Source organism: Jaculus jaculus, chromosome 1, assembly GCF_020740685.1.
Source record: "Jaculus jaculus isolate mJacJac1 chromosome 1, mJacJac1.mat.Y.cur, whole genome shotgun sequence".
In the NCBI taxonomy this organism is placed as follows: domain Eukaryota; kingdom Metazoa; phylum Chordata; class Mammalia; order Rodentia; family Dipodidae; genus Jaculus; species Jaculus jaculus.
This window is the reverse complement of record NC_059102.1, coordinates 238,895,515-239,039,693: the sequence shown is the minus strand read 5'-3', so window position 1 is coordinate 239,039,693 and position 144,179 is coordinate 238,895,515. Positions and strand designations below refer to the sequence as shown.

At 44.0% G+C, this 144,179-nt stretch overlaps 1 protein-coding gene and 1 long non-coding RNA gene across 3 annotated transcripts; one reads left to right on the top strand and one right to left on the bottom strand.

Moving 5' to 3' along the window:
• Positions 1-48,942: 48,942 nt before the first annotated feature.
• Irx5 (iroquois homeobox 5) lies at positions 48,943-52,337 on the bottom strand. The gene is made up of 3 exons (XM_004664862.2): positions 52,068-52,337; positions 50,585-50,990; positions 48,943-50,378 (listed from the first exon to the last, which is right to left on the bottom strand). Exons 1-3 carry the CDS (start codon positions 52,314-52,316, stop codon positions 49,582-49,584), a joined length of 1,452 nt encoding a protein of 483 aa, XP_004664919.2. The 5' UTR covers positions 52,317-52,337; the 3' UTR covers positions 48,943-49,581.
• A 2,416-nt stretch (positions 52,338-54,753) lies between these two features.
• Positions 54,754-78,553, top strand: LOC123458446. Of its 2 annotated transcripts, none has more exons than XR_006635660.1 (5): positions 54,754-54,812; positions 59,760-59,815; positions 61,360-61,503; positions 68,727-68,937; positions 78,307-78,553. It is a non-coding gene; the product is annotated as an uncharacterized LOC123458446 (long non-coding RNA). The 2 variants fall into 2 exon arrangements; XR_006635659.1 differs by lacking the exon at positions 54,754-54,812 and adding an exon at positions 54,914-54,997.
• Positions 78,554-144,179: the final 65,626 nt, after the last annotated feature.

The following is a 144,179-nucleotide window of genomic DNA, read 5'->3' as shown; positions in this document are numbered from 1 at the left end:
GGGGCAGGAGGTATATAACTCGATGGTAGAGTGCTTACCTAGCATGAAAAAAACCCTGGATTGAATCTCCAGCACCAAAAATATATGCATACATTGTATGTAAATATTTACTGTCTGACCCTTACATGCTTGCTGATTCCTGCTCTGCTTCCCAATATGCAATACATTACTGCCTTGTCTTAAAATTAAAAAAAAAAAAAGAAAGAAAGAAAAAACTTTTAAAGGGTTTTTTTCCCCTTAAAATTTATTTTTATTTGATAGGACTCCTTTGCTGACCCTCAAGCAGACACTGCCCCAGGGAGTCTGGCCTGTGAGGAAGGGGAGCAAGCATCCCAAGATCCCCCCAACCCGCCCAAGGATCTCTTCCTCCACAGCGGAGCTGAGTGATGGTCACATGGTCTGCTGGGAGAACCTGGAGTAAGGAATTGAAACACCTTCCTGATGAGGTGGTCGTAATCCATAATTTGCTCCTTTGTTAAATGTATTCTGAACTTGTGCTCAGAGTTAACATCCAGTGAGGTGTTAGGGATAATGAGGAGAACAGAAAGGCCCAGCTCCCTCCCACTGTCCTCTCAGCTGACATCCAGTAATGAGAGGGAGTCAGGTAGCTTTGTTAGGTTGTTTAGGGTGACTGGGCTCCGGAACATAAGAAGCAAGAATGTCTTTGGGCCTATCCTTGCAGTCTCTACCTTGCTAGAGATCCAAGGATGATCTGACTCCTTATCTCTTGCCTAAAGGACATCTCCTTTTCCACAAACAACCTGGGCGCCTCCTGGGAGGGTGGGCTCTCCTGAACCAGCCTCAAGCCCAGTCTAGTCAGCTGGCTCACCTGAGCCAGAAGGTGAAACCCACCACCATAAGGTCATAAATACATGTTGCCAGGGGAAGACAATCAATCTTTCTCTCCCTGTCCCCTCCTTCTTTCCCAGCTGCCTGACCACTCATGAACCTCCAGCTTCTGGTAAGTTTCTCCTCATCTTGGTCCAGCTGGGCTGAGGTAAGGGGAGAACCCCTAAAACCCTCATTTCCTACACGGGCTCTTTACCCTCTCCTAGCCTCCACATGGCAGGAGCTCTTTGTATTTTCTTTCCTAGTGGACTCCCTACAAGGGAATCGAAAAGCACAGAAGTGTATTCCTGCCAGCAAGACCCGTGAGCTAAGACTCAGGGAAGTTGGTGGTAATTCAGAGCCCTGGAATCTAGCCCTTTCTACCACTAGAGACACGCACCAAGCCAGAGTGAGCTGCTGAAACCATGTGCCAAAATGAAGTGTCACACAGTCTCTGCAACCTGTGCTCCTGACTGAAACATCCTGTGTCCAACCCCTTATACGAATTGTGTCTTTGAAGACCTCCTGGCATTGCCATGAAAGCTGCTTGGCAAGAAGAATGCCAGTACTCCTAGGAAGAGTACAAAGTGTGTAACAACAACCCATTGATGGCACAGGCTCCAGCCAGCATGCCCCTGAACAAGGCTGTGGACATACAATGCCATTGGTACTCCTGCACCAGATCTGGGAAGAGCCAGGAGGCTTGCTGTGTTGAGAAGCTAGGGATCTGGGATACTCTACCCAAAGTCACTTATCATCGCTGTGCCTTTGTTTCTACCTCTTAAAAATGGGAGTGCCAGGCTAGAGAGATAGCTTAGCAGTTAAGGCGCTTTCCAGAGAAGCCAGAGGACTCAGGTTCGATTCCCCAGTGCCCACATAAAAGCCAAATGCACAAGGTGGCACATCTGTCTGGAGTTCATTTGCAGTGAGTGACTAGGGGCCCTGATGCACCCATTTTTTTCCTCTTTCTCTCTCCCTGTTTTTCTCTCTCTTGAGTAAATAAATAAAATATTTTTTTTTAATGGGAACATCATGAATCGATCATACTACAGTCCTTCAGCATCACCATGAGAAGACAATGAGATAACAGTAGGAAAGTTCATGAGCCCATATGGAAAAAAGACACGGGGACTGTAAAGATGGAGCACTGGGTGTCCAGCCCAGCTGTCATCTGCTGTCTCCTTATGAGTCAGGAGAGTAGGGACTTGGGGAGGGTCACATCCAGATTAACGCATGAAAGAAGATTGTGGCAGCTGGAAGGCTGGACACCTTCCCACTCCTGGCTACATGTAACAGTAGTGCATTATGGGAAAATGTCCATAATATACAAATGCAAGAGGGGTGGGTGCTATGCAAAGGATCTATAAAGGGCCATGAGGCTTGAGACCCAGGGAATTTTTAGCTCACTAGCCGATTCCTATTCTTGGGAGTGCTTTTCTCTTTCTTAATACACTGTCTTAAAACTATACTTTCAAGAATTGTGTCTATAGTTCGTTGTAATAAACTGTCTCTACTTCTGTTCCCTCACCATGTGTCTCTGCTCCAATTCCATGTTATGGGACACGAGAACCAGGAAATTTCAACAGGCAGCCAGAGCCCTCCACACTCAGCCCCTTCGCTGATTTCACCTAGGCTATAGTGGAGACATTACACACTGTCCTGGAGCAGGCTTCAAGGTCCAACTTCCTGTCTTGCTCTGTATAGTAAGGGACTTGGGTTAAGTGGCTTGTTTTCTCAGGGTCTGTCTCAGCTTCAGGCCCTGTGTAGCAGAAATGATAATGGGTCTCAGGCTTAGGGTTGTTACCAGACTGGCCTGTCATTGTGTACACACAGCAGTTAGAAAGGACTTCATTCCCGTAGTAAGCAGGGGCCATTTCGGCTGCCCTGGGCTGGCCTTGGAGAGGGGAGGGCAGGCTCTGCAATCAGACTTGCTCTTCCTGGCTTGAGGAGTCTACATTGGTGAAGGTCTCCCTTCCTGCTTCTCTCTTCTCCCTCTCCCTGTGGCTTCTCCACAGAAGGTAAGGAGGAGCCAGCTCTTCAGCCCTGTGGGCCATAGCAGCCTTCCTCTTCATCAGCTAACTGAGCTTGAGTCATTAGTCTGAGACATGATGCGGATCGAGGAGACCATCTTCCTGCTTGGGTGGAGAGACAACAAATACAATGCAGACGAGTGAGGGCTGATGACTGGGGGCTATTTCAGCAAAAGTGGCCAGACACAACAGACAGCCTCTGTGGAGGTGACTCCCAGCACTGGCCTCCTCTCCCACCCTGAAGATCTCAGTCAGCACACCCCCACTGTGAGTCACTGTACTACCTGCTTCTAAGAGACAGTCCTGTCCTATCACTGGGAGTCCAGACACAAAGGTTTCCCCAGCCAGCTCAGCTCAGCTCAGCTCAGCTCATCCCAGGCATCTGGCTCCACTACTGCTACCATCAGCCCCCAGGAGAGCTTTTTTGTTGTTGTTGTTCAGGCTAAAGGTGCAATTAAGAGCCTCCTCCGCTTGAGTTGTGCCCAACCCTAGGGCATCTGCTCATGCCTGACTGATGGACAGGAGGGAGGGGACACTCCCAGTCCCCTCTGTCAACTTCCAAGGCTATTTTGGTGGCTGTTATTTGGGCAAGGAGTGGGCTAGTGGCTTGCGGGAGGAACGAAGGAGGAACAGTGCTAAAAATACTGAGGCCAGACTGAGGTAAGAGCCTTGGCCCTCTCAGGGGCCTAGCCTCCCTCTGCCAGTGAGGACAACCTGATAGTCTGTCTCTCCTGGGATTCAAACCACTCAGGAATCCTTGTAAATCTGGCTAAGGTGCCTCTCCGCCATCACCAGTCAGGAGGTCCCAAGGACTAAGTGACTGCACAGGTCACATAGTTGGCCTGAGAAGGTGATCGTCATGGAGTGTAGGTTGGTCCCCAGGGGGAGATGATGCTCTTTTTTTAGGGTATGGCTTGGAGATACCAATTGACATGGTGATCTCCACCCCTCACCTTTTTCCATATCAAAGGTCTCCCAACCCAAGTCCACCTCCTACAGCAAACACTCCAACTGACTGGGCTATCTCTGCTGTGTGTTCTAAGTGGGAGTCCTTGGAAGGGACTGGCCCTTGGGACAAGGACTAAAGGACTCTCATGAGTCTTGGTGAAGCTGTGCCTTAACCTTGGGTGGCTTCCAGTGTCTTACCCAACATCTTGAGCCTAGGGTCTTAGGCTCTGATCTGCAATGAGCATCTCAGGGTGACTTTCCCTGGCCCCTTCCAGATGGGAGCACTACCTGAATGACACTTGAACTTATTTACTTGGAAGTCAGGGTCTACGGCACAGGGGAACCCACCTTACCCAGGTGATGGCATATGCCAGAGCAAGCATTCTAGGGGACCCTCGATGTTAGGATGTAGGCATTCATTCATATATTCCTTTGTTCTTTTGTCCATACAATCCTTAAAAATACTTTCAGGACCACCAGGAATATAGTACTATTATATATATGCAAATATGTATACATACATATGCATCATTTCTAAGTATACACAGCAAATCAATGTCTCCTACAGAACCTATAGGGTAAAACGAAAGAAGACAAAGAGCAAGGAATGGGAGGGTTGCTCAATGGTAGAACACTTGTCTAGCACGTGCAAGGTTCTGAGTCCCATCCCCAGCAACACAAAAAATAAGTCCCTATTAAGCTGGGCATGATGGCGCATGTCTGAGAGTCCAGGACGCAGAGGTTAAAGGATCTTGAGTTTAAGGTCAGCCTGGACTTCATATTGAGGCCCAGCAGGAGAAAGACAGAGACAGAAGCAATAAATTAACAAGTGGGAATGATGGGTCCCATGAAAAATAAGAAAGCTGGTTTGGGGTATAAAGTGTGTGCTATGTAAATGTGTGCTATGTTTGGAGAGTCTAGGACTGGTAGCCAAAGAAGGTTATATCACAACTAGTCTTGGGCTGGAGAGATGGCTTAGCAGCCAAGGCATTTGGCTGCAAAGCCTAAGGACCCGGGTTTGATTTCCCAGAGCCCACATAAGCCAGATGCACAAGGTGGCGCATGTGTCTAGAGTTTGTTTGCAGTGGCTGAAAGCCCTGACTTGCCCATTCACTGTCTATCTGCCTCTTTTTCTCCCTCTTTCTCAAATAAAAATTTAAAACAGAAGAGCAAGTCTTATAGAAGTGAGAGCATGAGCCAGAGCTGAGACAGAGAAACATGGAGGGGAGGCGAGGAATGGCCCCTCCTTGTCTGCAGTACTCTGTCACTGCTGGCCCATCTTGACCATCCAACACCCTCTCCTAACGCCCTTGTCTTATGTGGCCACTGTTGCCCCTTGCCAGACCTCTCCCACCTGCACTCACACTGGGACAGGGCTTCTGGGGCCAGATCCATCTGGGCTGTCGTAGCTCCATTTGGCGGCAGGTCCTCACTCTTCTGAGCCCCTGTGAACCTTCACCCTACAATTACCATCCTCTGCCCAGGGCTATTTCCTGCAGACTTGTAAATAGAACCTCTTTCAGCTCCACACGCACATTATGGTTTGTCTAAAACGGTGTCAAAGGAGCCAATTTTCCTGAACAGGGACCATTGACAGAGGTAAAGTTTACATAGGATTGCCACAGGACCTGGGCTGTAGGAAAACAAGGGCTTGAGGTGACACCATCATCCAGAAAAGCCAGCCTGCCTGTAGGAGCATAACCTTGGTTTGTCTAAGGGACAGATTTGGGGAAGAATACAGGGAAAATAAGATTCTGGGCCACAACGTGACCAGCCCATCCTGGGAATAAGCGTGTCAGGTTGGAGTCCGACTCTGCCAATCTCTCTCTTTCTGAGCTTGTTTCCCCTTTGTGAGCTAGTGCTAGTGTCTCTTGGTTCCAGCTGTGACAAGTGGCAGCCATCTTGCAGAAGGACAGGAGGCCTATGGTCAAATGAGAAGAAGCGACTGTAGAAGATGAGATGTGCCGCAGCCTCCGTGCCAGCCACCAACGACTAACCAGAAGAGACATGTCCATGTGGCGAGTGGCACCTAGAAAATGGAACCTTTTTCTGGGCAACAGCAGGCAAGATGGAGGGGAAAGCTACTGTGTCCCGTCAGAGTTAAAGGATTCTCTTCCTTCTATGGATGAAGGCATGGAGGCCCAGGGAGATGTAGTGACATGTTCCAAGTCTCACTTTGAATAAATGGCAGAGGCCAGATTTGAACCAGGTCCCACTGGCCCTAAAGCTGGTGCATCTTTCACAGGTCTAAATGCCTCCTCATCCTTATCCTGCTCTGCCTTAGTGAGTTCTAGGCAGGGCTCAGTGAGCAGGGAACCTCTATAGTCCATGACCTTCCTGTGACCCCCAGGGAACAGCATGCCAGCTGTGCATAGCCCATCCCTTTCCAGGACCAGGCAGATGTGGCCCACTCTGGCCCAGGCTCCACCTCCCTGAGTTTCTATGAATAAGGTCTGGAGAGCATTTTAGGAATCAAAACCGCTCATCAATCTTCACCGCCTTTTATTTTTATTTTAACAAAACAAAACCTAGAACAGATGTTCAAGGAAAGGCCTAGCTAGAAAGTGACATGCACATGAGTTATATAAGAAGGTTCTAGAAATATAGAGGTCCTAGGCTCAGGCATATCCCTAAGTTATCCAAATTCTCTAACTTACATCATTTCCAAGCAAGAAATGCACCAACCGAAACCCTATGAATGCCCAATTTGCCTCCAGAAATAGTTGGATAAAAAATGAGGTAGGGGACTGGAGTGATGGCTTGGCGATTAAGCACTTGCCTGTGAAGCCTAAGGACACCAGTTCAAGGCTCAATTCCCCAGGATCCACATTAACCAGATGCACAAGGGGCGCACCCATCTGGAGTTGATTTGCAATGGCTAGAAGCCCTGGCAAGCCCATTCTTTCGTATTCTCTCTCTCTGCCTCTTGCTCTGTCTATTGTTCTCAAATAAATAAATAAATAAATAAATAAAACAAAATAAAGGCCAATTTGTTGGGGGATAAAAGAGTTAAAAAAAAAAAAAGAAATGAGGTAGGATGGCTAAGAACACAGATCAAACCTCTCTGGGCTTCTAGCCTCAGCTCCATCACTAACCCCCATTGGGACAATGGAATTAGTATGTCCAGAATGAGCTTGAGGGGCTCAAAAGGTAAAAGAGTGAGTATACTACATGGTCAAAATTTTCCTTCTTACTCTGGGGGATTGTAGTTGCAAAAAAAAAAAAAAAAAAAAAGACAAAGTTGTGACTCACATACAAATGTTAAAGATATATGTCAAGGATCTTTTTAAGAGCAGAGGCTATGGCTGAGAGGTAGAGTGATTGCCTACCATGAGAGGCCCTGGATTCAAAACATGAAGGAGATAGGAGGGAAAGGAGAGAGAGAAAGAAGAGTGGAAATAATATTTTTTTGGAAATAATTTTTATTTAAATTCATTTAAATGAGAGGCCGAGAAAGATATTACAGTCTTATGGTCTGTTCAATTCAAAGGACATGGTACACAGATGACTAATATAGCCAAAGTGAATTCAAAAATAGATTCATAACTAATCAGTTGCATTCCAACCAACGAAAGTTTGTTTGCATTGTTATGGGCAAGCACCATTTTCATTACAATCCTGACTTGTACAACTTTTAGGACAGCTGTAAAATAGCTCATCTACTAGGATTCATGGAGATACTCCAGAACAGTGAGCTCAACAGAACACTCAGCCAGACTGCTCATTGCCCATGTCACATACTTTCACAAGTGTTGACACATTGAGGATGCCCTCCACTACCTGTCCTAGTGACTTTTTTCTGTTACTGTGACAAAATACCTGAGAAAATGAACTTAAAAGAAGAAAGATGCACTTGGTTTGTGGATTCAGAGGCTAATACCATCTTCTCAACTCTGGGAACAGACAGCTGGGGTGGAGGGGGCACACCAGATTCGGAATAGCTTGGTCTGGGATTTGAGTGTTATGTCTGAATTTTTCTATCAGACTTTGAGCAAGGTTCTCAAAGTCTGGGTGAGTAGTCTGCTACGGTGAAAAGGAGGTGCCAGCAACTGTATCCCCTATCTTCTTAATTGTATCTGTCAGGGCAGAATATTTCATTCTGCTTGCTGTTAAACAAGCACTTCAAGATCTCAGTCATTCCAAATAAGAAAGATTTGTTTACACACTTATATTGCATGGTATCAGGCATTGGCAGGGGCTCTGCTGTAGGGCACCTTCATTCCCGTAGATCGGCAGAAGTCACCTGGCATTTCCCTGGCCATCAAGACAGAGTGAAGGGAAAAATATAGATAATGAGGAAGGAACTCTGAAATGCTTCCTTCCAAAACTCTTTGGCCTGGGCAAGTTACAAGGGAGACAAAATGGGATCCCCCTGTCTATGGAAGCAGAGCTGCCAGGCAGGAATCATCCTGAAGAACCTTGAAGACTCCCTTCCATCTACTGCAGGGCACACTGGAGACTGCAGTCTTCACAGCGGCACAGCTCTAGGTTGCTTCTTGGCCACTGGCACAACCGTCTTATACCTGGAGCTGGCATGCTGTCCAGTGCCATATCTGCCGTGTGTTGGCAAGGTGTCTTCGTCAAAAAGTACAAGTGCAATCATCAAGGGAAACAGAATAAGAAAAGAAACCCATTTCTTTTTTTGTGGGGGGGGTGTTTTTTTTTTGAGGTAGGGTCTCACTCTAGTCCAGGCTGATCTGAAACTCACTATGTAGTCTCAGGGTGGCCTCGAACTCATGGCGATCCACCAACCTCCACCTCCCAAGTGCTGGGATTAAAGGTGTGCATCACCATGCCCGGCTAAGAAACCCAATTCTTGAAGAGATACCTTAGTGGTAAATGAGGTTCCACGGGTGAGTATGGTACGGGCTGTTCTCAGAACTCACAAGAGCACTGGTACAGTAGTCAGCGTGGCATTCCTCTCCAAGGGGTGACTTACTTTTGTCAAAACAATATTATTCATCTTAAATCCTGTTTTTAAATTTGAATGTTACTGATTTTTAAACTCAGTGTCTACACAGTTCATCAACTTACTTGCATTTGGTAACTTTTGGGTCAGTATGTGTGTGTACCTGGTTATGGTATTCGCGTTACGTGTGGTGTGTTTGTCTGCATGAGTATGCGCATGATACTGTGTTCTGTGGAGGTTAGAGATCAACCTCAGGGTACCTGTCCTTGCCTTCTACCTTCAGCATCACTCTTGTTTGCTACTACAGCTACCAGACTAGCTGAATCCTGACCCGACCTCCCCTTGCCATGGCCATGTTTGGGATTCTAGGTGCTTATGTCACTGCATCCAGCTTTTACATGGGTTCTGGTGATCTGAATCCAAACTCCAGGTGCCAGACTTGCATAGCAAGAGCCATTAACCACTGAGCCATTGTCCCAGTCCATGCGTTTGATATCTCTATACACCAGCTGTATATTTGTCATTTGTAGAGGACACTTGCTGAACCTTGATCACCTAGAATTAAACATTTTTTCTGCCAACTATGTCATGCCTATATTATGAATCAAGATCTACTTCCTTATGGAGAAAGTACGAATGACATTTGCTTGGCCAGCCTCCCCTGCAGATAGATATCAGTCACTTGACCTGGATCACTTGTAAGGTACACTCTCACACAATTTTGATCAGAAGCATGTAACAGAAAAAGATAGAGAGGGCTGGGGAAATGCTCTGTGGTTAAGGGCATTTGTTTGCAATTGATTCCTCAGTGCCCATGTAAAAAGCCAGATTCACAAAGTGGTGTATGCATATGGCATTCATTTGCAGTGGCAAGAGGTCCTGATAAACCCATTTTCTCTTTCTCTCTTCCTCTTTCTGCTTGTAAATTTAAAAAAAAAAAAAAAAAACAACTTTTAAGAGAAAAAAAATGAGATTGGGTAGAAGAGCCTGTCATGGAGGGTTAGCAGCTGCGCTCACTTTTTGTTTGTTTATTTATTTATTTATTTATTTATTTTAATGAATTTATTTATATGTTTGATACAGAGAAAGAGGCAGAGAGAGAGAAAATGGGTACACCAGGGCCTACAAACAAACTCCAGGTGTGTGTGCCCCCTTGTGCATCTGGCTTATGTGGGTACTGTAGAATTGAACCTGGATCCTTTGGCTTTGCAGGCAAACGCCTTAACAGTCATGCACTCACTTCTTCACTTGAGTCAAGCACCAGTGTCTAGATGCAGCCTGGTGGGGTCTGTAGAGACAGCTCTGGTGTCTATACCAGGCTCTGCAGGCCCAGAACTGTCATTTTATTTGATGTTGTGGGGCCTCCATCTTTGTTCTCTGATCTTCAAAGAGCCTCAGTAAACCACCTCACACCCTCCTAATATTTCCCCTTAAATGAGCTACTATTGTTTCCTGTTTGTTTGCAACATACATATAAATTCTCAAGCTGTGCCACAGTGAAATGAATTGTGTCGAAGCATGACATCCACAAGAAAGGTGCACTTACACACACCCTTAAAAGGGTTGGATATAGGAAATGAATTAGAGAAACACTAATCTAGCGGGATTCTTCCCTTTTTTTTTTTTTAATGAGAAAACTGATGATGGGCTGAGGGAAGAAACTCCCCAGAGTCCCATCGCAGGTAAGCAGAGTTCACGCCGGGATTCGACTTTCTTACCCTGGGGACCCTTGTGCCCGCCAACAGATCAGCCCAACTCAGACAGCTCAGCTTCCTCTGGGCCAGGGGCAGAGGCATCAGCTGGGGGCTGACAGTGGCATCCAGCATGCTGCCTACTCCTCTAGCAGCTGCTCCCCTCAACATCCTGGCTAAAGGTACCCCTTGATTGAGCTTTGGGGCTGATGGCCAGGCTTGAATCCAGAGACAAGCAAGGAGAGCTTGAGGGAGCAGACCTGGCCCTGGAGCCACCAGACAATCACCCGGCAGTCCCGTCTCTCCAGTAAACATGCTGTCGTGCCTGTGATAACACAGTAATAGCAGCCCTGCTGTCCTGGCCTCTCTGCACAGGGATGCTCTGCAATTACTGTCTTAGCCCACTCACATAGGATGGGCAAAGGGTATACATTTCCGGAAGCTGCATGGAACTTCTGCCAATGTTCTCCTCCACTCCCTTCCAGGCTTGGGCTGGAAGTTCTGGATTTTTGCCTCCAACTCAACTCCTCACTTTGCCACTGGGATTGGTAATGCCCACCACCCCCCCCACACACACACACTACAGAGGTCCCACCAGGCCCTTGATCAGGAAAGCATAACTGCAGTCTTCCTTCTCCCCACCTCTAACATCTGTAATTGCCAGCTTGGGCTTGAGGGCAATGAGTGCAGAGCCCAGCAAAGTAGCCCCTGTCCTTTCTCCACTGGCCCTGGAATCTCTCCACCACAGAGCTACTCTTGGTGAACTGAGCTCTCACGGAGCGCTACTTGACAGGACATTTCCCGGAAGATATTAGAGGGGCTTATTCAGAGAAGCCAACGGTTCCGAAGCCTCACAGTGAGCCCCTTCGTGCAGGCATGGTGGCACATGCCTATAGGCCCAGCACTCAGGAGGCTGAGGCAGGAAGATGACGTGTTTGAAGCCAGCCTTGAGACAACATAGCAAAATACTGATTAATTAGTATATTAAAAAGTAGCTCTGCCCAGTCATAAGTTGAGTGACTTCTTAATGATCTTCATTTATTTATTTGAGACAGCAAGAGACTGACAAACAAAAGAGAAATAGAGAGTGCTTAGTGAGCATGAGCATGTCAGGGCCTCCTGCTTCTTAACCCCAGATGCACACTACTTTGTGTTTCTGATTTTATGTAGGTACTAGAAAACCAAACCTGGGTCATCAGGATTTGCAAACAAATGTCTTTTTTTATTTTTATTTTTTGTTTATTTTTACTTATTTATTTGAGAGAGAAAGGGCCAGATAGAGAGAGAAAGAGAATGGGCACACCAAGGCCTCCAGCCACTGCAAACGAATTCCAGATGCATCCGCCCCCCCGTGCATCTGACTACTGTGGTTCCTGGGGAATCAAGCCTCGAACTGGGGTCCTCAGGCTTCACAGGCAAGCACTTAACTGCTAAGCCATCTCCCCAGCCCAAACAAATGTCTTTAACTACTGAGACATTTCTCTAGCCTCTGATGTAAGTCTTTACAGAGCAGTTCTTGGCATTAATCCTCCAGTTAGGTTCTGCAGGCCTAAGATACCTGGGGTGTGAAGATTTTGACAGATACTGACTGTATCTGAATGTGACCTGGTTGTAATCACTTAATTATTATGTAGTTTTGTTCTCTTATCAATAAAATAAGGTGATGACTCCATCACTGAGGACAAGCTAGACTATGTTGCAATAACAAGCAGCCCCCAAATTCTAATGGTTCCTAATCACACCATTTTATTTCTCAATCATGCTGCATAACATCATTGTGGGTCAATTAGGAGTCTCTGTGTATTAGTTGGCTTATTTATTTATTTATTTATCTATTTATTTATTATTTCTGAGAGAAAGAGGCAGAGAAAGAGAGAGAGAGAGAGGCAGATAGAATATGGGTGCCCAGGGCTTCTGGCCACTGCAACCAAACTCCAGATACATGCTCCACCATACGCATCTGGCTTACATACGTACTAGGGGATTGAATCTGAATCCTTAGGCTTCATAGGCAAGCAACTTAACTGCTAAGCCATTTCTCCAGCCCTCAGCTTTTTAAGAAAAAATATTTTATTTATTTATAAGCAGAGCGATATAGACACAGAAAGAGTATGGGCATGCTAGGTCCTCCTGCCATGACAAACTCCAGATACATGCACCACTTTGTGCATCTATACACAGATTTTGTCCCAGAAGGAGGAAGATGAGAATAAGGACAGGAAGAAGGGGAGGAAGTAAGAGGAAGAGAAGAAGGGAGGGAGAGAGGGAAGAAAGAAGAACAAAAGGAAGGTAGGTAGGTAGGTAGAAAAGAAGGAAGGAGCAGGCATGGTGGCATATGTCTTTAATCCTAGCATTTGAAAGTCAGAGATAGGAGGATCACTGTGAATTCAAGGCCAACCTGAGACTACATAGTGAGTTACAGGTCAGCCTGTGATAGATTGAAAACCTGCCTCAAAAAAAAAAAAGGGCTGGCGAGATGGCTTAGTGGTTATGTGCTTGCCTGTGAAGCTGAAGGACTCTAGTTCAAGGCTCGATTCCCCAGGACCCACATAAGCCAGATGCACAAGGGGGCACATGCATCTGGAGTTTGTTTGCAGTGGCTAGAGACCTTGGTGTGCCCATTCTCTATTTATCTGCCTCTATCTCTCTCTGTCATTCTCAAATAAATAAATAAACAAAAATAATTTAAAAAAAGAAAAGTGAAAAGAAAACAGAAAGAGGGGAAGGAAGGAAACAACGTGATGACAAAAAAAAAAAAACAGTCAAATTGGGGCTGGAGAGATGGCTTAGCAGTTAAATTTTCGAGGTAGGGTCTCACTCAGGCTCAGGCTGACCTGGAATTCACCCTGTATTCTCAGGGTGGCCTCGAACTCACGGCGATCCTCCTACCTCTGCCTCCCGAGTGCTGGGATTAAAGGCGTGCGCCACCACGCCCGGCTATAAAGGTGCTTTCTTACAAAGCCTGAAAGGCCAGGTACCCACATAAAGCCATATGCACAAAGTGACACGTGTGTCTGTAGTTCCTTTGCAGTGGCAAGAAACCTTGCTGCAACCTTCTTCATTCTCTTTCCCCTCTCGCCTGGTAAGTAAATAGCAAATACAAATATCATTTTAAAAATATTGTCCTCTCTCCCCCCTCAAATAAATAAATAAAAATTTAAGAAATTATTTTTTAAAATGGCTGGAGAGATTGCTTAGTGGATAAGGTGCTTGTCTGCAAAGCCAAAGGACCCAGGTTCAATTCCCCAAGACCCATGTAAGCCAGATGTACAAGGCAGCATATGCGTCTGGAGTTCGTTTCAGCGGCTAGAGGCCCTGGCATGCCCATTCTCTCTCTCACTCTCTCTCTCTCTCTTTATCCCTCTCTCCCTCTCCCTCCCTCTCTCTCTCTCTCTCATATAAATAAATAAAAATAAAAATTTATTTTAAAAAGTTGTCAATTCTGACTCCGCCACTCATTTGCTGTGTGACCTTAGAAAAATGCTTCTGGTCTCAGAGGCTCTAGTTCCTCATCTGTGCACAAGTCTTGAGCTCTATATCCAGCAGGGAGCCTGGAGAATGAGGAGATTGCTAGGAGACAAGGGACTGGCTTAGGCTTTACCCCCATTATATGAGGTAGATGCACACCTGGGTCCTGTGCTCAGGAAAATTCTTGACATTGGAGCTATCAGCATCAGGCTTATGAATCTCAATCCCTGAATTACAGGTGACAGTGACTTCTTAAAGAGGAAATGAATTGTTGCAACACACCCCAGCCATGTTGTATCAATATGATTAGCTAGTTATCCGTGGAGTGCAGTAATTTGCTTTGATTTTGACGTATCCGTTAGCTGCAACCCCTAATGAGGCGGCTCTAAATTGATTAGATTCCAAGATTCAGCACGGTTCACAGATTGTTTCAGAAACCTGTCAAGATCCCAAGACTGGCATTTCATTGGATTTAATGATTGCTGGAGCTAGAGAAGGTGTGCATCCCAGCCAGATACAATTGCATTTGTCAGCATGATCCTTTTAAGCACAATTCAATTAAAGTGTTATTCTCTAATTTTATTAGAACTGGAGCCCAGAGCTAATGCAAGCTCCCAATATTGCATCAGGATGGGAGTGTGCACAATTTAATTTCCCTAATTGGAGTTTAGTGATCTAACATGCTTTTCATATCTTAATTCTTGGGATAATCTCCCGGTTTTGCACCTGCTACAATTTCTTTAATGGGAGTGAGCAATCAGAAGCAATGATTCCACCTGGCATGGAATCCGGGGTCACATCTGCCTCATTGAAGGGAATTTGCACATCTGGATCTCTTGCTTCTACTGATCCTTTCCCACTGATCTTGGCCTTGACCTCCTCAGATAAAGAGCCTCTCTTCTCAGATATAATCTGCTTTTCCAGCTAGGCTGGCAGTCTCAGAATAGGGGTGGGGGGTGGAAAAAGTGTGGAATTTTTGAGTCAGCCTAGGTTTGGATCTCAAATCTATGACATATACCCCTCATCCATATACCCATCCATACATCCATGCACTCAACCAATATTTAGTAGGTTAATGAGTGCTTAGTATGTCCCAGGCACTGTGTTAGGTGTTGGGGACACACCATGAAACAAATCAGACATGATCTTCAAGTTTGTGGAACTTAGAGCTTGGTAGGAGAGGGTGACCATCTTATTAACTAAAGAATGACCATTGTAATAAAAGATACAAAGAGAAAGAACCATAAATTAGACCTACTCTAAGATCAAGAGCATCTCTGAGGATATGACACTTCAGTCAAGTTCCCAGGAGTCACCATGGCTGCAGATCCAGAATGAGGACCACTCAAGGGCCAAGGAGCCCCAAGGCTAAAAGCTAGGTCCATATTACTGTGGCTTCCTTTTGCTTATAGGATGAAATTCCAAATGCCTGGCAGGGGTGTCAACCCATGATAGAGCATGTGTTTGGCATTTGCAAGGCCTTCCCTGGGTTCGGTCCCAGCACCAAAGTAGCAGGTATGGTGTGGAGATGCAGCACCTGGGACAGTGCCCGGGACACCAAGTTTGGTGCTTTGGTTTACTTAAAGACCCATCTAGGTTCTCCGTGGAAGGACAAGTTAAGGCAGGCAGGACTGGAAGCCAGGAGGCTAGTGTGAAAGGCTGTCAAGGTTCCTCAGATGAGAGATAAGTATGGCTTTGATAGGAGGGAAGTAGTAAAGATGCTAAGGAAAATTCAATCCAGGCATGAACATTTTTTGTTTTGGTTTTCGAGGTAGGGTTTAGCCCTGGCTGACCTGGAATTCACTATGTCATTTCAGGGTGGCCTTGAACTCACAGCCATCCTCCTACGTCTACCTCCTGAGTGCTGGAATTAAAGGCATGCACCATCATGCTCGGTTCAGACATGAGATTTAAATATTTTATATTTTTACTTATTTGTTCAAGACAGAAGGAGAGAGAGAGAGAGAGAGAGAGAGAGAGAGAGAGAGCCCACTAGGGCCTTTAGCCACTGCAAACAAACTCCAGAAGTTTGTGCCACCTTGTGCATCTGGCTTTATGTGGGCACTGGGGACTTGAACCTGGGTCCTTTGGCTTTGCAGGCAAGTGCTTTAACTGCTAAGCCACTTCTCCAGCCTTAGACCTGAATTTCTGTGTGACAGTGGACAATCCACGGAATCCCAATCCACAGTCCTTTATCTCTAAAATGAAGATGTTCTATTTCAACAAAGTTTCCAGAAGTACGATGGCCTAGGGGAAACTCATTGCCACTTCTGAAAGTGATTCGACTTGAGCTCAGGAGGTCAAGGGGGAGGGTTCCAGGAGAGAGCTGAGTCCCATCCCCTCCTAATACCATGGTAGCCAGAGAACACCCTGTAAGCCAGGGGCAGAGATAACTGCTGCAGACAATGACGCTGTGACCAAGGACTGGGCTGAGACAATAGGGAACGCAGGACCCCACATCCACTTCTGTCCCTCTGAACCAGAAAGCCCCACCTTTGATGGCGCCACAGAGACAGAAAATAGCAACACTGCACAGAGCTCATGCATCTGGAGTTTGTTTGCAGTGAGTAGATACTCTGAGCTGTCCAGCCTCTTTCTTCTCTCTCTCTTCTCTCTCTCCCCCTCTCCTCTGTTCTCTCTCTCTCTCTCTTTTTATCTCTCTCCAAATAAATAACTATAATAGTTTTTTAAATGTCTGAGTCTATGGGGTCATACAACCTATCACATTCAAACCACCACAAGGATCATGCTAGACCAGGTGTTCTGTGGTTTGGAGCTGCTCTTTCATGACATCTGTTTGTCCAGCCAGCCATTTGGCCAACCAGCAGTATTTATCAATCATGTGTTATGCACCAGTCAGGGGGCTAGGTGCTGGACTGGGCAGTCAACGAGACCCATGAAGACAGTATTCTGTTCTAGCAAGAGAAAGGAAGAAGCAGACACATGCACATGTCAGCTAGTGATGAGACGGTGAAGAGGGCTATAAGAAAACTACATGGATGAGACCAAGGGCAGTTGCTTAGTGAGGGGATGCCTGTGTGAGAATGCCATTTGAGTTTAAATTTGAAAGTGGGTGTGGAAGGAGAATGTTCTAGGTTGGAAAGGGGAGGTGGTACAGAGGAGAGGTCAGAGTGGTGGGAGCCCAGATACAGGAGAGTGATGTGACAGAGATGGAGGAACAGTAGAGACCAGATCTTCCAGGGCTTTGTGGGCTACAGAGAGGGATCTATGGATTGATTCTGAGGGCGTGGGAAGCCATTTCTTAATATTTACTGAATTTTTATTGTTATTTTTCACTTATTTATTTATGAAAGAGAGAGGGGGGAAGAGAGGAAGAGAGAATGGGCATGCCAGGGCCTCCAGCCACTGCAAATGAACTCCAGACACACTCACCACCATGTGCATCTGGCTTACATGGGTTCTGGGTCCTTAGGTTTCATAGGCAACTGCTGAGAAAGCAGGCAGGTGTGTGCTACTGGGGGCAAATCTTACTGTTCATCCCTTAGTTGTGTTTGGGAGTGGATGTGAATTCTAGCTCCAAAGTGTGGAGAGAGCCATTGAGCTCTGGTGGTTCGTGCTTGCTGGTGGTGTTTGCTATTGTGCTTGTATCTATGAAGGGAGCCAGCTTCTGCTACTGATCATCTTCCCCTGGACGCTGTAAGCCTGAAATCAATGCCCTCTTCCCATAAACCATGTCTGGTTGGATGTTCGTCCCAGCAACATACAGCTGGCTGCAACAATGCACCACAAGAAGGCCCAGGCCTCTCACCTACCTTTCATTAAAATAAGCTTAAGCCCAGAGATCAGAATTAATTCACCCCAGTCTGGGGAGGTAGTCATAGTCCTGGTTTTGAACCTGTTAAAAACCAAACCAAATGCCCTGAATAATTAGAGGAAGTGCCAGCTAAGGTACAAAGAATGCTGGGCTGAAAATCAAGCATCTTGCCCAGCGGGTAGCCTTAATCAGCATGGTTCTCTCCCACCAGAGAAGCCCTCCCCTTAGTTGCTTGGCCCAAAGGAGACCCTGTGTGGTCAGGATCTCTGTAATGATACGAGCCAATCAGCCCTACTCCCTTCCTTGGGACGAAGTCCAGCAGGAGAAGGAAGCAAAGTGGCCTGGCTGAGACCTGATGCAGTAAACCTGCAAACTGGGGTCTGCGTACTCAGTTCATTCTGTCTTCAGAATGCTGTACGAAAGTTTGGATTCGTCTAAACACTAAACATGCTATGACAATCATGGCTTGTCTTGAGCCATGAAATGACTGGGTGATGCGAGGCCCGGGCACCTGCTCCTGCTGGACGACAGTGGCTTCTGAGCAGCGCTGCCTGTACCTACCTGCTTCTAGGTGTGCATCCAAGGAATGGGAGATTGGATGCAGGGAGTAAGCTGCAAATGTGCTGGAAGAGCTGAAAATGCAGTGAGCAGGTGAGGCAGTCCTGGGGCTGGAGGGACACCGGGAGGAAGTGTGGGGTCAGCACTGAGCTGTGACAGAAGCAGAAGGCAAGGGCTGGAACCTTTGGGACCCCCTGAACAGATGGGGGTCTGGGAGAGATGGGCCAGACCCCAATTTCTGCTAGATACACTGTCCATGACAACCAGATGGGGAGAAATACCTGGCCTCTCTTCCCAACCTCGGCCTCTTGCTGGCACCTCCCATTTGCTGGACCAAGCAGATAGCTAGCTGCTAAAGGATTGTGGGAAGTGTAGCTCACAGGGTTCTCTTCCGCTACCACTCAGAGTATAGCCAGCACCAGGAGAGGGCTGGACCTCATAGCTAACAGGGTGGGGCGGACACAAGGGTGCTTCCTGTCTGTGTTGCCAGCTGGCTCAGGGCATCCATCAGGTCAGCTGGGCCAATGGGTGGTGTGTGGCCCCAGCTGTGACAGAGGACCAGAAGCTAAGCAAGGAAGGCCTTATGCACGCTGTTTTCAGGTAAGACAACAGCAGGTGTGAGAACAAAATCAGGGCCCCTCCAGGGCTTGAGACTCAGTCTCCAAGGAGCCCCTGATGGTGGCAAGCAGATCTAACACAGTTTAGACCCAACTGCTCTTCCCTTTCTCCCCTTCTTTCTTTGGGACCTGCTCTTCTACCCTCACTTGCATGAGGACTCTGAGTGAGACTGTATTTCTTGTCACTACCGGAGTCCACATGGCCCTGGAAGATTCAGGTTTCATGGTACATTTCCTGGTATCAGTAGCAGGCCATCTTCTTGCTGGCTCTTATTTGAGTTTCATGAGGATGTGGTCAAGGAATCAGACCCATTTGACAGATAAGAACACTGAGTCTAGAAGGAGGCCAAGGACTCATCCAAGACCACACTGAGGGTTGCTAGGAGTTCTGGTTCCTTGTTAACTTGCTCTAGCTTGCCCCTGACATTCAAGTAAGAGAAGAGATCTTTGGGGACAAATGTGGGTGAGGAATATATCTGATACTTGGTGACAGTAGTAACTGACACCACAGGTGTTGCTCTGCACCTGATTCTGTGTTTTACAAGAAGTGACACATTTCATCCTCCCAGAAACCCCGTGAGGTGCGGCCAGGGAACATCACAGCCAGATGAACCATCTGCGGCACAGAGAGGCTAAGGAGCTTGCCCAAGGTCACACAGGTAATAAGTGGTAGAACTGGGATTTGATCTCACAAGGCCTAGCTTTAGCATCGTTGCTCTGAACATGCATTTGTTTACTTCATCCACTCCACTCTCCTGTGACAGGGACACTATCAGAATCTATCCTGTATTGCTGGTAAAAATAGATTCAAGAGGGTTGGAGAGATGGCTTAGTAGTTAAGCGTTTAGTAGTTAAGTAGTTAAGAACCCTGGTTCAAGTCTCGATTCCCCAGGACCCATGTTAGCCAGATGCACAAGGGGCGCACGTGTCTAGAATTCATTTGCAGTGGCTGGAGGTCCTGGCACAACCATCCTCTCCCTTTCTCTCTCTCTCTCTCTCTGTCTCTCTCTCTCTCTCTCTCTCTCTCTCTCTCTCTCTCTCTCTCTCTCTGCCTTTCTCTCTGTGTCTGTCTCTCTCAAATAGATAAATAAAAGATTTTTAAAAATTTTTAAAAATAGCTTGTGTTGAATGTCTCTTACTATGGTCTGTCGGCCATTGCTGTAGGCACTTTGTGTTAACACACATAATCCTTATGTGAACCCATGAGGCTGGTCATCTGGTCCTAGCTTACAGATGAGGAAACACAGCCCAGTGGCTTTGTTTCCTGAAGATTGCACAGCTTATGAGTGAGGCAGACTGCTCCAGAGCCCTATATCTTTGGTACCTGTCCGCTGGTCAAGGGCTTCCTGTAGGCCTGAAGGTCACAGAACAGGGTGTTCAGTTAGCCTCTAGGTGTGGGAGAGGGTGTCTGGAGGACACAGACTTGAAGACTCTGAACAGCACGAAAAGCTGAATGCTCACAAGTGCCCCTGAGTCACTGAGAACCCGGAATCAGAGGCTGTGTCCATGGGGCAGGGCCTCATTACTGAACACTCAGGAGGTGCCAATGCTGCTGGTGAGGAAGATGGGTACTTTGCTTTGGGCAGGGCTGATGTCACTTTCAAAACCATTCAGGGTCAGTTTGGGGAGCCAGGCTGGGACCAATAGAGGAGTTAGGAAGAGGAAGAGAGAGGCATCTAAAATAAAGCCAGAGAGAGGAACAGAGAGAAAAAGAGGGCAATGAGGGAGCTGGTAGGTTTAAGAGAGCAGGGAAAGGGGGAGACATGTTGAAGCGGTTGAAAGAAAAAGTAGAAAGAGCAGAATTTTAAACAAGCATGTTCTGCTCCCCCCCACCCCAGACTCTAGTCACGTCCTGTGTCCTCCCCCCCAGGCTGGTGACTAAGTGACCCATAAATAACAAGGAGAATGAGAATGGCTTCTCCGAGAATGATTTAGAGAAATAATTAATTAATTGTCCTCTTGAGCACTAGCCAAATAAAATGATTCTGCCCCCCTCTTTCCTTTCCAGGATGGGGCCAGGAGAGCAAAGGGGGGAGAGGAAAGTCACCAGTGTTCAGCCACAAGCCTGCCTGGGGTGGGTTATTTTCCCAGTGCATCTATCTCACCCCCACCTCTCTCTCTCTCTCTCTCTCTCTCTCTCTCTCTTTCTTTCTCTTTCAATCTTCATAACTGTCTCAGCCAAGTAAGGGCTCAAGACAATGGATGGTGAAGAATGACCTGTGACTAAGGAAGTACATCAGAGAAGTAGAAGCAGGCTGCAGCCGTCCCTTTCCTCCTCCCCTGCCACCCCACATACATGTGGGAGCAAAGACGCCAGCCACAGGGATGACAGAGTCTTGAACTCCTTGAATCGACAGCAGATTTCCTCCCACCTGTGTCTTGAGCAGGGACCTCTGAGAGCCTCTTGGACTCCAGCTGGAGAGAGACAGGAATGCAGCCGAGAAGATTGCATGGTATCTTGACAATCAACCGCAGAGATGGACTGGTCCCCCAGGAAAGAAGCACTTTCCCCCATGACCGAAGCCTGCATGCGACTTCCCGGTGAGCATCTCTAGTCAGATGATCTAGCTGCCTCCTTGAGTCTGCAGACCGCACCTGCCGCTGCTTTCGTCCCTGCTGTGTTGAGATCCACCTGGCTGATGGAGACTCCGCCTTGTGCTGCTTGTATGTGAACCGTCCCTTCCTTCCCTCCCTCCCTCTTGTTTTTACTCCCTTCCTTCAACAAGCACCTGCTCCCAGCACCAAGCCCCTTTCTAACTTCTGGGAATATGGTACTGAAGTAAGCCAGGCAAATGCCCGTGCCCTGTTGTGACACATTCTACAGAGAAGCTGTGGACCATAGAAGACAACCCACAACAACGCTTACCCACTAGGCAAACACTGGGGAGGAAAAAACCCTGGAGTCATGGAGTGGGCAGGGATGTTGCCAGCTTGGACTTTTGGGTCCAACACCATAAAGGGTGGGGGTCAGCGAGCAAGAGGTTGAGTGGATGGAACAGAGGATGAGATAGGGAATGTGTAGGCAGATAGGCAGGACCCATGTTATTCTAGGTGAGATGGGAGTGAGGTGGGCAGCCAGTGGTCTCCTAGTCCCCTCTGTGGCCCTGAATAAGGAGGCAGGGCCAGCTAGGAGCCCAGGAGGGGGATGAATCAACGGGTCAAGTGTGATGGGCCAGATGGTGGTGGGTGTGAGATCTTAGATGTGTTTGGGAGGTAGAGCTAACAGGTCTTTCTCAAGAAGCAGAAAGAAAGGCTGGAGAAATGGTTTAGTGGTTAAAGGCGCCTACTTGTACAGCCTGATGGCCTGTGTTCAATTCCTCAGTACCCACTTAAGCCAGATGTACAAAGTGGCCCATGTGTCTGGAGTTCATTTTCAGTGGCAGGAGGCCTCTTGTTCCTATGAGCTAGCTTCCTCTCTCTGACTCTCTCAAACAAATAATAAAAAGTATTTTTATTTACTTGGAAGCACAGAGGTAGAGAAAAGAGAGACAGAGAGAGTAGATGCACCAAGGCCTCCAGCCTCTGCAAACGAATTCCAGACACATGTGTTTCTTTGTACATCTGGCTTTAAGTGGGTACTGGGGAACTGAACCCAGGTCATGAGGCTTTTCAGACAAGCAATTTAACTGCTGAGCCATCTCTTCAACCCATACTTTTTTTTAAAAAAAGAATTGGGCAGAGTGCCATAAATGTTGGATGCCTTGGAGCCAGAGGACACATGGCTGAGGTAGAACCAGGAGGCCCTTGGCTCTCAGCACCCAGCGGTGGGGCTTCCACCTGGAAGGGGTTAGCAGGAGACAGACATGTTCCAGAGCTTTCTGGAGGCCCATAGAGAGTCATATACCCCCACAGAACACTTATCCTTGTCACCCCTGCAGGGCACTTCTCTGCAAAGTGTGATCACCCCTTTTTTTGCACAGGGGAAAAATATGTCTGGATTTCCATTGATCCATCCTGAATCAATGCTTTTAAAAAATCTCACGCATACTTGGCTTAAGAGCCAAGGCATGCATTTTACGTTTTGACACGATGTCTTCGATCGGTGACACACTCGTGAAAGTGTGTGTGTTCACCTGCCTGAGCCCCCTTCCGACCCTGGCAGCTGGCCTGGTCACACTGCGTCCTTAATGGCCTTGCCCCCGCCTGGCCGTTCCATGCCTGCCCTAGCCCGCAGCATCGGCCCTTTCTTGAGTTTTTGAAAGAATCAATAAGGCGCAGAGCCTCCTGCTGCTACCTGTCACTCACAGGCCTCCAGTCTATAAATTATGCATCTCCCCCCTCTCTCTATTGTGTTTGTTGATGGCTCTACAACGGTTGACTTTTCTCAGCCTTAGAGGCAGGGAACTGTGGAGGGCAGGGTAGCAGGCTTAGGAAAGTGGGTGGCCATATCTGTTGGCTACGAGTGGCCAAGAAGGAGGGTATGGGGTGGTTCTCCCCCTGCACTGCCTCTCCTTCGCTTCAATTTCAAGAACCATTGTGCCTTTCTGCAGGCATCATACTACTGCCAACAGACTGGCTTGTTTACTATGCCTAAGAAAATTTTGCAGAGAAACATTAAAAATAAAAAAGGAAGGGCTGGGGTGAGAGCTCAGTGGTTAATGTGCTTGCCTGCAAGGCCTGAGGACCCAGGTTCAATTCCCCAGTACCCATGTAAGCCAGCTGCAGAAGGTGACACATGCATCTGGAGTTTGCAGTGGTTAGAGACTCTCACACACCCATTCTTTCTGTATCTCTATCTGCCTCACTCTTTCTTTCTCTCTCAAATAAATAAATAACATATTTTTTAAAAGGCTGGGTAACTTGTTCTGTGGTTAATGGCACTTGCTTGCAAAACCTGTAGGCCCAGGTTCAATTCCTCAGTACCCACATAAAGCCAGATGCATAAAGTGGCACATGTACCTGGGGTTCATTCGCAGTGGTAAAAGGTCCTGGCATACTCTTGCACTCCCTCCCTCCCTCTCTCTCTCTCATAAATAAATAAAATATTTTTCAAAATAAAAGGAAATAAAGCTATGAGCCAGGTGTCAAAGCCACCTTCTTTGCCTTGAAGTGTGTTCTGGAGCTGCATCCTTCCCTGCACTTGGGGCTCAGTTCCCTCCTCTGTAAAATGGGCCTCAGGCAACACACACTTTCCATACCTCACAGGGAGAGAGGAGAGGAGAAAGGAGACATGGGTAATCTTTCAAGGCGGAAGCAGATAATTAGTTTGTAGGAAGTAGCTCAGTGGTAGAGCACTTGCCTAGCATTTGTGAGTCCCTAGGTTCAATCCCTTAAGCCACCAAATAAATAAATAAATAGATAAATAAATAAGTAAAAAGTGAAAAACTGAAGCTCTAAATTGGCAGAACACTTTGTGCTACATGCGGTCCTCACACTCTCGGGAAGAAGACTCACAGCGGAGGTGGTCTGAGGTCTACCAGGGGAAAAAGCAGGCAGCCTGCCTGCTGCAATGGTGGCTTGTGCTTACAGCTGCTCGGATGTGTGACAGACTTCACAGTCTTCCCTGTCTCCATTCTCTGAGTGAACTTTGCAGACACCAAGGCAGAATCTTCAAGCCACCCCAAGCTCAGAACTGGAGTTGCCTTTTTCTGTCTTCTGGGAAGAGAAGCCACCAGTCCCAAGCACAGCACCAAGCCCAGGGGGCGAGTTACTCCATCCTCACTTCCGCATTTGTTCTGTAAATGACTTACTGTGTGTAAATGACTTGCTGCACCGCCTAGTACAGAGTGGGTATTAAACGGGAATACATGTCTATCATTCTTTTGTTTTAAGTATTGTATTTGCAAGCAGAGAGAGAGGGAGGGAGGGAGAATGGGTGTAACAGGGCCTCTAGCCATTGCAAACAAACTTCAGATGCGTTTGCCACTTTGTGCATCTGGCTTTATATGTGTACTGGAGTATCAAACCTGGGTTGTTAGGCTTTGCAGGCAAGTGCCTTAACTGCTGAGCCATCTCTCCAGCCCTTCTACCATTCTTTCATCCAGTCATAACTTTTGCCCACTCACAACCTGAGAAAATACCATTCACATGTGGGCAGGGCCCTTTTCATTTCTTTTATTTGTTTGTTTGAGCGTGTGCATGTGAGCCTACTTGTGTCACTACAGTGTACGTGTGGAAATCAAAGGCTCTTATTTTCTATCTTGTTCTTTTCTTCATCTTTGCCAAAGAATTTTTTTTTTATTAAGTAGAAACTTTGTATGGACATCATGTGCTGATACCATCATTTTCTTCCTCTCTGCCCCCATTCTACGGAGAGACCTCCTCAATGGAATTGCTGGTATTCCCCCATGGAATTGTGAGTTATGAGATGTGAGAGCATCAGTCAATCATTTTAAGGGGTCAGTGCCTCTGGGCATTCCCTTCTACTCTGTGGCTCTTACAGTCTTTCCACTCCCTCTTCTGTTAAAATTCTCTGAGACTTAGTGAGTGTGTTTTAAGTCTACTTAATGTGTTCTCAGCAGCCTCTGGATTTCTGCTTTGGGAGGTTCTGAGTATCCTCAGTGTCTGTCTCCTTCATCCTGGTGTGGGTTGTCAGCTCACCATGGAAACACCACTCTTGTCATGTCATCATTCCCTCTGTGGTTTCACCTGAGCCATGGCTGATGCGTGAGGGGTAGGTTATCTCTCAGTTCTCGCTGCCTTCCACGCAAGGATAACCTTCTACCTTGTTTTGAGGCAGGGTCTCTTGTTCACCAGAAGCATCCAGGGGATCCTCTCCTTCTCCACGGCCCTTCTCACCACAGTAGCACTGGGATTACAGTGAGCAGGTTTTCATGAGCTCTGAACTCAGTGACTCGGGTATGGCCCGCTTTTATCCCCTACACCATCTCCCAGGCCCATGTTCATTCTCTTCACAACCAGAATTTTGGCCAGATCCTTTGGGCTTCACAGATAAACAAAGTTTGGTGTTCAAGGATGTTAACCTTCCCCAATAGATGAAGATAGTTTCGAACATCAATAATTTAAATCTAAGGTGAGCAACAAGAAATAACATCTACTTGGCAAAAAATAAAATAAGGAAGAGGAGGAAGGGCTAAGAGGAGGGTTGCTTTGCTTCAGGACTTCAAGGACTCACTCAGGAAAGCCTCCCAGTTGGGAACATCTCCGAGGGCCGCCCCACCTGCAGGGGGCAGCAGTTAGCTATCCCCAGAAGTGGGGCCAGTATTGGCTTGCTAGACCTTCTGAGTGTAAGAGAGGCCAAGAATTAAAAAGCAACAATTATATATATATCTTTATATTATATTATATATATTATAAAAAAGCAGCAATAATATATATATCAATCATTTTATATTTTATTATATATATTATAAAAAAGCAACAATAATATATAATATATATATCTCAATCATATTATATTATATATATATATATATATATATATATATGAAACCTTTAGATTTTAAAACATACAGTAGTGCAGGTCAAACAAGAGAGCCTCCATAACTCTGGCTTATGAGAAGAAATGACTCGCATTCCCAGGAAGGCTTTCTGGTGACATTGCAGTCGCAGTCTGACCTTGAAAGTCTAGTGAGCCCTGCAGGTGGAGGGCAGAAGAAGCATGTTCTAGCTGAGAGGTTATGTGACAAGGGCACAGGAGAAGAATCTTCCAAGACCTAGATTTGCCAGGCCCCCAAGAGAGACTGGAGTTCTTGTGGATCGTTTCACTGATGAGGAAACTGAGGTATAGGGCATCAGCTCTTGGCTGCTAGATCACAGGAGAAGTGAGGTAGGCCCAGTTTGGAAGAGAAGGCTGGAGATGAATGGGCGAGGACTTTGAGCGCCAGGATAGAGGCTTGGGCTTGAGTAAGCGTCAGCACCCGAGAGTGTGCCTGCCTCCACCTCATCGAATCTTCCCAGGATGACTTCTTCCACCCTCATTTTCCACATGCGGACACTGAGACTCAAAGATTCTATGCCACATGCCCAAGTTCAAATAGCTCGTAAGTGGCAGGGCACATTCTCAAATCCACGTTTGTCTGACCCAAAGTTTGTGCTCTTGACCCCTACGTGAGACAGCAAGAGAGAAGGGACGTGGTAAGCTTTAGAACGAGGTCCCATTGCCTAGAGTTTTCCCGTTCTCTCAGGCATTAGCTCCATGAGCTCTGTGGTGCTTTATTAACGGGCATTAGGTTTCCATACTTTGTGAGAAGCTCCGCCCCCTTTTAAACACAGCTGTCTTGGAGGGTGGGGAGAAAGCATGTTCTAAACAGGAGTTGTTTAACTAATTGCCAATTATCTCTGAATAGGGTATGGTTTCCAACAGCTGTGAGGGATTTTGGGCCCCATCCACTGCCTACTGTTGCTGGTACTTGGCGTGTGGTGAGGTATTCTTGGCCTCTTGCTGCAGACAAGCCTGTGCCTTTCCCTCCTCCATCCATGAGGCAGCCTGCGCTGACTCTGCTCCAAGTAGCTGGGTACCGCCCCCTCCCCCTACCTCTCTTCCTCCTCCCTGCCCTCTCGGAGTGGCAGTGCCTGGCACTGAGGAGGGCCAAATCATCTCCTAGCATTTCATCCCATGTCCAGTGCACTAAACCTCTCCTGGGATGTGCAGGGCTCTCACTCAAACCTGAGACCATCACCCACCTTACCTCAAGAAGGAGGCTCATGGCTGGCTGCGCACGTGGTACACAACTGTAATGCCAGTGCTTGGGAAGCCGAGACAGGGGGATTGCCATTTCCAAGCTGGGGGGGGGGGGGAGGCACACAGCAACAAATAAAAAAAAATCGAATCTGAGATGCCCATAGACCTCAGAGTGGATGGAAGATGTTAATTGTCCCCTCTGGCTGTGCCTGCTGGATTCCTGGGAACAGGCCACAGGCAAACCTTTGTAAATGTTAATCTCCCATGCTAAAGATATCACACTGCCTTTGATGTTCCCAAACATGTTGACTGTATCTTGGTAGAGGGCGTGTGGCCTCCACAGGCCAAGTGCTTGTTTTGTCTGTCGTCCCCTTCCAGGAGCACAGTGATGGGGTACTCACCTCCAACTGAGGGATGGACAGCCTCCTGTAAGACACGCTTAGGGAGGGGTGCAAAGATGCACACTTTGGGACACCTCACCCCCATCACTGAAACCAAACCTGACTGAGTCATTCTGTCATCCAAGAGCCATCAGATCCAAGCGGATGATTGACGGTTTACAAACTCCTCCTGCTGATATGGAAAAGAAACGGAAGGATTGATTGTGTAACCCACTCATATTTGCATTTGGTGAAGGTGACGTAGTTGCTGTAATAAACGAAACTGTAGTGTAGACTAGCTCGACTACAACGATTTGAAATTTATCTGTCTCTGATGAAACCGAGCTCCTATGAAGATGTCCTTCTCTAAACGAAGATTCAGGAAGCCATGCTCATCCCATCGGGTGGCCCTTCTTCTGCAGTGCATGGCTTCCCAGGCGGCTGTGTGAGCCTGCAACAGGCTGTGGCAGGAGGGGGCTTACCTGTTTGACACCTGCAGGTGGCAGGAAAGAACACAGGTCACTCCTCCCATATTTCATTGGATCTCTCTCGCTTGCTCGCTTGCTCTCACATTCGCCCTCGCTCTCTACCTATTTCCCTCCCCCCCCCACTGTCACTGCTAAGAATTGCACGAAGGGTCTTACACACACTAGGCAAGTGCTGTCCCCTTAGCTAGACCCTCTTGCTCCATCGGCTCTTGCCCCAGTCACAGGACATCATCTGGAAGGGATGCTGGGAAATAACAGTTCTTGGTTTAGAACTGCCTTGTTAGAGCAGCCTGCACCATAGAAATGGGTATATGGCTCTTAGGCATATGATTAGCCTGTGGGTAGCCCAAGGGAACTCTGAGAAGACAGCTGTGCAATGGGAGGAAGAAAAAGCAGTTGGCTGAGAGAAAGTACAGCAGGCTCACATCTGAGAATTCAGCTTTGGTAAGGCACTTCCTCTTTCTGAAAGACGGAGACCCGTAGAATGGGAAGATAGTCAAAGTGACTGCGTGTCATAAACTAGTAAACAACAGTCTATCTGTGGTTGCCAATTGTTTCCATTCATCTTCTTGTCACTGTGACAGAATACCTGACAGGAACAACTTAAGGGAGGAGAGATTTATTGTGGCTCCTGGTTTCCGTCCATGGCTGCTGGCCTGCATTGTGGCGGCAGGAGTGGACAACGGTAAAGTGTGTGGCGGAGCAACCCCTTCACCTACTCAAGACAGGAAGCAGAGACCCCCACAAGAAAAGGCCAGGGTAATAAACCCCCAAGGACCTGCTCCAGTGACCTACTTCCTCCTGAGCCAGGTCCCACCTCCCAAAGTATTCACAATCTCTCAAAATAATGCTGCCAGCTGAGGGTTGCCACCCCCATAGGAAAAAAAATATCAACAATGAAAGAACTGGCAATGCTGGGCCCAGGAGCCTCCGTGGTAACAATTAGCTACAACCAGATGTTGACGGTGTGTAAAGGCCCCTGCACTTCTCTCTGTTCCCTCTGGCCAGTTTTGCCTGTGGCCATAGCCTTCCCAACCCTCAGCTGTAGGTGAGTATGAAACTCCTGAATTTACAAGTGTCGCATAGATGACTGATGAAGCACTCACAAGCTTTGGAACCGGATTGCTTGTGCACCTCTTCTTCCATGGTCATTTCCAAAGCTCTGTGCCCTCCGCCTTGCGTGGCCAGAGGCAGCACAAGGTACCAGTGCCCAGTGCCCGCTGGCTTCCCAAACTCCTCAGCTCTACCCACAGCTCCTTACCACCTAAAGTTCATGCACACAGAATTTTTAGTTGCCAGTGATTTATCTCGTATCACTGTTTTATATTATGTTGCAAATGTTGTGCCACAAACTTGACACTCTTGTGGATTTTCATAAGATAATGAACTAGAATTTCCAGAGAAAGTTTTATTCCAGAACTTGGAGAAGCCCTGTAAGTCCAGTAATACGATTATCAAGTTGGCCTGCTGGGACCCGTGCTGGGGAGAATGAATGACTGACAGCTGTAATTGATTGGCAGAGGTAAGGATGCCAGGGGTACAACTTTGTCAGAGCAGTCTGTTTATCTCCTGCCAATGTCCACTTGGATATCGCAGGGAAGGCAGGAGATGAGCAATCATGGAAGACTTTTAATGATCTGTTGACAGAGCACAGTTAAAAAATAGATTACCTTGGGCAGAGCAAGGAAGCAAGGGAGTGATGTGAAAAAGAGGTTGAGGGAGGAAGGGGAGAAAGATCATGAAGGAAAAGAAGAGCAGGAGAAGTGAAGGGAGGAAAAAGAAAATAAGAACTCCCAGTATAATCACTAAGGGAAGGCTAAGGTCTGATGCTATAGCAAATGGTCCAGTGTTTCATCCATCGAAGGTCAGCAGAGGTCTCTGTTCCATGTTGTCCTCAGTTGAGAAGGTCCACCATCTGGAACATGATTATGGGATGGAGAGAAAGAGAGAGAGATGAACCATTCCTTGTGTTTCGGTAACTACTGGAAGTGGCACCCATCACTTCTTTATACATCGTACAGACAGAGAAAGTCATGTGTGCTCTGGTCACCCAGAGTGGCTCCCTAAGTACAGTCCTGCCACACACTGAAATGAAATGTCTGTGAGCAGCCCCCATATCTCTTTCTCTGATGATTCTAGGATTTTGGATCAGGAGTGGAGATGTTTTAATTGGGACTCTTTGGTTTGAGAATAATAGAAGGTGAAATTGGAGCTCCTTAAACAAACAATGATTCTGACTTCCTAAGCCAAAAGTCCAAGATTAGTGTCAACAAAGTTAATAAAGCGCAAGGAGTCAAAGCCTCTTCAGTCTGTTCTTTCCATCTTCCAGCTCGGTCCCCTCCTATTGGAACTTCATTCACAGGGGCTAGAGTCCCAGGTTCAAGTTCAATGGAAAAAGAACAAGTCTGCTTCTCGCCCATGGTAATGGCAATTCTAAGGATCTTCCTGAGCTGCCTGGGGCTATCTGGGGCATACACTCCAATCCTGAACCCATCTCTGAATTCAAGGGACAGAATATTAACCATGCCTCAGTCACCTGCCTAGCCTGGATCCACAATTGAATGAACATTATCAGAAATATATGGTGGGTTCATGAAAGGATAGATCTGCTTGCAGAGAAATGGAATGGAATGTAGGTATGAAAAATGCAAATAAATATCCCTTATCCATGGCAGGACAGAGCTGGTCTGACTTGGTAGTTTCCCAGGTATTGTTCTGTAGACGTGGTTCAGAGATTGTTTACAAAAGCTGGGACGATGCTGTCTTGTAACCATCAAATTTGCCAATTAGTTTGAGCATTTGTGTTCATTCACAGTACATTCACACATGTTGGGATACTCTCTCTAGGAGCAATAGTCATTAAACCTTCTAGATGGGGGATTATGCTGTTAGATGTGACATTAAGATTTCTATGAAACAGAAAAAAAAAAGATGTTCCTTAAAGGGAAAACTTCAAGGAAAAGCAGAAGCTTAAGCATCCTGGCTCCTGGATCCCACCTCCATATTTCACAATATTCAGAAAGTGGCCAGACTTTATATATGCCATCAGCCAAACTGGGTCTCATGGCCACCTAGCCACTAGGAAGTGTGGGAAAGTAAGTAACTTGCAAAGAAAGGATATAGAATTATCATAACTGGCCCTGGTATAAATAGTTTATCCTCTAGTGCTGGGTGCATTGTCACTCTAAAGAAACCAGGGGCCCCTTAGGAAAATGGAAGGAAGGAGATGGCTGCTAAGGAGCTAATAACCATGTATGATAGAACTGGATCTCTTTGCAGTTCCCTAAGCCGAGGACTGGGCCTATGCTTCTGTTAGTCCTCTACAGACTCATGAGAATTGTCCACAGTGATCTCCTCACAGCATGAGTCCTCACAGCAAACCTGAGGCAGTGAGTGGCACACAGACTTTAAAGGGCTGCTGATGTTGAGCATGGTGGGTGGGGCACATCTGTACTCCCAGCACTCGGGAAACTGAGACAGGGGGAATCATGAGCTGGAGGCCAGCCTGGGTTATATAGCAAGACTCTATCACCAAAGTGTCCCCTTGTAACAGATTATTAACACTGTAATAGTTTTTATAGATGCAGAAACTGAACTTGGGGGGAATTGCGTACCCAAGGACATATACAAGTAGAAGGTAAAAGTAAGACATTGGCATGTGTGTGTGTATCAAGAGGGTGCTTTGGCAGTAAGAAAAAATAAAGAAATTTGAGGAAAAATGGTTGAACAGCGAACTTACCCAATCACAGAAAAAAATCGACACATAGTCTCACTCATCTGCAATACCTAACCTGAATCTGCCCAAGATGCCTTACATACCCAGCAAGCACCTCATGGACTAGACAATAAGGTGGATGGGAGGGCGGGGAGGGAATCAAAGGGTGGAAAACAGTAATCCGGACCCAAATGGCAATGGTACCATAAAATTCTACTTCCTAAAAGACAGACCAAATGGCTGAACCTTCACTAGACCCTTACAGGAAACACCTGAACCACAAGACACTGGAGAGGGTAGGATCAAGACTGACCTAAATCTCCTACATCTTCCCTCCCTCCCTCTCCCCCTCTCCCCTCTATCTCTCTCCTCTCTAACTCTTGTATATTAGTTATCTTTTTCCTCAATTTCTTAGTGGACACTGACCTGTAACCCCCACTTCCAGCTTGGGCCTACCATCCACAATGAGCTTTTGATCAGAGAAACCTACAAGGTTTCCCCAAACAATGACAGACTTCTGTCAGAGTACTTGATGACCCACCAAAGGCCAGTGGTAAGACCCTATTGCTGAAGACTCCATACGCAGCTGACGCGTAAAATGGAATGACATGGCTGGAAGCCAGGAGAGAGTCAGTCCCCAGACAGTCAGCATGTCTAGTGCCAGAAGGTGCTACATAGGCGACTGGGGGAAATGACCAAGATCTGTCCAAGCAACACATTGTTTAACCTAATTAGCAACAAATAACCGGATGTGATGCCCACACAAGTGCAATAGTGGTACACAGCCATGGTGAGGAATCAATTGCTCTTGATTTGGCTAACTGATCCACTCAGTGGTACTAGACCCTTAGCTGGAGCTTGGAAACAAGTCAGAACCACACCCAAACACAAGCCCACTCTACAATATCAAGCTACCATCAATCACGGGGTATAAGAGGGCCTACACCTATCAAACTGTCTATCAAAAAAGTAAGTGTTATCTCAATTTTCCGGGTGCTAACTTACTCTCCATTGGAGAATCTGCTTCTCTTTTCCAGATAGATGCAGATCCTAAGAAAAGAGCTGCCCCAACATACCTCAAAAGGGGCCCAACTGAAACTAAGGACAACTGGCGAAATAAGCAAGGGTGATGTTTTCCTGTGAACCGGATACCAGCACAAAGGGGAAGGAGATCAACACAGAGAAAAATCAACTCCTACCAAATCAGAGAGCCAAAGCCTCAGAGGCCCCCAACACCTCAGCACTGAAGCAGACCAAAAATGAACCCAACATGGCTCAGGGAAATCTTACGGAAGAGGGGGCGGAAAGAATGTCAGAGTTACATGTTGGGTCATGATTTGCAGAGACATTTATCATACTAATAACTGGGGGCTAACTCCACAATGCACGACCCATTTGCATTAACAAGGAGGGTCTATTGGGAGGGGGTAGATCACAGATGAGCCTAAATAATGGTACCAAACTGCCTGTATTCACTGAAATGAAAACTAATAAATTAAATTAAAAAAAAAAACCAGAGTTTCAGTGATAAAGTAAAATGGAAACTAACTTTAAAAAGAATAATGACTCTTTAGTCGTGGAAATTTTAATAGAACATGGAACAACAAGTGGAAGGAGATTGCTGAAGATTCTTGTACTTTGACAAGTAAACACACATGTAACTTAGTTTAAGAAGCAGGTTGTGCATGGGGTAGTGACAATCAGATCTGCTATCAACTGTTCTTTTTCATAGGACCAGGAATTTCAATTTCCATTGGAATCACTGTACAGCAGAAAAATAGCTTGTGTTTATCCTATTAGCTTTGCTGTGTACTATGTCTGATTGAGAAGAACAGATACAAATAAATATTCTCCATGAAAAAGAAACAAGAGGGTGCTTTGGGGCTGAAGAGATAGCTTAGTGGTTAAGGCACTTGCCTACAAAGCCTAAGGACTCAGGTTCTGTTCCCCAGGACCCACATAAGCCAGATGCACAAGGTGACACATGCTTACAGGCCCTGGTGCACTCTCTCTCTCTCTCTCTCTTTATCATTCTCATAAATAAATAAATAAATTGATTAATTTTTTTTCTTGAAAAAAAGAGTGCTTTAAACACAGAACTTTCTCTACATAGAGGCTGACTATAAGAAGACCCAAGCAGAGGAATGTGCAAAGGTCTAGAGGACAGGTAGCAAAAGACACTTTAAATGTTTACATCATCCAGCTGGAAGGACCTTGAGAGTTAGGAGGCTGTGGGCCTTGTACACAAGCAACAGAGAGCCACTGGATATCTTAGGCATCAGCACCTATGCAATCCACCCTTAAAAATCAACTGCAGGGTAAACAATTAGAGCCAGGAGCCATAGGGGAGGTTAAAAGAGGTTAAAAGAGTCTGGGTCACCGTGGAAATCCAGTGCACAAGCATAAGTGTGCACACACACACACACACACACACACGGAAGAGATGTCATCCAGCAAATATGGATACTAGAGAGGACAGCTTGGAGAACACAGATAAATCTAGCTGACTCTTGGGTGCCACTTGCTAAGATAGGCAAAAATGGGGGAGGGGTGGACAGGGGGAAATTGGAAGGCCAGGAGCTCGGGCAGCTTGACTCCAAGCTCTTAGTCTCAGAATGTTCTGGATCATCAATAGCTATCCCACAGGAAATGATAGAACCTAGTAATGACCAGAGTCAGAGGTATTCGGGAACCACCCCCTCCATAGGAATGGAGAAAGTTTCACTACGGGGCAGGTGTGCAGATATGCCCCCCTCCTGCAGCCTGCTCTGTCCCCTGGCCTGAGCAGGGGCCCAGGGAGCACTGTTCTCATCTGTCTCCCAGCCTCCATTTAAGGCAAGACCCCTGGCTTGTCAATTCCCTCCAAACAATCTTCAGGAATACCCCAGGTAGATCTTGCATTTTATTCCTTCTCAGCACCCATCACATGTCTGGTCCAGAAAGTGTATAGATAACAAGGTGAAATATTGTGTAGAAGAATAAATGGCCCAGATAAATTAATAGTTGTTTGGGGTGGGGCAGAGTAATAAAGGCCACTGACCCTGGTGGGGCAGAGGAAGAGGAGGATATAGCTTACTGGTAGAGCACTTGCCTAGCTAGCATACCTAAGGACCTGGGTTCAAGGCCCGGCATGATACTCACCAAGTGAGTAGATGGCTCACTTACATACAGGCACTCTGCAAGCAGCCTGCATGGGGTCTTTTTTGTTTGTTTGGTTGGTTGGTTTGGGTTTGGGTATTTAGTTGTTTCTATGTGGTCATGCTGGTGACCAAACCTAAGGCCCCATGCTTGCTATGCACGTTTATACCCTGGCCCTACCACTGGCCACGTTAATACAAACATCCTGGCACAAGCTCAGGACAAAATGGGCCACAAAGAGCCTAGTGTCAGATCCACATATGCACAGGAACATGCATGCAAAGATCAGAGCAGACAAGGCTATGTTTTCTAGAACAATCTTGTTTTCCACCTTACATATGGGCAGTCACTCAATAGGTGACCAGTGGGTATGCCTGGCTCAACAGACAGCACCGTAAAGAGCACATCCTAAGACATTCTCGAGACATGCCCATGCTCTGCCCAGCACCAGCTAGGATGCATGTGTCATTTTCATTGGAGTGGGACGGGCTCCGAGGGCCTGGGCCACCTGCACATCGTCACACAGCTGACCCGGGGCAGAGTGAGATGCAAACCTGGGTTCCCCTGCATGGCGTTGCCTTTGCTCAGCTGCTGTCCCAAGGGCACAGCACAGGCTGGACCACTGGGAGACGCTTCTAGGGGAGTGTCTGCAGCGCAGGTGGCTTAGAAGAGTGGCAGGGAGAGAGAGCAATGTGACAGAGGGGCTAGGCTGGGGCTGTTTAGGAAGAGTGACACCAACACAAGGAGCCTTGGGACATGAGTCAGACAAGTGGAGGGCTTCAAGGAACAGAACAAGTGCAGTTTGCAACCTTCTAACGCACCTCTGTCTCCAAGCTAGCAAGCTAGGAGCATGCAGGTGAAAGTTATAGGCATGGCCTGGAGACCGGAACCTATTAGGAGGCTGATGTCACAGTCCACTATGGGAGGACCAGAGCTTGCAGGAGAGAGAAGATAGCACACAGGGATCTAAAAGATGCTCATCCCTGCCAACTTTCCAAACTCATAGTCACTGATTCCGTGAAGAACGAAATAATATTTCAAGCTCAGTGGGTACGTGATCCACGCCCTGGAGCTCTATACCATGACAATCCAGGACAACAACTTGTGCTTAAAGAGGCAAAAACAGCCGACCACTCTATCCTGGCTCAGGCCTAGGCATAGAGAATAACCGAGACCTTCCCAGGCTCTTCCCTTCCTTTGACACCTTTCAAACCTTTCAGTAGAGTCTTAGTTTCATCTATAAAACAGGGACAATAATAGTGCCTATTCCCCAGTGTTTGTTGAAGCTCTGCTGAGGCCATGTATGCAAAACTTTACTATGATAACTGGCATGTACTGAGAGTTTAATAAGGCAGCTATTATTCTTGCTAACAAGATAATTGTTTAGGTAACATCTTAACTCTTGAACTGTGCAATTAGCAGCTTTCAGCAAAGGAATTGGTGTTGGAACTCTCAAGTATCATGTGTTTCAGCCTCGAGGCAAACTTGGGACTCATGACTTAGAAATGTCAGAAGATGAAACAAATGCGACTGGATTTAAGAAGTTATGAACTGTCGTTTCCTCCTACTACAAAGATGCTAGCTTTAGATAGGGAGCTGGACCAACAGATAGTAAATCACAAGAACTAAACCTATTCTTCCTTTTGAAGTAATGAATGCTGTTTAAAAAAAAAAAGAAGAAGAAGAAGAAAAGTAAAGAAAAACCATCTTTGCAGCCACAAGTCCCTGCTTGTGTGACAGAAGTTCATGGTGTCACCTCTGGGAGTTTTCATTATTCAGCTGTTTAGGGAATGAGTGATTGATGTAATTAAAGTTATTGGTAAAGAAAAGCTCAGCTACCAAGGGACAGATGAGTCAGCAGCAAGTTTAAGTAATGAAATAATGTTCTAAGGAGTAATTTTTAAAATAAGTTTTTCTTTTTATTTTTTTAACTGAAGACATCTTAAACATGGTAGGTCAGCAAAAAAGATGTGAACTAGTGAAGAATAGGGGAAAACACTACATGATTTGAGAAATTCTTAGATGCAGTCATTTTTCCACCCTAAAAGACCATTTTTATTGGGCACTAATGGTTCCAACCAACATTTTTTGAAAAATATTTTATTTATTTGAGAGAGAAAGAGAAAGATGGATATATATATATATATCTCATATATATGTAGAGAGAGAGAGAGACTAGCCACTGTGAACCAACTCCAGATACATGCACCACCTTGTACATCTGGCATATGTGGGTCCTGGGGAATCAAGCCTGGGTCCTTAGGTTTTGCAGGCAAGTGCTTTAGCTGTCTAGCCATCTCTCTAGCTCTCCACCAGCATTTACTGCAAAGCAGTTATGTGCTTTGGACACCTGGTCTCATTTACCTTCTGATGGGTCCTGTTATGACCTCCCATCTTACAGACAGATACCCACATCCACAGAGATAGATGAACTTAATACATGAGGCTGCAGGCTACAATGTGGCCTAGATAGGGAAGGGGTTCTGTCAGGAGAACTCTAGAGCACTTCACATCACCATAGGACCAGGTGTTGGGGCACTTCGCCTGTACCTCCAGCATGCCCCAAACAACAGAAGGCAGGTGGTCAGGGTTTGAAGCCACATAAGGCTAGCTCCTGAGCTCTTTCTAAGTTCATGACACACTCTTTGGGAAAGCACAAACAAATGTGCTGGCTTGGAATCCACACCGTTGCCTTCATTCTCATCAGCACTTGCTGAGCACCCAGAAAAGCAGCCCATGTGCTCTGCACTGATGCAGCAGTGACCACTGGGAACATGGAGACCTTGAGGAGGACATGCTGTAGTTCATGGCACAGAAGACAAGGCTCAGAGCTGTGCAGAGGATTAAACGGAAGAAGACCTCTCCAAAGGATCCAGGGGCTTAGGAATGAATGCAAATGAGATACAGGGAAAAGAGAGGTGTCTGAGTTTCTAAAGTATCTCTGCTGGGGAGAGGCTGACCTGAGGCTGGGGAAGGTGGCTTCTATTTGGGGCATTTTAAATTGGAGTTGCATGTGGTCCCTCAAGTTGAAGATGTATATTGGAGTTGTAGTCAGATGTGTGACTTAGAGCAAGGGTGGGGGGTGGAAATAAAGGTCTTGGACACTTAGCCAGCTGCAGCTGGAGCTCCACTGAGGGACATGGATGACCTGCCAAGTCAGGTATACACAGGCTTACCTGGTCCCCACACAGGAAAGAGAGAGTGAGAGAGACACAGACAAGGAGGTATGGTGGGATGTTGACTTTATGACATTGCAGCCCCTTCTTGGCAATACTAACCAGTGGTCACAGGCCACCCTGGCTGACTGCAGCAAGGGGAAGCTGTAAAGAGCTCATTTGTGAAGAGCTGAAGGTAAGGAGCCAAGCAAACCTTCTTAGAAGGAAGTACAGGTATCTGGGTGCTTGTGCTCACTCTGGGGTTCCCAGAACCACTGACCCTAGCCAGCTTCACAGTTTTTGTTGTTTGTTTTTTTTTTTTTTTTTTCTCTCATTGCTGGAGCTCTAATCCCTCTCTTCCCCCTGCAAAAGGCAAGATAGATCAAGGCCTTCCTGGAGTCAGTGAGCATGTTCAGTTGTTGGCTTTGGTCTTTCACCCCCAAAGAGTGGCTCCCAGACAGAGACAGGGGATGACACCACAGTCCAGGGGGTAGGAGGGGCCCAAGCTCAGCAAGTTTTTCTCCTTATGAGTCCTGTCTCCCCTGAAGCTCAACCTGGAATGTGGATGGGATTGCAAGGAAGTTATTAACAAAGAGCTCTCAGAGGAAGCTGCTGAGCTATCAGAAGCAACATGCTCAAGAGAAGCAGCTGTCCCAAGCTCTGGCTGTGTTGTGTTAAGCAAGTTGCTTGATCTCTCATGTCCTTGGTTTCTATATCTGTAAAAGGTGCTGAGTTTGTTTCCCAAAGTATGGTAAGAACACGTCTGAGGCTTGTGTAATGGCATGCCTATCATCTCAGCTATTCAGGAGGCTGAAGCAAGAGGGTATCTGACCCCCAGGAGTTCCAAGTCAGCCTGGACAATAGAGACAACACTGTATCACATGGGAAGGGAAGGCCTGAGGGTATAGCACAATGCTGGAGCACTTGCCTGGAATGCTCAAGGCCTGAGTTTGAGTCTCAGTACTGTGTCTATGAAAATCTTTCAAGGGCTGGAGAGATGGCTTAATGGTTAAGGTGCTTGCCTGCAAAGCCTGAGGACCCAGGTTCAATTCACCAGGACCCACATAAAGCCAGATGCACAAGGTGGCACATATATCTGGAGTTTGTTTGCAGTGGCTAGAGGCCTTGGCGTGCCCATTCTCTCTCTCTCTCTCTCTCAAATATAACTAAAATATTTTAAAAATATATTTTAAAAAGAACTTTTTAAAAAAGCAATAGGATTGGATGAGCCCTTAGGTGCAAGCAGTCTCTGAAAGCTGCTAGTTGCCTTCAATAAAAGGAGAGCAAGGAGTAATAAGTTCATTGTTGGTTGTTGTTGTTATCAATGTCTTTTGCTTCAGTCATAGTAGCCATACAAGCGTTCCTTTTCTTTTAAAAAATTGTGTGTGTGTGTGTGTGTGTGTGTGTGTACATGTGTGTGCATGCTTGGCAGGGTCTCTTGCCTGCAAATGAATGCCTGTCTGACTTTACATGGATGGCCTGGGGAATTTAATCCAGGCCAGTAGGCTTTGCTTAACCACTGAACCATCTCTACCACCCCCAAATATTCCTCTCAAAATAAGTATATGGGGCCAGGTGTGGTGGTGTAAGCCTTTAATCCCAGCACTTGGGAGGCAGAGGTAGAAAGATTGCTGTGAGTTCAAGGTCACCATGAGACTACATAGTGAAATCCAGGTCAGCCTGAGCTAGAGTGAGACCCTACCTCGGGGGTGGGGGGAAGGAAAAAAAGCATGTGGTAACAGCATTTGAAGGAAATGATTGTGCCCACACCAGTGCCAAAAGTGAGAGACCAGGAAATGTATTTGGATGATGGGGTCAGAACGAGGCTGGAGGAGCTCAAAGCCAACAAAGGGTTCACTTAAACCCAGTAGAAGCTTCTCAAACGTTTTTCCGGTACCTTTGCCAGACTGAAAGAGCAAATTCAAAAGCCAATATAAAATAAAATAAAAATAAAAAATCTTTGGAGGAAAAATAGCTCCATCCACCAAAATAAGGCAAGCCCATGTTTTTTTTGTTTTTTGTTTTTTTTTTTTCTATCTTCTTCACATGAGCGGAGATGGGGCTAGTCCAAATGAGCCCTTTTCTCCATGTGGCCATGAGTCAACTCTTGGGATCCAGGGGAACTGGTCCTCAGTTACCAGTGACTGCTGTGCACAAGAGCATGGGGCGGGGGGGAGATCCAGGAGCTACTGATCACTCCAGGATCCCAGTGTAGAGACACCATAAGAATACAGGGTGAGCAAAACAAACAGACAACACAAAGAAACCCTTGTGGCTTGCACCTAAAGAAAACCCTCAGAAGCAACTGTGTGGCAAGTCTGATGATGTCAAATAGTGTTAGCTAGAAAGGTGTTTGAAACATTTTGGAACCATGAGGGTATTTAGAATATGGAGCTAACTGATGCCTGACTCTGCTTGAAATATGTTGAGACACTGTTCCTAACGGCCTGTGGGTTCCCTCGGGGACAAAGCCACTGATAGTTTATAGAAAAAAAAAGAAAAGAAAAGAAAATTCCCCAGGCTGACGACCATACAGAAAAGCATGGGGTGGGGGGGGGGAGTGTCAAGCTGAGTGTCAAAAATTCAAAATAACTACTTGAAAGATTCATGACTTACAGCCTTGGCCCCAACTCAAATCTTTGTTTATGGGATTTGCTCTGTGAGGTGATGGGCAAAGGAATATTAATTTTTGCTTCTGTGACGTGAGGTAATTGTGGGCGGGCAGAAGTCACGTCCAATGGGAGAAATGAGCAGCCCCTTTTCAGACAGCGATTACTCGGAGCAGACAACACTCGCTGGCAAGAAAACAGCTGCAGTCCCTCCTTGTTGTTGAGTCTCAGGGAGAGATGGCGCATTCTGGCTTCTCCCTCATCTGTACTTCACACACGGAGTCCTGAGGAGGCAGCCTTCCGCCAGCCACGTTTGATGAGAGCTAAGATGTTTCCCAGCCCAGCCTAAAAATATCTCCCTTGACAGCCTGTCACCGTGTCTGAGATTCTGCCATTATAAATGCATTTCTCTCTGTTAAGGCATTTTGTTTCTGAGAGTTCTCTGTTAAGATACAGATCTCCTGGAGAACGTAGCTTGGTTGAGGCAGGAGAGGACTACTCAAGCCAGGAGCTAGGAGACCTGGGCTGGGGCTGGGGCTTTCTCAGTGAACTCACTGTATGAGCTTGGATATGTTGTGTGTACCTCCCAAACCAGCACTTCTACATGGGAATAAAAAGACAGGAAAGAAAGGGGTGATACGGTCAGAGAAAGCTAAGCTCTATGGTTTCAGGAGATGATGCCCTTTGAAACTTCTCTGAACACAAGCATCTTTCCCTGACCGTTTAAGGTACCTTGTCACTGGCAACCCAGCATATCCATTACAGTTACTATAAGCCAAAGGGTTTGAGAGGTCATGTCAAAAAATAATGACTTCCTTCCACCCTGATAAAGAAATCCCTGTTCCTCCTTCGATGTTTGACATCTCAGCAAATGGCACCACTATTCTCCTGGGCTATCCAAAACTTCCCTCCTTTCCTTATCTGCCACAGCCCATCAGCAAAGCCTGTTGACACTACCTTTAAAACCTTCAAACCTGGCCACTTCTCTTAACCTCTAAATGCCACGCTGGTCCGAGGGGTATTCCTCCCTTAGCCTTCTCCATCTGCTGTCTAACCCAGTCCAGCTCCCACTGCTGTCCTCCTAGAAGCTCAGCTCATACCAAAATGCCTTTAAACCATGAATTAGTTCTTTAAAACCCTCCCCACTTCCTCCCTTTCTCTCATCACAAATGCCAAAGACATCAGCAGGACCTACAAAGTCCTATATACACTGTCCCTGGCTCTGCCCAGACCTCATTGTCTCCCTCAAAGGTGTCCCTTGAACCTGTTCCTGCTTCAGGAAATTTACGTTTGCTATTCCTTCCACTGAGAACTCTCTTCCTCCAAATATCCCCAGCATTTTGGCCAGTTCCCTAGCCTCTTTCAGGTCTCAGCTCACATACCACCTTCCTTGGGGGCTTCCCAGACTCCCTCATCAGCTGTTACCCATTTAATTTTTCCTAGGCCCCTCATCACCAGTACACTGTGGAAAGCCATCACCATTTATTTGTTGAGCTACTGTTTTTCCCTCTAAAGTGAACGCTGCCAAAGGGCAGGGGCTTTGTTTGGCTTCCACTGCATCCTTGGTCCATTATAGATGCTCAATTAATAGTGCTTGGAGGAAGGACAGAAGAGACAAGCATAGCTGCACTAGCAAAAAGGCTAGTGTAAGCACACCCCGAAGCAATAGTACCAAAGACTCTCCTGCCTTCCCTTCCAAGCAAGACAGGATGTCCTGGAAGAAAAGATAGGGCGTCTTATTGAGAGATTTGGAAGGGACAGTGGGGATGGGGTGGGAGGTAGGTAGTTAGGGAGTTGGATCTGGAGGTAAGAATCCAAGCTGAACTTCGAAGCGATGCAGACTGCAGGCTCTTGACTGAGACCAGGAAAGTGCCACAAAAGGTTCGTGTGGATGGATTCTACAAGGAGCCTGCAGGCAAAGGGATAGTCAAGTGTGGGAAGAGCCCATCAACTACCCTGAAACAGAGATGCAAGGCCGCTTTGCTTCTGTTAGCTCTTCAAGGTCAGCCTCAGCTGGCCACTGGAGGGTCTAACTGCTTTCCAGAGTCACTCCACAATCCCCATCAAACTCCCAGGAATGACATTGGCCAGAAGTGAGAAGGAACAACTATGCTGGCAGGATCCTGCCCCATCTCCCACCTCTGACTTCACCCCAAGGCTGGGCTAGCATCTCCCAGTCTCTAAGAGAACATGATCTTATTAACTATGTTGATGCCATGCCCTAAGGGTGCTCCTTTTTCAAGTGAGAGTGTGGAGACTCAGACCGGTTACTGGGACCTTCCTGGAGATGCAATTGAACCACAGCTGCCCAAGCACCCATCCAGTAGCTGTAACGTCTCTGAACCACCATCCACGTTCACAGCGCCTTGCTGCCTTGGGCTCCACAGTCACACCATAGAGAAGTCTCCACCTCCTTGTGTCCTGGCTTCTTCCCCAGTGGGCCCCAGGGCGGTCTCCAGACTTGAACAGTCTGCCTGCAGGGGGCGACGGCGGCCAGCTAGAAACTGCATCCCTCTACCGGGTCCGGATTCCCCCCTACTCCTGAAATACGTGCACGAGGACTGCCCGCAGGAAGCGGCCAGGATGCGAGCTAAGCAAAGCGTTCGGCGTCGGCCACTTGGAGAAACCTTGCCGGGTGCGGAGGCTCAGAAACCGAGCTAGCTTGTCGGGTTGAGCGCCGCCGCCAGGCCGCGGGTGTGGACGCGCGCTCTGAAGCTCTTGTTTGATGAGCAGCGGCCAATAAATTCATTAATCATCATTTTATGCCTCATCAAGCCCCCTCCAGGCCCCTCCATGGGAGTTACACAAATTAGCCCCTGAAAAGACAGTAATTTCAGTTTAGCGAGGTAAGTGCTCGGCGCACAGAGCTCTCCTGACAAGCCCATCCATCAGCGAATTGGGACGGGCCATGTCCACACTGTCCATCCTGCCCAGCCTGGCCTCTCTGGACCCGGTTCTCTAGCCAAGCCGGGCTTCTGGGGGCTACTCCGCTTAGAGGGAACCCTTCTTTCCCCCGTTCCTTGACATCCCTCCCTCCCGTGTTCAGCTCCCCCATCTCGCTCCAGCCTTTCTGAACCAAAGAGAAACTTTTAAAGAAGGCTGGCATCCAAAATTGGGAGGCGACCTCAAGGCGCCTCAGGATGCAGCTGACGCTGAGGTGCGGTGTATCCCTGAGGAGAGAAGAGCCTGACAACCCTTTCTAACCCTGATATCTGGTTGTCCAGGCTCCCTGACTCCTTGAAATTATTGAGTATCACAGCATCTGTAAAGGAGGAATTGATCCAGAAATCCCTGCGGGTTCTGGAAGAGAGCCACGACTCCAAAGGAAGGCCGCATGGAAACAGAAACGGAGCTTCGTCCGTGTCGAGAGTGGCTCTGCTAGAGCTTGGAGGCAGGAGAGGCGAGCCTGGCCTTCTCTGGGCCCCTGCCCCATCTCTCGGAAAGCGCCACCTGGGGAGGAAGAGGAGCCCCAGGGGAAGAAAGGAGAGTCTTCCTTCCGTGGAATGCGCTCAGCGAGGCTGATCCAAGCACTGAAGTTGGATGAGAAAGAAGGGAATAGCAAAGTGAAGAACGTGGTGCTCACACGGAGGGTGGGGGTTGTTGCAAGCAGGACGCCAGAGCTCAGCCTTCTCGCCTTCCCAGCCTGGTCGTACAGAGGGTCCCGGAGGAACCCCACCAAGGCATGCAAAGGTCGGCGACGCTGGGACGAAGGCCGCGCACGGCGGCCGGTCGTCACGCCACGGCCGCGGAGAGCTGGAGCGCTGAGCCACGGGCAGGCAGCTATAGCTCCTTCATTAGCTTCCCCCCACGCGGCGCTGCATGCCTCGGAAAATAAGTTAGCAAACGGGGAGCCGTTTATCTCTTTTATCTTGGGGCCTGATCCAATTAAATAAGTGCACTTTTACATTTGCATCCATCAGGCGGGAGCGCAGAGAGCCTGGGGTTTGCTCCAAGCAAATAAAAGCAGATTTTCTCTGGGAAAGTGACGTCTAGGCGCGCTGGCCTCTTGTGGGCGCCGGGAACCCAGCGCTGCCAGGCGGGAGGCCTCGGGGGACCCAGGGTTTGGGAGTTGTGGCCTACGCGAGGTGGGAGACCCCCACCCCCCAAGTGCCCCTGAGGGGTGGGCCGGTTAGAGCTACGGCCTGCCTCCTTTTCCCCACCCGAGGCATTCTTGTTAGGCCACAGTCTGGGCCCGCCTATTGCCCGGGGTCCCAGGTTACATTTATGCAGAAAACGAAAAGGAGAGCGGGTCTGGCCTTGTTTGGGAGGGAGACCATCAGGGTGGGTCTAGGGACCGTCCCGAAGCTCTGGCTAGTGGAAGGCGAAGGGAGGGAGGCAGGGTTCCAGCCCCGCACGATTTCAGTCCAGTTCCACTGAAGAGCCGCGAGGGTTGGGCAGATCCTGGCCTAGGGCGAGTTCTGCTTCCCAACACCCCCCGCCCCCGCCGCCGCCCCCAGCCCTGCACCTGAACAAGAGCCCAGGGACCAGACAGCGCTTCCCGCTCGGGCGAGTGCACGCGGCAATGAGTGCCCAGCAAACTTGACCACGTCGAGAGTTGAAAGCAATGCGAGAGGAATTCTGTGTTCTTTGCCTCTCCTCTTTTATAATGTCCACCCAAAGGCCAAAAAGCGGAGTCTCAGGGAGTCCCATTCCCAAAATGCTAAGCCACACACACAAGCCCGTGTGGGTCCAGGACGCGAACCTGAAGGGCCCTGCCGTAGTGCCTGCACCTGAAGTGGACCAGCCTTCTACTCACAGGCTACTTAGTCGCCCGAACATTCCTAGGTGGCGGGCTGCCTGGCTTTTGAAATTGTAGGAAAGCTGTGTCGGGGGGAATCCGTAGGGTTAAAGCCGGGTTAGTCAAAGGCCCTGCTTCCCCAAGCCCCCGGCGGAGTCCAGGGTCCAGGACACTGGGCTGGTGAGGTTGTCCAGCTTAAGAGTGGAGCTAAGACCTTGCTGGAGCTGGGGACCGGTCCGCCTTGGGCCCAGTTCCCTCTCCCCGCGAACCCCTTGGCTCTGGGGACCAGTAGGCGGCGCCCTTCCTGAAATGCATCTGAGCCGGACTCGCTCGGGAGAGCAGTGCGGCTCCTTTCACTTTGGGAGCTTTGCAAGCGAGCAGTTTCTTGCCTCTACCAAGAGTTGGCAACTACTTGTTGGGGACCAGGTGAGCTGGGAGACCTGGCGTGAAGCCCAAGACCTTTCCTCTCAAACCCCAAGAGCTGCACACGTCAAGATGAACGAGTGGCCCCCGAAGGGGGTTTGCACAGTAAGAGGCCTCTCAAGCTGGACCCACACCTGAGCAGGGGGTCCATTTTTTTTTTCTCTCCTGGGCCTGGTACCAGAAGTCTGGGAGCAGGACCGAAAAGGCTTACTCACTCCCAGTCTCTCAAGGCCCTTGTGTGCACCCTCGGGAGTTCAAGGGGCTATTCCTTCTCTTGCACTACCCAACCCCTTGAACTCAGTGGGCTGGTACCTAGGAGTAAGCGAGAAATCCATGGAGCGCTCCTGCAGAGACGCCACGCGGTTCTCCCACGACCCTTGTTGCTCCACTTAGTCCCTTAGTGTCAAGCTAGGTGTCCCTCAGTGTGGGAGACTGGCTGGGCGGGGCGCAGGTGGTCCGCCCCGTGCAACTTCAGCTCCTAGGTGTCTTAAGCACTACTGTCTCTTGCACGCAACTTGAGCTCGCCCTGGTGCAATTCTGCGGACAAACCCCGACCCAGGCACTTACACAAGGTACCCCCACCCACCAACACACCCCGCCTCTAAGATGCCCGCTACCCAGATGGCCGCAGAGGCGACAAAATGGAGGTCCAGGGACATGGGAGTCCTAGACCCACAACTACTTCTGGGATTCCAGGCAGAAACTGTTTCTCAAACCCAGATCTGCCTGGCAGGCCACCTCCACAATGACAAAGTCTGTAGACACCAGAAAAACCACTGGCCACCGAAACCGAGTTCTGGAGAGAAGGAAACCGCAGACTTCTGTTGGGGCCTGGTGCAGGAGACAAATAACGCAGGCACAGTACACTCCAGAGGCCAAGCTGGGGAAAGATGCGGGCGAGGGACAGCCATCCAGGGCCGCAACCGCTGCCCCGCCGGGACCCTCCTCCCGCCGCCCGTCGGAGGGGAAAAAAGGCCTCGCAGTCCCGGCGCGCGGTTCCCGTTCCCAGGCGGCAGCCCCGCGGGCATTCGGCGGGAGCCCCAGCCTTCGCGGGCCGACCGGGGAGGCCGCGCCGCATCATTTGCATATCCCCGGAACGCCAGAACGCCTGTACTTTTCATTTAAAAAGAAAATTGGGCAGGGTTTAGAACCAGTGCTTCCAAAACCCCTCCGCGTCGACTTAGTCTTTCCCTTCAGAGAAGGGGTGGGGGCTGGCTTATTCTCCCTACTTTTCACAAGAGACGACTCCTGGGGTTGCGTATTCAGCCTTGAGAAGCTGACTGTGAGCCAGGCTGGGGGAGGGGGCGTAGAGGCGGCTCAAGGGGGGGGGGCGGCGGCAGGGCAAGTCATCTCTGGAATTCAATTGTTTAAAAAATCATTTATAATTAAATGGACAAAATAAAATACGACTGCCTCATACATATTTAATCATTCACGCCACCAGCTTTAAAATCATTTGCCCTGCGTGAATTTTCTCCCTAAACTCTGATTTCCACTACTGTTGTCTGGCTAATGCGTCTTTCAAACTTGTTTAAATTCAAATGAGTGAAAGAAAGGAACCCCCTTGCAGGTTAAAAAACAAAAACTAAAAAGTAAGACCAACAACTCCGGTGTAACTTTGGGGTACGCTTTAAACACCGAGTAGGTTAAAGTAATCGAGTAGAATGCAAATATGTGTAATTTGGTTCAGCCTAATGAAGCCGGAGTTCTGTAGAAACACATCAACAGTCGGGCTGGGGTTTAATAAAGCAAATTAATTCATCTCATCGGGGTGTTTTTGCTGTACGGCACCCTTCTCTACCCAGCCCCAAACGTGTCTGCGAAAATTTCCCACGAAGTGAACTGGACAGGGACTCCATAACAACATGGAGCTGCAGCCCTCGGGAAACAGGGCTGGCCAGCCCAGGGAACAGGGTGATTTCTCTTGCTCATTTAGTACTGCGATGCATCCTGCATTTTGAGATGAAATATGCCCGACTAAAAGCGAAAATAAAGCCTTCAAAACACTTCTGTAGCCAGCTACATGTTCTCGTGAACCTGAGCTGGGGAAAGTGCTAAGTGGAAGACAAGCCTCATCAAGTCTATAACGACCTCCTTATCCGCAAATGGACTCAAGCTTCTGAAGACACTTGTCCAAAAAGGGGCGGGGGGATATCCAGATCCCATGGGGTCTTAGCTCTCTGCCCCAAGTGACTGTGGCGCTCTCTCCTACCCCCACCCCTCTTCCGCCCACTCTCCCATCTCCAACTCTGTAAAGTGCAGGCTCGAAATTCAGGGCAAGTGTGACACCTACCTGTGAAAGGGGGGAACCGTCGCGAGGCCGGTTTTGCAGCCCCTTGCTGGGAGGCTGCGCTGGCACCCACCGAACCGCCCGCCAACAGCATGGTCGCGGATGGAACGTTCATTGATTTAATCAAATCCGAAGAAGAGATCAATGCCCAATTTTGAAGGGGTAGAGACGACAGTGATGGGAAAGCCTTCCCACTTGGCATCCCCTAACACTCCCCGCCCGCATTAGCCAGCAGCACCTTTTTGAAATAGTAATAAGGGCCAAATCCGGCATAAAATCGAACTCATTAGCAAAGTTCAACAGCTGATTGCTTTGCATAAAACACGACACAGATTGGAAGTAATTAGGTTAAGCGATGGCGCTCGGGTGGTGCGTGTCTCTGTCTTGCTTTGCCATCTTTTCTCCCTTCTGGGCACACACTTGGGCCTCTTCTCCCTCCTCCAGGGTACAATCTCCCCCAAGTAGCCCGCGTCAGGAATCAAATCTGCTTTCTCCAGCAGGGTCACTTCCAGGAGCTGTTGTACCTAATCACACACAGGAACTGCACGCAGCCCCTTTCATTACCCCACTTCGAAAAAAGTTACAGCCGCACCTTTGGACCAAGGCAATGGACAGTTTATTGAGGCTTCAAAAAATTAATGAGTGGCTCTGATTATGTTAAAATCTCTTTTAATTAAATATTTTGCATTTTACAAAGACGGCTGCAGTTTCTCTTACTTTTTAAATCTAAGAGTATAACCTGTTTCCTTTCTGTAATAATATTTTAGCTCATACCCAGAAAAAAATCAATAGGTGTAAAAAATTAAATTAAACTTGTATTTTTAAACTATGAAACAGTTTGAGGGGGAAACACAAATGTATATATTTATATTACAAAAAAAACATTAAATGCCTGTACAGGTGTCTTGATTTCATAATTTACTTCAAAGATATTGAATTATCAATTTAAATACAAAAATGCTACATTAAATATACAGAATAAGCTTTAATACAAATCCTCTTTTTAATTTTTTTTTTCCTTTTCGGTTGGTTAAGACATACTGTGTGTGTGTGTGTGTGTGTGTGTGTGTGGAGATGTTTACATTTTTATGCCATCCATCTCCATAAACTATAAACTTCTGAATAGAAGGGGTTGTTTATTCTCTGTGTATGTGTGTCTCACTCTTGGTGATGGAAAAATAACTGCCAAGGCCATGTTTTTAATAAATTAGGAAAGTCCGGGAGCGACGCACCCGCGTTAAATGTCGGACATACCTTTCTTCAATTCATAGGGAGAGTCTTTGCACAGGTCTAGCTGAGACTGGCTCCGCAATATTTTCGGGTCTTTAGCCAAAGCGTCCGCTCGATTCAACACCGTCTGGTTTAATCCATTGAAATGAGAGCCAGGACCGGTTGTGGGGCCTGGCCCCGGCCCCGGGTGGCCATGAAGGTGTCCAAAGGAGCCATAGTTCGTGTAGCCGGGATAGAAGGGCGCGGTGTAGTAGAGAGGCCGGGACAGCACTGTCCCGCCGGGAAAGGGACACTGCGCAGAGGGTGAGCCTGACGGCGCCGGGGCTGGCGAGGCGCGACTGCCTCCTAGGGCTTGCCCGCCTACGGGCCCGGGACACGGTGGGCATGGAGAGCCCTCGCTCCCACCACCCCCGTCCTTGACCTTGTCCGAAGATGTGGCGATCTCTGCCAGGGACCACAGTTTGGGTTTGGCTAGCACGGCCGGAGGCGGCGGTGGCGGCGGCGAGTGGATGACTGAGGGCCCGCCGGGGCCAGGGGGCAGCTCACCCGCGGATGGGTGCGGGCCGGGCGCCGGCGCGCCCGCGGGGTAATGAGCGGCCGCGTCCTCCGCCAGCCGCGCTGCGGCGGACCCAGCTGGGGAGGGCCCGCCGGCGCGCGGGGGCCGGGGCAGCGCGTCGTGGCGGCCCTCGGAAGGCGGCTCCTTAAAATCCGAGTCGCTGAGGCTGCTTTCTGTCTCCTTGCCGACGGGGCTGGGAGGCCCCTGCAGCCGATCGCAGCCTGCGGCCGCCTTCGGCTCTGCTCCTCCTGTGGACGAAACCCAGACTGTCAGGCGGCCCGGCCAGCCCAGGCCAGGAGGTCGGGCCCACGTTCTCACCAGCACGCTAAGGCAGCGGGCGACCCTTGCCCCCACCTCCAGGACCCGTGCGCGCCCCCTCCAGGCCCCCTTCGCCTTTTTTTTTTTTTTTTTTTTTTGAGTCCTGATCAACAAACCCTTTCCCACGTCCACCAACCTGCTTCAGGACCCTCGGCGTCGACCTTGTCCTCTGGCTTCTGGGGCTCGTCCTCGTCGTTCTTCTCCAGGTCGATGTTCTCCTCTTCCTCCTCGTCCTCGCTCCGGTTCCGCGGCGTCCACGTCATCTTGTTCTCCTTCTTGAGCCGCCGGCGCGCGTTGGCGAACCAGGTGGACACCTGGGTGAGGGTCATCTTGGTGATGATGGCCAGCATAATCTTCTCGCCCTTGGTGGGGTACGGGTTCTTGCGGTGCTCGTTGAGCCAGGCCTTGAGTGTGGCTGTGGCGTCTCGGGTGGCGTTCTTCCGGTACGCGGGGTCCCCATAAGGGTACGAGCCTAGGGGCGCTGCGTAAGGGTGGTACCCCAAGGAACCAGCCATGCCGGGAGTGTGGTCGTAGGGAGAACCCTGCAGAGGACAGGCGGACAGAAGGTTAAGTGTGGACCTTGGACTCTCTTGCCACCTGAAAGGCTGAAACACACTTGCCCAGCGTCCTGCAGTTGGCTCGCTAGTGAGGCCGCACTCCAGCTTCCCCTGGGGCTGAGCTGGCCGCTTCAGATCCAAGAGCACCCCTCCCCCCTCTTCAGAAGGCAGCAGGTCCCCCAATTCCTAACTAAGTCTAGTGTGTCGGTGACCCCTGGAGCTATCCAGGGTCTAGCGCCGCCCTGGAGGCCCCATCTGCCGCGGAATGTCGGTGCCCCGTGCACAGATCTGGCCTCCGCGGCCCGGCCCACCGATTCGCACAGAGGCCTGGGCAGCCCGAGCGGGCAGCGCTCCGCGCCAGGACGGTGGCATGGTAGACGTGAAGGCGCACAACAAGGGAAGTCAAGGCTCGATCTTTGTTTTCCCTTAGTTCAATCCTCAAAGAAACGCAAACGGCAAGCTAAGCTTTATCCTGCACGCCGACCATCCAAAACCACTATCCCGAACCGAAGCCATTGCGCTTTTCCAGAAAGTGCACCCGGCCGAAAAATCCCGGATGCACCGCAGCTCGGTCGACTTTTCAGAAATTTAATACCTCCAAATCGGATTGGGAAGATAGGATTACGGATTTGCAACATTTTGGAGGATTAATTAAAGGCGAGGCCAAACACATTTACATAGATTTAGCAAGCTTCTGTTCGGATTTCGGGTCTATTTCTTTGAACTACTTTTCCAAAATAGCAAAACCCCCAAAAGAAAAATTTGCAGGTCAGCCCACCGCTTAATGTTTGAACCAAATGTTGCTCTTTAATTGCGACGACCTCTCCCCTTCAAAACCCTTCTCACCAGCACAGCGATCCCAGCAAGACTCGGCTCTGGACCCAGCAACTCCAGCGCCCGAAGCCCGCAGCCCAGCGAGACGATCGCGCAAGTTTGCTGGGAACGCGAAGCTCGGCCGGTGAGACCGCCGGTGGCGTCTAGGCCCATGTACCCCCTCGTCCCCCGCCAGCTGGCCTGGCCTCGGCTGCCCGCGTCCACCGCGGACCGGGCCGGCTCACTCACCACGTACGAGGAGAAGGCGGCGGCGGCGGCGGCCGCGGGATCCGCGCCGTACTGGAGGTGCGAGTTGTAGCCCGGCGAGGGCGCCGTGAAGGCGGTGGAGCCAGCGTAGGGCGAGAACGCGGAGCCCGAAGAAGAGCGGCCGAGCTCATCCGTGCGGGGCCCCGAGATGACGCTGGTGCTGTACGCCGGGCACGAGTAGAGCGCCAGCGAGGCGGACGGCTGGTACAAGTAGCCCTGCGGGTAGGACATGGCCACACACGGGCATGGGGCGCGCCGCGCTGCGGCCGCCAACGAGCCGGGCGGCGCCCTGCGAGGGCGAGCGGGCGGGCACCTGGCCTCTTGGCTGCCCGGGGCCGCCGCTCTTCGAGCCCCCGGCTCCTGGGCTCCAGCCCGCGGCGCCTCCCGGTTGGCTTCCCGCGCGCCTCCGGCTGCGACCGCCGCGCCCGCTCCTCTGCTCGCCCCGCTGGCCCGGCCTAGGCTTTTTCCCCCCCTCCCCTCCCTGGCTGCTTTCTCTCTTTTTTCCTCCCCCCTCGCTCTTTGCACCGGGGGGCTCTGCTTTTGGCTTCGCAAAGGTCCTGCCAAGATGCTAAGTTGGAAATTGAGGATTCTGACGCCTTGTGCGCGCGCGAAGCTCCGCCTTCCCGGGGTGTAGTCGGTGGGAGGACCGGCAGGAGCCTCTGGGCGGCCGCAGCCAACCCGGCCGCCAGGCGCGCCTCGCCCTCTCCCTCTTCCTCCCCGGCTCCCTCTCCCGCTCGCTGGCGCTCCCCCTCGCCCCTCCCCAGCGCCCGCCTCTCCTCCGCGGCCCCCCTTGCCTTCGCCTCCCCCCTCTTCTCTCCCCAGCTCTCCTCCTTCTCCCTCTCTTTCTCAGACTCGCGAGCGCCGGCCCCAGGATGACAATCACATCCCAAGCGCGCCCGATCTCTTCCAACTTTCCTCCCCGGCTAAGTCGGGGCGGAGCGGCAGTCGCGTCGCAAAACGGCCCCGGTAGCGTGTCGGGCCGCTCGGTGGCACAAAGGGAACGGGGCGGCGGACTGCGCTTGGGCGATCGCTCGGGAGCTGTCTTCGCTGGTGCAGAGAGTGAAGTTGGAGGAGGATGTCTTGTTCTCCGGGAAACTGGGCTCCGGGCTGGTTCGTCACCCACTCACTCCTCGTCGACTTCTCCCTTCTGACCCGGGGTATTCAGGGCGAGTTGGAGACCCGGAATTAAGATTCCCGGGAAAGCCTACGGATGCCTTACGCCCAGGTCGCAGGGAAGCCCAGATGACCGGTCCCTCTGCGCTTAAGCCGCTGCAGCAGGTGGGCGAGAGTTAGGCCTCGGCTCGGACGTGTGCGCGTCTCGGGCACGACCTGCTTTCCAACGAACCCCGCCAGACAGCGAGGAAGGAGGAGACATGGGGAGTTCGGGACGGCTGGGTGGCCTTTCTCTAGCGGGGTGGGAAGCGGTGAAGGGTAGGCCCAGGATGAGAACTACCAGGCAGAGAAGCAGCTACGCCCAAGTAGGTCTCGCGGCCGATTCGCCCTCACTCCCACCCTCCTGCTGCGCAGCCTCTTCTCCTCCATCCCCCGCCCCCGCCTGGCTTGGCAAGGGCCGGTGTGGGGTAGCGGAGGGTGCGGGTCCCCTTTCCCCTTTTGTTCACTCGCACCCACCCCAGCTCCACTGCAAACACTCGGCGGAGCAGTGCCCAACCCAAGCGCTGTTTGTTCAGCGAGGCGCTGGCCAGGCAAACACACCACTGAGTCACAGGAGGAGAGCCCTCGCCCACCATGGCCACACAGTGAGAATACAAAACAGACCCTCTCCCCGGGCCTCCACCTCCCCGCCGGTAAAAGTCGCCGACGCCGTGAAACTGTGGGGACAGACGGGCGCCAGCGGACCGACGGCACCACGGCCCGCACGGCGCTGGAGCGCGACCTACTCCGGGACTTTTGTGGCCTTTTACAGTGGGGCCGAAACGTCGTAACAACTGTACACAAAGTTTCTCGCCACGACTCCGCCGGGGGAGACACTTTATTTACTGAGCTCGGCCCGGGGCACACGCGAACCCACCACCTCCCCGACCCCGGCACCAGCTCGGCGGCGCGTGTACACGCACGCGCGCTGAGTCCTTCCTCTCGGTGGGCTCGCGCCCCTTCCCCCCCTCCATCCGCCCCCCCGCCCCCCGCCCAGAGAGGACTAACCCCTGCAGACTACGTTCTCCAAGAACCTCTCGGCCCGCCCCGCCCTTTCCACCCCCTTACACTGCTTTCGCCTCTGATTGGACGGTGCCTGCCTCCGACTCCGCCTCCCGATGACGTAACCCACTTCCCTCCCAGTCCCGGCGCTGGAGGGTTTGGGGGTGGGCGGGGCTTCGTCTGCGCTATTGTCATGGAGACGAGAAGCCCGCGGCCGCGGAAGCAGGCAGCTCTGGGCTGTGAGGGCGCCGGAGCCCGCTGACACCCGGCGTGGGTGGAGCTGCCTGGAAGGCCCGAGCTTGGAAGCAGCGCGGAGCGGCCAGAGGTGGCCACTCCAGCTCGCCTTCCCGGGGCTTTCGGGCTCAGTCCGTCCCCGCCCCGTTGCCCGGGGTTCCCCGCCTCCATGGGCCGCACCGCCCCCATCCCCTCCCGGCTCCTCCCGCCCGCCCGCCCGCCGCCTCGGCCCCTCGCGGTAACGGTCGGTAGCGGCCCGCGCGCGCCGCCCGCCGGGGGCTCGCGTCGGCCACGAGGGAGCGTCCGCGGCCCGCGCGCCGCCGCCGCCGCAGCACGGAGGTGAGCGCCACGGCGGCCGGCCGACGGGGTGGACCCCCGCGCGGGGGACCCGCCTCCCCGTGGGGGGGGGGTAGAGGGAGGCTGCGGCGCGCGTGGGCGTGGTCCCTTCCGGCCACGCGTGTCCTCTGCATCGCCGACTCTCGGCTCTGCTCCAGCACGACGACTTCTGAAACCGAGCCACGGAGGTTGGTGCCACCGAGTGTCCCAGTCTGTCACGCAGACATCCTCATTACATAATCCTGCCACTCTGGGCCGTGTGGCTGTTTTCTCTGCTCCCCCACCTTCTCTCCCTCGGCTCCCCCTCCACACTCAACAGTTTTGTTTATTTTTATTTTATTTTATTTGTTTACTTATTTGGTGTCAAGGACTGGGAGGGTCTTGCGAGATACTGAAACATTTTAGAATTTATGGCCCGGTTACCGTGCCTGTCACCTCCTCTCTATGTCAAATTTAAGACTCATTTCTTAAGGATGTCTCTATTTTCCGCTTTATTTGCACATTGATGGCTCTGCTGCTGCTTGGCTGGCCACGACCGCCAGCGCCTCTGATAGAATTGTGCTAATATGGGAAAGGAAAGACTGATCGTTAGCAGGCAGACGGAATCCACAGAGCATCTGGTGGGGTGTCTCCGTGTTTATCTCGCTGGTAAATTCGGGGTTTTGACATTTTATCTAGATGCCGGGTGAGAATCTTTCCTGTTCCCTCATCTCTCCCCCTTTCTATCCATCAGCTTTTCTACTGGGGAACTTGCTAACTTGTTAGCTGTAGTTCAGGGTCTCTGGCCTCTCTCCACCAGCAGAAGTGGGTCCTATTTCATCACAAGTTACCAGTTGTTTTCTTTCATATTTACTTACTGAATTACTGTTATATCTATATTTTTCTGAGTATGTTGTACTAGGGGGTACTCTGATCGTTTTGAATGTAGGCCTATTAAACTTCATTTTAAAACTTCCCGAGGGTTTACTGGTTTGTCATGTCTGCACGGATCTAGTTACGTACCACTCTTAAAATGTAGAGTTTTAAAATAAGATTCAGGATTGTGCTGCCAAGACTTGGCCACGGAGCTTGCTCTTCAAGTTTTGGGCAAGTAGGGTTGTCATTGTTTCAATCAAGTGCAAAGGAGGTGACGCCTGTTTATTTAGTGTAATAGCTGTTTACAGTTAAAACTTTAAAGACTCATAAAAGTAGGTCTGTTGGATTTTAAAGATCTCATCATTCTTGTGGGGGAGACACACCAGCAACACCAGGAAAGGCAACAGATTGCTTCTGTCATATCACTTTGCTGTTTTCGAGTGTACTTAAAGGATTATGATTGATAAGGCTCTCTTGCCAGGGAATGTTGACACAGGTGTGCATCGTTATCTTAATTAAGATCCCGAGAAAATGTTGTCTATAAATGGAGACATAAGAAGGACAGCATATTTTTTTGTACAGTTTTGCTTTTGGAGAATTTAATTGCACTTGAAACCTGTCTTGGAGCTTCCAGATTTTGTGAGCCATTTGGCAGAAGAAGTTTTAGAGAGAAATGGTAGTTTGACGTTAAGTGCTCTGGCATGTTCTGGTACTACTTGTGGCTTTTTGGCTGTACCTTATGTCGGCTTTCTTTGTACTGTCTGTGGGGAATAATAGTTTCTAATTTCCAAAGAACAGCATAAAATAGAGCCCTGTATTGTTAAGCAAATGTTTATTACTGTACAAAATAGAGATGTAGATGTTTAATATACAGAAAAAGGAATATAATGAGAAGGCAAATATATGAGAAATTTCTGCTATTTAATGTTTTGGAAAAGAAATAGTTTCTTGGAGTATCTCAGTGATAGAAAAAAATCTCTCACATTATCAAGTACTTAGCCACAATGTTTATGGAATGCTTCATTTTATTTCTAGAAATAGAGGAAAACTTTCATTCCTCCCAAAATGTTGTATTATAAAATTGAATTTATGAGCCAGAGAAGATAGTGAGTTCATTAGCTTACAATTCAGAACATAACCTGAGTGACCATTGAAATAATACTACTGTCCTTCATTCTTAACCTCTCAGTGTAAAAACAATGACAAGAGGGATGCTGTAGGTGACTTACCTTTGGCTTACCCAGCCCCTCATACCCTCTAACATGAATGTTACATTAAATTTCCTTCTCTCTTTGTAGATCACATTTCCTGAAAGCTGGCTGTCAATCAGTGTTTGTGTAAGATGTGTGTGTATGTGTGTGTTTCCTTATTATTAACCTTCAGTGTAGAAAGGAAAGTGGGGGAGACTATGGGCATATGATTGGTAAAGCCAGGTGTAGAGCATAGTTCATTCTTGACTCCAAGGATAATTGGCTGGTTAGAATTACATGGTAAACTCTAATCAAAGGAAGACTTATTTAGATTTGTTTGCTGAACCGAAAACAAGAGCATTAATTTTGAGATCAAGGCTTTATTTATCCCCCAAACCCCCATTAGAATTTTTCCTCTGGCGGCTACAACCCCCATCATTGTGCTTTTATGCATATGTTATTTTTAAATTGGACACATTATGTTAAAAGAAATGGAATGCGTGTGTGCAGGAATTATCTATCGTAACTAGTAATACAAATCATTATTAGTATTGTATATAGTTTAGAAAGCATAGGAAAAAATAAAATGCTATTTTGTTGATAAGGTAATAAATGAAATGAGTCCCGAGTGAATTAACCATGGTTTTAAAAATAGATTATGAAACATGGTTTCATACTTGGAACAGTGTTTTAATTCTGAACTAGCAGAGCATGCTTTGAATGTAGTATCTCCCAACCTTGTATCTTTCACTTCAGTTCTCACATTGTGTTGACTATTGTATTTTTAGCATCTTTTGGTATGTTTTTTAGCAGTTTTCTAGAGAATATTTTTTCTTAATAGAATAGCAGCTGCTGCATCTCCACGAATGTGACAATCCAGGAATTTTTTCCTTGCTCAGTAATGACTCTGCTTTGCTTTCACAGCACTGCCTACTCTGAGGTGTGATACTGATGACTTATTTCTGCATAAACTGGCAGTGTTTTCATAGCTCTTGTATATCTAAACACCAATTTAGCGGGGCAAATTAACTTATGCTTCACAATCAAAAACTAGTATATTCTAATGTGGTTTGAGTTTCAGTCTTTATTAGTGAGGATGCACTTAACATTTGTTCAAGAGAAGAGAATATAATTTTCTCCTACAGTTGTCATTTATGTAATCCATTTTCCAGCCTTTTCTCAGGCTAATGCTATTCCACATCTTGATACATCTTATATTTGTTTATTTACTATAATATAGAATGATACCTTGGAAAAAATTACATTAGATGTTCATGTCTCATATCCCAAAAGTATTTCTAGTCTTCTGTGTTTCCTTAAACAAAATTGTTTCCATTTTCTGTACAGGTGATAAATACAATACTTGTATAACACACCTAGATGGTTTCTTCCAAGTTTACTTCCAAACTATGAGGTTCCTTAACATGTTGATTAAAATTTGTCCTTGCATATGACAAGGTAGGTGTGGGTGTGCCTCTGTGTGAAATGGCCCAGAATAGCACCAGGATGGCTTCACTGAAGTATGTGTGTTGGTAATAGAGGCCAAGTATTGAAGGTGAGAAATGCCACCTGATGCCTTTGATTTTAAAATTCTCTTAACACACTAAACTAAAAAAAGAATTGTTTATTTGTGGAATGACTGAATTATTTATTTTTATTTACAATTCATGTTGGGATTACGTTTGAATAACTTATTCAAATGACATCATTGCACAGTGAAGTCTATAATGTGTTTTTCATAAAAATTCAGAACAAGGTTGTGATATTTAATAAGAATAGAATTATTATTTAAAGGAAAATAATTTATTTATACTAAATTAAAATTTGAAATTATTTTAGTTATATAGTTCTTTTAAGAATAATTTTAATATAATAATTTTGGCTTCAGTCATGGGTATGAAAGTCTTAATGACAGGCAGTATATAGGTGTATGCAAAATTTTTAATGTACCATCACAAATAGAGCTTTCCAATATAGGTGGGTTCAGAAAAGCTATGAGAAAGAATTATTTTGCATGCTATTTGTGTTATCTGGTGGACAGAGCAAGAAACTGGACTTAAGAGATTCAGAACATTTTAGTAAGTAATAAAGATAATTCTAAAACAAACAAACAACAACAAAAAAAACCTCCAAGATATTCTGCAGAACAGCAGCTATAGTTAGCTTGACTCCACTAGAACAAATGCTTCTCAGCAGATCCTTACTGGAGTACTGGAGTGGTTTTGACTGTAATGTGAAGCAATATTTAATTGTTTGTAAATAATAGCCTGTGTTTTCCTATTACTGATTGGGACTTACAGGAATGAGGTTTCCCAGATGACAGAGGGCATTACAGCACGTTAGAAACATGCCGCACAAATAGGGAGAGAATGGTAGACAGGCAGAAACCCCATTCCTCTTTGTGTACCTTTAAGCTTAGGATTTTGTTTTGTTTTTAGGCCATGATAGACTTGTTGAATTTAAACATAAGAAGATTGGGGTTTTATTTTTCTTTCTAAAGATAAATATAGAGCCACACATATAAATATAGGAATATAAATATAGGAAAAATCTTAATGTGCAGATTTATCAAGTTTCACATCTGTTGTGGGCCCAATTTGTTATTATGATTCATATTTCATTTAAAGGCATTCAAGTGCATGAAAACTCTTGTTTATGTGTTGTAGAGGTTGTGGGGCACTCTTGGAAAGATGAAGAAACACCCTTTAAGTAGTACTGGGCTGTGGTTGATTAATTGAGAAGGTTATACTAAATGTTATCCAGTGGAAGTGGCTAAAGAGTATGCTTTTGAGAAATGTATCATCCAGGAATAAAATCAATTGAAGTATCCGTAATTAAATTGTAATTCTATGAAGGAAGGAAGTGGTAAGAGAGATGAAACTAACTGGCTATTTTTCTCTTTAAGAATCAGAGCAACTGGAAGAAGTGGCTGCTAGAAGGAGGAGACTGGGAGACAGGAAGGTAATTGTGTCTCTTTTAAAGAGCACTTTCCTCTGTAATCCCAAACCTTTATTGCCTATGAGAGTTTTGTTCAGTAGACAGCAGCTTCTTTACATCCACGCTATGGGAACCTTCTAGTTTCTTCTGCTAACTTTCCTAGCCTGCTTCTCCCAAGGCCACAGGCTGTGTTGGGAGAACTGAGAAATAGCATCTCGACCTACTCAGCGCCCTTAAAATAGCTTCTCTCTGAGAATTAGCTCTGTGCTGGGTGTCCTGCACAGCTCGAGCAGATGACATTTCAGTTTGCGGTTGAGGTTGCCTTCAGCCTACTGTGGAGCTGGCCTCGTTGGCCTCTGCTCTTTGTGTGCCCTCCACCTAGGGATGTGTTCTTCACGCTGACTCCCTGCCAATCCCAGCCCAGCTCCTATGGGGAAGAAGCGCACATTGGCACAGGGATGCTGAGCCCTGGCAAGAGGCGGCCCAGCCTAGGCTGAGGTGACCAGGCTCCAGCCTGGACTCTGCTTTCCTGAAATCCTGGCCATGGTCATACTTTCCCGTCCTGCCTTGGTTGGCCCCTGCATACATTGCAGCTGTTGCAGGGACTCATGGAAGGGAGAGCCCTGCTACTTTCTGGATGCCGTCTTTGACAATCTATCCATACACTTTTTCCTTTTCCAAACCTATTGCTGGCATGGAAGAAATAAAAATTCTTGAAGAATAAAAGTGGGGCTACATGTGTATCTTTATGAAAGGTTCTGTATTCTGGGGTCGTGTTGCCATCCACATTCAATATTAAGTTGGTCTAAAGCAAGAGCAAGAGCAATGACTTGTCTATGAATGTTTACACAGGCTTCAGGTATGTAGTAACGTTCATGTATGTTTTCCTTGCCAAGAAAAATGATATACAGAAATTTTTCTCATCAAACATGCTGCCTGCCCCCTGCCCTATATCTAGTGTGGAATATTAATAAGACAATAAAGGACTTTGAGTTGTCTAGTTATATAATTAAGCAATTATTAAGAAATATGACAGTTCAAATTGATTTCTTCCATGAAAGAGACTGGTGTACATTTAAAAATGCAGACCTGAGTAAAGGCACCTTAATCTTCAAGTTAAATAGTGCTTTTGGCTAGCTCTGTAAGGGAGTGCTATTGGCTTCAGATTCCTGTCAGCAGCGGTGGAAATATTAAAATGTAGTCAAAAATGCTTATATCAAAGTGATTGTGTTTACATTTACAAAACTATTTGATATTCTAACCATGACCAACTTTCACACTTGCTGTAGTTTTTTACATTGACTTTTGTGAATGGAATGCCAGGGGTTTTTAAGTTAACTAGGTCTTACTGGTCACCTTAGAATATGCTGCAATATTACAAGGTTGAAATGTAGTATTTATTAATGGAAGGAAAATGTAAAATTCAACATTGGGGTATAGGAGACCTTTCAGCCTACCTTTATGTCATAACAGTATGATCTTGGTGTCTGAGGCACTACTGTTTGTCACTGTCACACAGATAAAATTATGGAATGTTCTGCAACCCAGTGTCTTTCTGTTCATTCCAGATCGTGTACTTTGTGATGGACTTGGAAAATAAAAGGCACACATGCTTTAGAGAGCACAGTTGAGTCGAGTCGTGGGCCTGATTCCCGGGCATCCAGACACAGACCAGCAGCCTTGATTAATTTAGAGCTTTGGAAAGGGGGCAGGTAAACTGTTTGCAACAGAAATTTACTAATGCACCAACCATTTAAATTAAATGTTTGTTAACATAATGGCGATGGCATTTTCTCCTCCTCCTCCTTGTGGTTTTGTCCAACTCGATGTTCCAGTGGCAGTTGCGCTGACTGTTAAGTGTTTAAATGATGACACCATTATGTGAAGTGATTTTGAAATGAGAGATTCCAGCCAAGAATTACATCTGCTCCCATCGCCTTCAGATCATACTCGCTGCGGTCCACATGATGATTGATTTGTTTGTGACAGATTGCAGGAAGCAGTCATTGATTTTTCAATATTTTACCTTAAAATTATTTACAGTTGTAACCATGGGGAGGTATTTCCATGGGCTGTCAGCCCCTGAAAGACTAGGATAATATTCCCTGCTCTCTGACAAGACAAATTACCTGTAATGAGTGCAGTAGCTGAAGGGTATACTTTTATTTTAAAATATGTCAATAACCCCAGTGACTAAACGAATATTGATTTAGCATAATGAAGCCTGAGTAATGTGAAAATGAGCTTTTTCAAGGGGCATGGTAAAGACTGTCTTTTTAGCTGGTTGTAAGAAGCTTTTCATTCTTTTCAGCTAGCTGGGAGATGTAGGATTTTGTGTCTGTCAAGAATGGTAGTATCGCTTGTGGTAAACCTGGGTCCAGATGATGTGCCCTTGTTCTTCTCAAGTCTTATTTTGAACCTTCATTTTAGTCATAGGCTAGCTGCTAATTTGATGTCACCATCTTTAACAGGCTTAGTAGTTTTACAGTTTCCATAGTAAAATATAGTGCAGGATACCATTTGTACATGGTATCATAATATATTAAAACATTTCCCTTGGGTTATTATAGTATTTAATGTGCTGGGTTTGATGGTAGACCAACTCCTAATCTCTGGGCATCAAATTGCTTCCACTGAGAAGATTAACTCAAGTGCTGACTTCTGCATGTTTCCATTTTTGTTTGATTTCTTCCTCCTCTTTTATATAATCCCAATGCTTAACATCTTTCAAACAATAATAGTAGTAAGTACAGGCACTCATGTTTTTACTTATGAAGCTGCATGAAGACGCAGGTCTTACAGCTATGTCTGACTTGGTAAGGAGGAAGGTAGGATACATCCAGTTGGTAATGTTCATCCAAAAGCAAGTGTTCAAACAGTGTCCGATTGATAATTCCTGGGAGTCTAACTCATTTTATGGTAACTAATAGTCATAAAATCATTAAAATCAATAGATAAAATCTTTAGACATCAACAATAAGTTGTGATTCAAAGGAAATCTGGATGACTGAGAGGCTAGCTTCCTTATAACACAACAATGGAAATGTTAAGATAAAATTGAAATATAAATATCACTTTTGCCAAGCATGGTGGCACACACCTTTAATTGCAGCACTCAGGAGGCAGAGGTAGGAAGACCACTGTGAGTTCAAGGCCACTCTGAGACTACATAGTGAATTCCAGGTCAGTCTGAGTTAGATCAAGACCCTACTTTGAAAAACCAAAAAAGAAAGTCGTACATACATACATACATACATACATACGTACATACATATCTTTCAATGGAAAAAAGAGGTAGGCTCTAGAACATATTATTGTTTGCCTTTTCCCCAGTAATTTGCCTACATGTGTGATATAGATGAGCTCTGCCACTTGTCCTTGTTTTGTCCTGCAATGAGCTGGGAACTCTACAAAATACCATCCCTATGATTTCATGTGCTGTAAGATTTTATTTCTCCACCATCTTCTGTTCCCTAAATCGATTCTCTCTTCCTGTAGAAAGATATTTGACATATAGAAAGATGAGGGCCATGCCATCATCAGATAAGAACCTAGAGCCAAAATTCTTCTACCATTAATTGAATTTATAGAATTACTTAGATTGCTGAGAAAAAATTTTTTTAAAATAAAGCATCCTTTTTTTTTTGCTTATTTGGATTTTTTATTAGTTATGTATGAAGTATATATACAGTCATGTTGAGTTTTCAGACTAATCTATGCTAAAGAAAAGCACTTGTACTATTATTTAGTACTTGGGGGAAAATTTAAAAACTTACAGTCAGTGCCTTATGATCCCATCATTTAGTGTGAATCTGTATGTTCATTTTATAGTGTATGTACAGCTATTTGTGTGAGCTAAATATAGTAAATCTGTCTTTAAAGTGAAGCTTTTCTGAGAAAATTGTTCCTTTGAATACTGTGCCTTTTTCATTTCTTTTCTTCCCTTGAAAAAAAGTTACCCTGCCCCTGTCCCTATTTTAGGGAAAATTACTTATAGTAAATAATTTTTAAATCATGCCCATGATTAGGTAGGGTTGATTAAAACATTTGGTGAAGGAGAATAGTGCCCTGCTTTCAGAATCTGACTTGTTTATGTCTATTAAGATAAACAGTTTACTTTGATACGGTACATGCCAGTCTACTTATTTAATTTTTTTTCCTGAATTCACTTCACTGTGTTTCGTCTGACCTTCTATGATAACTTAATATAGGAACAAATTAGCATATAATTCTATTTTCCATGTGACCTCAACCACTTGCAGAATTGTACCACCCCTTTCAGAGGGCAGCTCAGTAGTCTGTAGCCTATAGCCTTAAGTGTTTGTGAATGCTCGCTGCATCTTGGCTGACTTTCTTGTTATTGAAACGTTTTAAAATAGCAAGTCAAGGGAACACTTCACCCCTATTACCAAGTTATTAAAATGTCTCCGAAAGGTAGCATTTTCAATTAGTGTCCATAATTGATTAGTGATTTGTCTTCTCCCATGCTTAAAGTGGCATGGCTAAGTTACACATAACGAGTGACGTGCAAAATATTAAGGATTGATGACGATCATCATCACGGCAACTCAGTTTTATTTTAATTGTAGATTTAACTACTGGTCTGATCTTTGAAATGTCCTAAGCTCTGTTCCAATCTAGTGCAAAAAATGTGAAGAATTCAAGGCCTGAGTTATTCCAACGTGTGCTGGATGCTGTCATTCACAGACTGAAGCACTCTTCCAGTTTATACCCTCCATTGTCATGCAGAAGAAAGCTAAGCTTCTCCTCATCACCAGTTTTCTTGAAAATGCTTAATAACCTAGACAATTGCTGACAATTTCTGCTTTCATCAAGAAACAGGACAATTAAAATACATTTTATATGTTAACTTTTTCTAAGATGCCTTTATAAAAATATTTTTATTTGTATGGCTATATGTGGATTTGTGTGCACATGTGGAGGTCAGCAGACAGCTTCAAGGTATCTGTGTTTCTCCTTTGAGGCAGGGTCTCTTGCTGCTGCAAACAAATGAATGTCAGACTAGCTGTCCCACAAGCTTGAATTCTCCTGGCTCACAAATGTGTGCACCACTTTACACCCAGCTGTGCATGGGTGTTGAGGAATTGAACCCTGGCCAGCAGGCTTTGCAAGCATGCACCTTCAAGTACTGAGCTATTGCCCTAGCCTTCTAAAATGTCTTTTTTGGATTGAATGAATATTGATGCTTGAAAAAGTTTTAACAATTCCTTTGCTGTAGTAATTCTTCTAGCAATCATGTATCATTAGAATAGATTTAAAAGCCCTTTTGTAATGTGCCTCTAGTTATATTTATGGGGGAAAAAAGGACTTGACAGGTATCCATATGTATATTTTAATTTTCTGTTATTAGTTCCTCTGGAATACTACATTTATTCCTGGAACAAATCTATTAGTACAGTTCAGATACTAGAAAGAAAAAACTTGTCTTAACTAGCAGACAGTTGTGTGTGGGAACATTAAATTGACATAAAGGAGGTTGCAGTGGCTGTTGAACCACTAAAGAATTCCCTTTAGGTCCTCTGTATATCAGAAGGAAAACTCATATACACAGGAGGCCTGCAGACCTGGTGATAGGAACTGTGAAGGGGTGTGTTTATCTAGAGGGGTCCCCAAGGCAGGGAATTGGGAGAGACAGAAAAGCCGGACACATACAGAAGTTTCTGTGAGTTAGTCTTCCTTTTTAATATTTAATTAAATTAATTTATTTATTTGACAAAGAAAGCATGTGGTGGGGGGGAGAGAATGGGTGTGCCAGGGCCTCCGGCCACTGTAAATGAACTCCAGATGTATGCGCCCCCTTGTGCATCTGGCTAACATGGATCCTGGGGGATCAAACCTGGGTTCTTTGGCTTTTCAGGCAAAAGCCTTAACCTCTAAGATATCCCTACAGCCTGCTCTGAGTTATTTATGTGGGCAGCCCAGCTTGTGCAAAGACTCCCAAGTACCAGGATGACTTCTGAAGTTTAGGTCTCAACAAAGTGAATTCAGTAGGTTAGAATATTTCTCAGTTAAATTTTCTAATATTTTTATTTTATTTACTTGAGAGAGAGAGATAAAAAAAGAGGCAGAGAGAGAGAAGGAGGGAAGAAGGGAATGGGCATGCCAGGGCCTCTAGCCACTCACTGCAAATGAACTCCAATCGAAACACATGCATCTGGCTTATGTGGGTACTGGGAATTGAACCTGGGTACTTAGGGTTAGCAGACAAGTGCCTTAACCACTAAGCAATCTCTAAAGCCTTAGTTATATTTTTAATTTAATTATACTTTGAGATAATTACAGTTGTACAAACCAATACAGAGAGAGTGTTTAACCTTTGACCTGGCTTTTAATATCACATAGATGTTTAATATCATAACCTGAGTATTGATGTTGAACAACGAGGACAGAAATAACCACACAAGGCCTCCCTTTTTACCCTTTTATAGCCACACCTACTTCTACCCTATATTCCCAACTCCATCAACCTCTGGTCTGTCCTGTTTATATGATTTTTCTCCTTTAAAAATGTTATGTAGGACTAGAGAGATGGGTCAGTAAAGTGCTTACTTACCATACAAAGGTGAAGGACCTGAGTTCAAATCCCCAGTACTCATGTGAAAGCCAGATGTCATGGCATATGCCTATGATCCCAGCAAGGCCAGTAAAGATGGGATGATTTTCAAGTTGCTGGACAGCTGGGTTAGCCTCAAGAATGAATTCCAGGTTCAATGAAAGACACTATCTCAAAAAATTAAGAAAGCAATGGAGGAAGATATCCAATGTTGATCTCTAGCCTCCACACATATGCACACCCATGCATGTACACATGCACCACACATGCACAGATGTTACAGTTACACAGCCTTTGAGATTGTCTTGTTTTGTGAAGGTTGAGCTTATGTGTGTCTACTTCACTTTTTTTTTTTTTCTTTTTTTTTTTTGGCTGAGTAGTAGTCCATGACATAGTAGACCACAATTTGTTTGGTTGTTTATGGCTAGGATTTAAAAAAGGGCTATTTCTTGGATTTTACTGTTAAAAATAAAACTGCTTTGTAAACATTACTGAAGCAGATTTTGTGTGAGTATAAGTTTTCATTTTCCTGGGAGGAATGCCCAGTAGTAAGATTGTGGGTTATAGTGCAATTATGTGGATGATTTTTTTAAAAAATTATTTTCATATATGTATATATTTTGATCATAGTCCCCTCTGCACCTCCTTACCACTCCCTTCTCCTGAACCCTTTCTTCCTTCCAGCTAGTCTTCTATTTTGCCTCCCCATCCTCTGGCTTTTATGTTCTTTCTGCCCACTCTTCTGCAATGTTCCTGAGCCTTTGAAAGGGTGATAGAAACCAAACTTTATTTTTAAGACTGCAATTAATTGGGGGAAGGGACAAGTTATGAAGCATTTATGTTTTTGTTATATATTTTACATTGATTGCATTTGTTGTTTTAAACCATGACGATTATCTTAAATTACTTATAGCAGATACAAGAAGACATTTTCTCCCACGATCTATATCATAGTTTTTTTCATTAAAAAATAACTTCTTTTCTTGATAAACAGTTTCTATAGGAGAAAGAAAAGTCCACTACACTAGAAGAGATGATGTCACGTTGATAGGTTACTTGGGGTAATTTGGGGTCATTTTTCTAAGGTTTAATAAGGACTTGACATTAAAGGTTGCACTATGATTTCTTTATTGACTGGCCTTAGCTTTGGCTCTTCCCATCTTGTGTGAAGTTTTGCTTCTAGAATGCTCTGCACAACCAAAGTTCAGTGTTGTTGTAGAAAATTCTGATTCAGGGCTGGAGAGATGGCTTAGTCATTAAGGCACATGCCTGCGAAGCCTGAGGACCCAGGTTCGATTCTCTGGGCTCCATGTAAAGCCAGATGCACATGGTGCTGCATGCATCTGGAGTTCATTTGCAGTGCTATAGGTCCTGATACACCCATTTCACTCTGTTTGTCTTTCTCCTTCTCTCTGTCTGTAATAAATAAATATCTTTTTTTAAAAAAAGAAAACTCTCATTCAATTCAATTGTCTGCACTTAAGAAGAAAGAAAAAGAAACAAGCATTCTTTTTAATAGCTGACATTAAATTAAGAAAACCATGTTTAATGGAAGAAATATTATTCAAGGCCCCTGTAGGGATTATACTAAATTATATATTTACTAAGACATGAGGGCTGTGCAAAATCAGGTATGAACTTCTGGGAAGGATTTTCAAGGAGAATTTTACTCAGATTTCCCATGGAAATATAAATAAATATATATATATATATGTGTGTGTGTGTGTGTGTGTGTGTGTGTAACACACACACATATATACATATGTATGTGTATGTGTGTATATACACACATACATATATATATAAACTTATTAAAGGTATAACTATATGGTAACCGGTTTCTTTGCCTTTAAGAAATACTGTACGTGGGCTGAAGAGATGGCTTAGCATTGAAGTCATTTGCCTTTGAAACCAAAGAACCTAGGTTCAATTCCTCAGGACTCACGTAAGCCAGATACACAAGGTGGCACATGCATCTGGAGTTCGTTTATAGTGGCTGAAGGCCCTGGCATGCCCATTCTCTCCCTCCTCCTTCCTCTCCTCCTTTCTTTCTCTCTCTAATAAATAAAAAATTAAAAGCTTTAAAAAAAGAAATAGGTGTAATCAACTGGTCCCAACAATTCCTCCAACAGTCAGTATTAAAATCTTACTTTTTTGAATTAGGAACTAGGCTCAGGGGACCCTAGTCTTTCAGTGGGTTCCTCTTTAGCTTACTATGGTTGTGGCCATAGTGACATTAAAGGAATAAGATAATTAAGTATTCCTTGTTCTTCCAAATGACACATGTAAGATGGAATGTGCACATGGAATCTTTATTACCAGGGTCATCATTGATTGGTCTTTCCTGTGTTAAACTTGTAGGTCCTGGGATCCTCACAATGAAGAAGATACTGCAACCCTTATTCCCTCGACATGGTTCTCATAGCTCTGAGGTGGGCAAATGTAGACATATTGGGGGCAAGAGGCACTAGTGGAGATAAAAATGATGGAGGGGCCCTTGCCAGAGACAGGCTTGTGTGCCAGGAGCTCATCCACGAGACATGGAGGACCATGGATGGGAGCACAGTTGCAGGTAAGTAGGGTGGTGTCTGGTCTGACCAGAATTTCCTTGGCCATCAAAGGGTATGCCATTTCTCAGAAATATGTTTATTTAACAAGTATTTATCAGAAATGAGGTGATTCTTTAGAAAAACAAAATTGGATTAAAGTGCTCAGATCTGTGAGCTGGAGGTATAGCGCAGTGGTAGGGTGCTTTGCCTTGCATGTGTGAGGCCGTGGGGTCCATTCCTAGCTCCACAATAAATGAGTAAGCCTGAGTGAAAGTCCAATAGCTGTCTTTCCTCATAAAATCAGGGCTTGGAAGATTCCTTTATGTTATGAGGCTCAATTTATTTTTCTTCATTTATATTGAAAAAGAAAGGAATATTTTGTTCTTCTCTGGTATCTTAACTACCTAATCTGTAAGGCTATAATACTTTAAATTTTCTAGTTTGAGGCTTAAAATAACAACTTCAAGGTCTTTTGGAGGAGCTTCAGAAGTCAAACTAAGACCACATGTAGATACAACATTATAAATGAAGGCTACACATATATGAGTACAGACAACTGATAGCTTCACTAAGAAATTACTTTGAGCAAGTAAAGACAAGGAAGTGTTTAAATGCATATTACTCTTTAAAAAGTTCGAGGTCATAAGACAGTGTTAAGAGCCTTTTCAATTTTAGGAGCTTTGATATAGGTCCCTTTAAGGAGAATTTGGAAAATGAAAAACATAAATTTCTCTCTTTTATTTTATTTATTTTATTTTGTTTTTGCCATACTGAAGATACAACTTATATCCTTGCATATGCTAGGCAATTGTCTGCCACTAGGCTATATTCTCAACCTTCTATTTTGAGATGAGATCTTACTGATTTGCTCATCTGGCCTTGAACTCAGCCTCGGCTGATCTGGAACTCGGCATACTCCTGCCTCGGCCTTTTGAGTGTCTGGGATTACAGGCTCTTGGCAGTAGGCCTGGTTGAGTTTCTTTAAATTTGTGAGTCATAGATTCAACCAAAGTAGTAACAAGACAGTGAAATTAAGGCCCTTAGGGTTTTATGTTTAGATATAATATTGATTCTCGTATCCCCCAAACATGGCCTTCTCAATGAGATGAAAATGAATTGTTTCACAAAATCACATTTTATGAAAGGGCTATATGAAGCCAGTGACTTAGAACTTGCGAGTAGAGACCATAACAAAGCTTTGTGGAGTTGTCTTGTCATACTGTTGATGTAACAGTTTCAAAATATGAAGGACAAGGAAAACTGTAATTTTAGACAGCTTTTTAAAAAAATTTTAGGAATACTGTAAATCATAGGTTGGCTGCCACGAGACTTCATGACTCTGTAGTGATTGCTGTATTCTCATGCTCTTTTAAATTGCCAGGCACTTATGATTTTGTTCTCTAATTGTTTATATTTTCTCCACAAGATGGTTTCAGAATATCATACTGCCTTACTATTTTAACTAACTTAGCCTCTTTGAACTTTGATGTAGATGTACTGAGGTATGTGTAGTATGTTAGCAGCCCTCTTTGCTTTTTCCCAGTAGCCTTCTTACTCAAGCCTTTTATCATTGGTGCAGAAAAGTAGCAGACCAGGGCTGGAGAGATAGCTTAGCAGTTAAGGTACTTGCCTGCAAAGCCAAAGGACCCAGGTTCGATTCCCCAGGACCCATGTTTCAGCCACATGCACAAGATGGTGCATGTATCTGGAGTTTGTTTGCAGCAGCTAGAGGCCCTGGCAAGCCATTCTATCTGCCTTTCTTTGTCTCTCAAGTAAATAAATATGCAAACCTTAAAAAAAAAAAAAGTAGCAGACAAATTTTACTTGTGGACGTCTGAAAATGGAGATTTGTTTTTCAAATGGGAAAACTGAGGTCCAGGAAGGGAAAATGACTTGCAGCCAGCACTGAGGATCTGGCTGCCTTTGACTCCTGCACCAACAGCACTGCTGACTGAAGGCACTTGTTGGGGCTTCTAGAGCCAAGTTACCAGATCCCTGAGCTGCAGCCGGTTCTTAGTGATGCTGTGTTCCTTGTGCTCAGAAATAAGCATCTGCTACCCCCTTGTTCATGTCATATAGACCTTTGGCACTGAATATGGGAGGAGTAGCAAGCATGCATGTGTTCATCTCAGAACTGAACTTCAGCTCCTGTGTTTCAATGAAATGTAGGGACTCAGGAATACACCCTCTTCCCTGGTGCATAGAATGGGCACAGGGTTCAGTACCTGAGGTAAAATGGTGATCAGAGCAGCTACAGATTTTGTCTCTGCAGAGCTTCAGCTTAGTTTCACTGGCTATAAAGTGACCATTTCAGCTCAACATGACCAGAGAGCAAGGCCAGGTGCCCAGGAGCACAGTCATTCTCTAAATCTAATGGAAGGAGGGAGAGGTCCAAGAAGGCTTCCTAGAGGAGAGGGGTCATTAAGTTGATCCCTGAGAAAAGGCTTCTGTGTCCAGTCTGACAGGAGTGTCAGAACAAGGCTCAGAAGGCTTGGGTGTGACCAGCTGAAGTGTGGGCTTCACATTTTACCAACAAATCCCTTAAGGATTTACATATAGGACAAGACCTGCTGTTTATAGTTTTAGTGTGTGTGTGCATGCACGCATGAATATGTGTGTGTGCAGGTGTGTACATGTGGATGTGCATGTGGAGGTCGGAGGACTATTCCAAGTGTTAGTCCTTTCCTTCTACCTTGCTTCAGACAAGGTCTCTGGGTTACTTGCTGCTGTGCTTTCCAGTGTCCTATTCTGTCTCCACCCTGGGATTGCAGATTGGCACGTTTACATGGATGCTGGGGATCCTTATCTACTGTGCCCTCCCCCTAGGCTCAGGTCTGTGGTAAAGGTGTTACTTTGGGTCTTGGCATGGAGAATGCATAGGAAGCCAGCAGCAAGGTGGCAGCATTGTTGGATATTAAGAAACTAGTTAGGTTTTGTTATTTTTCTTCCTTTGCCATTTCGACCTTTCTTTTCTTCCTCTCCCTCTTTCCCTCTCTCTCCCTCCCCCTGTGGAGGTAGGGATGGAACCCAGGGCCTGAGGAATGCTAGGTAAACACTTACCACTGACTCACACTGCTGCCTGCCAGTTAGGTTTTCATAGACAGTTGTTGAGGAATAAGGCTAACAGTTGCTTGAGCTTCCAGCACAGTCAGGGAAGGTATGGAAGGAGGTGTGGAAACTCCTGAGCGTAGCCACATATCATGAAGAAAATGACTTGAGGACTGACCATCTCAGAGAGCAGAGGAGCCACAGGTGGGGAAGGGCAGCCGGGTGGCCCAGAAACAAGGTCATGGTGATGACACTGATATGGAGCCCAGGAGATACAAGATACAAGATACACGCTCCTTGTAGGCCCAGCAGCTGGTTTTGAAGTGCTGGTGAAAGTCCCAGGAGCTTGCAACTCATAATCTGGTTTTCATATAGGTGTACTTCTTTTTCCTGTGAAAGGTCTCATGCTCAAGAAATGTGCTTTCTTTCACTGTTTTTATGAATTTGTGGTGTGTGTCATTAGATTTTGTGTACAGTAAGTCTTGAGACCAACTACTCAGTATTATTGGTTAGTGTTTGGGGTTCAGAAGTATGTAAGGGAAGGAAGTATGAAAAGTATTTAAGTAGATGAAGAATTTCAGTTGCACAAAGAGATGATTTTGAAGGCAAGATCTGGTTATGTAGCTCAGGTTAGCCTGGAATTCAGTTTTCCAGCTTCGACCTCCCAAATGGTGAGATTATAGGTATATTACCGCCATACCTTCTTTGTTCTCAGTTTTGATAGTTTCCTGGATCTTATTTGTTGGAATGGTAATGATTGTATTGGCATAATGTGCTTACTATAGTAGCCATACCCCTCCTCTCTTGGGGTTTATAGTCTAGTGGGCAGACTATAAATCCTACAGATAGCATGATGTGACATTCCTGTCTTCATCTGATAAATAGAATTAAAACATGCCATGAGAATGACTTACGACTCTGAAGTCCTATAACCAAGAGTGCTTGCATGCAGAGTGCACTGCCACCTTCCTAGGTGGGACAGGCATATTCAGTACTGGCCTGCCTGGCTGCCTGTCCAGTGGGCTAAGTGGCAATCAGGATGTGATAGGGACAGAAGCCCCTGATTGTTCCTGAGTGACTAAGGGACATAGAGGTATGACCTGTTTTCTCAAAAGTACAAGGACAAAGAGTAGTTTGGTCACATAGGATGGAGAGTTAGCAGGAAGCTTGGAACCACTTTGTACTTCCTGCTGAATACCTTGAAACCCACCAGGAGGCTGAACAGTGTTAGAATTATATAACCAAATGAATCATCTGAGCAAGTCATAATGCATGATTTCTCTTTTCTGGGTCCAATCTTATCTGTGCCATAGGAATGGGCATTCCTGCTTCTGGCTAGCCAGTCATTTGCTTTCTCTTTTCCATTTTCTCCTAATTCTTGTCTCTCTTCTCTGTCTAAACTTTTTTACTCCTTCTTCATTCATTTCCCTCAATTCCTCCCAGTCTAGCTTTGGCCCTCTAGGCCATTCTTGCCTATGCCCCAGTGGGGGAAGTTTGCCTATTTAGATGCTGAGCTTGTAGGAAACGGTGATGTCTCATCCTGCCAAACCTCTGTGCAGATCATGGTGGCCCAGGCTTCTGATGCTGTTATTGTTGGCTCCTCCTTGGCCCTGGCTCTGACATTTTTTTCTGGCCATCTCCCTTTGTGTGACCCTCAAAGATGGCCACATCCTGGCATACTACCCTCCATTGGAGCACTGCCCATTGCCTGACATAGGTGTGAGCGTTTTTATTCCCTCCACCACATGTCCTTGCAGTTCACAGAATCCCTCATCCCCAAGAACCTAGCCATGAGGTCACGGGTTCCTCAGTGTTACCTGTTAGGTCAGTTATAAATAAGAAAAATAAAACATCATCTTACCTTAACTTATTCCTAATATTATCCAGTTTTACTATAGAATCAAATTTTTAAATTTTTCCCTAAGGAATATTTTTAATATTACTTGCAAGGCAGAAAGGCAACACATTCCCTCATGCTTTGTGTTTTATTTCTCTTTCACCTTTTTTTGTGTGCATGTGTGTGTGGTCTGCATGAGTATATGAGTGTGTACGTTTATATGTATTTGGGTGCATGGATGTGCAGGTGTCCACATGTGTACTTATGCCTGTGTAGCCAGAGGCCATTGTCAGAAGTCTTAACTGTCCTCTTCACTCATTGAACCCAGAGTTTACCAATTGCAATGTCATAGACAGACTATCTGGTGAGCACAGGGGATTCTCCTATCTCTACCTCCCCAGTGCTGTGATTAAAGTTGCACACCACCATGCCTTGCATCTTGCATGAGTTCTGGTTTTACATCTCAGGTCTTCATGCTGGCATGGCAAGCGCTTGATCCACTGAGCCACCTCTTCAGTTCCTCTATTTTTGAGGGATATTTTTGCAGGGTATAGAATTCTCAGTATTCTACTTCACCCTTTCCTCTGGGACAGTTTCTGAGGAGTTGATACAAGACAGTAAGCTATCTTGTCATTTGGCTTCTTTTAAGATTTTTTAAAATGTAATTGCTAGCGGAGAGAGACTGGGCATACCAGGGCCTCATATAGTTGCAAACAAACTCCAGATGCTTGTAGTGCTTTTTAAACATTATTTTATTTTTGAAAGAGAAATGGGTGTGCCAGGGCCTATAAGCCGCTGTGAACAAACTCCACTCACATGCACTCCCTTGTGCACATGTGCAACATTGCACACTTGCATCACTTTTGTGTCTGGTTATGTGGGACCTGGAGATTTGGCCAAGCATTCTTAGGCTTCACAGGCAAGCACCTTAACCAGTAAGCCATCTCTCCAGCCTGTTGGTAGTGTTTTTGTGCATCTGGCTTTACAAGGGTACTGGGGAATTGATTTGCAAGTAAGCACCTTTAACCACTGAGCAATCTGTCTAGCCCTTTCAAGAATTTGATTTTTGATTTTCTTGTGTTTGTGTATGATAGACATTGGTGTATATTGTTATACATTTTATCCTGCTCATGTTCTCAGATCTTGGATATATGGTTTGGTGTCTGACAGTAATGTGGGGAAATTCTTTTTTGTGTGTGTATGCACATGTGTACATAGGTATGCACCCCATATGCGTGTGTGCAGAGGCTAGAGAAGAACCTTGGGTTTCTTTATCACACACCCATCTAATTTCTTGAGATGGGGTGACTCCCTCAGTCTAGAGCTTCTGCCAATCAGCAATTCTCAGGTTATCTTTATCCCACATGGTTGGGGGTTACAGATTTGTGTGGCCATGCCCAGCTTTTTAAAAAATAATTTTGATTGACAGCTTCTGAAATGATAGACAATAAACCATGATAATCCCCCCCCCACTTTCCCTTTGTAACTCTACTCCCCATCATATCCCCTTCTCCTCTGAATCAGTCTCTCTTTTATTTTGATGTCAACTCTTCCTCCTGTTATGGTGGTCCTGTATAGGTAGTGTCAGGCACTGTGAGGTCATTGATATCTAGGCCATTTTGTGTCTGAAAGAGTGGATTGTAAGCAGTGGTACCCTTCCTTTGGCTCTTACATTCTTTTTGTCACCTCTTTCACAATGGACCCTGAGCTTAGGAAGGTGTGATAGAGATGCTTCAGTGCTGAGCACTCTTCTGTCACTTCGTCTCAGCACTGTAGTATCTTCTGAGTCATCCCAAGGTCACCATCATCTTAAAAGAGAAGCTTCTCTACCCAAAAGTGAGAGTAACATTAATAAATGGGTATGATCATTAAGAGAAGTACTCACTGTCATGTCCAGCTTTTTACTTGGGTTCTGTGGAGTTGAACTTGGAGGTCTCTGGCTTAAGAGATTACATTCTTAAGCAAAAAGTGCTCTTAATCACTAAGCTAACTTCCCAGCTCTGTTTTTTTTTTTTTTACTTTTACTTTTAATTTCTAATTTTCTTTTTATTTAATTTTCATACAAATATATATTGTACATTGACCATATTCTCTGCCATATCCCCCACCTTTCCTTGCTAATTTAGGAAAATTCACAATCATTGTATATTAATGTTTTCTTTTCTCAATTTTTATTAACATTTTCCATGATTATAAAAAATAATCCCATGGTAATATCCTCCACCCCACTTTCCCCTTTGAAATTCCACTCTCCATCATATCCCCTCCCCATCTCAATCATTCTACTTCCATATATATTGTATTTTAATATTTTCATTTATTTATTTGACAAAGAAAGAGAGGGACAGAGAGATTGAGAATGGGCATGCCAGGGCCTCCAGCCACTGAAAATTAACTCTAGACTTGTGTGCCCTCTTGTGCATCTGGCCAATGTGGGTCCTAGGGAATCAAACCAGGGCCCTTTGGCTTTGCACTTAACCACTAAGCCATCCCTCCAGCCCTGTATTAATATTTTGTGTGTTTCTGTTTCTCCTCTTTTATCTAATGTTGTATTTATTATAGAGAGATAAAGGAAGATAGAGAAAGACAGAGATTAATTGAGAAAATGGGCATACTAGGGCATCCAGCTACTGAAAACTGCAAACACATGTACCACCTTACGTGGGTACTGGGGAATTGAACTTGGGTCCTTAGGCTTCCCAGGCAAGTGCCTTAACTGCTGATCCATTTCTCCAGCCCTCTGTTTCTCCTCTTGCTCTGTTCCTCACACTTATCTTTGCTGTTTTCCCACAGTTCCTGGAAATGATATATTCTATTTATTTGTTTTTGTTTTTCTTTCATGTCTTTGAGGCAAAGTGCTGTCTGGTAGCCTTGGCTAGCCTGGCCCTTGTGCTGGCCCTCTTATCCTCCTGCTCAGCTTCCCAAGTGATGCAGTCTGTAAGTGTGAACTTGTGTTTGTCGTTAGTTTTTAGTCATTCCTCTTTCCACTTCTATTCCGGCAGTTTTGGTTGAGATATCTTCTAGCTCATGTATTTTTCTCAGTATAATTTGCATATCAAAAACACTCTTCATTTCTGTTTTATCTTTAGCATTTATGTTTGATACTTTATTAAAATCTTCATACTTCTGTCTATGGCAATATAACCCTAAACGTGCCTGATTTCATCTGATCTTCAAAGCTAAGAAAGTGTTGGACCTGGTTAGTGTTTTGGATGGAAGAATCTTCATATCTCTGTTTACATTTATTTTCCTTACCCCTGCTTTATCATTGGAATTGTTCATCTATTAATCATTGTCTTCATTGGTTTGTGTTAGTAACAGAGACATGAAGTGAGTACTTTATAGAGAAGAGAGACCTGTTTCCATAGTTGTGGAGGCTCACAGTTGGACTTATTTGTCTTCACATGGCAGAGCAACAGAACAAGTAGTTTATAGAGAGATCTGTTTCCATAGCTCTGGAGACTCACAGTTGGATCTTGCCCATGTCCTCACATGGCAGAACACTCTTTCGTCACGGGGCACAGAGTGGAAAAGGGAACCCACTCCTGCAAGCTTTTTATAGCACCATTAACATACTCGTGACATCCTCTCATTCAGAGTCTCCTGCAAATGCTGTTGAATTGAGCAGTAAGTTTCCAACAGAAGAGCTTTGGGCAACAGAAACACTCAAGCCATCACAGTTCTCCTTATTTCTGGCCTGACAGTTTTCACCTCCTTGCCGTGTCTGAGACAGACTCTAGCTGTTTGTTCTTCAGGGTGCTCTGTAGTTCCTCCCTGAGAGCTGAAGTGAAGGACTGGGTGAAAGGAGCACTGTAACTAGGCCTTTAGGGGGTTGCTGGTGAGGCATGGACAGAGGAATGCTGTGTGGACCTGGGTCTTCCAAGGAGCCTTGTCTCTGCATCTTCTTAGCCTCTCTCTCCCCAGTAGATAGGGCAGGGTGGGTAGGTGGACCAGAGCCCTTAAGCCTGGTATAAACTTGCAGGGTCCTGACCTCTGTGTCATTTCTTACAGGTTAGCTTTCCTCTGATAAAGCCCATGCAGGATACACTTGGGTACATGTGGCTTCTCCTGGGGGCAGATCTTATTGGCATGGACTGAGTGAATAGAAAGCTCTGGCATATTCCAAAATCATTCCCCTTCCCCTTCATGCCAGAAACACAAGGAAATTTGGTCTGCAGTGTTCTTCCCTCTAGTACCTTAGTGAGCCCCCAGGAGAGAGACTGCAACAGAGCATGGGGCTCGCAATGACTGAGTGCTCCTGTATTCTTCCTGTGACGATAGTGTATGAGCTCTGGCAGTTGGTCAATTACAGCTAGGGCTTTCCTCCCCTGGCCCTGTTCTCACTGAGGTCTCTGCTATGATTAGATGTTCTCTGTATGTACTGACTTGTATCTTCTATTTGGGGGATAGTGTTTTTTTGTTTGTTTTATTTTGTTATGTTATGTTTTGTTTTTTTCCTGTGACCTCAAATTTAAGAAAAGTCATTGAGGTTTCAATTATTTTTCAGATTTTTACCTACTAAAGTGCAACTTCCAAGTTCTTCATATGCCTGGCTGGAAAGCAGAGATCTTTATTTTTACCTGTCTGTGATAACAACAACAGAAAAGCAGAAAATGGGACAAAGCATTTAGACTTATAACTTGACATTGCCCTAGTACCTCAGTATGTGATTCTGTGGAATATAATATCTTTCTACAACTGTTATTGTTTGTGTCTGGAATGTCCCCAAATGCATTAAAGACTTGTTAAAGACATTCTCCCCAGTGTGGTGCTGTTGGGAAGTGGTGGGACCTTTGGGAGGTGGCTTATAAGCCTATAGGTCATTAGACCATTCCCTCAAAAGGGAAGTGGCACACCTAGCCATGCCTCTTCCTGCCCATTCCCTGACTTGTGATGTTTTACTTCATCATGCCCTCCTGGCTCAGGCCTGGGCCAGTGGATCAGGGACTTGAACCTCTAAAGCTGAGAACAACACAAACTTCCCTCCTTGAAAATTCCTTTCTCGGATATCTTGTTATAGAAACAGAAATCTGACTTACAATAGATTCAAAACAAAGCAGTGGCCACCAACGGTTGGTCTGTCACTGCTCCTTGGGATGAGGACTGCGTCATGAAAATGAAGATTTGAGGTTGACTTGTCCTTCCCTGAAGTTGTCTCAGAAGTTCCCTAGGAGTCTTGGAAGATCAAACTCTGTGGGTTTCTCAGGGAAAGACAGAGGTCTTCAGTGACACTTTGTATGTCATTCTTGCTGTCAGAGGGATCTTCCTGAAATGAGATTGATCCCATCATAGCAAGCTCTTAAATCCTCCCAAGACATGACTGACACTTCTCACTCAGTGCCATTCTCAAGGTCTAAGATATGCCTAGTCCAGAAACCTCTGCACCCTCCAGCCTGGGCACCTTATCTAGTGTTGCCCAGTGATGACCTACATCCCCTTCCATTGGTGGTAGGTAAGCATAGGGAATAGCTTGGCTATCCAGCACTCCACTTGGCTTGTATAAAACACTTTATTTTCCTAAACTATTCACCTGAACTGTGGCCATGGGTTAGGAACCTGGGACCCCCACCTACATGGAGCTGTACACACACCCCATGGCAAACCATGAATTAGGTTTCTCCTCCTCTAGCGGCCATTGTTTGTGATCTGTTTCTATTCAAATTTATTCTTAGATATATCCAGGATCAAAACTGCAGGGAGGGCTGGAGAGATGGCTTAGCAGTTAAGTGCTTGCCTGTGAAACCCAAGGACCCTGGTTCAAGGCTTGATTTCCCAGGACCCACGTTAGCCAGATGCACAGGGGGTCGTACGTGTCTGGAGTTCATTTGCAGTGGCTGGAAGCCCTGGTGCACCCATTCTATCTCTCTTTGCTTCTTTCTCTCTGTCTGTTGCTTTCAAATTAAAAAAAAAAAAGAGCCAAAAATAAAAGCCTGCAGGGAACTGTTTAGCTAAAACTGGTTTTCCATGCATGTTCAAAAAGATATCTTGTGTCTACTAAATGAACTTTTAGGAAGAAACTCCTGTTTACCACCACATACCTTATGCCTATGCAGAACTGGCTGTATACATGATTACAATCAGATGCATCATGAGAAGGAACATGTACAGTACAGAAAAGGCTATATTTCACAAACCTGTCAATCAAACCAGAGAACCACCCAAACTATGTTCCTGATCACTGAACCCTCCTTCTCATGAACTCATTAAAAAGATTCCCTGGGCTGGGCGTGGTGGTGCACGCCTTTAATCCCAGCACTTGGGAGGCAGAGGTAGGAGGATCGCTGTGAGTTCGAGGTCACCCTGAGACTTCATAGTGAATTCCAGGTCAGCCTCCTGGGCTAGAGTGAGACCCTACCTCGAAAAACCAAAAAAAAAAAAAAAAAAAAAAAAAAAGATTCCCTGGGGCAGTAACCCCAGGACCCTTGAGTATCCTCCACTTGAATGGCCTGCTACTGTTCTTTAGAGTGCATTCAAACCTCTATTGTCACTTTGGTCTTAATAAAGTTTCTTGCTGCTTCACTGTTAGTGTGTGCCTTTCTTCATTTCACATTTCACACCTGTAAAGAGGGATGTGTCTTACACCTCTAAATAGGAGACATTACCAGTCATCACTTGAGCCAGCATCCCAGTCTCTGAGGACTGTGGTGGGAAGGATGACGGAAGCCTAGGTTGAAGGTCAGGGTTAGCAAGTTGCTTTGAGGATGGAGGCGGCTTTGCTGGAATTGTTCAGGACACACCAGAGCAGGGGTCAGCTAACATTTTCTAGAAAGAGCCAGACAGTGAGCATAGGGCTTTCTGGGATATGTGATCTCTCCTGCAACAACTTAGTTGTTGTCATGCAAACACAGCCATACACAGGGGTGTAACTGTTCTAGTGACACTTTTTTAAAAGTGTTCTAGTTCTGTGGCAGAAACAGGCTGTAGGCTTGATTCTAAAGGAGAGTGAGTGGTCTCCTTCCTGTGCTTCACCTGGTTACCTGTCAGGGGCCTCACTAGGTTCTCATTTGAAGCTAGCTCCTGTTGCAGTCAGGTTTGCATTGCTGGCAAAAATCACCCAACCTAGAGCACCTTGTGATGGAAAAAATGGTTTATTTTGGCTTACATACTTGAGGGGAAGCTCTATGATGGAAAATGATGGCATGAGAAGAGGGTGGACGTCACCTCCAGGCCAACATCAGGTGGACAACACTGGCAAGGGGACACTGGCTATAATATCCATAAGCCTGTCTCCAGCAATAAACTGCCTCCTCCAGGAGGGAACCTGGCCTTCAGATCACCTACATTTATAGGACACCTGAATCAAACCACCACATTCTATCCCTGGCCTCCATAAACTGATAACTCTACATGATGTAAAATGCAATGCATTCAGTCCAACTTTAACAAGTCCCTGTGTTTTTTCTTTTTATCAATCCTAATGTTTAAACATCCCCATAATCCAAGGTCTTTTAACTGAGCCATAATACCAAAAAAAAACCCATAGTGGCACAGAATAAACATTCACACTGCAAAAGATGGCACCGGGCACAGCAAAGAAATATTCAACTAATACAAGATTTAAAATAAGGAGGGACACATCAAACTCTGTAGCTCCAAGTCCAACTCTAGTCAGTGACAAATCTCCAGGTCTGATAAGTCTAACTAGTAACAAATCTCCGGAGTTCCAATTCCACCCCTCTAGATAGACTACTCATAGTCCCAGAAAACATCTGGGGCCAGCAGCTCTCCTTAGCAGCCATCTTGTGGTTCCAGCATCTCTACTGGGTCTCCACTGCAACCCACAGTCCATCCTCACGTCTCCATTGGGTCTCCATGCAGACAACCAGCAAACCTGCTTCATATTGCTCATAGCCATTTCCAAAACACAAGACCATGTTGCAAACTCAATGACCCTCTCTTTCCTGCATTTCATAATACTAGGTGGGTGCTAATTTGTTCATCCAGGGGGGAATAAAGCAGACTTTGAAGAACAGGACACTCATTGAGCACTCAGGCCCCTCTAAAAGACTGCATTTTTTCTGTTGTCCCAATGCAGGTCAGCCAGCCCAGTCTCAATGGTTGTAATATTTCATCCAATTGCAGATGAACGGGCAGAAGTTGTCAGCCCAGAGGTTTCATTTTTTTCTGTCATATCCCTCTGCTCACACCAGTTCATTTCTATGCAAAGCAACCCTGCACAACTTCTCAGGATATGGGCATAAGAACAAGCTTCCCACACCAACTGTTTCTAGCCCAGTCCAAACAAAGCTCTTTCTCACCCTCATAAGCCAAACCTCACAGTCTATAGTTCTTACTGCAGTCAGGTCTTTCAACTCTGACCAGAACAGTCCATCAAGCTGTATTTAAGCACTGCAAGACATCTCTTAGGCCAAGGTTTCATATCCTTCCACATTCCTCTTGAAAACCAGCTCCAAAAGCCACAGTCAGGTGTCTAGCAACAATGGTTCCACTCAACTTTGCTGCTGCCAGAAATCACCTGAACAAGGACAGCTCTTGGGGAAAAAGGTTTATTTTGGTTTACAGACTCAAGGGGAAGCTCCATGGTGGCAGGGAAAAAGGATGGCATGAGCAGTGGGTGGACATCACCCCCGCAACATAAGGTGGACAATAGCAACAGGAGAGTGTGCCAGACACAGACTTGGGGAAACTGGCTGTGACACCCATAAGCCCGCCCCCAACAATAAACTGTCTCCAGGAGGTGTTTATTCCTAAATCTCTATCAGTTGGGAACCTAGCATTCAGAACACCTAAGTTTATGGGGAACACCTGAATCAAACCACCATAGCTCCAAAATCTTCACATCTTGTCTCCCCCAGATAGCATGAAGAATGAATAACCTATACCTAAACTACAGTTGGTGCAAAGGCTTGAAATGTCCTTTGTTGGTGGAGACAAAGGAAGGTACATGACATTCCTGAGCCCCCACAGTTCTGACATCTCGAACCCACCTTCTCAGGAGATGGACATAGGAAATTCTCAGGAGGAACCTCGTGGGACTGAAACATCTCTGTGCCTGGAATGGTGACCACGTACAAGGCATGGCTAGCTGATTAGGATGGCCCGGTCAAATGCCAGGGTTACAGATGTGTGAGTGAAAGGTGGTATAACAATGCAGAAACCACCGAGTCATTAGATATGGGAGACAAGCATGCTTGTTTCTCCTGAGGCCCTCTACCATCTACAGAATGCCCAAACCAAACAGCTGTGTGTACTAGTGCTAGTCAGCTTTCTGCTATTGAAACAAATACCTGAGGTGATCAATTAAAAGAGAATAGATTTTTTTTAAAAAAATTATTTTATTAATACTTTTGTTGAGGTACAGTCGCACTCTAGCCCAGGGCAACCACTCTGTGGTCTCTCAGGTTGGCTTTGAACTCACAGTGATCCTACTATGTTGGCCTTCCAGGATTAAAGGTGTGTGCCGCCACTCTCAGCTGAGAGTAGATTTGTTTTGGCTCCCAGTTGTGTGGGTTGCAGTCTGGTCAGTTGGCTTGTGGCCACAGGGTCTGTGGTGATCAGGAAGGTGGGAGTACCAAAAAGGACAAAGCCCTCCTCTCATAGCAAGGCGTGAAAGGAGAAGAAGGGAGCTGCTACATCACCTCAAGGGCACACAGAATGATCTCTGGCCCCACTTCTCACAGACTCTACCACCTACCTTCCAATATAACTCTCTGGGGATCATAGGCCTTTGGGGAACATTTTAGGTGCACACTATGACACTATGCTAATCAAAACCCAAAAGAACTGAACCACTTAAGGCCCTGACATGAGCAGCACCAAGCAAAGTTGTGAAGAAGGCTTGCTGAAGATGTATGTGCCTGTTGCCACCAGCTATGCCTCCAGTGGGCATTATGGAGGCCACCCTGTTTACCCGAAGCCATAAATAAGGATATTTTTTGCCAGCCTGTCTTAAATATGGAGCTAGGGCTGAGGGGATCTCTGAAGGTGGGATGCCAGTGACTTCCCTTGTCATCTCCTGAGCATTTGAAAACTCCTACAAAACCCAACCAAAGCAAGACATCATCATCCGGCCGCCCTGCTACCATGTGCGTCAGTCATATAGTCATGTGCGTTGTAGACATTAAGGGGTTTAAGTTTTTAGACCTTTTTTCTTCACTTGCTTTATATTCTTAATCTCTACATAGTCCCAAGAGATGTTAATATACCTGATATCTTTTATTTTACCAGACATTTAAGCAATTTGTAAATTATATGCCTGCTCAGAGACAACTTACTAGGCACCTACTATGTGTTTAATGATGTAAAATTGTATCTAAATGGTGTGTAGCATAACATCACCATACAGATGCCAGTGTGTTTGCTTTCTTAGAGCCTCTTTTCTTACCTGTATAGTGTGTATGAGTTCATAATTTCATCCCTCTTTTCTCACTATTTACCTTTTTTATCTTGGACATTTAGTTTAGAATTTTTTTTTTTTAATTTTGGAAGACCATTATGAAAAAATGGCTGATTTTGAAGAGAACCAGGTTTACCTTAGTTGATTCTAATGCTATGCATGGTTATGCTTGAGCTATTTACTATGGATTTAGTTATTGACCTATTTTATTTGTCATTTTATGGCATACATATTTTCAGTGGAGACGCTTAGGCTAAGCTATATTTATTTATACTGCAGTACATTAACCATAAAACTATCTAAGTACAATAAAACCAGTGATCTGCAGCCCTCAGGGAGAGGGTTGTTCAAGAAAGCCAAGTTTAAGAATTAGCATTAACTGTGTTGGAGATCTTTCTAAGATGGGCCCAAATTTTACCTCTCATCTCATAAACAATGCATTGCTCCTCATTAACATTGATGGGAGAGTTGTACTATACAGCTCAGTTCTCATTAGTTTGCCTCTTTGGTTTGTGTGTTGTTTTGGTTTAGTTCTCCTTGGCATTTCTCAAAGTAGATCTGTCCCCCTTCCCATTGCTGCCAGCTGTATTTCTTACTGTATTTCTTTCCTGTGGATCTCCTTCTGCCTCCAAACTACTTCTCTAAGCTTCTGTGGCATGGGAGGCCTGGTGATGGAATTTGTTAGCCAGGGGGAGAACAGGTGTCCACAAGCCACTCACAGCCAGCCTCTGCATTTCCCAGCACCTTCTGCTCCCTGAGAAGGTTTCCATGCCAATGTGGCATTCTCTGGTGGAAGGGTGAGAACCTGTCCTGATCCTCCCTACCCATCCTTCTCAGGGTCCCAGAACTCTGCAAAGCCCATTCCAGCCAGGGGAGGGTACGCTGAGCTTTAAGCCTCTGGCTTAGGGGAACTAGTTGCACATACTCTACAATAAAAACATTACGTTTGAAATAGACTTCACTTCAAATTCATAATTGATTAAACAATGCCTGCTTCCATTGTGATACTGTTGTACTCATTCCCTTCCCTGTCATTTTCTTTGGGAAATTAATGATGGAACAATGGGCCTTAGACACGTGAGGCAACAGTTTTACCATGGAGCCACATTTCTAGTTATATTACTTTTCTGACAAACCCCAAGCATGCCTTCTTTTGACTTGTACTCTATTGGGACTAAAGTTAAACCCTTAATTAAAAAAAAAAATAAGCTTCTGTAAAGCTCATGGTGATTCTGAATTTGCTTTCTGCTATGCACATTGTGATGGCAGCATTATGTATAGTTTTGTTTCCACTAGATATAGGTTCTTGGCCCAGTCACCATGAAGAGTTGAGCAGGCCAGCAAGGAACCTTTCACCACTTGGGACCTCATGTTGTCCTGCTGAGTCAGCTCCAGACTCTTCAGTACATGCAGTGATTGCATGTCCCCATATCAGAGTGAGGAGAACAGATGTGCCCAGACTTCAGAAGACTCCTCCAAGGTCACCTCACTGCTACCACTCAGGTTTGGGCCTAGCTCCTCTGCTTTCAGGGACAGTAGAGCTTCTCCATGAGTCCTAAGTACTCACATGGAGGAGTAATAGGCAAGACCTAGTCTGACCATGAGATCCTGCTGCCAAGCTCTCTGTGCACAGGGAGTATTGGGTCACACTGGGAGAGGGAAGGGAGGGAACTTGATCCCAGGATATGTGATCCCAAGGGGAGATGTCTCATCCTCCCACGGCTGTGAGACAGGGCAGAAGATTGCCCTTGTGAGATCTAATGACCAACTCCCAACTGGCCAGCTGAGTACAAATAAATTTGGAACATGGGTAACTAAATATAGTGACTTTAATTATTACTGAAGATAATGGTCCAGTGCTTTTTGAGAACTAAGTATTATTTTAGTTAGTTGTGTCTTGGCTATTTGTTTCTTGTTTTGAGAGAGGATCTTGCTCTGTTGCCTGTGCTGGACTTCCATTTGAGGTCCTCTTACCTCTATTTCCCCAATGCTGGGATCACAGGCACACACCACCATATTCAGCCTTGGCCTTCTATAGTCATTTTAATACAATTATTACACTCCAAATCTGTGTACATAGTATTTGGGAATAAATTATGAACTTTTCCTTCCCTTCCTCTTTGCTCCTTCCTTGTCTTCCGTTTCCTTTCCCTTCCCCTTCCTTTCCCTTTTCCTCTTCCTTCTTTTCTCCTTCCCTCTCTCCCTTCCTTCCTTTCTTCCTTTTGGCAATTGGACCCAGGGCCTCATATATATAAGGCAAACATTCTACTACTGAACTATCTCCCCAGCCCTGATATATTTATTTATTTATTCATCCATTCATTCATTTTTTTATTTGGTAAGTATGAAAGTGTATGGTGTATATGTGTTTGTATGTTCATGTGTATGAATACAGGCCCATGCTCCAGGGTCACTTCGGGTGTTGGTCCTTACCTTCTACCCCATTTAAGGCAGAGTCTCGTGTTTACAGTTCTGTTTGTCAGGCTAGTTGGTCTACAATCTTCTAGCAGTTTCTTCTATCTCTACCTCTCATCTTGCCATAGACATGTTAGGATTGCACACACCTGCTGGTGTCCAGTGTTTTTATGCAGATTCTGGGGACCTAAACTCAGGTACTCACACTCGGGCAGCAAACTGTTTATCCAGAGTCATGTCTCAAGCCACCCCCTCTCCCCTGACACCTTTTGTATGACAAATAGTATCTGAACCACTTCCATTGAAAATAGACGTTCTCTTTACTTCCCAATTTCAAAATATAGCTGCTTGGGGGGACTAGAAAAAAAAAATGTCCTTTGGAAATAATAATTTGTATACATGTATTTGACCTATCATTCCAAATTCCATGGTTTATTGTTTTAAGAAGTGTTAATGATCCCCAACACACACACACACACACACACACACACACACACAAAATCCTTCAAAGAATTGTTCATGATAGACTATATTAAGCCAGTGGTATATTAGACCATTGCTACATTCCACATAGATTAATACTCCAATAAACCTTCAGCAGACTTACATTTTTCTTATCATTTCTATGTGGACGTGTGTATTCACTACTGGTCCTGACATTGCTTCCTGAGACGTCAACTCAACCCCAGAATTCTGAAAAGTCCTCATTATCCACTTTAGACTAAAAAAGATCAGCAATTTAGACTGATCTATTTATATTAACTGACTGGTACTACCATGCTAATCCTGTAATTAAGATTCATTTCTCAAAGATGTTACTATAATCTTAGAAATATTAAAGATTTAAACCCTAAAAATTGGTATGGAAGTGATTAAATTTTCCCTATTATTTTTTCCCTCTCTCCCAGAGTGATTAATTTCACTTTCTGTGCCTTCCTCCCTGCACTGTAATGCTTCTATGGAGACTCCTAATTCAGTGAAACCTGTTTAGGGGATCATCTCTACTAGACAGACAGCTGCTGAGAAGGCATTCGCTTTCTGAGCATGGATTTCAGATTATGGCCAATCAAGACCCAGAGCCGGAGGAACACCTGTCAGCGACGTTTTTCTACAAGGAGATGGGCTCTTGAATCGTGTTTCATTGTACTTCAGAAAAAGGTTCATTTAAAGATGTGACATCTGCTTTTATGATTCATCTCTTCAGCTGAGATAGCAGCTTGGAACTTATTTATAACGTTGTTATATAGTGAAACAAGAAACTGCAAGAAAGTATTTTGAAAAAAGGAGGACTTTCCCAGGCATTCACAACTTTCTCTTGTGAAAAAAAATCTAAAATTTAGGTTTGAGCTTTTGTGTATGAATATAATTAATGTAAGGTATTCTTTTGGGCAAACTTTCAAAATGTTTAAGCATACTTTGATTTCTCTTCAGCTCATATAAATCTTTTGAATTTTTCAAAATATTTAAACAAGATTGTAAGAAAAAATTATTATGAAATCTGGGGAACTTTCCTATGTTGAAATGTGCCACGCTTCTCTGTACACAATGCAAAATATTACTGATATTTATTGGTGTTTAGGGAGACTGGACTTGACTTTCAACTTGGCCGTAATTGGAACCACCGTTAAGTACATAAAAGGCAGGTACTTTCTCCCGTCTGCAGGAGGGGTGGAGTGTAAGTATCAGAGGCAAACTTCATTGTACAAACTGTAATTTAATGGTATAACAGTGTGCAGGCCAGAATATCAGTTAATTTTCAAAACATTTTATTCTATACCAATTAGCTCAGGTCCTGGAGGGCAAAATGACAAGAGGTTACTCATTCACTATGTATTTAATTAATTGAAAAATGCTCAAATTGCTTTTACAGTTGTTATTAAAAAGTGGAATCCGTGTTGCCAGCGCTCAACCATAATTGGAACCCCAGGGAATTAAATATTTAGCATTAGTAATGTAACAGCACTTAGGACACAAATTTCTATTTTCGTAATGAAAGCTATACACTGTGAGTGCAAGCGGCTGAAAGGACAGCTGTGACAAGCGAAACGGCCTGGGATATTTCAATAAGACACCTCATTGGACAGCAAGTCTTACCACATTACTCGTTTGTAAGAGATCTGCAAGTTTAATTCCCAATAGAAACCCATTGCCCAAGTATTTAGATTTCTAATTGCAAGCAGGATGAACAGTTGGGCAAATGTCTTGCCATAAGTGGCTGAAATGCATAATGCTTTCTAAATAATCCTATATAAGTTCGTGTCTTTGTCAGTTTAAAAATAGTGGGACTGTCAAAAAATAAAGATCTTGTTTGTTTTAAGTTTAATTACATTTTAGGCATTCTTGCTTCCAGTGCTACAGTGAGAAAAGTTGGATACTCGGCTCTAATGAGCTGCGGTGGTAGACGGCTTCAGACCCTAAGGGATTCACTCCGTAAATTAGCTGGATAAAAGTACTTGGTTAGGATATAGTTGAGGGCTGAGCTGTTCTTAAAACCCAGTTTATAGAGCTGTCTCTCACTCATGTTTTCATTCTAAACAGGCCCTGTAGAGATTTTAACAGCTGCCCGTTAAAACTGTTCAACTTGTCAAAATGTATTATATTACTGCACTAATAAATAGTATTAAAGGGTATTTGACTTTGCTTCTCATTTTCAGAGGGGATCAGGTTGATAAACACAACTGGCTTAGCTCGGCCTTATTGTAATTTGTTTATATCACCTAAGTAATATAGGAGGGCCTGGCTTTGAATGTGCAAACATTACTTTCCCAGAGAAGTAAAACTTACAAAATATTATATATATTGGAAACAATGAGTGGAGGTACTTATTATAGAATGTTTGTCATTAAAAGATGTATGACTGACATTCTTAGGCCACATATACAGAATTTGAAGAGCCTGTACCTAAACTGACAATCTTTGAAACATGACTAGATGAATTCCTTTACTAGTCATTCTGTCTTTTCTTTTAAAAAAAAATCTAAGTTAATGTCACAGGTTTTCTCTGATAACCATTGTTCCTGTGTCCATGTTTTGATAATTCATTCTAATTAATCGTGATTTCTTATTTGTTTTGAAAGCAGTTTCCAAAAGCAATATGTGTATATTTTAAAAGAAAATAAAGAGGGAAGACATGTACTTTGTATGATAAACTCTCCTTTGACCTATTCCTAGTACTGTTCCCTGCCTGTTGGTTACCTTTGCTGATAGTTCAACAGAGTCCTTTGTATGTTTTGGATATCATGCACTCACATATTCGGTTGACAAACATATATTGCATATAGCACATTTTAATGAACATGATTTTATAGCAGTCTTCTTGCCCACTCCCACCCCCCCCCATAGCAGATACCTTCTCATTGAAGGGACAAAGCACCTGACTTAAAGTGTACAGAAGGAAAGAGCTTATTTGAGCTTCCAGTTTCATCTTTGCAGTGAAAGCATAGCAAAACAGGCAGAGTATCACCTCTTGTCTAGGCAGCAGGAAGGAAGTAATTCAAGAGGAAGTAGTCTGAGTGACCTAGTGCTGAACACTCTGTGGGCTAAACAAATAAACATCAAAGCTGGGTCTCAATGACACTCTTCCTCCAGCAAGGCTCTACCTTCTAAAGACCCCACAACTTTCCCTAAATTGCCACCAACTGGGGAACAAATATTTAAAATACATGAGCCTATGAGGGACATTTCAATGAAACCATCCGCCCCCCACAACACTTAATTTATCATGGACTTCTCCTACATTGGTGCCCCATATCACATTTATACTTTTTTAAAAACTTTATTGACAACTTCCATAATCGTAAACAATATCCCATGGTAATTCCCTCCCCCCCCCCCACTTTTCTCTTTGAAACTCTACTCTCCATCATATATCCTCCCCCTCTCAATCAGTCTCTCTTTTATTTTGATGTCATGATCTTTTCCTCCTATTATGGTGATCTTGTCTATGTAGTGTCAGACACTGTGAGGTCATGGATATCCAGGCCATTTGGTGTCTGGAGGAACACATTGTAAGGAGTCCTACCCTTCCTTTGGCTCTTACATTTTTTCTGCCACCTCTTCCACAATGGACCCTGAACCTTGGAAGGTGTGATAGAGATATTTCAATGCTGAGCACTCTTCTCTCACTTCTTCTCAGTGCCATGGTGCCTTCTGAGTCATCCCAAGGTCAATGTCATCTGAAAAGAGAAGCTACTCTAACCAAAAGTGAAAGTAGCATGAACATATGGGTATGAACATTAAGAGAAGTGCTTACTGGACCGTTTGGTGAGCATAGTATATACATTTAGCCAGACAGCAGCAGATGTTACACCCCTAGGGCTCATGACTACCCCTGTTGTAGGTTTTCAGTATCAAGGATATATTTATTCCCTCCCATGGAACAGGCCTACAGTCAAATTAGAGGGTGGTTTGTTTCCCCCATAACAGACATGCCACTATTGTACCCATTGGTTCATTTGGCCTGTCTGGCCAAATATAAGGCTTGCAGTGTTCACTGTCGAATATCTTCATGGTGACTATTCTCTCTCCCATTGAACTGCATGCAACATGGCTTTTTCCAACTTTCTGTCAGCTGGTATACATGGAGGAGGTTTTCAGCTCAGCTCCAGCAGGATGTCTCAGTGACCTTTCAGCCCAAGTATATGGAATCTTCAGCAATAGAGTCTTACCATTATTTCCTGGTGGGAGACCAAGAGCCTTGGCAATGGCCTGTAATGTTTTGGGGGCATCAGGGACCTCCCTGGCCAACAACTCACTAGAAGGTATCCCATCCCTGACACTGGAAATTGTCTAGTAACAATGTATGGCTTCTGAGTGTTCCATTGTCCAAAAAATTAAGTTTCCATGTGACTTATTTATGTCCTCATAGATTTTGATTGGCCCTCTCTCCGTCTTTCCTTTCTCCTGACCTCACTTAGGCCTTTTCACCCCCCATTAATCTGTTCTACTTACATATATGCAATACCATCCTCTTAAGTCCCTCTCCCTTTCTATTCTCTTTATATCTCCTTTCTTACTGGTCGCTGCTACTGAGTTTTATTCCTACTCACATGGAAGCCCAATCATTTGTAGTTAGGAGGCACATATTTGTGTGTGTGTGTGTTTTGTTTTTCAAGGCAGGGTATTGCTCGAGCCCAGGCTGACCTGCAATTCACTATATAGTCTCTGGGTAGCCTCGAACTTAACAGCAATTCTCCTGCCTCTGCCTCCCCAGTGCTGGGATTAAAGGCCACCAAACCTGGCATGTTTGTACTTTTTAAAAAATTTTATTATTTATTTGCATGCAGAGAGGTGGGGGAGAAAGGGAGAGAGAGAATAGGGATACCAGTGCCTCTTGCCACTATAAACAAACTCCAGACACATGTGCCACTTTGAGCACCTGCCTTTACATGGATACTGGGAAACTGAGGTCAAGCTGTCAGGTTTTGCAATCCAGTACCTTTAACCATTGAGCCATCTCTCCAGCCCATTTGTGCTTAGGATCTTGCTCTAGCCCAGGCTGATCTGGAATTCCCTATGTAGTGTCACGCTAACCTTGAACTCACAGCAGTTCTCCTACCTCTGCCTTCCCGAATGGTGGGATTAAAGGTATGTGCCACCATACCTGGCACTTTTGTGCTTTTTAACAGCTAATTGTTATTTCGTATCTTGCAGGTACAGAGTATTTTTATCTGTTGTCTATCAATGTCATTCAAACTAATACTTTTTTTTTTTTTTGCACCAGCGAATGATGTGATATTGCTTTTTCCAATGTGTGTGAGTATATAATGTGTGAGTATGGTACTCTATACATATAAAAAGATAGTGAGTCACTATATATCCAGTGATTACTCGATACCAAGCATTACTCAAAGCACTCTGTGGTAACTCATTACATCTTTACAATAAGAATTCAGGTATATTATTACTCTGTTACTCATTTGGGAAACTGAAGTACAAAGAGGTTTTACTTCTGCAAGGATACATGGTGAATAGTCAGGGTCTGAGCTCAGACCACAAGGTTTGGAACTTAGACTCTGTGCTCTCAGCTACTATTTTAGGCCTACAGAAATATCTGTTTTCTCTCATTTACCTCTCCTTATTAGTAAGTTTAAATATGGTTTCCCAAATTCATTTCATCCTCTGAGAACTGACCTGTTCACGTCTTGTCATTTTCCTATAGTTTTGTATCCTTATCAGGCTTGACTGTTATGCTACTGGCTGTCTTGATATTTGTTTGTTTTTTAAATATTTTAATGTGTTTAAGAAAGAGAAAGTAAGTATGGGTGTGTCAGGACCTCCTGCCATTGCAAACAAACCAGATGTATGTGTCACTTTGTGTATCTGGGTACTGGGGACTTAAACCTGAGCTGTCAGGCTTGCAAGGAAAAGTCTTTAACCACTGTGCATCCCTCTATCCCTGCTTGTTTTTCACAGTGCTGGGGATTGAACCCAGGGCCTTCCTCACTGAGCTATAGCCTGTATACATTTTTTTTTTCCCTTTGAGATGGTCTTAGCAAGGCTTAACCATGTGATTCTCCTCTCTCAGCCTCCCCAGTAGCTGGAACGACAGGCCTATGCCATGAGGCCTGGCCTGGCTGCCTTTGTTATACATAATCAAGTGTGTTTGGTCTTTCCTCAGTCTATTGCCTGTCTTCTCACGGTGTTTTATGTTGGTATTACTCAGGGTTACTCTGTAGACTGAGGTATGAGGAAGCCTCTCATCATCCCAACAGTACAAATAGGTTTTCCTACATCTTGTTCTACTACTTTAGGTGTTTTTTTTTTTTTTTACAAGTTTTCAATCTTTAACCCATATGGGATTTATTATGTGTATGGTGTGAATCAGGATCAAACCTTTAGTGTCCAGTAACATCTTCAGTTACATCTCCATCTCTTACAAATTGTCCTTACTATCCATATTGTTCCTGTGGTTTGAAATATTCCTTTACCTAAGGATAAAGGATGTATGTGTGCATGTGTGCCAGGTGTGATGGTGCAGACTATGATCCCAGCACTCAGGATGGAGGGAGGAGGAAGATAAAATTCAGGCCAGCCTATGCTTTGGAGGGAAAGTCTGTTTCAACAAAACAAACAGAACCGTGGGGTTTGTTACATCAGATGGCAAAGGGGAATTAAGGTTACCGATGGAATGAATGCCACCAATTGGGTGACTTTAAACCTGGAAGATTATGTGGGATTACTGAGGTGAACCTAGTGTAATCACTAGAATCATTAAATGTGGACAAGGGCGGCAGGGGAGGTGGCGTGAGGGACACAAAGTAAGGAAGACTCAACGGAGCCCTGCTGGCTTTGCATCTCAAGGAACATGTCCCCATGCCAAGGCCTGTGGGCAGCTGAGGAAGTCTCTGGAGCCTAGGGAAGAGAACAGAGCTTGGCCCATACCTTATTCCTGCCAGAGACCCAATCAGCTTTCTGGTCTGTAAGACCAGGCACTTGTTTGGAAGCATGGCAAGCTTGTAACAAATTTCCAACACATTACAGTACTAATGGAACACTACTCAAGCTGCCCGTGGTGGTTCACATCTATGCTCCCAGCACATGGCGAGGCTGAGGCAGGAGGAATGCAATGAGGCCAGTCTGAGCTACAGAGTAAGACCTATTCCAAAACAAGTGAAGGACAAAAAAAGTTAAGATAGTTCAGTAGGAAAAGTGGAAAGTGCTTGCTTTGTAAGCATGTGAACCTGAATTCCATTCCCACAACCCATGTAAAAAAATGTGGGGCGTGGAGTTTTTAAGTCCCAGGGCTGAAGAGATGGAAACAGGTCCCTAGAGGCCTGCAAACTGTCTAGGCTGCTTGGCAAGTTCCAGGCTAATGAGAGACCCTGTATCAAGCAAAGTGAGCAGTGCCTTGGGAACTACACATGCTTCCACATGCATGTGTCTCTCTCTCACACACAAACACAAACTCACAAAACCAAAAGCCTGAGCCGGGCGTGGTAAGCACACACCTTTAATTCCAGCACTTGGGAGGCAGAGGTAGGAGGATTGCCATGAATTTGAGGCCACCCTGAGATTACAAAGTGAATTCCTGGACAGCCTGGGCTAGAGTGAAACCTTACCTCGAAAGAAAAAAAAACAAAAACAAAAAAACAGGCCAATACTAAGGTAAAAGGAAAAATCAAATAGCCGCTTTCTACTCCCTTCTCTACAGTGCTTCAGGCAACTACTGGTAGCAACCCCTGAACAACTTTGGAAAAAGGATTTCTGAATCTAGAATTGTTGAGAGTGGTTTTGGTTATCTATTCAGGCAAATCTTCTCAAAAGAAATTTTAATTTCTCACCTGTTTACTTTTTCAGATGAGCATTAGAATTTTTGTAAATTCCATTTTGAAATTTCTGGAGGATATTTGATTTAAGATAAATTTAACATCCTGATTAATTTATGGTAGGACATCATATCATTCTAATCCTGAATTCTAAGTGTATCTTTCAGTAATAGATAACACGTATACCTGAATGAATGTATATGAGCTTCATCTTTGGAGAAGGAAGTAAATACTTGTTTATTTTGTAAATATTTTATGTTTTCCTAAAATGAACTATTTTACTTAAGTTTTACAACGTATCTTTGGCAAGATCTAATTATATATACACATTTATTGTTGTAATTTTGTTCCATTTTTTCAAGGTAGGGTCTTACTTTAGTCCTGGTGACCAGGAATTCACTGTGTACTCTCAGGCTGGCCTTGAACTCACAGCAATCTTCCTATCTCTGCTTCCCAAGCATTGGGATTAAAGGTGCATGCCGCTATGCCCAACAGTACATAATATTTTTATTTAAAAATATCCTCTATATCTGTGATTGTATCCACTCAGTCCAAATGTAAGTTCTTTTGGTTTCTACATTCCTTTTCTCTTCCACACTTTTCAGAGCTTTATTTTGTTGTCCTTTTCATTTAAAACTGTTTGATTTTCTCGATATCTTGTTTGCTCTCTTCCCTTTGTTCAGTATGGAAGAAAAGAATAATCTTTTCATCGCTCATCTTCAAGATTTATGGCCAAGAGTAGTTGATAAGTGAAAAGCATACACATTTCTTTCTTCATAGTTTTTTTTGTGATACAAGAGCCTTCATAAATGAAACTTCAGAAACATGGAAACTGTGTACTATGCTTGGGTTTGGTGAAGTGTCCAGAATTAGGAAGGAAATATACTGGTGATAAAACATGGGCAACTTGGCAATTATGTGGGACCTTCTGTCCCTCTAGGTATAGTGTAGGATACATGAAAGGGTTCAAGAGGGACAGGAGGGGGAAGATCAGAGAATGATCTTCCTAAGTTGGGGTCTACTTCAGGGAAGAAAAGGAGGGAAGAGGATGGTGGCCTTCCTGCTTCTGTTTGTTCAGTCCATGGTGCCATGTCTTAATTATTAATATTTTTATAATATGACATTAATATAAATTATTATTAATAATTATTAATTATTTTGCATTGTTTTTGCTTGTATGACCACCCTTTCCCTTGGTGTGTTGACTACATGCCTGGTTGATTTATTCTTTCCATTTCCCAGAACTTGTTTTCATCTATGAATTATCCTCTGCATTGTTTTGGTTGTGCATAGTAGATTGTGTGTTGATTTCAAAATCTTTTGTAACTATATAGTTCATTGTCTTGTGCACATGTGCACAAGGCGGTTCATACATCTGGAGTTCATTTGCAATGGCTGAAGGCCCTGGCGTGCCAATTCTCTCCCTCTCTCTCTCTCTCTTATAATAATAAAGAGCATTTTAAATCGTGAAATAGTGATTGGAGTAATGTTTTGGGAGAAAGAGGAGAGGGTGAAACAATGCATTTATTGTTCATTTCAAGCATCGCCCCCTCACCCCATGCCCTCACATACAGCTATAGAACAGAGCCTATGGGATTACTACTTTGGGTAATATATTGAGATTCCCTTTGTAGTTGAACATGTTAAATTTTGTAAACAGTGGACACATATTTAAAACAAATGTGTGTTGTCTGTTTATGAACAGTTTGTTAGGTCTGTGTGTTGAGTCCAGTTGGTAACTGTTTTCCAAATCCTCCCCCTCCTCACTTCCACGTACTCACAGTAAGTCTAGGAGAGTTGGTGATTTTCAAGTCCTCATGTATTTTCAGCTCATGTACCTTGACACTTTGTGTCTCTGTGGAGTGGAGGTTCATTTCCACTATACCTTCTTGGTGGAGGCCCCTTGGATTCAGGTATAATGGCTCTTTGTTTCCTTTGTTTCCTGGGGAATGCTTGTGTATCAGGCATGCACCCCTCCTTGTGGAGGGTGCAGCCAGGGCTATCTTGGGATTTTCTTTCCTATTTTGGAAGAGTGCAGTAATTGCACATTATTCATGCTTCTTTCTGTGCTCCAGCCCTCGAGAGCTTTCTTTCCCCAGTACATTCTTCCTTCTACTGGGTAAGCATGCTTGGCTACAGATACTGTGCCTATAACCCTCTATGCTTGGGAGTGAGGCTTGGGAGCTATCAGGCCAACAGCATGCAAATCGAGGCATTGGCTTTCAGGGTCATGCAAAGTGAGCAGGCCTTGGACAGTGAGTGTCTCCCTGGCCTTTGCAGTCCTGCCTCAGCCTAGTCCCCACCCTGCTAAGAGACTCCACTGTCCAAGTGGACATTCCAGTAGTCTTGTTCTGGCTTCCTTGACATCGTTTGCCCTTTCTATACTCCATTGAAAAGGATGGACTTGTTTTCCATAATAACTACTCCTATACCTGCTTGGATTATAGTTGACTGATATTTCAACTACATTTTTTTCTGTTTTTGTTTTCATCAAATAAATAATGATAAATTAATTAAAAACAAATTAGCACTGAGAGGTAAGGAAACAGAAAGCTATTACCTTAGTTTTCTTCTTTTTAAAAAAAATTATTTTTTTTTTGGTGGGGGAAGAGAGAGTTAGAGACAGAGAGAATGGATGCACCAGGGCCTCCAGCCATTGCAAACAGACTCCAAACACATTTGCCACCTTATGCATCTGGCTCACATGGGTGCTGGGGGAATTGAACCTGGGTCCTTAGTCTTCGCAGGCAAGTGCCTTAACCACTAAGCAATCTCTCCAGCCCTACCTTACTTTTCTTCATGCCCTCTCTACTTCTCCAAGGAAACCATTTAAAATTTCTTTCAGTAGCACTTTTCTCTTAAGGACTATAACTAATGGCCACAAGACATTTGAGGAAATATTCTAAAATGAAAGAGAAAGACCTCAACAAACCAAAAAATAGGTTTTGTATGAAACTGAAGCCATGCACAACACAAAAGAAAATATTGCTAGCCAGGCATAGTGGCACATGCCTTTAATCCCAGCACTCGGGAGGCAGAGGTAGGAGGATCATTGTGAGTCCAAGGACAGCCTGAGACTACATAGTGATTTCCAGGTCAGCCTAGAACAAGACCCTGCCTTGGAAAAACCAAAAACACTTAAAATTAAAAAAAGAAAATATTGTTTAAATCATATTAGTAACCTCAGAGAAAAAAGCAGATGCTGTATCTATGAAACAAACCCAGACTGTAGCAGAGTAGGGATGTGATATAAGGCAGGGCACTGGGGAGAGGGCTCACTGAATAAAGCCTGAGTACCTGAATTTCAACTTCATGTTTACTCCCTTGGAACATAAGTCAACCATGTTTACTTCTCCCTACCCAAATAATACATTCATTCAAGCCACACAGAACATTCCTTACAAATTTTGGGTTTTGAAAAATGTTAAATTTATGGAAAACTTATAAAATCAGTAAATAAATTCATAAATGCACTTGCTTCACCAATAAATTATATTCTGTTGCTGTTGCTATGTCTCACTTATAGATCCAATGACCTTTTATCTCAGTATGCCCATAGTACAATCATCCTGTCCAGTTGAACAGTGATACAGTTAATATGACAGTTAAAGTCTCTTATCATCTGATCATATCAGGAATCAAGTAAGAGAAATTCCTATTGGGTGGATCTGTGAGGATGTTTCCAGGAAGGATTAACTGAGGGGGAAAGGCCTTCTTCTAGGGTGGGGACCTTTCTGGTGACCTGAGAGAACACAGGGCCTTACACTTTGCTGCCCTTGTCGTATGCTGGTGCATGCTTTTTGCCTGGCCATCCTTGCTACTCAACTCATGTGTGCATCTACCCTGTTTCAGCCATCCGTCATGGACACTGGAGCTGGATTTCATCAGCCTTCCAATGTATCTGAAGACCAGTGATTCCCTAGGAATCCCCCAGGCCTTCAATGCCAGATTGGGATTGCTTAGGCATCCAGCTACATGGAGCCTCTCAGACTTTCCAGTCCACAGCCAGTCATCATTGAACTGCCTAGCCTATATCCTATGAGTTAACCCAATAAATACCCTTTATAACACACATTCATTCTATGCATTTTGTTCCTCTAGAGAACCTTGAGTAATACAGTCACCAACCTAAATTCAGATGTCACCCACTACCCTTGTTATTATGGAACCGTCCTTTTGGTACAGCTTCCCCTTGACATTCGTGATGGTCAGGACTATGGTTTAGTAGAATGCCCTTTCAGTTGAGTGTCTCTGATGCTTCCTTACAATTAAGCAGAGTTAAACCCCAAAGGTGGCGCTGAGCCCTTCTCTACTGTCATCACAGGGCATGAGAGCTTGCTTTGTTTCAACATTGTCACATCAGCTGCAGCCACTCAGGTAAGATGATCTCCACTGTAATTTTTGCCTCTCTTTAAAAAATATTTTATTTATTCCTTTTTGAGAGACACACACAGAGAGAGAAAGAAGCACATTGAGAGAAAAGAGAGAGAGAGAGAGAATTAGTGCACCAAGACCATTAGCCAATGTAAATAAACTCCAGACACTTGTACCACCTTGAGTATCTGGCTTTTTTATGGGTACTGGGGAATCAAACTGGGGTCTTTTAGGCCTTGCAGGCAAGCACCTTAACTGCTGAGCCATCTCTCCAGCCCAACTTTTCTCTTTGTAATCAGAAAAATAAAATCTCTATTTTTTTTAAATTTATTTATTTGAGAGCGACAGACACAGAGAGAAAGACAGATAGAGGGAGAGAGAGAGAATGGGCGCGCCAGGGCTTCCAGCCTCTGCAAACGAACTCCAGACGCGTGCGCCCCCTTGCGCATCTGGCTAACGTGGGACCTGGGGAACCGAGCCTCGAACCGGGATCCTTAGGCTTCACAGGCAAGCGCTTAACTGCTAAGCCATCTCTCCAGCCCTAAAATCTCTATTAAAAATATATGATCTGTATAGAAAATTAAGACATGATGGATTCTATCTATCTATCCTGTGAATCAAACCCAAGACCTTATGAATGCTAGGCAAATGATCTCTCAACATGCTATATACCCAGCCCTATAAGATAATTTAACTGACTGTATACTCAATAAGATCACAGCATTTTATTGTATACAGAATGCCTGACTGAATTACTGGCAGTTGAGATGATTATGATACACATCACTATTAGAGAAATAGCTTGGAACCAAAGAAGGCCTTAGCATGTGCCATTGCATACTATCTACTAACTCTGTGTTTGTCACCTAAGGATGATCTTTTCTGTCATTCAGAAGTCATTTTCTTTGTCAGTACCACCATGCATGACCATACAAGTGGTATACTGTACAAGAACCTTCTATGGATTTTCATACAATGATCTTGACAGTTCTTAAGCAAATGAAAACAAACGTCTTAAAAAACAAGGTCATTTTCTAATCTACACAAGGTACCCATTAACTCCTGGTATGGGAAATGTATCATAATCATTTCTTTCAATAAAGTTGGGGCACATGTTTAAGATAATACTGTAGGTGTGTCACTTAGTCACAGGCCCAAGAAGTGGGAGACTCAAGCAGGATCTGAGGTAATGGGTCTCAGATTTGATAGAGAGGAAGAAGAGCAGATAAGTACAGGCAACAAACACTACCTTTGAGACATAAAGAAGACTGTGACATGGTCTGTGGCTACAGATGTGGCACATTTCTAGAAAAATAAATGAAAATGAACAGAAATAAACTTCAATGCTATGAAACATTCTTTTAATTTTTTTTGCTTATTTTATTTGAGAGTGACAGACGGACAGAGAGAAAGAGGCAGAGGGAGAGAGAGAATGGGTGCGCCAGGGCTTCAGCCACTGCAAACAAACTCCAGAAGCATGAACCCCCTTGTGCATCTGGCTAACATGGGTTCTGGGCAATCGAGCCTCAAACCAGGATCCTTAGGCTTCACAAGCAAGCACTTAATTGCTAAGCCATCTCTCCAGCCCTGTAAAATATTTTGAGTTGCATCTTAGAGGAGTAGGATTTGGGGTACCTGCTCAGGGAAAAGATGAAAATATGGTGTGTCTAGCTTGTGTGGCAGTGGGAGGGGACTGATAGCTGTTGGCAGTCATCTAAAAGCTTGATATAGTTCCCGGCCTTTCAGCTGGTTTGTGTGTACTTTGAGGGCAGGTTCTAGCTCTTTGGAAAGTGCAGTTATCAGTATACTCAGCATATAGGTGCTCAGTAAATGTTCCTTGTGGAAAAGGTCAGAACATCCCCAAAGGATAGACACAGGAATAGAGAAGAAGACATGCTGGCCCAGGAAGGAGGACAGACAGCAGTGTGGAGATAATGTCAAAGGAGTCAACAAGACTAATTCTTAATTGCCTAACAGTATTCACTGTACAACTTAAAATTTCTGTGTCTATTAATAGCATGAATTCCAGAGTTGTAGTGTAGCCTAATGGTGGATTGCTTGCCTAGTGAAAAAGACCCTGGATTCCATCCACTGAAAAACAAGCTTGAATTCCAAGAACAGATTCTATATAAGGACTGTCTGTGGACAAATAAATTTGACTTCTATAATAGTTAACTTCTTGTTGCTGAGACAAAACACCCAACCAGAAACAGCCTATGAGAGGAAAAAACTGCTTTCAGCTTACTGTTTTGAGGGGAAGCTTTGTCAGAGTGGGCAAAGCATGGCAGACCTGAGTGGAAAGCCTGGGTCTCACCTCCACATCAATAGGAAGGAGGAAGTAGTCTTAGTGAGCTAGCTATACCTAGCAGGGCTGGACTACACTCATGCCCAGTAACACGCCCCTTTCAACAATGCTCCCTGTGCAAAAGCCCCATGATTCCCAAATTGCCACCAGCTGCAGATCGCCTGTTCAAAAACCATGAGCCTATGGGGGACATTCCATTCAAACCATCACAACTTGAAAACCTAATAATGAGTAGGAACTCACATTGACTGGTTATTTGTAGTATGCCTGACACAAGCTACCTTAATAGCACACTGTGTTTTATTTCATTTCCATAAAGAGGTAGATTATCTCTGCTATTCCTAAAAAGTAAGGACACTGAGGCCAGAAGATGATGAGGGTCAGATGTAGGGGCTCCATGCACGAGAGCCTGGGCATGGACCTGCAGCTGCCTCCTAACAGAGCTACTGCCAGGACAGCCACGTTCTGCTTCTTCTCCCCCTACTAGCCACTAGCAGGAGCCTGGCACCTCAAAGGCAGGAAAGACTGTCAAGGTCATCAATCTGCTTCACCTCCTGTCGGCACCGAGCAGAGGTGGAAGCCCAAGGTTTCCAGTCACCAAACATTGGCTGCTGTCACTGAGGGCTGTCACTTGGCAGCAAGCTCCTTGCATGACGCCTTCTAGAGCTTATCAAGGCATGGATGAGTGTGGAGGTTGGCCCCTGACATTTCCGGCTGGTGCTCTCTACCCTTTGTCCCCAGGATAAAGGTGGCTGCTCTACTCTGGAGTGACTTCAACAACCACAGTGCTTGGCCTGAGAGACACCACCTGGACTTATCCATTCCTTGTGACTTGAATAAATGAATGGAGGACAGCTGTATTGCAGCAGTCAGTTTTCCAAATCCCCTGTCTTCTCCACACCACTGGCTGTCCAGATGTCAAGTCAGAGAACAACGTGGAATAAAAGCCACAGCACACAGCTCCAGCATTTTTAGTTTAACACATACTTTTAACCAAAATCACAAGGCATTTCCTCATCCATTACCTTTGCCCCCATAGTTCCTGGTGATTGACAGGGTTTGAGGGCAGAGAGAATAAAGTTGAAGTCAGTATATTTCACATCCTGGTTATATTTCTATAGCTGGCATATGTGGCTCTGAAATATGTCTGAACTGCTCTGCTTGCTGGTGTTCAGGTCAGCCCTCACCTTTTAGGGGTCCTTTTGTGGGCTGCAGAGGAGAGGAAATGGGGAGACAGCCACCACCTATGCTGCCCGTGTTCATTTTTCATATTTTCACTTTCTGGTTACTACAGCCACACAGGAAGAGAGAGCAGAGGGATTGGAGGGGGTTTCTCCTGATAGGTGCTAGAAGCTCCAACATTTGAATGACAGATTGCATTCTTCTTAGAGACAACATGGCTTTAAGCATGATGAAATGGAATCTCAACTGGGGGTTTCCAGATTGGGAAAGTAGGTATGCACATTTGAGGAGGAAGTCTTCATTCTGTATAGAAATGCATGTTAGCATCTCTCAGGAGAAAGTAGCTACTTGGAGCCTTGTCTACGGCATGACAACCCTGCTAGTAAAGCCAGTCTGCGAAGGTACTGTTCGCACAGCAGCATAGCAAATGTGCCATTTACCAACTCTCCCTATGCATAGCTGGGCATCATGAACAAGGCCGGAATGAATTTGAGCTATGTGGGCACACAGACCTGTGAAATGTCCGAGGTGGCTAGCTTGTGAATTTTTAAATTTTTATTTGTTTATGTGTTTATTTACCTGTTTGCTTACATATGCCTGTTAAGAGTTTCTAGACTGGGGGCTGGGGAGATAGCTCAGCGGATAAAGCACCCACTGCACTAACATGATTAACTGAGTTTGGAAACCCAGATCCTATAGGAAAGCCTAAGTAAAGCAGTGATGGGTAATCCTAGCGATGGGAGGTGGAGACAGGAGAGTTTTCTGGAAGCTCACAGACCAGCTCACCTGGCTGACACAGCAGTGAACAACCAACAGGAGACCTCTGCCACAAATGAGGTGGAAGGTGAAGGCTGATGCCCAAAAGTCCCCACACGCGGGCCATGTCTCTCACACATACCCTGGAAAAAAAAAGTAAAAGCGTTTCCAGAATTGAAAAGGGATTTTAAAGTCTTTTAGATAATTCCCTATATTGAAAAACAAATCAACATCATTCTGGTTGTGTTCAACTTTTATATTTTAAATAAAACTTTAAAGGAATAGTATAATTGATTTTTTTCCCTTTGCTTGTGTGTATGTAATGTGGTGTGTGGTGTGGTGTGTGTAATACATGCCCACACTCACTCCCCTGTGGCAGAGGCTTGACCAGAATCTCGGGTGTCCCACTCCATTATTCTTTTGCCCACTCTTTTTTGAGCCCCAGTCTCTTACCAATAACGAGAGCTTGTTGTTTTTCGTGAGCCTGGGGGATTCTCTGGTCTGTACTCCCCTTTGGGGATTGGAGTCACTGGTGCACACTGGCGTGCCCAGCTGTTTATGTGGAATCTGCAGATTCAAACTCAGGTAGTTTCAGGCCCCCACAGGCCCTCATCATGCTTGCTCAGAAAGAGTGCTGAACTGCTGAGCCATCTCTGGAAGCAGTGGTTTTCTACAGTGGTGGCAGAAGGAGGGTGGCCAGTCACTGCCCTGCCAATCCTGATTCACTGCTGCAGCAGGTGCTTTGAGTCCCAGCATAGAAGCAAAAGGTGCGCCTCCGTTCCCTCTCACACTCTAGGGCCTACATTCTCTACTTTGTTCTCATGTACTCCACAATATTGCACATACATTAAGCATTAAGCAGTCCCTATAGGTTGCAAAGCCATTGATGCCCGTGGGTAGGCCATTTGTTAGTAACCCAAAGCTTGCCAGTGTGGCTCATCTTCCTCTGAAAGCTGGGATTCTGTGTATTAGTGAACTCTGATTTTACAGTGTCCTGGAAAGTTATCAGCTGGATGACCTCTGATAGCCTGACACAGAAGTTTTTCTTATGTTGTCAAATAACAAAGTTAGATGTCACAAGAAATACACACATGAAGAAAAGCATCTACTTGTGAGTGAATTCAGAGTTGCTAACAGAGTCCTGAGCAACACTAATACGTCAGAGTCTGAACTCTGAGGGGCTTTAAAGAGAAGATGAGACTCACAGTGGGGCCCTGTAGTCAATGACACATGCAGGGTGGATGTGAGGCAATTTGCATAAAGTCTTATAACCATGGCTACACATGATAGGCATCCAGGATCTACTGGACATTATTATTATCACATACGATTGTCATTCTGAGAAAGATGCATTTTTAGAATGATACAAAGTGTACTAGTTACATTCTCATTTCTGGGATAACATATCTGACCAGAAGCAGCTTATGCAAGGAAAAGGGGTTAATTTGGTTTACAGTTCCAGAGGGCAGACGGCTGGGGAAAGTATGGCAGGGACAGGAAGCCAGTATCAATTACATCCTCACATCCTCAGGAAGAAGTAGAAAGAGAATGGCTAGTTGGGTCTGGCTTTAATACCTTAAGGCTTGCCCTCAGTGACACTTCCTCTAGCAAGGTTCCATCTACTAAATGTTCTACAACCTTCCTAAATAGTGCTTCCAACTGGGGACTAAGTATTCAGACACATGAGTCTATGGGGAGCATTTTACTTCAAACCACCATAAAAGTGGCTGCTCTCCTTCTACTATAGCTTTCACAAGTGTCATTGGAATGATAGGGGAATTTGAGCAGTCTTTGAGAGCAACAGAGCTTTTCTCAGCTCTGGTTGAGCTGTAACTCAAGAGTTAGGGTGCCAGAAGTCCACAGCCACACAAAATTTCCACTGAGCTGGTGGTCTCCAGGTTCTTATCTTATTAATTTTGATGAGTGAAATCCGCAGACTCTAGAGGGAGAAATTGAGAAAGATTTTATTAGAGCTTATAGAGCTGAGTCCCTATAGGTTGCAAAGGAAAGGAGGCAGAGCTCCTGCCCAGCAGGAGGTCCCTGGAAATGGGAGAACCTGCCTCGTGACCCTGTTTGGAGTGTCCTATGGGAATTTACTGGATGGGGTGGGGGTGGGGGGCTGAGCAGGACCACTTTGGTTGTCCAGTGCTACCAGGTTTCCAGGAAAGGCAATAAACCCATGTGTTTCCATTCCTAGGAAAGGAAGAGATAAGGACAAACCAGATTCCACCTTCACAGGCTTGGGGACTTTCTCCCCTACAGAGTCACATGCTTCTCACCTTGAGCCACTTTTAGTTTGCTGTAGGGGGCCCTGTAGCCCCTAAATTGCCTCATTGTTAGCTCTGCTTACTTGGATCTATTTATTATCACAGGTTTAAACACTATCATTTTCAGTATGCTATGTCATTTTACATTGGCAACATGTCAGAGGCCAGTGTAACATGTCAAAAGGGATTTAATTCCTTGGCTGTGTGTCATGAATGTGACATGGCACTGAGAACCAGACCAACAGTACCAGATTATAACATATGTTGGGCCCACAAGTGTTTATTTTCTTTGCGTTTGGTGTCATGCTACCTGTCAAATAATTTTCTGCAAACTCCTGAAAGATTATCAGAAATGATAATTATCTTCTTAGAAACAGTTTCCAGACATACGCGATTACCATAGAAAGACTGTGCAATCACTCTGTTGGTCTGAAGCCTACACTGGGCTTGTGAAGTGTTGGAGCACAAAGTCCACCAGAGGATGGGTACAACAGAAGGCCTCTCATCACTGAACAAACCCTTTGTGCTCCTGATTTTCTTTTTGTGTGTGTGGTTTTTTGAGGTAGGGTCTCACTCTAGCCCAGGCGGACCTGGAAGTCACTCTATATTCTCAGAGTGGCCTCAAACTCACAGCGATCCTCCGACCTCTGCCTCCTGAGTGCTGGGATTAAAGGTGTGCACTACCACACCTGGCCTGATCTTTTGTTTTTTAGAACAAATTGAATTAAAACTAAGTAAATTAGGGAGCATTAAAGTTGCTTCACCCATCCTTATGATGTAGGATTTGGGGGTTGGGCAGGGGGGTCTCTCAAACTTATGAACCCCAATCTTGGGTCATATTCTATTTTTAACAAATAATTGATTAAAAATGGGCTCAAGATGGATAAATTATGAATTATTAAGTTTACTTAGGGAGAAATCATAAATTGTGAGGTACATTTAAGGGAAACTGGGATCTAAGGCAAGGCTGGAGAAGATTCACAAGCATGTGGAAGGCAGGGTCTATAAGCTAATGTAGAGAGATTTCGAGGACATACCCACTCGTGTGGAAGGCATAGCATCTGCCCTGAGCATCCACCTGGAAGAACGTCAAGGGATTAAGTGGTGATGACTTAAGGAAGAATAGCAGGGGGAAGTACCAAAGCAAAGAGCAGGGAATTCAGATGAGAAGTGGGTAGTGGGTAACTCCTGAGTTACAGCCATGGCTGACCTGAGTTGAGAGAAATCACACAATCTCAGGCCGAGTTTAGAGGAAATACCCACATGGTAGATCTAGAGTGTAAAGGAAATACATATGTGGTAGACTCAGAGATCAGAAAAAAGTCATTCATGTAATAACAGTGAGAAGGTATTCCAAGGCAAAATACAGATAGAAGGCAAGCAGAAAACTATCCAGGCCAAGAAACAATGCTCTCCCCTCTGCAGCCAGGCTGGATAGGGAACAGTCAGACTTACATGCGTCTAGACAGAGATCACAAGGCAGAGACCAGCACGGACAAACCTTATAGTCAATTAAAAAGGGAGTCTTTCATCAGACTCAAGTATGTAAGAGGAAGCCCTGGTTGGTTCACAGATCAGGGGGATGACCCAAAGGCAAGCTCTCCTTACTTGTGTGCTACTGGAGGCAGCAGGGGCTATTGCAGCTATTGTGGGTCAAAAACTGGATCAAATATGAGCTGCATTCCTGTCAAGGCTGCCTGATGTCTTTTGCTTTTCTCTCTGGGTTCCTGTCCCTAACTAAAACTGTCTAAAAGAAGCTAGCTTTTGCCTGATCTCCTTCACTTAGATCAGGTAGGGGACTGTCTGATCTGTATTTTGGATTGCTATTTTATAAATATTACATTCTTTTAAAAATATTTTAATTTGAAAGAAAGAGAAAGAGGCAGGGAGAGGCCTGGAGGAATGGCTTAGCAGTTAAGGTGCTTGCCTACAAAGCCCAAAAGACTCTGGTTCAATTCCCCAGGGCGCATGTGTCTGGAGTTTGTTTGCAGCAGCTGAAGACCCTGGCATGCCCAGTCTATCTGTCGTCTGTCTCTCTCTCAAATAAATTAAAATAAAACATTATGAAAAAAGAGGCAACGAGAGAGAGAGAGAGAGTGGTCATGCCAAGGCCTCCAGCCACTGCAAACGAACTCCAGACACATATGCCACCTTGTGCATCTGGCTTACATGGGTACTGAGGAATTAAACATGGATCTTTTGGCTTTGCAGGCAAGCACTTTAACTAAGCCACCTCTCCAGCCCTAAATTTTACTTTCACTACTCAGATAAAATAAATTGTCTAATATATAAACTATTTTGATTTTAAAAAGACAAATTTTATATTTTTGCCACAAATTATTTCTAGTCAAAGATCGCAGTTGAAAATATAGAAGTTGAGAGTTGGGGAGATGGCTCAGTAGGCCAAGTGCTTGGTGGCCATGCACGAGGACCTGAATCTGGATCCCCAACACTCAAGTAACATGCCAGGTAAGAGAGGGGGAGACAGGGAATCCCTCGACCTCTCTGACTAATTGGCAAGTTCCAGGTTGAGTGTCTCAAAGAATAAAAGCAGAGAACAATTGAGAAGGAAACCGTATGTTTATCTGACCTTTACATGCATGCACAGGCACATGCACAAGCACACGCACATACCCGCCATCCCTCCCACACACAAGTAACCACACATATATGAGCTCACACACACAAGACAGACAGCGACCTTTTAGAAAGGTGTAGTTGTTTTTCACTAATGGGACACTAACGGGAAGATGTGAACTCACCATAATGAGTTTGTATTTCAATATCACTTCTTTGCAGGCACTGAAAGAAATATCTAGTGGATAGTGACAGACAATAGTTTCTAGAGCGTGCTGTGATGCTTATAAGTAGTCCTGGTGGGGAAAAGTTCTTGGTCCTCCAGCGTCTGTGCTTCCTATGTTAACTGTGATGCCTCTGGAATCTCTCTTCTATGGCTTTTTCTCTTACCTCAGTCCCATTCATTGCCTGGGTTGAATGAGTCTGTGAATATCTGGGGTGAATGCAAATAACTGAGGAGTGATAGAACTCCTTAGAAGGCTTGGGAAGCGCAAGGACACTTTAAGATTTCTCTGGGGAAGGAGGAGAAAATTTAAAATAATTGAATGAAGATTTACTGACTTATGTTGAGAGAGCTTTAAATAATTTGTGATACAGTTCCATACTGTTCATAATCTATAAACCATCAATACTTAAACTTTTACAGCTAATAGAGCTTAAACTCTTACAGAGAATCAGTCATTTGAATTACAGAGCTAATCCAAACCTGAACATGCATACAAATCACCTGGGAGGTCTAGTTAAAATGCAGGCCCTGACCTTGGTGGGGGTTGATGGACCCAGATTTTGCCTTTCTGACCAGCTACATGACCTCAGTCACTAGGCTTTTGGGACACAAACTTCTCACCATATGGCCCCAGGCATCTCTCTCCTGCCTTCTTCTCTTTCCTTTCTTATCTCTCTCAGATGGTATTTAACATGTGTGTGTGTGTGTGTGTGTGTGTGTGTGTGTGTGTGTATGCTTCCTTTCTATATGTCTTTATTTCTCTGCTTCCTAAACCTTTAAGAAATGGTCCATTTTTACAAAAACCACAATGCATTTCATGAAAAACCATTGGGTACAAAGGCAAAACATTGACAAATTGATACTTTCTTATTCCGTCACGCCTAATTTAAAGAAATGAACCCAAAATGGGCCATGTGAATTGGAAATTGACTCCAACCACATTTAAATCATTCTCTTTAAAAATATTAGCAGTTGAGTGTGTAAGCCAATATTTACTTTCTAATCAAAGGTTTGTGGCAAATGGTTTATAAATGAAAGAAATGAGGGAAGAATGCTTCATAAATTTTTTTTTTTTTGGTAATAGAATTGGAAATAGGATATTTTTATTTCTTTAAATGGCAGATATATGTCTCCATCCAGAAAAATGCTTATTGTGCTAGAAAGAGGCTATAGTATGTAAACTGACCACTAAGCAAAAATGCAAAGCCAGTACTTCACCAAACATTATCATAAATAGTTTTCTGTAGAAATAAGTTGAAGACCCTGCTACACTAAGGGAAAATCTATTAAACACAATGATCGCATAGAGAGGACCCTTTAAGTAAAGCTTCCAAAATTCCATTATCTTAACTGTCACTCGCCACCAGGATTTGTCTGGACGCTGTGTGTTTTCATGAATTACTGGAGCTGTTTGCTTTCCCTTTACCAGCCATCACCCTGTCAGCTGGGCCATTCAGAGAAACTTTTGGCAGCTCATCAGGGGAGTTCAGAGCTTGAATAGGACCCTATCAACTCTCACACCTCATTGTGTGAAACTGTTTACTGGCATTGCCTTTTCTGTGACTATTACAAGCAGACCCCAAAAAGAAGGATGTGTGAAAACAAAATGGCCTGACTGGGAACTCTTGGCTAGGGTGACAGATCTGGGCTGAGGGAGAATTGACAAGTCCTGGGGCTTCATTGATCCTGCTGAGTCATACATACCTCTCCCAGCTCTGAAAGCTTCCTGCGTGCTAGTTAATTAGGTAACACTTAATTTGACTTCACATGTGTGGGGAGCGTAGTGGAAATGAGACTTTGTAATTAGGGAGTACAGATCCGGTTTCTGTCATTAGTCCACTCCCCCTCTGATTTAATGTACGCTTTTCCAGTATTTTCTTCCACTGTATTTTATGCTTGACTGATAACAAGGTGCCTATGTTACACAACCAAGAGCAAATGGACTGTCCCCAGACTGAGTTTCTGCCAGACTCACTCATCAAAAATAATTTTCAATCTGAAATGAATGTCAACAATCTCTGTCGAAACTCCTATCACCAACCTGTGAATTGCACCCTTTTTTTCTTTGTTTTTTTTTTTTTTTTTTTAATCAGTTATAGAGGCACAGAGTTTCAAGTGTCAAATAGTTCCAGTTTTATGAGAAAAAATAACAGCCTCCCCTGTTGCCTTCCCTAGAGACAACTACTTTCAGCTCTAAGGCAGATTATTTAGAAAATAATTTCACAGTGAGAAACATATTGATTCATTTTGCCTTTGTGTGTGTGTTGGGAGGATGGAGTCCATTTCGACTACTTCTGAATGATATGTAAATGGTATCACATTGTTGTGATATGCTTCTTTCACTTAGAATTGAGATTTTTAAGCCCTCTTTTAAAAATTAAAGATAATTCACATAGAGTTGGCATGTGTAGGTTTTAAAGGTATATCTCAATGACGTTTTTGTTGTTGTTGTTTGTTCTTTCTTTCCTTCTTTCTCTCTCTCTCTCTCTCTCTCTCTCTCTCTCTCTCTTTCTTTCTTTTGTTCTTTCTTTCTTTCAAGGTAGTGTATTGCTCTGGCTCAGGCTGACCTGGAATTCACTACATACTCTCAGGGTGGCCTCAAACTCAGCAATCCTCCTACCTCTTCCTATGAGTTTTACTATGACAGAATTATGCTTTCCATTATTATAGTATCAGTAGTCAATCATGGTCTGAAAATATTGGATAGAATATTCCAGAAATAAACAATGGCAAATCTCAATTATTATAATCACTTATTTGGTTATTGGTGAAACCTGTGAATTTTTTACCATGCCTAATTTGTAAATTAAACACAATCACAGGTTTGGATGAATAGACCCTTTACACAGAGGGTGTGATACTATTCACTGTTTTAATCACGTTTTGGGGGGCTTGGCTTGTGTCTTGCACAGACATGGGAACACCTGTATTTGAATGCATTGTTTATTGTGCACTAAATAAGAAGTGGAGCACTGCCATTTTTCAGGAAGTGCTCTCCTGTGCAGTTCATTCAGGCCTCTTCAAGAGACAGTCACTTCTATTATTTCTACGACCATAAGGTTAGCTTTACCCACTCCAGAAATCCCTATGCATGGAATCATAAAGGAAGTACTCTTGTGTGCTTAAAAGGGGTTTTCAAGATTCAGACAGTTTGTCCTTTATAACTACCAAGAGGAAGTGCATTGTAGGAGCAGATTACCACTTTGGGTAAAGTCACTTGGTGATCATCTGATAGCTTCCATTTGGGCTTGTTGTCTATTATAATAGATTTGTGGGTATATATTCTAGGTAGAAAGTCTTTTGTTAGGATAGTGTTTAAAATATTGCTTCTAGTTCATAATTTGTCTTCATTTCTTAATAATAATTAATGTTTTATGAAAAGTTAAATTTTGGTGATGTCTAATTTATTATTTTTTAAAATTTTTTGTTTATTTTTATTTATTTATTTGAGAGTGACAGACAAAGAGAGGATGAGGCAGATAGAGAGAGAGAATGAATAGGCACGCCAGGGCTTCCAGCCACTGCAAATGAGCTCCAGATGCGTGCGCCCCCTTGTGCATCTGGCTAACGTGGGTCCTGGGGAATCGAGCCTTGAACTAGGATCCTTAGGCTTCACAGGCAAGCGCTTAACCACTAAGCCATCTCTCCAGCCCTTATTATTATTTTTTATGATTAATATTTTTAAATTATTTTTATTGTTTTAAACTTAAAAATTATTGCATATTGGTCATATTTCCATTGGGTTATACTCTTATGTTCCTTTTCCCCCAACCCCTTCACTGAGGACTCTCCTTTGTGGGGTTCTGGGTATTTACTGTGGGGTCATGAATACACCAGTCATTCTCAGTCTGAGAGTGGAGACAATGCCTCAGGATATGCCTTCCCACACTGTGGCTCTTACAGTCTTTCCACCTACTCTTCTGTAGTAATTCCCTGAGCCTTGGCAGGCATGTGATAAAGTCTCCCTTAGTGTTGAGCTCTCTGAATCCCCTAGATTTCTGCTTTGACAATTTTTGAGTGTCCTCAGTGTCTACCACCAATTCCCTGGAGGAGGTTGTCATGATAGCAGTGCGAGCAGCACTCATGTTTAAATCAATACTTCCTCTGTAGTGTCTCTTGGGCCCTGACAGATGTGATGGGATGACTCGCTTTGTGGCAGACAGCCAGCTATCTTTTCTTGTATCGATGGATCTTGTTTCTCCTGGGTATACGCTTCCATCTGCAAGAAGCAGATTCTCTAACTAGGAGTGAGAGCAGCATGGATCAAAGGTGACTAGGATAGTCCTTTCTAATACTGTTTGATGGGCATACCCTCCCTTCTTAGCAAAAGAACAGAGGGAGCTTCTCTCTAGAGACTATGACCTTCCTAGCCATAGGATTCTGATTTGTTTCTCAGTATAAGGTATGAATTTCCTCACACGTATCTGGCATCATATCTAATTATAGAGCCACTGATTACTTATAGAGACTGTGTGCCACTATTGCAAAGATGTGTACATCTTGCCCAGCTGGTTAATTTTGTAGCTTGCAGGACCTCCTGCTTATTCATGCTATTGGTGACTATTATCCCCGCCCCTGCCCCAGCAGCTCTATTAGCACTTTTCAGCACTATGAGGGTGAGCCAGCAGGGAGCTGGCTTCCTTCACAATTCCAGTGTGATCTTTTCTTGTCCTGTGCTCACAGCTTGTGGTGTCTTCAACAATAGGGTCTTACCATTTAGCTCTGGTGAGTAATCAAGTGCTTTGGCCATAGCTTGCATTTGGAACCTCACAGGCCTCTATGACCAACAGCTGTCGGGAGGGGGGTGGTGATCCAAGACTGGTACTTGGATTTACCAACCAAACCATATCAATTTTAGGCTTAAGTTTGCTAGATTATGTACAGGTCACAGGTCACAGTTGCTCAAACAACTCCTCCCTGTCCGCTTAATTAAGAATTATATCTGTTTTTTTTTTCTTTTGTAATGAGAGAGAGCAAGAGCATGAGAAAGAGAATTGGGGCACCAGGTACTCCAGCCACTGTAATCAAACTCCAGACAAGTGTGCCACCTTGTGCGTCTGGCTTAAGTGGGACCTGGAGAGCCAAATGTGGGTCCTTAGGCTTCATGGGCAAGTGCCTTAAACGCTGAACCATTTCTCCAGCTCAAGAATTATATCTTTTAATTAGCTAACCAGGAAAAAGGTTTCCATAGTACTTTTTCATGCTGTCATTAGTTTCATATAATTCCTCCCCCCATCTTCCCTTACTTTTACCCGTCTAGAACCCTTCTACCCCTGTATTCTGTCTCTCTACTTGCCTGTCAAGTAGCTCTTTGTTTCATCCTTCCCATGTTCCATTCTCTTCTAGCCTCATTCTAGCTCCTTGCCAAAACTTCTGATGCATACTACAACTTTCAAACAAATCAAGCTGTTTCATGCTAGGAACCACATATGCACAGAGTTTGTCTTTCTGAGCCCACGTGACCTCGCCTTAGTATGACTTTTCCCAGGTCTATCAATTTTTTTTCTGCAAATCTCATTATTTCATTTTTTTTCTTAATGGTGAGTAGAATTCCACTGTGTATGTATGTACTGCATCAGCATTATCCATTCATCAGTTGATGAGCATCTGACCTGATTCTAATTCCTAGCTATGGTAAGCCAGCAACAACCATGGTTGAGCAAGTATCTCTGTAGAAAAGAGTAGAATCGTTAGGGTATATGCCCAGGAGTGGTGTAGCTGGATTGGGTAGGTCTATTTGCTGCTTTCTGAGGAGTCTCCATACTGATTTCTATAGTGGCTGTATAAGTATGCACTCCACCGTCACTGGGTGAGGGTTCCTCTTCCCCCTATCCTCAACAGTATTTATTTTCATTTGATTCTTTGATGTAGACTTTTTTTGTTTTTAAATTTTATTTATTCATCTGAGAGAGATGGAGAGAAATATATATATATGGAGAGAGAAAGAATGGGTGTGCCAGGGCCTCTAGCCACTGCAAACAAACTCCAGACGCATGTACCCCTTTGTGCATCTGGCTTATGTGGGTATTAGGAAATCAAACCTGGGTCCTTGGGCTTCAGAGGCAAATTCCTTAACTGCTAAGCCACCTCTCCAGCCTGATGTAGACTTTTTGACTGGATTGAGATGGATAGCTAGAAATGTTCAACATCCTTTTAGGTCTTTCTGAGCCATTTGTATTTCCTTCTTTGAGAATCTCTGTTAAGTTTCCTGATCCATTTGTTAAGTGAGCTGCTTACTTTTTTATTGCTTATTTATTTATTTATTTTAGTATTGACAACTTCCATAATTATAGACATAAACCATGATAATTCCCTCCCCCTTCACTTTCCCTTTCACAACTCTCCATCATATCCCTCCCCTCTCAATCAGTCCCTCTTTCATTTTGATGTCATCATCTTTTCCTCCTATTATGCTGGCCTTATGTAGATAGTGCCAGGCACTGTGAGGTCATGGATATCTATGCCATTTTGTGTCTGGAAGAGTGCATTGTAAGGGGTCCTATCCTTTCTTTGGCTTATTGCTTGTTTTGTATTTTTTTCTTTTTTGGTCTTTGTACATTCTCCATGTTAAGCCTCTGTCAAATGCATAGCTAATAGATTTCCTCCAATTTTGTAGGTTGTTTGTTGATTCTGTTGATTGTTTGTTTATCTGTACATTAACTTTTAGGTTTCATGACATACTTATGGTTGAGTATTTGTCTAATTCTTGTGACCTCACTTAATATGTTTTTCTGAAGTGTTCTCCCTATTTTTTCTTATAGTCATTTTAGAGTTTTAGGTCTTATAGTGGAGTAGATTTTTGTGCACAGTAAGGGAAGTGTGTCTAGATTCATTATTCTACATATGGTTATACAATTTTGTCCAATACTATTTGTTGATGATAGTATCTTTTCTTCAGTATGTTTTTGGCCTCTTTGTCAAAGATAAAGTATCTATAGTTACTAGAAGAACTTAAACCTGAATCTTCTATTCTATTAAATTGATCTATGTGTCTGTTTTTGTGTCTGACCATATTGTTTTATTACCATGGCTATATAATTTATCCTGAAGTCAGGTATGGTGACCCATAGCTTTACTTTTGTTGAGAATATTTTGTCTATCTGAGGCTTTTTGTATTTTCCCATGAATTTTAAGACTATTTTTTCTAACTCTGTGAAGAATATTGCTGGAATTCTGATTGGAATTGGAATTGGATCTGTATATTGCTTTTGGTGGGATGGCCATTTTCATGATATTAATTCCTCTGATCTATGAGTATGGGAGATCTTTTGATTTCTGTGTGAGTTTCTCAGTTTCCTTCCTTAGTGTTTTTAGGCTTTCATTGTATAGATATTTCACTTCCTTTGTTAAGGATAGTCCAAGATATTTTTTTGTGGCTTTTGTAAACTACTTCCCTGATATCTTTCTCTGTATGTTTGTCATTGATTACTGATTTTTTTATGTTGACCTTGTATCTTGTACTTTGCTGAAAGAATTTATCACCTCTAGGAAGTTTTGGTCTTTCAGGTCACTTGTGTATAGAATCATGTCATCGGCCAATAGGATGAGTCTGACTTCTACCTTTCCAATTTGCATCTTTCTTATTTATTTATATATTTTCTATTATTGCTTGAGCCAAGACTTTAAGCACTATTTTGAAAAGGAGTGGTGAGAGTGGGCACCCCTGTCTTACTTCAGACCTTAAAAGGAATACTTCAAGTTTTTACCCATTTAGTATGATATGGGCTTTAGGACTATCCTATTATGTTGAGATAGGGATCCCTCCACCCAGTATTTTAATCATGAAGGGATGTTGTGTTTTGTCAAAAGCCCTTTCTGTGCTCATTCTATTCCTGTCTTTAAGTCTATTTGTATGGTGTATTACATTTATCAATTTCCTTATGTTGAATCATTCCTGCATCCCTGGGATGAAACCTACTTGATTGAGGAATATGATACTTTTGATGTATTCTTGGTTTTGATTTTCAAACATTTGTTGAGAATTTCTGCATCTAAGTTCATCAGGGATATCAGTCTATAATTTTTGTTCTTGTATCTCTGTCTAGTTTGGATATTAGATTAATGCTGGCTTCATAGGAGTTTGGGAGCAATTCCTCCTCTTCAGTTGTATGAAATAACTTGAGAAAAAGTGGTTTTAGTTCTTCAATGAAGGGTTGGTAGAATCAGGCATAGAATCCATCTGGGCCTAGACTATTTTTTTTTTTTTTTTGTTGTTGTTGCTTTTGTTTTTTGAAGTAGGGTCTTGCTCTAGCTCAGGCTGGCCTGGAATTCACTATGCAGTCTCAGGGTAGATTTGAACTCAGGGCAATCCTCCAACCTCTGCCTCCTGAGTGCTGGAATCAAAGGCATGTTCCATCATGCCTGGTGGCCTTAAACTTATGCAATCCTCCTACCTCTGCCTCCCGAGTGCTGGGATTAAAGTAGTGCGCCCCCACTCCTGGCTTTCGACCCTTTGTTTTGTTTTGTTTTGTTTTGTTTTGTTTTGTTTTGTTGTTGTTAGGAGGTTTTTCAGTCTTGTTAGGTGTTATAACTCTATTCAGATAATTTATCTCTTCTGGGTTTAGTTTTAGTAGGTGATATGAATCAAGGAATTTATTTCTTCTTGGTTTTCCACTTTTGTGGAATATACATTTTTGAAATATGTATTGATGATTCTCCCAATTTCATTGGTATCTGTTGTAACATCGTTTTCCTTTCTGATCTTGTTGACTTGAGTCTTTTCTTATTCTTTTGCTGAATGCCTATCAATCTTGTTTATTTTAAAATGTTTTCTTCATTTCCAATTCCCTGATTTCTGCTCTAATCTTGATCATTTCTTTCTGTCTGGTACTTCTGGGGTTGGATTGTTCTTGTTTCTCCAAAGCCTTCAAATGGGTGGTTAAGTTATTGACCTGAGATTCTCCCATCTTTGTTATGTAGGCTTTTAGTGCTAGGAACTTCCCTCTTAGGACTGTCTTCTTTAGGTCCCATGAGCCTTGAGATGTTATGTTTACATTATCATTCAGTTCAGAAATATATTGATTTGCTTTTTAATTTCTTCAACAACATATTCATTGTTTGATAGTGAGTTGTTCAGTCACTAGGAATTGGTATATTTTCTGTTGATTCTCTTGTTGATTTCTACTTTTATTGCATTGTGGTCTGTTATAATATAGGGAATTATGTCTATTTTCCTGTATTTGTGGAGACTTGTTTTATGTCCTAATATATTTTAGAGAAGGTTCCATGAACTGCAGAGAAGAATGTGTGTTCTGTAGAGTTAGGGTATAATGTTATGTAGATGTCTGTTAAGTCTATTTTCTATTTGATCTATGGTATTGTTTAGTCTCATAATTTCTATTTATTTTCTGCTTAGGTGGTATCTATTGACAATCGTGGGGTATTAAAGCCTCCTCCTATTATTGTATTGGGATTTATTTCTGATTTAATGTCTAGTAGATGTTGCTTTATAAAAATTGATGCACTGCTGTTTGGTGCATATACATTTATGACTGTAATATCCTTTTCTTGAATTGTTCCCTTAATGAGTATAAAGTGGACTTTGTGAGATCTTTTGATTACATTTGGTCTAAAGTCTATCACGTCAGATATTAGTGTAGCCACACCTGCTTGTTTCCTAATTCCATTTGCTTGGAATATCTTTGTCCATTCTTTTACCTTAAAGTGGTATCTATCTTTAATGGTAGACAGCAAATGGACAGATCCTGTTTTCTGACCCAGCCTGTTACCCTGTGTCTTCTGATTGGAAAATTGATTCTCAAAGTTTTGTGGAGTTTGCGTCCTTCATTTTCATCTACTTTTGCATGTGTCCTAGTTTTGATTACTGCCTTTTTGTTCCTATAGCCTCTTGAGTATGTTTGCTATTCTCTTCAGTGTGGAGTATTCCATGCAGTATTCTCTGTAGGGCTGGTTTAGTGCTCCTATTTTCACAGATCTGGTTTTTATCATGGAAAGTTTTTATTTCATCTATTATGAGGGATAATTTTGCTGGGCATAGTAGTTTGGGTTAGTAGCCATGGTCTTTTAAATTTTGAAAGAATCCATTCCAAGTCCTTCTGGCTTTGTAGAATTTCCATTAAAAATGACTCATCTTTGCAAGTAATGAGCTGTTTTTCTCTTGCAGATTTCAGTACTCTTTTTTTTTTTTTTTTTTGGTTTTTGTGGTTTTTTTAAATTTTTATTTATTTATTTATTTATTTATTTATTTATTTATTTATTTATTTATTTGAGAGTGACAGACACAGAGACAAAGACAGATAGAGGGAGAGAGAGAGAATGGGCACGCCAGGGCTTCCAGCCTCTGCAAACGAACTCCAGACACATGCGCCCCCTTGTGCATCTGGCTAACGTGGGACCTGGGGAACCGAGCCTCGAACCGGGGTCCTTAGGTTTCACAGGCAAGTGCTTAACTGCTAAGCCATCTCTCCAGCCTGGTTTTTGTGTTTTAACTGTAATGTAACATGGGGAATTTCTTCTATTTGGTGTTCTCTGTGCCTTCTGTTCCTGGATAGGTTGTGGTTTTATAAGAGTAGGAAATTTTTCTTTAATAATTTTATTGGTGATATTCTCTATGCCTCTGGACTATAGTTCTTCCCCTTCTTGTATGCCCATGAGCTGAATGTTTGGTCTTTTCAAAGTGACACTCATTTCGCTTATGTTCTGTTTGCACATTTTTTTGAACTTATCCTTGGTTTTGTGCTTCCTGTCTATTCTCTGACTGGTCTTCAAGCTCTGATGCTCTGTCCTCTACATGATATATTCTGTTAGTGAGGCTTTCTTGGGAGCCTTTTAAATTAGTAATTTCATTTTATTTCTTTTATGTTTTCCTTCAGTGTCTCCATCTCTCTATTGAACTCCATTTACAATTGGCTTCCATTTCTTGGTTCAAATTCCATTCCATTTTTTGGTTTGACTTTCTTGTTGTCTCCTGGAATTCATTCCCACATTTGATCATGTCTTCACTGAGTTTATTCCACTGCCCAGTGAGTTCATTTTTTTGTAGATTCTCATTTACTTCATTCAGAGTTATTTTTGTTGATTTTTGCCATTTCTTGCAATCATACTTTGAGTTTTTTTTGCTCTTTGTCAATTTTCTTCCATTTTTTCCAGCCACTGGTTCATGGCCTCACTAAGTTTGTTTAATACGCTTATCAAAATTTCATCTTGATATTCCAAGTCTAGAGTTTCCTCTAATTTTTCATTGGAGGGTTCTACTATGGGATTAGGCATTTTGGGTGGGGGTATCTTGCCTTAATTCCTTATGCTATTTCTTTTGCACTGGGCTTTGCCCATCCTGAGATAGTCTTCTTATCTTGCTGAGAATGCATCCATAATAGCTCATGTTGAGCCTGTGTTGGGTGGCCTGGTCAGCCTTGATGGAGGTTGGTATGGGCTGTCAGTCAATCTACAGGCTTGGGATGCATATACTCAGATTTCAGTATGCTCCTCCTTGCGTGTGTAGCCTCCAGGAAGGTCTAGACTAGCCACTGGGAGGCTTGGTGTACTCAGTGCTTAAGCGGTGGAGCGTAATCAGCTACAAAGTTCCTACTCAGAGATATGCAAGCAAGCATGCCAGGCCAGGAAGTGAGGGACTGTATGTGCAGAGGGTTAGAGGGAAGCTCTCTTGGGCCCTGGCTGGGGCTTTGGACTGACATCATCTATGAGGTCCCTATTGGTGTTGGCTAGAGAGGCTATGGGGTCATGGAAGGTAGTGAGATCTGTGTGTAGTGTGACTGATATATGACCCAGGCAAGTGGAAGCCCAGATACTTCTATCGGTGGAGAGTAAAGCTCCCCTGAGTCCTGATCACCCAGTGTAACTAACTGCCTTGGGGTTGGGAGTGAGATTAGCTCTAGAGTCCTTACTGATGGCAGTGGAGACAGTTAGGCTTTGTGTGTGTGTGTGTGTGGGTGGGTGGGCATTAACTAGCATTTTTGTGCGGTATTAAAATGAAAGCCACAAATTTATATAGATGTTTCCTTGTTTCCTGTAAAAAACATTAAAGCTAAATTTTCTGATTTCACATAGAGGACTCCTATGTCAATCACATTTTTTGTGTGCAGCATAAGGAAGAGGTTGAGATACTTTGTTTTCATTTTCTTTTTAAAGTGGATATAGCTAATAGGATTATTTGTCTCAAACCTTTCTTTCCATTGGATGTGGGAGCACATATACAGAGACACATACACCCTTGTTGAAAATCAATTTCAGGACTCTATTTTTCTTTCATATCTTCATGTAAATAACAGTTTCTTAATTCTTGTTGAAGTCTTTTTTGTTTGTACTGTATTGTTTGTTTTTCAAGGCAGGATCTCACTGTAGCTCAGGCTAACCTGGAATCTACTATGTAGTCTCAGGGTGGCCTCAAACTCTTTGTGATCCTCCTACCACTGCCTCCCAATTGTTGGGATTAAAGGTGTGTGCCACCATGCCTGGCTACTTTATAGTAAGTCTTGAAAGCAGAAAGTATGTTTTCCAAATTTTTTCTTAATATTGTTTTAAATATTTGTTTTCTATATTCTTATATACTGTATTGGTTACTTTTCTTGTTGCTGCAATAAAATACCAAACAGAAAGCTTAAAGGGGGGATAAGTTTATTTGGGCTCACGATTGCTGCCCATTGGCAAGGAAGGCAATGGCGGTGGGAATGGTTCATCCTGTGTTGGTAGATGCTTGTGGTGGCAGCTTATTCACATGACATTGGTCATGAAACAAAGAGAACTAGACTAGAATGAGGGCCTATTGTAACCCAAGGCCAGCACCTTATGATCTACTTCTGCCAGCCAGGCCTCACCTCCTTAAGACTGTGTTACCTTCAAAAGAGCATCACCAGCTAGGCACCGCCCTTTAAAAACAACAGTCTGTGGAAGACTTTTCAAATTCAAACCATGGTGTATACATTTTATAATCATCTTGTTCATTTCTAATAAAAACCTTCACAAAAGTAACCCCATCAACCATTCTAGGATTTTTATTGGTATTGCATTGATTATATAGAACAATTAGGGGAGAACTAACATCTTAGGAATATTAACTCTTCCAATTCATAAGCAGCATTTTGGTCTAATTTGTTTTATTTAATATTTTCTCATGATATGTACTAGCTTTTTTGTTCAAACCTTCCGTATCATTTGTTAAATTTAAGCATTTTTTGTTTTTGCTGCTTACAATTTCATTTACAATGTTTTGCTGATGCAAAATAAAAGTGTGTTTACTTTTTGTACACCGGCCTTGGATCCTGTGACTATGTAAATTTAGTTCTAGAAGTAGAAGTAGAAGTATTTTGTATTCAACTATGTTCCCTATGAAAAAAGAAACATTTTGTTATTTTTTCTATTCTTAATTTATTTATTGTGCAAGGGTGGATAAATTCCACCATGTGTTTGGAAATCAGAGGATAACTTTGAGGTGTCTATGTTCCCCTCTTTTTTGAACTTACCCTCTTGCTAATGTAAGTAAACTTCCAGACTTTAAACAAATGCCTGGCCCTTCAGCTTCTAACTCTCCTGGCTCTGTCTCCTATTGTCATAGGCATGTTGGGGCCACAAGTGCATGCATCACTTTGTATCCAGCTTTACATGGATGCTGGGGAATTGAACCAGGGACAGCAGGCTTTGCAAGCAAGTGTGTATAGGCTGGTAAAAAAATTCTCCCATTTTGTAGCCTGTCTGTTCACTCAATTGAGTATTTAGTTTGCTCTGCAGAAGTTTGGTTTTGTTTTTGTTTTTCAACTGTAGAAGTTTTTTTTTTTTTTTTTTTTTTTTTTTGCTTTTTGTTTTTTAAATTTCATGCAATCTGATCTCTCAACACTTACTATATTATATCCTGAGCCACTGGAGTCGTTTTCAAAAAGTCCTTGCCTATGCATATATCCTGAAGTTTTTCCCCTGTCAATTTTAGCATTTCAGATCTTATATGAACATCTTTAACCCATTTTGAATTGTATTTGCACAGGGTAAGAGATAAGAGATTTAGTGAAAGCATCATTTGTTAAAGAAGCTGTCTTTCCTCCACTGTAGTTTTGGAAACCTCTGTCAAAAACTTTTGTCAAAAATCAGACTGGAACAGTGTACATTTATTTCTGGATCCTCTATTGCATTCCATTGGGCTACGTGTCTGTTTTCATGCCAATGCCATGCTGTTCTTGTTACTATGGCTCTGTAGTATAAACTGAAATCAGATGTGATTCCCAGCAAAAATCTTTGTTAGTTTGTCTTTTAAATTGAAGAACAGACTTAATTCCTTACCTGTAAACTCCATAAAATGAAGGTATTTTATTCCTTCATAGCTGAAACCTCCTCTTCTCTAGGCCAGCACCTGTAAAATGGACAACCTAAAACAGAGGGCTAGACAGTCTTCCTTTATTTTCTTATTTATTTAGGGATTTTGAGCAACATTTGTTTTTGTTTTGAGATAGCATCTAACTAAGTACCTCAGGCCGACCTAGAACTTATTTTCCTGCCTCAGTCTCCTGGGTGCTGGGATTATGTATGTGTCATCACACTCTCCCTTGAGTCTCATTTGTTTCTGTCTGAGTATGTGGAAAGACATCGGAAGAGAGCTTGAAATTCTTTCCATTTTTAAAGAAATGCTTTCTGCCATGGATGTATACTCACAGGTGAGCTTGGGCCTACCCTATCAGCTCAAGATGAGGGTAGCAAACACAATGGGCTCTGTATGACATAGTAATGGATTCTCATTTATTAGATGTCAGCTTGTTGACATAGTATAAGGACATAATGTTCAAAATGTCTTAGAAGTTGCTGTCACTTTTATAAGAGTGCCTCTTAGAGTTTTCATAATACTCCACAGAGTTTCACTTTACTGCAGTGATGTGAGAAATGTCAAGTAAATATTACTGTTCCCACTTTACAGATAAGTACCCTCATACTGAGAAGTAAAATAACTATCTATCTATCTATGTATCTATCTATATCATCTATAGAGAGAGGGGGACATAGCCTGGTTTTTAAAACCTTATCTTTTTTTTTTGGTCCAATAGGGAATGAAGTTTTTCATACTGATACACTACATATGCTAAAATATCGTTAAAGTTTATTTTACTTTAAAAAATATTTTATTATTTGAGAAAGAAAGAAGTACAGGCAGAGAATGGGCATGCCAGGGCATCCAGCCACTGCAAACCAACTCCAGATGTTTTGATTAATTGAAAAAATGGGTTTCATAACATTTCTTTATTTTTATTTTTTTAATTTTTATTTATGTATTTATTTTATTTGAGAGAGAGAGAGAGAGAGAAGCAGACAGAGAAAGAGAGAAAGAGAAAATGGGCATGCCAGGGCCTTCAGCTACTGCCAAAGAACTCTCGATGCATGTGCCACCTTGTGTATCTGGCTTACATGGGTCCTGGGGAATTAAACCTAGGTCCTTTGAAGTCACAGGCAAACACCATGACTGCTAAGCCGTCTCTCTAGCCCTCATATCATTGTTTTACATGTGTATCTCAACTATCGGTCCCCTCTTGTCCTCCCATCTCTCACTGACACCCCCCCAGTCTTCCCTTACTTTGTGTCTTCTTTCTTCTTTTAAATCAAATCTATGTTATACACGTGAGAGAAAACACGTGCTATTTGTCTTTCTGAGATCTAACTTATTTTACCTCACTTGATCATCTCTAGTTCTACTCATTTTCCTGCAAATGACACAATTTCATTCTTTTATTCATGCTGATAATACTCCATTGCGATACACTGGATCTTTGATGGAGTCAATAAAGAAACATCTATGCCTCCTTTGTGTATGTGTGGGGGGGTGGGGAGCAAGACTTTAAGGACTGCTGACTACTGGGTAAAGCACAGGCTATGGTTCTTGCCATCAGTCACTCCACGCAGGTTTAAGCAGGAAGAGTGGCTCTCAGGACATCATCCCACCATTGTCTCTACCAGGCCCACCATCACCAGCAGTTGAGGTATTGAGGGGTGATTCCAGATCATGGATTCCTTTTCATTTCCACTGATTTGTATTAAAAGCTGTTACCTAGAAGAACTCCTACCATATTTAATGAATACTTCTAATCAACTTTGTTCTGAATACAAAAGGAGAAGGCATGTCGATACCCTGCTGGCAGGATGGGAAATGTACCCACAGCAGCAAAGTGTCTTTCCCCATGAAGAATAAAATTCATGTCCACAGCTTTCAAAAGTGAGTGTTACATAGTTGGCCTCATACTTGGTGCTCTCTTTCCTGAGTTTCCAGATGGTGATTAGTTTCAGGAAGAATCCTTTCCAGAAGCCATTCTTGAGATTACCATCATCAAATCGCTTTGTACAGAACTGTGTGCCAAGCTCAGTAGGCTAAGCGCATCAGAGGCCAGCTGACAGTAAACTGATGTCCAACCTCTGATTCCTAACTGCTGGTGGAACAAATACAGCTGTGGATGGGCTGCGTCACTTCAAGTCTTCCAGACTCAGGACAGCACTGTGCTGTCATTTACTTCTGTTCTCAGCCTTTCCTGCTTATCTCTAGTGATCCAGGCCTTCTGGTGAAATGTTGCTGGGAATAACAGTCATGAGTGAGTCACAGCCACTGTGCCTCATCCACTGGTTATCACCACAGTCTTACGAAATGGGAACAAGCATCCCATTTTGCACATTTAAAAAAATCTGGGGGTCTTCTGGGTAAGATGGTGGCATGGCAGCCACACCAAAGCAGCTTAGGGAGAAAATAAACAGAAAAACATCAAAACACTCTTCTACTGAAAAGTGAAGGTATATAAGAAATTATCAACCACAGCAGGGAAGTAGGAGAGATCCAGAGCTTCTAGAGACCACAGAAGCAGGTAGAAGTGGCTCCAGCAGTGGCACAGGTCCACACAGCCACCAGGCTCTGCCTGAGGCTGCAGGAGAAGCCAGGTGAGGTGATTTTCTATGCACACCAGCCTCCTCACAAAGTCACGAAATCTGAAGAAGACAGCGGGGAACAGCTGAGCAGTTCATGAAGAAGAGGATCACAGGGACCAACCCTGCAGCTCTGGTACAACTTTAGGCACCCTCCACGGCAACCACTGGAGACATGATGAAGGGAGATCACAGCAACAGACCCACTGACCCAGCCAGCCTAGCTGAGCCCACAGCACAGTAAAGAGGGACCTAAGTGGACATGTAGCATAGCTGAGACCAAAGCCATTCCAAAAGGTAAAAGATCTACCTACACCAGGTCAGTACCCACCAAAAAAGCCAGGTACTTAGGTCTGCATTAGAAGTGCTAATCACACCTTCTATGTCAAGGCAGGTTATATGTTGATATAATTGGTGGTTGGCTTTGCCATTCTTTTTGTTTTGTTTTGTTTTGTTTTGTTTTCCTAGGTAGGGTCTCACTCTAGCTCAGGCTGACCTGGAATTCACTATGTAGTCTCAGGGTGGCCTCGAACCCAAGGTGATCCTCCTACCTCTGCCTCCCGAGTGTTGGGATTAAAGGTGTGCACCACCATGCTCGGGCCTTGGAATTCTTAAATAGGCTATATTTTGAGGCTGTTCTTTGTTGCTTCCTAATTTATACTGACTTTGTCTTCTTCTTCTGTCATTTGTGGGGGCAGGGTCCCATTTGGCCCCAGGCTGACCTGAAACCCTTTACAGACCGGAAATCTTAGCCTTCCAGTCGACAGGAATAAAGTTATCCCACACTCTTAGGTACTCTGACTTTGTTAGATTATTTGTTTGTTTTAATACCTACTCTTACATAAATACTCCATGCTGGTTTTGATTAAATGTGTATATTGCTCAGTTGAATTTCAGAATTTGCCTGTATTGTGTTCCACCTAGCCTACTAGAATACTCAATAGTAGGCAAACCCAATGCCTAGGGCCACTTCTGCTGTTATTTTTTGAATCATTTAAGAGTCATACCTGGCACTTAAGGTCCTAACCTGAAGATAGATAATGGCTGATTTATACTGCTAAGAATACTACAGGTAAGTAGAAAACCCAAGCATCAAATTAAACCAAGATGCAAAAATCTCTACATCATCATACAAGTAACACAAAAAATCAAGACAATACATTTCCACCAAAAATTATAAATCCATAAGAAATGAATTTCAATGATACTGATTTAGATGAAATGCCTAAGAAATATTTTAAAATAATGATTATAACTATGTTCAAAGAAATAAAAAGACTCAAAGAAGATAACAAACTTCTAAAGGAGAACACACAAAACCAACTTAATGAAATAAGGAAGTCAATATAAGACATGAGTAAGGAAATAGAAATACTGAAGAAAAACCAGTCAGAAATACTAGAAATGAAAAACACAGTAAGTCAAATAAAATGATTATATCTATGTTCAAAAAAATTAAAGAACTCTTTTCAGATGGAAGTGACCTTGGGATGGCTCATAAGGCATCATGGAGCTTTAGAGAAGTGACCAGAGTGCTCAGTACTACAATATCTCTATCACACCTTCCAAGGCTCAGGGTCTATTGAGGAAGGGGTGGCGGAAATAATGTAAGAGCCAAAGGAAGGGTAGGACTCATTACAACATGGTCCCCCAGACACAAAATGGCCTGGATATCCATGACCTCACTGTCCTGACACTACCTACATAAGACCATCATAATAGGAGGAAAAGGTTATGACATCAAAATAGAAGAGAGACTGATTGAGATGGGGAGGGGATATGATGGAGAGTGGCAGTTCAAATGGGAAGGTGGGGGAAGGGAGGGTATTACCATGGGATTTTTTTTATAATCATGGAAGTTGTTCATAAAAAAATTTTTGAGAGAAAAAAATTAAAGAAGAAATCAAAGGAATCAAAGAAGAAAACAAACTCCTGAAGGAATCCCAAGAGAATAAAAGAAACAAGCTTAATGAAATAAGATTACATAGGAAATGGAAATAATGAAAAACTAACAATCAGAAATACTAGAAATGAAAGCTGGAGTAAGTCAAATAGAAAACACTATAGAAAGTCTCACCAGTAGAATGAATCAAGGAGAGGATAGAATACCTAAACTAGGAGACCATGTGGCAGTCTAATACAGTACAACAAAGAGAAAAACAAACTAACAAGAAGGCATACATGCCAATTTCAAGATATTCGGGACACTATGAAGAGATCAAACATAAGAATTCATGGCATAGTAGAAGGAGAAGAATTTTACTCCAAAGGCATAGCAATTATTTTCAACAAAATCATAGAAGAAAATTTCACCCAAATATGGAAACAGAATCCAATACAGACACAGGAAGCCTTTAGATTGCCAAACAGACAAAATGAGGAAAGAACCTTTCACTGTCATATTATATTTAAACTACAAAGCACACAAACTAAAGAAAACATATTGAAAGCAGTTAAAGAGAAAAATCAAGTTATATATAAAGGTAAGCCTATCAGAATTACAGTAGATTACTCAAAATAAACATTAAAAGACAGAAGGACTTGGGGTGAAGTATTCCAAGTTCTGAAAGATAACAACTGTCAATCAAGAATACTTTATCTGGCAACGCTATCCATCCAAATTGATGGATAAGGACATTACACAACAAAACCAGGCTAAAGGAATACATACAACTAAGCCAGCTCGACAGAAAATCCTTGAAGGGATCCTTCACACTGGAAGAGAAAGGAAAGCACACACATGAAGAAACAGGAAAAATTAAACAATACTCAAATAACTATTAACATGAAAGAGTAAAGGGAAAACAGGAAGCACTACAAAACAAGAAGGGCAAGAATAAATATATACCTTTCAATAATAACTCATAGTATTAATGGCCTCAATGCCCCAACCAAAAGACACAGGCTTGTGGACTGGTTTGTAAGGCAGGATCCTTCTGTTTGCTGCCTCCAAGAAAATTGCCTTTCTACCAAAGACAGATACTATCTTAGGGTGAAAGGATGGAAAATTGTATTTCAAGCAAATGGGCCTAGGAAATAAGCAGGTATCACTATCCTAATATCTGACAGGATAGACTTCCAACCAACATTTGTGATGAAAGATAGGGAAGGTCACTTTATATGACTAAAGGAACAATTCAACAGGAAGACATTACAATTCTAAACATATGTGCACCTAACATGGGTGCTCCCAATTTCATCAAACAAACACTATCAGATTTAAGGTTACAGATAATACCAAGTACAATTGTACTGGGTGACTTCAATACCACACTGTCATCAATTGACAGGTCATCCTGGCAAAAAAAATAAACAAAGAGACATCTGGCTTAAATGATGTCATAGAACAAATGGACCTAACAGATATCTATAGAACATTCCATCCAAATGTTATAGAATAGACATTATTTTCAGCAGCAAAAACTGGGCTATGGAACTAATTAGAGAGTTCTCATAGGAAAAAATACAGATGGCCTATAAACATCTAAAAAAATGTTCTACATCCGTAGCCATCAGGGAAATGCTAATTAAAACTGCTTTGAGAATCCATCTTATTCCTGTCAGAATGGCTATACTCAAGAAAACAAATGACAATAACTGCTGGTGAGGATGAGGATAAAAAGGAACCCTTCTACACTGCTGATTGTATTGTAATCTGCTATAGTCATTGTGGAAATCAATGTGAAGATTTCTAAGACAGCTAAAAAATATATTTACTATATGACTCAGCTGTACCACTTTTAGGCATATATCCTAAAGACTGGTCATACTACCTTAGAGATACTTGCTCAACCATGTTTATTGCTGCTCTATTCATAGTATCTAGGCAATGGAACCAGCCTATATGTGCCTCAGCTGATGAGTGGATAATGAAGATATGCTACATTTATACAATGGATTTCTACTCATTGGTAAAGAAAAATGAAAGTTTCAGGGAAATGGATGGATGTGGAAAGGATTATCATAAGTGAGGTAACCCAAGCCCAAAAAGCCAAATGTCACATGTTCTCTCTCAGATGTGGATCCTAGCTATAAATGTTTAGACTTGTATGTGAGTCAGAATAAAATTCAGTAGCAGAGGCCAGTAAGCTAGAAAGGTGCTATATGGGAGGGAAAGACTTAAGGGGATGGTATTGTATATAGGTAAGTAGATGAACAGACTACTGGGGATGCAATGGCCTAAGTGAGCTCATGGGAAGAGACTGAGTAGAAGAAGGATGGGAGTAGGGTTGGTCACAATTCAAGATGCTGTGAATAAGCTACATGGAAGCCTACGTTTTTGGACAGTGGCACACCTTGAAGACATAGACTGTCACTAGAAATATTTCAGTGCCAGGGATGGGATACCTTCCAGTAAGTTGTTAGGTAGGGAGGAACCTGATGTCCCTAAAGCATTACATACCATTGCCAAGGCTCTTGATTTCCCACCAGAAATAGATGGTATTGCTGAAGACTCCACATGCCTGGGCTACAAGGTCACTGAGAAATTTTGTTGGAGCTGAGTGGAAAACCTCCCTGCAGACCAGTTGACAGAAATCTGGGAAAATAATGCACTTCATGTAGCCCTATGGGAGACAGAACTCATCAGCTGTGAAAACAGTGGAAACTACAAGCCTTAAGCTTGGCTAGCCAGGCCAAATGACCAAACAGGTGCAATAGTGGCGTGTCTGCTATGGGGGAAACCAACTGCTCTCTAGTTGGACTGCAGTCCCATTCCATGGGAAGGAATACATGCCTAATCAAAACCCCATGGCAGGGGAGGTCAGGAGCCCTAGAAGAATAACACCTGATTTTATCTGGCTAAATGCATATATTATGCCTACCACACTGCCCTATAGCCACTTTACTTAGCATTCATACCCATATATTAATGCTAATCTCACTTTTTGTTAGAGAACCTTGTCTTTTCAGATGTTGGTGACCACTGGGATTACCTCAAAGGCACCATAGTGCTGAAAGAAGTGACAGAAGAGGATTCCATGCTGAAATATCTTTATCATATCTTCCAAGGCTCACGGTCCACTGAGGAACTGGTGGTGAAAAGAATGTAAGACCCAAAGGAAGGGTACGATTCCTTGCAATGCAACTATCCAGACAGAATTTGGCCTCGATATCCGTGACCTTGCAGTGCCTAGCAATACCTTCACAGGACCCTCATTATAAGAGAAAAAGACAATGACATCAAAATAAAAGAGAGACTAATGGAGAAAGAAAGAGGGGATATGATGGACAGTGGATTTGTAAAGGGAAAAGTGGGGAAATTATGATTTATAGCCTATAATTATGAAAGTTGCCAGTAAAAATGTTAAAAGTGAAAATAAAAAAGATTAATACCAAAAAAAGAAGATTTGGATGGATTATGTACCATAACCTCTACCACTCAGCCACTAAATGACAAAGGAGGGACCTGAATGTCTATCTACATCCACCCTGAAGCTTCCATAATCCACTTCATCGTGCCCATGGAGATAATGGCTTCCCTGAGGCAACTGTTAGACAGTGGAAAATGTGAGCCTGAGAGAACTTTTAAATATAAAATAACTCTTTGCCTACTGAGAGTCTTATTTTTACAAAACCCAGAGGAAGTTTATCTTTCCATATTTATTTAACATTTATGTATAATATTTACATTTACAAAATGCTTCACAGAGTAACAGAAGCGAAAGAAATTTTTATTGGGGCCTATAATTGTCTTTTCTTTCATATTAATTTATTCCTTTGATTCATATAATGTGTTCTCCACTAGTCTTCTGAGATTCTGTACAATGGTAATGCATTTAGAATAATATTAATAAAATATTATTTTGTATCACTCATAGGGAAATCTGACTTGGGCCATATACATCTTGGTTCTTCATAAATGTTATAAAAGATAGCATAGTTATAATTCCCAGAATACTGTGTGGAACACCAGCTGTATTAAATTTTAAAATATATTTAGCTTCCAGTCTTCACTTGTGTGTGTGTGTGTATGTGTGTGTGTGTGTGTGTGCACGCTCACACATTCTTTCTTCAAGTACTTGGGCTACCTAACATTTTGGATAAAAAGCACCTGTGAACCTTCCCTGATTAGTCACACACCTTTCTTTTTCTCCTTCCTTCCTTCTCTGCTCTTTCCTTTCCTCCCTCCCTCCCTGCCTTCTTAAGATCTGACTCCTGATACATAGCCCAGGCGTATCTGCAACGCACAATTGTCTGGCCTCAGCCTCCAGTGACAGATGACAGTGTGTAGCATTCTGCACAACATACTAATCACTTCACAGATCATTAACATGAGTCTTCTGCAGAGCGTTCAAGGTGATGATCCCTAAACGTGAAAAGCTATCCAAGGTAGTCACACTCTAGCTCCCTTTTTACATTCAAACCTAAAATTAAGTGACTGCTTCCTTGTCCTCCATCCCAAAGACCCTACACCCCCCCCCCACAATGTATGACAGCATTGTCTTTCCTTTGTACATTAGTGTAGAATACTCTGTTAAGAGCTCTGGGGTGGGGGTCCCAGGGTCCGGTGAAAATAGACTAAAAGACATTAACAAGCCAGTATTATGTCATTTCTTAAACTGATTACTGTGATACTCTCTAAAAGATACCTTTGACAGAATGTCATTAGTGTATAACATTCTCAAAGTTTATAGTATACTCTGTCTTTCAAACAATAAGAGCTGAGGGCTGGAGAGATGGCTTAGCGGTTAAGCGCTTGCCTGTGAAGCCTAAGGACCCCGGTTCGAGGCTCAGTTCCCCAGGTCCCACGTTAGCCAGATGCACAAGGGGGCGCACGCGTCTGGAGTTCGTTTGCAGAGGCTGGAAGCCCTGGCGCGCCCATTCTCTCTCTCTTCCTCTATCTGTCTTTCTCTCTGTGTCTGTCGCTCTCAAATAAATAAATAAATAAATAAAAATTTAAAAAAAAATAAGAGCTGAAAGGACATTCAAAGTTAAGGCTAGTAACCAAAGCCATTGTGCAGACACCTGACGGGCTCCATATGACTGTATGTAATCAACAGATTTAACAAAGTTATTGTCCAAAAAGGTTATTGTGATTTTTTTTTTCCTTAAAATTTGCATTCAGGGGCTGGGGCAGTGGCTCAGCAGGTAAGAGTACTTGCTGCAGAAATGAGAGCCAGAGAAGACCTGAGACGACCTTGGCTTGATTCCCCAGGGTCTGTATAAACAGCTGGGCATGGCCACATGTGTCCATCCATAACCCCCCCTCCTGTGGGGAGCAGAGACAGGATAGTCACTAGAGTTCACAAAAACCCAGCTCAAGGTTCAAAGACAGACTCAGTCTCAAGAAAATACAAGGATGATCAACAAAGGAAGGACAGTCTCCTCTGTCCTCCATGCATCTGCAAACATCTTCAAAGACACGTGCATACACCACACACACACACACACACACACCACTGTACATGTAAAAAGCAATTTTAGTAAGGCATCCATGTACACAATAGTTTATAAAGGCAAGTGTAAGGATCTATTCCAGAAAGAAGGCTGGGTATAGTCACATTGGTCAAGTGCTTCTCAAGTTGGCTGCATGTCTTTAACAGAAGCTACTAAAAGACCAACTTGAGTCAGAATCTTGGGGGAGGGAGCCAGGCATACCGCCAGGGAGAGAACCAGCAAGTCAGAAAGCTCATACATGTCCACTCCTGAGAAATGTGAGGGACCCAGGTAGTAGTTCTGAGTCCTTCCTCTCCCCAAGCTGGAAGACCTTGAATCTTACCCAGCTTTTGCTGACCTTCCACAGAGCTCAGTATTTCCTTCTCAACATGTCAGAGGTTTCTAGAACTCATCTTGCACCCAGCCACTAATGGTAGTTTCAATTAGGCACTCTCCTCAGACCTCATAAGGGTTACCTATCTTGCTTTGTTTTTATTTTTTTCTTTTCAGCACAGAGAGAGAGAGAGAGAGAGAGAGAGAGAGAGAGAGAGAGAGAGAGAATGGGCACACCAGGACCTCCAGCCACTGCAAACAAACTCCAGACATGTGCACCACCTTGTGCATCCGGCTTTGTGGTACTAGGGAATTGAACCTGGGTTGTTAGGCTTTGTAGGCAAGTGCCATAGCTGCTGTGCCATTTCTCCAGCCTCCTGTCTTGATTTTGATTACTGTCCAACTGCCATCTCAGTCTCCTAGTCCAAACCTCAGGCCACTTGTAGAGAACCAAGCTACTGTCAGCTTAGCTCCTCTGTGCCTTCAGAGGCAAGACCTTGATCCCCACCTTCTGAGCTATCAGCTGTGGCCTTTCTTTTAGCAGGTCTAACCACCAAGAGTCCCAGTGGAGTCTCCCTACTGAGGGACTGCAGCCGGGAATCTTCTATGTTCAAGTCACTCATTGAACAGGTCTCTTGAACACTGGCGTCTTGTGAAGTGGTTTGACTCTGAGTCATGGACCAATTGCCTATCTTCTTTAGTAAGAAGCTATGCAAAGTCACATGGCACAAAGCCTGAATGCAGAGGAGGGATAGAAAATGGGACTACCACTGCAGTCAATCAGGCACAGAGGATAAGTCTAAAAAGATAGTCATCCAGTATTTCTGGGAAAGAGAGAAAGAAAATTGTGGGATATCAGTTGTATAGGAAGTTTACTTTGATTTGAAGTGAAAACAGGGTGTGTTTGGTGGTAAAGTAATAATCCTGTGACCAGGAAGAAACCAACTTTGGCAACTTGGCTGTGGCTTGGAGAAAGTGGTATGGGTTACTTAGAAGTTTCAACCAAACTTCAGGGTAAGTTCACCCACAAGCCTGAGCCATGGGAGAGACTAGGGTTGGGTGAAGTACTGCCAAAGCCTGGGCAACATGCAAACCTGAATTCTCTATGCCCCACGGGACTCCATGAAGCCTCTCTGAACTTGGCTGCCCTTGAAGCCTTCTATTCCTACTTATCACTTTGCTTGGGGTAGCAGCCTCCTTTCTCTGAGTCCCCTTTCCTCCAGGCACCTCCAGTTGGTGGATTGTTCTTCCTGGCCCCTTTAAAGAGAGTGAAAGTGTCATAGAATAGTTCTTCTTTAAAGCAATTATGCTCTGGGTACTGAGAAATCAAGGTGGAACTGATCCGGAAGGTTCCTCTCTGCTGGTTAGCTATCACCATGCTACAAAGAGCTATGCAGGCTGCTGGGAGAGAAAAGTCATCAACAGCCTTATCCAGCAATGGACTCTGCATGTTACACAATCAGCCAGCCAGATGAAATTATTGCAATAGCGGTATATCTGCTATGGGAGTAAGCAACTGCTCTCTGATTGGATTTGAGGCCCACTCCATGGTGGAAATTTATGCCTGGGACTGAAAACCTAACCAAAAGCCTGTGGCTGGGAAGGGCATAGGTCCTAGGGGGCAAATTACTACTACTGTTTGACTAAATGAAGATTTTGTGCTCATCAAATTGCTGTCTAAATATTTATGCTTTTTCCCATAGACTTTGTGGTTGCAGGGAGAGTTTCAGGGAGTGCCCATTCTCTCTCTGTCTCACTCAAGCAAATAAATAAATAAATAAATATTTTTAAAACTTGCATCAGAGTCTGGGTTATACTGACTTTGCCCATGAATGTACTTCCCCTACAAACTCTTTGGAACTTCAATATACAGCCTGGGAAAATAGAGGGAGCAATTTTTTTTCATCACTAGGAGAAAACGAAAGATTTTGCCATTTCTTTCATCATATGTGTGTGTGTGTGTGTGTGTGTGTGTGTGTGTGTGTGTGTGTATTATAGACTATATAATCCATATATACATAGAATATATAGTAGCACTATATATATATATATATATACTAAAGTCTACAGCACATATGTGTTCCAGTATAATATATAGCATAATGTTCATCCTGCATATTATGTATAAGTCCAATATACTATGAATTGACTTGTGTATAGTAGGGACACACTTCCTATGAGCTATGTAGGTAGTTTTACCAAGGTGGGAATGAAGGAACTCCTACTCTTCCTGCTCTGTTCCAGGCACAGGGCAAGAAGCCATGAGTACAACCTACCTTGATGCACAGGATAGACCAATTTTAATCTTGTGCTATGGACAGAAAAGGAAGCAGTGCTCAAATGAGGTCAAATTCCCTGTCTCCCCAAAATCACATACTTAGTAAATGTGGAGGCTAGGGCCAGAACACACTGAAGTCCATGTGACTTCAGGACTTATATCCTCTTCCTGTAACATAAACATACAAGGAATAAGCTTTTAGCCCCTACGAATTTATCAGTGTCTTCTTCCAATCTGCAATGACTTTAGAATAATCCAGATGAATCTACTTACTGGAAGCTATTGTCCTTAGGCTGATGTTGCTCTTTCATTTCACCCACATGTGTTTTTATTGACCTTTGACACCCACTGGTGCTAGAGATCTGCATGTTTGTTTAAACTCCAACAATCTAACACCCTTGTGTTTGTTTGAAGTTGGAATACCATTGCCAGTATATCTAGAGAGGCCTTCCCTGCAGGCTTTCCCTCTTTGACAGTGATAGTGGAGAGACAGAAGCAGCAAAGGGGCAGGTACATTAATGAGAGGGGCTGGGAATGAAAGCTGTACTCAATCCACAGAGGCCCTTTGGTCCACAAGATATTTTCAGCTACCATTGCCACTACCTCTAGAAACGTCTGATCCCTCCACTTGAGAAGGGCTTTGATGACTCTCAGGGACTCAGCAGAATAAATCACAACCCAAGCGTCCAGCTGACCCCCTCTACCACCACTGGACACTTTGCTTGGCTTTTTGCATACAGCCAGGCTGTTGTGCTCTGAGCTCGTCCCATGGCCTCTGACTCAAAACATGACTTCCCGATGGAGAGCCAGTGTTTCTCAAGTGTAACAATATTAATTATCAAGTCACTTTAGAACATGTGTGATGTATGTGTGCATTTATTTTACAGGAATGGTATAAAGATTAAATACTTAATGAATCCATTTTTCATAGCAAGGATATATTTGCCCTATGCCTAAATATATCTCTCCCTTCTATTTCTCATGAGAAATACAGCTATCTTTATTATGTAATCAGTAATATATCATTCCTTCTAAGCAGGATCTAATTTTAGCAGTGTGATGAATGGCCTGGGGATGGATTCCACTGCCCCCTGCAGAAAGGAATATATATCAGACCTGCTCAGGTGTGTGTCATTTCTCCTACTGGGAGCTCTGAGCTCTCAGGTGGCTAAAAACCCTAAGCTGTGGTTTAGCTTGGCTAGACACGGCTGGGTAATGACCACAGATGCACAAAACCAGTTTTGCTAGCTCAGCCTGTGAGGTAGTGTCTCTCTTAGGCCTGGGTTATTAGACCATCGAGAACATGGCCAGCTGGATATGTTTTTCATGCATGAGCAGGATCCATTTACATAGGATTAGATCTAAACCTCAGACTAACTTCTTTTGTTGTTGTTGTTTTTTCATATGAGTAAAGATATGTTTATAAAGGGTATAAAGGAGTTATTTTAGCTTGATTAACACTATAAGGAACCAGTCACTTTTGTCTTTCTTGAATTCCCAGAAAGAAAATGCTTTATCATGATAGGGTTTCATGTAACCCAGGCTGACTTCAAGCTCTATGAGAATGACCTTGAACTCCTGATCCTTCTTGACTCCATCTCCTGAGTGCTGAGATTACAGATGTGTGCCACCATGCACAGTTTAAGAATGCATAATCTTTTAAAAAAATATTTTTAAAATTCATTTACTTATTTATTTATTACAGAGAGAAATAGAGAGAGAGAGAGAGAATAGGCACACCAGGGGAACTCCAGATACATGCACCACCTTGTGCATCTGGCTTTATGTGGGTACTGGGGAATTGAACCCAGGTACTTAGGCTTTGCAGGGAAGCCCCTTAAGCACTGAGCTATCTCTCCAGCCCTATAATGCTTATTCTTATTTCAGTCTTCTGCATATCCATGCCATTTTACATTTTAACAACATTTTAATCTTAAAACTATCAGTCATTCATTTTACAGTTGATCTGTTAGTCAAAGCCGTATCTTATTCCCATTTTGCAAATGTCAAAACTGCAACTCAGATAATAAAATGACTTACTCAAGTGCTGGGATATAGTCTAGTAAGGATTAAAACCCTTGTTTACATATCACGTTCTTCATTTATTTTTTTCTTTTGGTAAAGTCTTAGTCTAGCCCAGGCTAACCTGGAATTCATTCTAGTCACACACTGGCCTCCTACCTCTGCCTGCTGGGTTCTGAGATTAAAGGCATGCACCACCATGCCCAGCGTACATTATTCTTTACCCTTCCTGTTTAATGCCATCACTATAAGATGGAGCTGAAAGCAGTGCTGGTTATGCAGGGATTGTCCATGTGAAACACTGATGCTCTCTGTGCTGTATTGACTCCAGGCTGAACTTTTTCCCCATGCTCATGTCTCTTAGTCTAGAATGTTCCTACAATCTGAGAAGTAGTTGAAGTGGCTTTTCTTTCACAGTGGTTGAAGTAGATCAATTCTAAAAACATGTCATCTTCTCCTGTCCTCCTCTCTGCCCTTTACATTGTACTTTGCAATTCATCTCATCAGCCCCTTCGGTCCACTGCCCTTCATCTTGTACATGGTCTGGTTTTGTCTTTGTTTCTTTCTGCAGAGGATGCTGTAGGTGTCCCAGGCCACCTGTTACCCTTACCCCTCAGTTGCCTGGCTTCTACAGCATTCACCTTTCTTTGCTTGAGGCCTGTCTCTGGCTGCCAAGGCCTCACTTGCCTGCTGTGGTGGCTAAACTAATACATGTTCACAAATTCTTAGACATTCCTTCCACCTCCCCTTCTGAAAAGCGGGCCAAACTTCATGACTTGACTTGCTTCTGTTAAATACAATGTGATGAAACAACTGACTTTCAAGAGACTAGACCTTAAAAGACCCTTCCTTCTTTCTCTACACTTACTTCGAGGTAAGCCAGATGCATCACTGAAGTGATGCTCTGTCAGTGGTTGGTTCTAGTTGGTGAAGAACTCTAACCAACATGCCTGGCCAGCCCTGTGAGCGGCCCATCTCCAGAGCAGATGCTGCAGCCTCAGCCAAGCCTTCTTCAGAGAGCAGACCCTGCTCATTGCTTCTATGCAACCTTGTGAGGCACCATGAAGCAGAAACAACCAGGGGAGCAACCCCCAAATTCCTGACCCTCACAAACTATATGGGGTGGTACTCACTGATCACTGAATTAAGCCACTGAATTTTGACTTAAATTGTTGCACATCCATGTATAACTAAGTCCACACATGTCATACATGTTAGGCTAGAAAGGTTTGAGGGTGACATTCAGGAAGTATCCCTCCACCAAGGACATGGGGTAGTTTCTACTAATATTATAGCATCCTAACCATTTGGGTAATATACCTGAACTGCCAGGGCTTCTGCACAATGGTGAGGTTCCAGCTTCCTAGAATAGTAGTGAGTTGCCAATTGCTTTCCTTTCTCATACCCCTGCTGGTGTTTCATTCACCTCCCATGTTAATTACTTGCTCTCAAGTTCTTATCTCAAAAAATCTCCTTTATGGCAGATAGGGGGATACAAACTAAGGTGGATTCATTATTTTTCTCATTATCATGACAAAATACCTGGTAGAAGGAATTTATGGAAAGAAAGGTTTATTTTGGCTCATGGTTTCAGACAGTATTTAGTCCATCTTTGGGGGGAAGCATAAAAGTGAAAGAGGCTCCATTTGTGGCTGTGTGAGCTTGTAGTGAGGCTTGGTCACATGTCAGCTGACCAGGAAACAGAGCAGGGAGACAGCACCAGAAATGGGTGTCACCTTCTAAGGTCTGTTTCTAGTGATACTTCCCTCCATCAGTCAGGCTCCACATGCTAAAGGTCCCACAGCTTTCAAAACACAGGCAAAGCTCAGGACCAAGTGCTCAAACATGAGCCTGTAGGGGACATTCCAGACTCAAAGAATAACATAAGGCAAATTCATGTGATCACCTGCCAAGTCCTGTGCAATTTTTTTCCATTTAAAATATTCTCAATGGCTCCAGTTCAAAAGCACAAACCTGAGCTTATAGAAAGACAAACGAACCCCTTCCGGCTTCACACATATATAAGTCTTGGTGAAAATGCCTTTTCCCCTCATTTTAATATATTTTAAAAACTCAAAGCCAAGAAAAAAATAATCCTCATGTCCCAGGTACAAAGAAAATCCTCAAAGTTAGAGTGAGGAAGAGAGGTCAAATAACAGCATTCACACAGGCATCCACATGGACAAGAGCTTCAACATCTGTGGTTTAAAGACCCTGTGAACAGGACCAGTGGAGCTTGAGCCTTGGAGTGTCAGGAGCAAGATCAAGGCTGGCTACAGGAAGCCAGGGCTCCAGAGTTGCCAATTAGGGAGCCTTCTGATTTGAGAACTCAACTACCACCAACCTCAGGGAAAGCAGGGCATTTGCAATGCTACTGATAAGGATATATCACAAAGAAACAACTGCCAAGACCTGGCTCCTATCATTCAAGTTACAGATACTCAAAATTAAGAAACCATCCTACACTCTCATACAGCATGGAGAAAAGTCAAAACACTCAATAGAGATTCTGTGAAGCACTTGATACCTCCTCAACCCCTCTGCTCGCCACTCATCTTCACGAAGATGTGATTATGTTTAAAAAAAAAAAAAGGAGGGGAGACTAGGGAGATTGTTTGGTGGTAAAGCTTGAGGATCCCCAAGTTTTGGGTACCCAGCACCCATGTAAAATGCTATGCACAATGGAATGCACCTGGTAGGGTTTCACTGTGGTCCAGGCTGACCTAGAATTCACTATGTAGTCTCAGGGTGGCCTCAAACTCTCGGTGATCCTACCTCTGCCTCCTGAGTGCTGGGATTAAGGGTGTGTGCTAACACACCCAGCTTAGATCCCTGGTTTTTGCTGGCCAGCTTGTCTAACCAAATTTGATGATCTCTGGATTCAGTGAGATACCATGTATTAAAAAATACCCTGTCTTAAAAAATAAAGTGAAGAGAGATAGAGGGGGCACCCAGCACTGACCGCTGAGCTCCATATGCATGTGCACATGTGTATGTTCAGAGACAGAGAGAGAGTAAGACAGTGACAAAAAAAAAATAAATAAAACTAAATAGAAAGAAGAGGGAAGCAAAGCAATAGGCGAAAAAAGTGGGAGACTTTCCTCTTAAGACCTGGAAATCATACCAACCTAGAAAGGACTTTTCAATCAATGTGTCTGAAACATTTAAAGAAGAAAGGAAAGTTAAAATCAGAAGTAAATATATATATATATATATATATATATATATATATATATATATATGTATGTATATACAAATAAATTAATCTACAAATGAGAACTATAGTAATTGAAATAAAATTCCCAATAAATCACTATAAAATGGATGTGGTTATTAAGAGAATACATGAATTGGAAGATAAATCTGAGGAAATTACCCAGAATAAAGCACACGGAGAAAGAGGTAAAAATAACAAGTGAGGATACCTATATTTGTGTACTAAGAGCATATATGGAAAAAGAGAAAGAGAGAGAAAAGTAGAGAGAGAGTAGGAGGGTAGCAGAGGAAAAAGAATAAGAGGCAAGGAGATCGTCAATAATTTCCATATTTCCCCTATCTAACCCCCCATCCTCAACTTCAAGAAGCACATTAGGTCCCTGCAAGTGCAATGTGGTTAACCTTTAAAACCACTAGAGAGAAAAACATGTGATCCACACAGGAGTGGCCGGCAGTGTGAGGGCACGCAGAGGAATGACGCATGCCCATTGCTGAGTACAAAACCATTGCTACTGAGAAAACCTAAGTCAACTTCAGACATCAGGAGACCACTTGGCAGGTGATGCATCAAAATGTACTTTAGCAATGTGTAAATTCATGAAAAGCAGAAGTAAAATGAAAGAAATGTATAAATATGGACAAATGTTCTAGTAAATCTAAAAAAAAAATACCTTAACAGTATTTAGAAGTAACTCAGCTGTAATTAAAATTGATATAGGAATACAGTTCTAAGTAATACAAACAACAGAAGAGGTGATAAATTGAAGTATATATTGTATATAAAGAGGGAAGTGGTGCTGATGAATTGTGGACTTTAATTTAGATGTCAGCAATAACTTAAGGGCAAACATGATAGGCAGGGTGCATCATTTGCATAGATGAGCTAGAACATTACTGGCCTACAACAGTGGTTTCTGCTTCAGAACTAGATGGGTGATTGTCAAAGAAAAAAGGATGGGAGAGGGGAGGCAAAGGGAACTTGGACCTTGTCTGAAATAGTTAACCTTTTCAAAACACTTTGAAAAAGAGCAAGAATGGTACAAGCCTTATATCCTCTTTTCCTCCACCTATGGGACATGACCAGGCTGTCCAGTAATGTTTGAAGAACTTTTTTACCTGGCTGTACACTGTTCTTATTGCTTAGTTCCCGCTCCTCCTCCTAACACAACTTTCTCATTCATGTCAGGCCATCTCCTGCTTTTCCATACATCTTGTGCTAATTCTAGGATTCATGCCTTTGTAGTCCAGATCCTCACGGCTGTGAAGGGTCTTTCCTCCTGTCACTCAACACTGACAATGACGAGAGCTGTCAACACCACATAGAGCACATTATGTTCTGGTGGGTCTCATAACTTTTCTTATATTTTTTATGTCACTTTTATTTTCTTTGATTCTTGTATTTTCTTCAAAGGATTATAGAATGTACACTGCGTCCTGCCCCAAAATCTCTTATGGTGGGATCCACAGCTGAGCTCACAGTGAGTGTGAAGTATCTTTGTTAAACTGAAAGCAGTCCCACCAGTGGAAAGACCATGAAGAAAAAAAAAGTGAACAAGGGGAGTTTTGAACACATGTTCGTGAAGAAATCACACAACCAAGATGCTAATCACCTGCTTTTCTCAGGTAGGTTACTCATCTACCTCAGCTTACTGGCAGGTACTTGAAAATGTTTGCTAAGAATGTGGGTCCAGCTCATGTAACTGGCTTTATTTGGGTCCTGAGGGATCAAACCTGGGTCCTTTGGGTTTGTAGGCAAGCATCTTGACCACTAAACCATCTCTCCAGCCCAATAAAATAAATGTTTTAAATGCCATATATATAAGAAAAGATATGGGCTTTATGTCAAACAGATCCAGTCTGAGCATCACCTTAGCAATGCTGTTACCTCATGAGTGCAGATCGGTGGCTTGTTTGCATCTTTTGTCTTTTCTTGTGTACAAAGGAGCAATAGATACGTGATAAGTAGTAAGCACAGAATGTGGCTGTGTTAGTCAGCTTTCTAGCTTAAAATATCCAAGAGAGGCAAATGAAAAGTTGGATTTGTTTTGGTGAAAGGGGTGTGGTGGTTGGAATGTAATGCTCTCCATAGCCTCAGGTATTTTTGATTAAGCTTCCTATTGGTCCCGACCTGGTGAAGTCTTTGGAAGGTACAGCCTTGCTATAGGAGGTGTATTCCTAAGGGTGAACCTTGGGATTGTGGAGTTTAATATACTATGTGTGTTCAGAACCAGCTCAAGCTCTGCTTGTTCTCTCTTCCACTCTTTCTCTCACTCTTTGTTGCAGGTATGCAATGAGGTAATCCCACTTCCTCCATGACAAAGCTTCTCCTCAAAACCGTAAGCTTGAAATAAATCCTCTTCCCCCATCCTTTTGGCTGGCTGCTTTGTCTCAGCAATAGAAACAAACTCAGCAAAGGTGTCAGCGGTTTGTAGTTCATGGTGAGCTGGTTCCATTGCTTTGGGCCTGAGGCAAGGTGGACTGTTGAGGCAGTGGGAGTAAGCAAGTGGAGGGACAGGCTGGTCATCTGATGACAGCCAGCAAGCACAGAGAGGAATGGGCCTGCTAGGGACAAAACACAGTGTTCTAGGACTCACTTCCAAGAACTCCCTTCCTTGAACTAGGTCTTCCTAAGTAGCCATCACTTCTTGTTACAGTTTGGATATGACGTGCTTCCCCAAAGGGTCATATATTGAATTCTTGGTTCCTTCCTGACCATACTACTTTGGAAAATTCTGGAAACTTTAGGATAGGAGATCGCTGGAGATATGGGCATGACCTTTGTCTGGGTCCCTCTCTATTTACTTATTTTTAGTTTTTATGTATTTTTTAAAAATATTTTATTTTTATTTATTTATTTGAGAGAGAGAGGAAGGGAGGGACAGAGAGAAAGAGAGTGAATGGGTATGCCAGGGCCACCAGCCACTGCAAATGAACTTCAGATGCATGTGCCCCTTGTGCATCTGGCTTACATGGGTCCTGGGGAATCGAGCCTGAGTCCTTTGGCTTTGTAGGCAAATGCCTTAAACACTAAGCCATTTCTCCAGCCTTACTTTTAATTTATTTTTGTTTTGTTTTTTGGGTAGGGTCTCACTCTAGCCCAGGCTGACCTGGAACTCACTCTGTAGTCCCAGGCTGACCTCTGACTCAGTGATCCTCTTTCCAATGCCTCCCAAATGCTGGGATTAAAGGCATTCACCACCACACCTGGCTCCTCTTCTCCTGCTTCCTGCCTGCTCAGAGCTGAGTAGCATCTCTGCCTTATTCTCCTGCTGCCACAATAGTCTGCCTTACCATCATTCAAGAACCAACAAACTAAGGGACTGAAATAAACCTTTCCTTCAGTTGTCACAGCTAGTTCCTCTTCTCGTGCTATGAGACTGTGGAAGCACATGTTGAGATGGAGCCCCTGTCAGCCAACGTACCAAGTGTTCCTGTCGCACGCAGCCCTCCTACAACCCAAGAGGATACAGAGTGCCCGAATGACAAGCTTATGCTCCGTGAACCCCCTTTTAGGTTTTGGGATTTGTTTCTGCAGCAAACCCTAGCTCATCCAGACTGATAATACATTAAG

Coding starts and splice junctions, on each gene's coding strand:
- Irx5 (XM_004664862.2), bottom strand. CDS start 52,316: ATGTCCTACCCGCAGGGCTACTTGTACCAGCCGTCCGCCTCGCTGGCG. Junction 50,991..52,067: donor CCGCCTTCTCCTCGTACGTG/GTGAGTGAGCCG, acceptor TGTCCTCTGCAG/GGTTCTCCCTACGACCACAC. Junction 50,379..50,584: donor CGCCGAGGGTCCTGAAGCAG/GTTGGTGGACGT, acceptor TTTCGTCCACAG/GAGGAGCAGAGCCGAAGGCG.